The sequence below is a fragment of the Pieris napi genome, chromosome 8, assembly GCF_905475465.1.
Source record: "Pieris napi chromosome 8, ilPieNapi1.2, whole genome shotgun sequence".
NCBI lineage: Eukaryota > Metazoa > Arthropoda > Insecta > Lepidoptera > Pieridae > Pieris > Pieris napi.
Window position 1 is genome coordinate 3,863,988 of NC_062241.1, and position 118,948 is coordinate 3,982,935.

The 118,948-nt window shown below is 33.5% G+C and overlaps 7 protein-coding genes and 3 long non-coding RNA genes across 11 annotated transcripts; 7 read left to right on the forward strand and 3 right to left on the reverse strand.

Moving 5' to 3' along the window:
• Positions 1 to 674: 674 nt before the first annotated feature.
• Positions 675 to 1,308, forward strand: LOC125051615 (DPH3 homolog). Its single transcript, XM_047652058.1, has 3 exons — positions 675 to 842; positions 922 to 996; positions 1,120 to 1,308. The coding sequence occupies exons 1-3, from the start codon at positions 735 to 737 to the stop codon at positions 1,186 to 1,188; spliced, it is 252 nt and encodes an 83-aa protein (XP_047508014.1). The 5' UTR covers positions 675 to 734; the 3' UTR covers positions 1,189 to 1,308.
• A 2,830-nt stretch (positions 1,309 to 4,138) lies between these two features.
• On the reverse strand, positions 4,139 to 9,602 carry LOC125051617 (arfaptin-2). The gene is made up of 7 exons (XM_047652061.1): positions 9,352 to 9,602; positions 8,775 to 8,905; positions 8,450 to 8,614; positions 6,819 to 6,987; positions 5,977 to 6,129; positions 5,444 to 5,612; positions 4,139 to 4,680 (listed from the first exon to the last, which is right to left on the reverse strand). The coding sequence occupies exons 1-7, from the start codon at positions 9,360 to 9,362 to the stop codon at positions 4,477 to 4,479; spliced, it is 1,002 nt and encodes a 333-aa protein (XP_047508017.1). The 5' UTR covers positions 9,363 to 9,602; the 3' UTR covers positions 4,139 to 4,476.
• Positions 9,603 to 10,625: 1,023 nt separating this feature from the next.
• On the reverse strand, positions 10,626 to 26,995 carry LOC125051616 (prostaglandin E2 receptor EP2 subtype). The gene is made up of 7 exons (XM_047652059.1): positions 26,843 to 26,995; positions 24,504 to 24,835; positions 23,347 to 23,523; positions 17,035 to 17,218; positions 14,735 to 14,973; positions 13,026 to 13,214; positions 10,626 to 11,409 (listed from the first exon to the last, which is right to left on the reverse strand). The coding sequence occupies exons 2-7, from the start codon at positions 24,774 to 24,776 to the stop codon at positions 11,272 to 11,274; spliced, it is 1,200 nt and encodes a 399-aa protein (XP_047508015.1). The 5' UTR covers positions 24,777 to 24,835; positions 26,843 to 26,995; the 3' UTR covers positions 10,626 to 11,271.
• Positions 26,996 to 34,700: 7,705 nt separating this feature from the next.
• Positions 34,701 to 40,361, forward strand: LOC125051764. The gene is made up of 2 exons (XR_007117349.1): positions 34,701 to 35,034; positions 39,999 to 40,361. It is a non-coding gene; the product is annotated as an uncharacterized LOC125051764 (long non-coding RNA).
• Positions 40,362 to 44,640: 4,279 nt separating this feature from the next.
• Positions 44,641 to 45,464, forward strand: LOC125051820. Its single transcript, XR_007117356.1, has 2 exons — positions 44,641 to 44,798; positions 45,128 to 45,464. It is a non-coding gene; the product is annotated as an uncharacterized LOC125051820 (long non-coding RNA).
• Positions 45,465 to 49,458: 3,994 nt separating this feature from the next.
• LOC125051886 (adenosine 3'-phospho 5'-phosphosulfate transporter 1) lies at positions 49,459 to 53,970 on the forward strand. The gene is made up of 8 exons (XM_047652499.1): positions 49,459 to 49,661; positions 50,119 to 50,229; positions 50,406 to 50,509; positions 50,778 to 50,962; positions 51,201 to 51,425; positions 52,141 to 52,291; positions 52,832 to 53,160; positions 53,791 to 53,970. The coding sequence occupies exons 1-8, from the start codon at positions 49,639 to 49,641 to the stop codon at positions 53,935 to 53,937; spliced, it is 1,275 nt and encodes a 424-aa protein (XP_047508455.1). The 5' UTR covers positions 49,459 to 49,638; the 3' UTR covers positions 53,938 to 53,970.
• A 3,322-nt stretch (positions 53,971 to 57,292) lies between these two features.
• Positions 57,293 to 60,471, forward strand: LOC125051481. The gene is made up of 4 exons (XR_007117292.1): positions 57,293 to 57,456; positions 58,851 to 58,991; positions 59,486 to 59,568; positions 60,286 to 60,471. It is a non-coding gene; the product is annotated as an uncharacterized LOC125051481 (long non-coding RNA).
• Positions 60,472 to 60,698: 227 nt separating this feature from the next.
• LOC125051983 lies at positions 60,699 to 65,673 on the forward strand. The gene is made up of 4 exons (XM_047652628.1): positions 60,699 to 60,734; positions 60,897 to 60,923; positions 61,842 to 62,087; positions 65,415 to 65,673. Exons 1-4 carry the CDS (start codon positions 60,699 to 60,701, stop codon positions 65,547 to 65,549), a joined length of 444 nt encoding a protein of 147 aa, XP_047508584.1. The 3' UTR covers positions 65,550 to 65,673.
• A 437-nt stretch (positions 65,674 to 66,110) lies between these two features.
• On the forward strand, positions 66,111 to 82,049 carry LOC125051479. Of its 2 annotated transcripts, none has more exons than XM_047651783.1 (3): positions 66,111 to 66,283; positions 79,434 to 79,500; positions 79,626 to 82,049. In XM_047651783.1, exons 1-3 carry the CDS (start codon positions 66,241 to 66,243, stop codon positions 81,532 to 81,534), a joined length of 2,019 nt encoding a protein of 672 aa, XP_047507739.1. In that variant the 5' UTR covers positions 66,111 to 66,240; the 3' UTR covers positions 81,535 to 82,049. The 2 variants fall into 2 exon arrangements, with proteins under 2 accessions (XP_047507739.1, XP_047507740.1); XM_047651784.1 differs by lacking the exon at positions 66,111 to 66,283 and adding an exon at positions 73,384 to 73,874.
• LOC125051480 (transketolase-like protein 2) lies at positions 81,967 to 95,633 on the reverse strand. Its single transcript, XM_047651785.1, has 13 exons — positions 95,445 to 95,633; positions 94,024 to 94,141; positions 93,034 to 93,251; positions 92,201 to 92,351; positions 91,393 to 91,620; positions 90,467 to 90,654; positions 89,516 to 89,587; positions 88,795 to 88,918; positions 88,182 to 88,330; positions 87,406 to 87,523; positions 84,453 to 84,564; positions 83,083 to 83,202; positions 81,967 to 82,758 (listed from the first exon to the last, which is right to left on the reverse strand). The coding sequence occupies exons 1-13, from the start codon at positions 95,540 to 95,542 to the stop codon at positions 82,586 to 82,588; spliced, it is 1,869 nt and encodes a 622-aa protein (XP_047507741.1). The 5' UTR covers positions 95,543 to 95,633; the 3' UTR covers positions 81,967 to 82,585.
• Positions 95,634 to 118,948: the final 23,315 nt, after the last annotated feature.

The following is a 118,948-nucleotide window of genomic DNA, read 5'->3' on the forward strand; positions in this document are numbered from 1 at the left end:
TTTAGAAAAAAATGCAATGGTTTTGAAAAAGTATATAATTTTTTTAGAAATCATTAAAAAATATTACTCAAAACGTAAATGATGTAAACTTCTTACATGAATAAATAAGACATGTTACTGACAATATTACATGACTAAATATTTTACTGTTAATTTAGCTTGTTAAAACCTTATATTCTTTAAAGGTTTTCTATTATTTCAATAAAAAAAATGTTAATGAAATAATTTGATGATTAAAATAAGCGTAAAAAGATTTCAACCAATTATTATTGTTTACCACATTATTTATACATTAATGAGGTTGCTAACTCAATTCATACAAATTCAACATTTTTTTTACAACACTGACTTAGCGCACTCTGCTGATGCATTTGAAAACTAATTCACGTTCCAATTAAGCTTCAGCATTATGCGGCATTGTGCGGCACTGAGTCGCAAAATGCTCTGTAATTGGAAAACGCACCAAGACTGTTAATTTATGTAGACTATTATTGTCAATAGACAGACGAATACCAATAATAACTACAGTGTATAGACTAAAAGACTCATTGTCTGTACTCTGTAGACAAATCATAACATCATGTTATATCGTAAATCGTAATCTAGGCTTTGAAATTTGAAAATAACAAATTCGGACTGTTACAACTGAAGTAATGAACATGCTCGTCGCTCGATGCAATGCATAGATAACTAATGATATAATAATTAGTAAGTAAAATATATATTCAGAAACAATGACGGTATTCCATGATGAGGTTGAAATAGAAGATTTTGAATACGACGAAGACGAAGGGATGTATTATTACCCATGTCCCTGTGGCGACCAGTTTCAGATTAGTAAGGTTAGATTTTATATTAAATATTGCTTGTGGCTTTCAATTTCTGTTTCAGTAATAATAATGTGACTATCCATAATTTCAGGAGGACTTGATGGCGGGGGAAGAAGTCGCAACATGTCCAAGTTGTTCACTAGTTGTAAAAGTTATATATGATTTGGTAAGCCTAACTTTAGAAAATATTATGCGGTAATGAAGTCAATTCCAAATCAGTTAATCCATCATAGTACATCACTCTTAAAATATATATTTATGTTTGTTTAAAACAAGAAATTATTTTCAGGAAAAATTCAAAGCGGAATCTGAAGAAATACAGAAAGAACCTGGTGATAAAGAAGCTGTGAAAGCTTAAAAATAGAATCAATAAAGACCTATGAGGTCTGTGTAATACCTATGTTGTGAATGAGATGAGTCATATCATCTCTGGAGATGATTTCTGTGATAAGTTGTAATAAAATATGTTAAATATGAATATTTATTACTCATTGCCCACATTCTTAAAAGACATACATTATTTTTTGTAACTTGTCATTTATTTGCAAAGTAGGTGAAAGTTCTGAATTGCCCACTAAATATGTAAAAATGTTATTTATATGATGTGAATAAAACACTATCAAATCTGATACATTAAGCCTTATATTTTTTGCCATCTTTATTAGTTGCTTGGTACACATTTAGTTGTAAATCTTAGCTGAAAACAACTTAAATTTGATGGACAAATCAGAAGTATAATTATAAATGATCGCAGCTGTGGTGATACATTATAATTAAAACAATAATATACTTTTTACACAATAAGTAAAGCATATAAAGGAAATGCATTTGACTAGCTACAAAGTTATAGTAATTATATTCTTGATATAGTAACACTTATATAGCATATTATATTGTCTATTTTTGAATGTTTGTAATAAATTTAATAAATTTTACAATATTTTTAAACTGAAAGTACAGTATTAGTTGGTAAATAAGCATTTACTCAAATCTGCAATAAAATAATCACAAAACCACCAAAGGATACATTAAAAATATTCAATTTACCAAGACAATGATTTAAATTTTATAATTAGTTTAAGAAATTGAATCAAATATATACAAAAAATAATAATTTCCCAGGACTAGATATGTTTGTCATACATAAAAAAATTGTGAATATCTTTTTTCACAGCATGAACAAGCAAATAAATATTTATCCTCCTAAATATCAAAATTTATGAATTGTTTTTACTAACATTATTTGTGTTATGTTCTTAAACAGTTTTTGAGAGTTAGAGCTTCTATGAAGTATAAATACAATTTCTTAAAAAATATAATTCCTGGCAAATGAGTTGACCACAGATAGACATTGGCTACACATAATTCTTTATTACGTCTACTGTTCAAGCTACATGCCAAAATGCTATTATGACTAGAGGAAATAGAATTGTGCATATTTAGTGCATGATGCAACAATGGATTTTTAAATAAATATAAGCTAAAGCATAGAAAAATAGTTTCCTTCTATAAACTCCACTATTAACATACACACCTAAGCAGTTGATGTTATATTTAAAAATATTTTTATAAGGAATGTTAGGGCTCACATAAAATATACAACTTCATAGAGGGATATAAATTTTAAATCTATCACAGGCTATCTGACTAAGAAGTAGATGACATATTTATTTCCAAAAATTAAGAAGGCCAATCATAGTTATGAAAAAGTCTCTTAAATGTAGATAATGACAAATCCACATGTAACCAACTTGATATCTAAAAGATTTTATGAAACTAATCATCACATCACATATAAAAATTACAATTCAATATTAAACTAAAAATATATTTATTTTTATTGAATTAGAAATGTTAATACAATCCTAATCTCAAGAATGCAAAAGCAAATTATCCAATCTTAAAACTAACTGGCATTGTCTGCTAGTAATACTGCGTTCACACATAATTAAAACAACTTAAATAAGTTAAATGACATGATCATAAAGCGTTGCACAAGTATGTAAGTGTTTATGCCTGCATTCAACATTCAAAATACCACTTGTAGTTCCATACATCATTATAAGATATCTGTCTTTTCTACAGAAAACATCTAGTTATTACAGCTGGTACATAAAATACATAAATTGGGCGTAAGTCATGAATAATGTCATATATTGTCAGATCAAAACCTTATATACCGCTTAACAAACTCTAGCTAATTCATCTTATTCAATTTTTAATCATTATTTACTATAGATCTAATAAGTGTTAGACATCATTTACGAAATAAAATTTTTGTGGGTGCAAAATTTTATTTCAGGTGAATTTAATAACTGTAGAAACATCTATATTGCCTTTGATTTAACCAATTTAAATTGAAGTTAGAAACTGTCAGTTGTTTTTTCTCTATGACTTTTAGGTGTATATGTGTTAGTCACAATCTAATTTTGTGCACTCTCACCTATAGTGCTTTTCATGAAAGAAGTCCCGCGGTGATTTTTGGAACTAAATTTGACAGGTCGGCAATGTTGTCATTCGTCGATGTTATCAAGTTCGTTTGTTGTGGTGTATTTTTGTGAATTTTTAACTAGCTTAGTGCATTTAAAGATTGATTACAATGCCAAAAGTTGTAAAAAGTTCGGCTCGAGAAATGATATTAAAGGTGAAAGAGTTCTGTGAAGCGGAACATAAGAATCATGGTGTTTTAATACCACTAAACAATGTTCGCAAGAGAGTTGGCGCCATAACGGGCACTTTTTAGAGATGCCATTTAATAATTTTTTGCTGTATTGATGGGACTTTTATGATATAAATTCGTTTTTGCCACAAGATTTAATAAATACATAACGTGATGAAACTAGGTAACTGAAATTAAAACATATATTACATATTAGATAAGCATTATAAACTTAAAGTTACTATTATTTTTAATTGTTCATAATTTAATTGCAGGTGTGTCAGAGAAAACTGTAACAAGAATTACAAACGAAGGTATAATAGTGGCGTGTACTTCGAAAAAAATTGTAACCCAACAATTATTATGCAATAAAACTCTGAATAAAAAATTGTATTGCTTTTCTTTACCCTATTTTCTCATATTTTCCCTGTAAGTAGATAGAACACCGCTAATATAAGTAAATAAAAATATACTTTTTACATAACAGAAATGCAAACTTTTTACATGCGGAAAATAATATTATTTGATAAATGACATCTGCTAAATGTAAATAAAATAGGTAAATTTTTTACTTATAAATGGCAACATTACGTTATGCGATTGCAGCGCCGCGTCTGGGGGACTTCTTTCATGAAAAGGACTATATCATAGTTCATAGAGAAAAAATATTTGACACATGTCACGGTCATATTTAGAGTCGTTCATTAGGAGTGACCAATTATTTAAACTAGTAAAGATTTCAATAAGTTCACTATAGAACCAATCGGAAGTTAAAAAAGGTTTTCCATATCCTCCCAATCAGTCAACATATTTTTTTTATAAGTGAATTGCACGATTCTTTTCTTTAGATATAAAACTGTCAAATACCATACCGTTAATGAAATGGACGACCCTAAGTTTCACTCTATGTAGAAAAAAGTAGATGTTTCTTATGAGTCAATTATGATGAAAAGCTAACCCATTTGTTCCTTTAGCAAGGGCACGGTCCTAAGGCGGGGTACCGGCGTGGGGTACCGACGGGTGCGTAGTCACTATGGGGTGTGACGTTACAGGAGGTTGCTGGGGTGCGACAGGCAATGCCCCAGGCACGCTGAAGTGACGTACAGCGGCCTCTAGGGCAACATTGTTGCCGCTGAAGTAGGCCGATATCGCATTGTGGAACAGTAACAGCTGCTTATTCATCACTTTCACCTGTCATTATAAAATAATGCTTTGTATTGTCCTAACTATCACAATTATTACTAAGATTGAGGTACTAAAATTAGTCACAATACTCCTTCAAGTATTACGTAACGAATTTGGGGGGGGGGTCCTTTTGTAAAACGTGACGGGATTAAATTACGCGTTATTGTTAATATTATTTTCGACTTTCCAGTACTTTACACCACATAATGCTAAGATTTAGGTATAAAGAGTCACTAGGTGGTCACAAAACGTTTTACTACAAACGCGTTACACGGGGGGGGGGGGTCAATTAACTCCAAAAATTGCGTGACGTAATACTTGAACGCTTCCTGAAGTACTTTTATTACTTTGATAATTTTATAAAATAATGCTTTGTATTGTCCTAACTATCACAATTATTACTAAGATTGAGGTACTAAAATTAGTCACAATACTCCTTCAAGTATTACGTAACGAATTTGGGGGAGGGGGTCCTTTTGTAAAACGTGACGGGATTAAATTACGCGTTATTGTTAATATTATTTACGACTTTCCAGTACTTTACACCACATAATGCTAAGTTTTAGGTATAAAGAGTCACTAGGTGGTCACAAAACGTTTTACTATTGGGTACAGAAAAACGTTACGGCGCGTTACACGGGGGGGGGGACAATTAACTCCAAAAATAATTGCGTGACGTAATACATGAACGCTCCCTTAAATACTTTTATTACTTTGATAATTTGATTCACAATATTCCAAGTCCCATAATAAATAAGTATATGTTTACCCTGTTTTCGTGGAGTAACTTGAGCTTGACTGCGGAATCATCCCGGAGTCGTCCATAAACAGACCGCTGCCTTTCAAGACGAGCTGCCACGCCTTCAGCACCCGCTCCGCTACCACCCGCCCCTGTACCCGCTGCTTCTGATTCGCTACGATATGCGTCGTATTCCACCCTATACATACGTTTTTATATTATTTTTTTAAATCTAAATCAACAGAAAAGTCACGTATTTAAAAAAAAAATTATTAATTCAAGTTGAACTATAGTTTTTTATTGCTACAAAGCCATAACTTAATATTTTATTTTAATAGAGTATCGTAAGTCGAGAATCCAACGCAGCTTCGCTTTTGTGTGATTATATTATGCATATCCGTTCCTCTATATAAACGCATTTGTGACCTTATTATATTATCATTGCAACGACGGAAACTAACACGATATTATATTTAGATCCCATTGTGAAATAAGACAATTGGTGTTTTATTATTTTCACAATTGATGTCTCTTTAAAGTAGTAAATTCAACCCCATATATACCTGGCTGCCTCGTATTGTCGAATGGTTAGTAGCGTATCCTCCATACTTTTGTTGGCCAATGTATGCAGCGAGCTGTTGAAGAAGTGCAAAGCCGCTAGTAATGTCTCGCCATTACGAGTTAAGGACCTCTGTGTATCCGCATTATATAGAAACCTGCAAATTTCGTATTAAGTATATAGATCGATATGGAAGATGAAAATTTCATTGCAACATTATAATTGGGGTGAAATACTTGGGGTTAATCAAATAGATACTTTCGAAGGGTCATACCTAATTCTAGTTCGTAAATTTGACTCGAACAAAGCTTTCTTTTTAAACCTGCAATATATTATCTTCGAAATTACTCTTTCTACCCAAGCGTTCAACAATTTCAAATCTGAAAATGAAACTACAAGAGGAAACTGAGGCATCATGGTATAAGTAATCTTATACTTTATGACAAAAATCAACCATATTGGAAAAAAAACCTTGATTCATCAAGGTTTTTTTTTCCAATATGGTAAACTAAACACAGAAAATGCAATCTAAATTTAAAAAGGACTCCGATAGCTTATGGCATTACCCATTACAGCACTAAATTAAATAAAAAACATATTGTAGATAACATATTGAAAACATAGTGGTCTAAGATCCCGATATACAAAGACCTTCACCGAGATGCTTATTTAATGAAACGTATTTTATATTGAATTTAATATGTAAATAAATATAATCCATATGGGTTGCCTAGCAAATTTCAGTCCAGAGTATTTTAATTAATATTAAAAAAAAATATTTTCTGGGATCTTATACTATAGTGTACATTTTATGTATCCGTAATATCAACTAGTAAAATAACTAACTGAGTTTGCAGCTCCGGCGACTTCTGTGCCAGGTCAGCAAAGGCCTCTCCAAGGGCGCGTTGCGTGTTAGATGCAGCTGAAAGCTGAGCCGCTAGTGCCGTACTCAACCGTAGAACATTTAAGTACTTGCGTTGTGTCTCGCGCAGCATCTCGATCTGCGCTTCTAACTCTGCACAGAAATTTTTTGTTAAGTAGTTTATCAAGACCTGAAAATGAATTCAGGATATTTTATTACAGAACTTCTTGTGTATTAATAATTAAATTATATAGATGGGTTAATTAGGTAGATGAACTTGTTGTTGAGCCATCAATGATAGCAGAAATGTTCTCTCATAACTTTGAGCAAAATTACACCCCTGAACCTGATGGATCAATACCGAATGACAAACTATCTAAGTCTGAAGCTTCCTTTGATGCTTTTTCGATTTTGAGTAAAATGGATTTAAAATCAATAGACACATTTGACGACACAACAGCATGAGGACCAGACGGCTTCCCATCCGTAGACCTTGTTCTTGTTGTTGTACCAATATTTAAGAAAGGTAACAAATTATCAGCCTCTAACTATTGACCTACAAATCTCACGTGTATATTATCAAAATGTGTAATTTCTTATTCGACGAAAATATACCCTGCAAACAGCATGGATTTGTACCAAGACGATTTATTGCAACTAACCTTCTTAATTGCCTTAATTGAATTGAATGGATAAGAAGTTTCTACCAAGGTGATGCTATAGATATAGTCTACCTAGATTTTGGAAAAGCTTTTGACCGTGTCCTAGTACGCCGTCTTATATGCATTTAAAGCACGAGCACGAGCAGGGATCCGAGGAAAAATATTAACTCGAAAATTACCTAACAGAATGATGTTTTCAAGTTCGCATTAGAAATCCACTGTCCTTGCTTCGACATGTGTCAAGTGGCGTACCTCAAGGGTCAGTACTTTGACCTTTACTTTTTTTCTGGACATGACAATCTGAAGGACTCACTATAGATTTCATATTTGCTCTTCGCCGACGTCACAATTTTTTTTGAAAATCCACTCTCCCAATCTCAAGGAATAAGGAGTGGCTTAGGTTATATTTTTGATTGGACCAAGCAGTGGCTACTGCCATTAAATTTTAAAAAAAAGTGCACAATATTGCACGTAGGCAAGGAAAATGGTCAGAGCACTTGGAAAAAACCTTATAAATAAGCACTTGATCTTTCTGATTAAGGAAGTAGAAGATTAAGAGGTAATCTCATTGAAACCTATTTTTATAGGATTTTTCCTTACTGGCTACTACAATGTTCCAGGAATTGAGAAGCTCTTTATTTTAAGTGAGAACACACATTTGGTGAGTAGTTCTTTAAACCAAAGGCCACTGAATATTATTCAAATTCCCTAAAGAAGTCTCTTTCAAACCAAGTAGTGGCCGACTAGAATAGGCTCCCAAAAAGTTTAATTCGTGCACCCTCTTTGAACTCTTTTAAAAACAGGTTGGGTCTCCAAATTCAAAAATATTAGCATTAGCTTATTAAGCTAGTGTATTTATCTACATAATAACAATAAGCATAAGCAGAAATATTTAATTATTTGTAAGTTTACATTTGTTACTTCCAATGTTTTGATGTTATTTTTTTTCTTACCAGTATCTACAGTCCTTGAGCTTTTGCCAAGTTTTTCATAGAGTAGTTGTTTTGTGCACTTGTAAGTTGATACACTCCAATTCTTGAGATTTTCCAATTTAGTTGAGCTAGATCGCAAAAGCGTACTTGAGTTTGCTGCTCCATTCGGTGTCATGTCTGGTGACACTGCAACAGCAACATCTTCATTAAATAATGTATTAAACTCAATTTAATGGTAAAAAACTACAGAAAATAAACAAAATAAATAATTCTAATTTCAATGAAATAGAAGTGTTTATAAGTTTTATTTTAATATTATGTAAGAAATTCTAAACATTAATTTTACCATATGCTGAGGGAAAACTCATAGATCTTGATGTGGAAAATTTAGCCTCCGTCCCTGATGTGATTGAATCACTGGATTCTCTAAGAGGAGGAGTATCTTTCAACATTTCATGTATACTTCGTTCTGATTGCCTGTTAACAAAATCAGTCTATAATATACATATATTTGAATACCAAATCTATCCCTTCAATATCAAGAATCTTAAAGCTTGTGTATATGATTATTTTCAATGACATGTAGCAGGGACATGGAGGATATACAATTTTTTCTGATATTGAGCAAGATAAAGCTTTAGTTAAGTAAAGTTTTTCCTTAATCCTTGATGTTAGTAAAGGCCAAGGCTAGCCTTGGCATTGGCTATAAATATGTATATATATACTCCGATAATTATATGATGCAGATACATTTATAGAACTGATTTGATTATTTTAGTATAAGTGCAAGACTTTTGTGCCTTTGAAACAGAAACAACTACTACTTGTCTGTTATCTTTGTTGAGTTTTGGGAATCAACTAACAAGCACGTATCCAACTGATCCGCGGAGATACGAATGATAGTCAAAATAGAAATTACTCACCACTTCGACATTTTGCCGGTGCAATAAAAGGTACGATGATGGGCTAAGCCTTAGATTTTAGCCGTTCTCGTAAAAATCTTTTTAAATTACAACGAATACATGACTAAACTTATCATACATAAATGTAATTTTCGATTCACTAGACAAAATTTTAAAAATTCTTGTATACTTATGATAAATTTTTAAGAAATCTTTTTTTCTTAATTTCCAATAAACTTCAAAATTTATGAACACAGCCTCAGCAGTCAGCACTCAGCACTCAGCAGGCTCAAACTGCAGCTTTCAAGTTTCAACAGACTGACTGATGACATTTAACAAAATTAAGTTTAAATGACAAATAGTCGTCTTAAGGCGCCTTTGTGTTTTAAACAGATTAAAATAAGGCCTGAATTGCTGATACAATAATAATATTAGCAAAACCCTTACACCGTTTGTTTAAAAATGCATTAGAGTAAGCAAGATAAGCCATTAATTGTTTGTATCAAAAAGTTAGTAGACAAATTGTACAACACTTGATACATTCGAGCTGTCAAAAACTACTGTAATATATATATTTTGTGTTTAAGCCAAGGATAATAAAACAAAAAATATTTTAATATGGCACTATATTATTTTTTATTACAATTGCTTATATTTAAAATGTGGTAATTATCGAATGTATAATAGTGGCTTTGCTATTCTCAGATCGATACTAAACCTTTATTGGGTCGTGTCTGTATCTCAATATTTCTCAGGATTTTGTAAATTTGGTCGACTGTTATAATATTCTACGGTACAAAAGGGTTTAATTACCATGGTTACATTTTGTATGAAAATAAAACATGCAAAAAACACGGGAATAAATATAGACGTTTTATAATAAGCCATGAGGCCGGTTGTTTCTCACATGTTCCTTAAAATTTCGCGTTTATCATTTTATTTTATTTTAAAATTGTCTCTGTGGTCTAGTACATAGTCTAGAATTATGTATCTGCTAAATAGTTACATGTACATTAATTATTAAATAATAACATTTTGCTTTATTATCTAGTTTATAGACTAGGACCTTAGAAGGTAAATAAATCCTATAAAATATTTTTTACTTCATGGTAACATTTTACTTACATCACTATAAAGATTACAAAAATAATATCATACAACTTTTTAATACCTAACAGATTATTTGATTTGTACAAGTTTTAAATCGATTTTAAAAGTACAGTAGGTACCTATATCGTTTACATTTAAGTGTGGTTCTTTATAAACTTGCCTACGAGTACCTAATATTATTAAATTTGCATACATTCTGGGAAATAAATTTACATACAAAACGAATATTGAACAAATTTATATATTTTCTTTTCATAGTTTTTTGTTCATCCACAATGACCTTAGAGACTAGAAATAAACACATTTATCATCCTTTTAATTCTAGCTACAGTCTAAAACGCGAAATAATATTAAATTTGTTTTTATCTGAGATCTTAGTAGAGTCTGTGAGGAAAAGGACCGTCGTGGTATTTAAAGTCGTATCTATACTAAATTGCATTTTTCGTTGTTGATAAAAATGGTTCGTCATATACTTTTTAGTTGGAGAGTAATCATATAGATACTTAATAACAAAAAGTATGTATACTGTCCAAACGCTAATTCGCATAACCGCTACGCCGGTTCTACTTCCACACAGACTAGTAAAATATTTTCTTGCGTTTTATTTGTAATCGGATTTCTTTTCTTTATAATTTTTTTCTTAAAGCACTTTCTCCGAAATCTTTTAATGTTGCCATAGAGTGTCTATTGTCCGTGATATTCATAGACGAATTTATATTATATACAAATATTACGTTAGTGCCGACTCTTCAAGCTGTAGCTTTTGGGTTCGGTCCTGTCGTACGTAGTAGCAAAGGTTAGCGAACGCGTTCCCTTATTCAATGATCGTCGTCAGTCATCCACGTTAAAGATGATGGCACAGGGTGGGGCGCGAAGTGGTCGCATCTCCGCCCCGGAGCTGTCACTCATTACAATTGTCTCCTGCGGGCAGCAAGACGTCTTCATCGATTCTGTAGATGTCTTGTGGTTCTGAAAAGTCCATTCTCGTCGTTATTTCTTAAAATTATCACGGTACCTGTTAGCAGTGTGGTTGTAATTGAATAATCATTTAATTGTTGAATAAGTTTTATTGTATAGCAGAGATACAATTATTGGTACAGGCAGTTTTTCAAAGTTATCAATAAAGGAAATAAATGAGTATAGAGTATAAACTCATAGTAGTGTAATTCGCAAAATAACCACAGACTACACAATATAGACAAAGTAGAACACGCCAATTTTATTTTAACAGTAGGTCCTATTTTTTACACATTTACGATATATCAATAAAATTTTAACTTTTTACGTACTTTGTTTTCTGTGTTAATATGAAGCTAACTTTATTCTAGTTTAGCTTATCAAACCTTCAATAGCCATTTTCCTATATGACAATATGGTACGTGGAATTAATTGTAATGAGAAAAGGCCAACTAATTTTAACGGACTTCAATAAAGAAGTGTCAAAGACTTCCGCATGAAATAAGTGACAACAAACCGGAACTCAAGGCTATGTTAGGCGCATACAAAATACCTTAAAAACATGTATTGTACAGCGTAGTCGTAATGCTATTTTCGGACCTTGATCAGTTACAAAGGATGGTTATCTAGAGAGGAACCAAACTTTTAAAAAGAAATAGCATGTTAAATCTATTTTTTTTTGAAAGTTTTCTTTATATACTATATAGATCAAACTCCCGGCAAATAAAAAACAAATTTATACTTCATTACGTTAAGTATTACTAATGCAGATAATATGCTAAATAATATTTATGTTTTCAAATATGTGCAAAGCTGAGTGGGTTTATAAGCAAAGTATATATTTTAGTATTTTTTTCCGTTAGGAAAGCTGACCAAAATCTAGGTTTCATATTACGTTTTTCAAAGCCATTTAAAGACGCAAAACGTTCCATAATCTTATAAAAAACTCTGATACGAAACATTTTAGAATATATACTAGAGCTATAGTCTGGTCTTCCTCTTATAGAATTCTTATCAAGACGATTTAATCAGTTTAAAGGTGGTTTTATCAACATTGTGTGCCTGTCATATATGTGATGTTTATAAGCATGAGTAAAATAAAATAACATGCAAAACGCTTTGACTCCTTTACAGGGCAACAGTGTGATCTGTGATTAATTACAGACAAAGTCGGTATAACAGAACATCCAAAACCAAAACAAATCGCTGACTTGTAATATCGCATATTTTAAATATTGTTATGAGTGTAGAGGAAGAAATAAAATTGGCAAGCCTGAAGTACAACCCACATTCATTGGTTAGGGCTAAAACCTCCGGCCAAATATAATGAAAAACATATTTACACTTCAACGGATATAACCAGTTCTATGGCAGCAATAGGTACTAGTTAAGAAAATACTGGAGACATTACATAACAGCGATATTTTATTTATTATTTACAAATAAAAATACATTTCTAAATAAGGAATTTGTATTTAAGGAAATAAATAAATAATTATGCATTATGAAGATCTAAAACCGATCTTAAGCTTAATGTATTCAGTCCTAATTGCAGTTTTAATTGGTTAAATGAAAAACCTAATTTAAGGCCCTTAATTAAAAATAACGTATAATTCGTCGTAACTTACCCGTTTAAAACAGCGTGCTAGGCTTCGTCCGAGGTTTGTGAATGAGCAGCGACGTCGTTGCCTCATCAGAACGTAAATAATGGGATTCAGCACATAGTTAAGCAACATTAACATGTCTGACGGCGGTCCGAGGCTGTCAAGGCGTGGCCAAGATGTTTTACCCATAGTCAGGTACAACGCTGATGTTACCTATATGCACACTTTGGTTATAAGAAAAACTCTTAATAAACTGTTAAAAATTCGGGGCTTGAATGGCGTCTTTAAAAGCCTGTCAATACTTTACGATAATTTAAAATGTCTTCTCTCCAAAGTAATTATAGTACAAGGGGCTGATTGAGTGTTGATTCTCCGCTGCGTTATTGATAAAATAATATAAAATATACATAATTTAAAATTAGCTATAACTGCAGTTGAGCTTGGAAACACTAAAACTTTTACTATAAACTACTAAAAAATATATGATTATGGTATAATTTTAATTTAGAAAACAGTATAACATTCACACGTTCAGACGTTTCGCGATAAATATAAACAAGAACATTCATTAAGTCGATAGCATGTTTGCACAATAGGCAATGTCGTTATCTCTTATCTGATCGTGTGTGATGGCAGGTGGTCTCCCAATTAGCTCTTAGCTATCAGCACCCACCCATGATCTTAATTGACTATTTGTGGAAAACACGTTTAAGTAATGACGTTCTATAAACATTAAAACACTATCAACGAATTGAAGGAATGATTGATGTGGCATTCTCTACCTATCTGCTATCTATACCTGCTACCTAATTATATTAAGAACAAAGTAGGTTTCAATCTAAATTAGATTTGTAATTACGTAAAACAAAGCGCCTAATACACGTCTAAAATAAATCATATCATAAAAATGGTTTGACGATTTATCCGATTATTGCTATGTCAATTTCAATCTATTAGATCGGCGGCCGGGTCAATGATACGTATTATTTTGTTGGTAGCAAATGCAGAAGCAATTCGTTGCCATATTTATCGTTACAACAATGAAATATATTCGCCGGCGATCAACGCGTTGTGAATGCTTAACAATATTATTACAATTTTATTGTTATCGATTTATTGACATAGGAATGCACAGATTACTATCGGGATGTTACCTGCGATGATTTTATAGTATATTTCATTAGATCGCAATTTGTATTAAGATAAAAAATATAGTGTTATATACTTCATTATCACATAATAACTAATTAAGTATATCATAAATGCTTTACAAAGTGAATTTTACATTGTTATTCCGTACTAAAACATAATAAAAGACTTCTTTCCGATAAGGTGAAATAATAAGAATCAAGACCGAATATGATTACGAAGATTGAATTAAAGAACTTAAATTTAGATAAAACACATTAACGTTTATAAACGCGAACATAACGAGTACATATACAATTTTAGGACATCAGTCGAGAGACTTAATAACAACTTAAAGTGAGACATAAAATGTTACTCGCGTAAACCAAAGACAATATTAAGTGTAGGGAACTTAACAGAGGAGAATTGATATTCCGGTGAGCAGCGAGTAGTCCGCGGCCTTGATGGATAATGCTTATGTTTTATTGATGAATTGAACAATTCAATTAATATGAAAATTATTGATAGGACCATAATTTAATTTCATATAACATTTTCAGGGCTTTGCAATTTTAAAATAATAGAAAATTTGTTGAGATATTTACCATTTGTGGCAGCCAACAGATCATGAAAATAACAGAGAGCGTGGCCATTAATCTGCTAAAGGTAACTTCTTCAGCCGTTGCTGCGTTATGTTGATGTAGGGCGGCATCACAACGTGAACGGCAGCTGCGTTTGGAGACCCGCCTAACTACTGGCCCACCTTCCCGTGGAGTAGAAATTGCGTACAGCGCTCGCATAACCGCCAGGTTACAATATACCAGGATCATACACAGCGCTATGCCTATAAAGAAATGTTTAAATTGGGAGCATTATGCAGTGAAATAGACTCCAAAATTTCCTTTACATTCCCAATGTAAAGGAAATAGGTACTTGGGTAAATAATATTGAGGTAGTTTTAGTCGGTTTAGGTTTTTCAGAGATGTGCTCCTAGCTAAATCGATAAATCGTTTTGACGCTTAATTAGTTATGTGCATTAGTATAGGCAACATTGTATCAAGCTGGCACAGCAAAGTAACGAGTTATGCAGGAAACAAATAGACAAATAATATTATAACAAACACGTGTATCATTAACAATTTGGTTTATTTTAGTTTTACTGCAGAGAGAGCTTGAGACTGTTTGTTTTTTTTATTTTTAATCGACATCTAAACAATCTGAAAGATTCCATGTGTATTTATTATTCATATGAAATATTAAATGAAAATAATCGTTTCCTAAGCAAATATAAAAACCGCTGTTTCGACCGCGTTCATAAATTGGTTACGTTTGCTTATAGATCAATAGGTAGGTTTAAATCCCGTCCCAATAAAGCATTGTTTCAGGTTAAAAAAACAGAACAAATACCTGTCCCCGTTCTTAAAGTATTAATGGAGTAAAACAGAAATTAGTCCAGGAGTATGAATAGCTTTTCTTTTATAAAACTTTTATGGACGCTAATCGTGATCTTGAAAGGAAATAAGGGTAACACACCTACGCATTATAGATGGTAATTTATCACGATCCTATGTCATGTTCAATATGTTTATTTTTACACAGTTCATAAACTTATTAGTACCTGTATCTAATCTGCATTCCTCAAACAACGTATGATATTATCATTTTTATATTTTATTTTTATAATAGACTAGCTGGCTTGGCGTACCGCCTAACAGTCGATTTATTTTTAATACTTATTCTGCTATTCGGGACACCGGTCTAGCTAGTAAGATAAAAAAAAAAAAAGTTGATAAGACAACAAATACATTATGTCAAAAAATGAAAATTTACCTTCCCGGAAAAATTGCCTTTAAAGTTCAAATTGCCTTTAAATATTATTACGAATATTTTGTATGGGAATATAGAAAAGTGTTGTTTTTAGACTTTTTCACTCAATTTTTTTTATTTTTCTCTCCGTAAGAACCATCCTCGTACTTCAAGGAATATTATAAAAAAAAATCAGACAAATCGGTCAAGCCGTTTTCATGTTATGTCGTGACAACGGAAAACGGGTTTCATTTTTATATATATAGATTAAAAATTGTTTATTGAAATCTAAATATAAATTATAAACTAAATATGTAAATAATAAATTAAAACAATTTTAAAAAGTTTGGTCCCTGTGGCAGGGTATCTTTAACTTGGGCAGCATTTCCTCGCTGTATTGCTATACTTATTCGTTGAGCGAGGAAAGCACTAACTCTGGGTTCACCGGTACTATCTACCAGGCGCCAACTAAAATCTTTGCACTGTGCACTTTAACCCCACGGCCCAAGAGTCTCTACTCCAAAGGTAACAAAATTGAAGTTGGAGGAAAGACTTTTATATTTGAGCCGAGTTTTTTATTATTTTCCGCCTGCTCTGCGGTCGCCCCAGCTGTTTTGCTTGTCCGAGGGAGGTGGATTTATAATAATTATGTATTAAATTATATGTATCTATGTATTATTAACGTGACAACGTTTTATAATTCAATGGAGCCGGCTGCACGCAAGAAAAAACATGACTCATGCGGCGTTACCCATGAGGCGTTCCATTTAAGGCTTGAAGTGCAAGCGAGAGCGCGGAACGAGCGACAAAGAGGCACAATCGGCCTCCGCGTTCGGCTCAATTCAATAATTGTGATTTTCATTTATCTCCTTCTCTATATCCATATAAAATATCTATCAATCAAATCACATTAAAATTTTCTTTTGAAAAATGGAACCATTCCATCAGTATTTTCTTATGACCTCACGTTCAACTATCGTCAGTAAACCGACTTTACAGACAACCGATTTTTTTAAGAAGGCATATCTCTTCTTTGTTAGAACGTTTTCTGTGTGACGTTTATGTTACAGATTTTCTAAGAGAAAATCATATTACTCACCAAACGTGACGTAGAAGATAGCGTATGCAAAGTCCAAGCCCTCAGTCGCGTTTCTGTATCTGATGCAGCGCTGGCTGTCAGCGTCGTAATATATCCCAATCCCAATCACGGGCGCGCAAGCCAATAGCGCTGCCCAAATCCAAGATACCAGAAGCGCCATACGTATCATGAAGTACGTTACTTGCTGAAATGATATATTTTACGTGACATGTAAAACTTACAAAAATTATTTTATTTTATTTTTATTTTTTATTTTATTTTAAAAGGCAAAGGTACAAACACTTACAGAGAACACATAACATAGAAAACAAGATACATGCATGTGCATCAATAACAAGTGTGCACAACATTTAAAGGGAAAAATTACAATGAAGAAGAGAAAATAACTTAAACATTAAAAGTAAAAAAAAACCAAACTAGATTTAAAAAAAAAAACATGCAATTTACAATTATATATTATATATATATATATAAAAAAAACAATAATTTTCTACTTTGCAATAATCACTATTGGTCACGGATTATGTAAAGGAAAGTATATTCAGAAGGTTAATAGCGATTCATATCTCTTGCAGAGACTGTTTTTTATCGCTTTGATTAAAAAATCTGTAAATTCTATGTATTTCCTCCATTCTTTTACTGGTTGAATAAATAAGGAAATATGGTGAACAATTTCTCCGAGTCTCTCCTTAAATTGCAATAGTACCTATTTAATTCTACTGACGAAGTAATGTATGTAGTGAATGATAGAAGTAAACGTGGTGAACGTAGGACGCCATCTTTAGTACGTATGGTATGATTCTTATTAATTTACACATTAAGGATTTTGGAGATTTACGTAAGTGTAGCTGTATTATAAATGTTATAACATAGAATTAATATTTAAAGAAAAAACTTTTAACCGGATTAAAGTTATGTATTATGACCACGTGACCACGCTCGCTGTAAAGCACGCGAAACGTCGTCGGTTCAATTTAAAATTATGTTAAATAATTGTAAATTTATAATAATACATAACTTTAATCCGGTTAAAAAGTTTTTTCTTTAAATGTGTAAAAGTTATGTCAATAAAAGACAATACGATTACGAATTAATAATCAAACGCATATCTACAGCGTTTAAGGCAGAAAATTGAATTAATATCAAAATGGGTAATTGTACCGTTATCTTCGTCGTAGTGTTACAAAATCTTACGACCCACATTTCGTTGCATCAGCATTGATGATCATCCCAATTGATGGAAATAGGTGACTGTATACATCTTCTTACCAAGTAAAGTGCTCTTTCTACGCACTTAAGGAAAAATCCAGAATAGAGATTTGGTCGAGATTTTAGTCCGGTAAGTTTGGCATACAGGAGTAATAAAAACAGTGGCGCTGAAAGGGAGTGTTTAAGTATTACGTCACGCAATTTTTGGAGATTATTGACCCCCCCCCCATGTAACGCGCCGTAACGTTTTTCTGTACCCAAGTATAGTAAAACGTTTCGTGACCAAGTGACTCTTTATACCTAAAAGTTATCATTATGTAGTGTAAAGTACTGGAAAGTCAAAAATAATATTAACAATAACGGCTTAATTCAATCCCCGCCCCGCATCGTAACGTTGTACAAAAGGCCCCCCTCTCCAAATTCGTTACGTAATTCTTGAACGCTCCCAAACCTATTAGGTCTAGGCCCTAAATTTATGTATTTGCTTTGTGATTATTTGTTTTTTCTAATAAACAAGGAGGTCAGCCTTCTGTGCGTGACCACGCCGTCGACATTTAGGGTCTAAGCCATGCCGGTCTTCTTATGATATTTTCCTTCACTGTTCGAGCGAATGTTAAATGCATTGACAGAAAGTCATATATATATTGTCACTGTATGGTATAAACTTGTGAGCTGTTGAGTTGTGTAAAATCTATTGTTCATTTGAATATTTTACTCTTAATAAAAACAGGCGTAATATTAGAAACGTTATTCAACTTACATTCCGTTAAATAAAATAACATCCTGCATACATCATATTCTAAAACATAATTTCCTCTTCATAGTAATAATATATCAACGAGTTCTCTCTATGAAAGCTTTCCTGTTTTATTGGAAGATATCAAATTTATTGAACAAGATGTTAATGTAGACCGTGTAGAATTATTCATGTATATGTTTGGCATCTTTGTAGACAAGCGTCACTTCGTGCTAGGTTTCTGACGTGCGTGTATTTAAGACCAAATTTGGTTGAATTATCAGATGGACAGTTTCAGTTAAGAAGACAAAAGGACGGTCACCACTCCCATCGTCGTTGAACACTGCAGCGTCCAAAATCATGTATTTTCTTAAGAATATAATACTCATATTCAAACACAAAATTTACGTTAAATCTCTACTGTACAAACATTGCTTGTCAACATTCGATCCATATTTAATTATTATATTTAATTTAATTTTCTCTTACTGTGGTTAACAGAAAGAGATCGCTCGAAAGCTCGATAAGGCCGTCCGTCGCCCTCATTATTTAACTTTCCTTAAATTTGGACTGAAAACTTATTTAGCTGAGAATTTAAACTACAAAGTACTATAGCACAGATTTAATAGTTAATAACATTGTGAATGTACAATTATTCTGAGGTTACCGACTTGATAGAATTGCAATAAATCTAATATTAAAACATTTCGCATACTTTTATGTGTTTGTTTTGACGCGGGGTGATCCAGAGTGCGTCAGGAATAGAAACTTTCTAGTAATAAGCCGGTCAAGGGCGTATCTCTTAGTTATGTACGTACTTAATATGTAAAACTAAATCACCAATCCACCGTAATATGGATTTCAATTTTATAAATGTTAATTACTATTTCAAAAAAAACAGTAAAATCGATTTATAACATTTTATGCTATTGGAAACGCCTCAATAGCTCGATACGTTACAAGATCGCCTTTTTTCAAATACATAGAAAATTGGGTTTATTTATTTGCTAGTCTTAAGTCTAAAAATGAAATCAGCCTTGCGATTCTGTAACTCACTTTTCGAACTCTGACAGCGGTTTTCGCAGCGGCGGTCGCGCTCAAATCAGTCGTGAAGCAGTCATTTTACGATTTGGCATTCTGATAAGGAGGGAGCTTGTAGTTTATTGTTTCTGTTCTAAGAATAAATTACTTCTTGGACAAATAATTTTTTCGTCAATTTTGTGAATTATTAACCACCTGCGCTGTTGCAGCATTATAGAGTCACTGTAACTTAGTGGGCTTCGCGGTTAAAGTTTACCGTTGGTTAAAATTATTCGATATTGAAAGTTCGTTTTAATACTTATCATATTAGGTAGTAAATATACGAAAGCAATTTACTTGTTACTACAGAACTAGCTTCTCCCGCCTTAAGGCCGATTTACACTGTAAACACGTAATTTAGTAAAATTTTTAGGAGAGTGCACAAGTGCCGTGAAACGCGTGCGTGTTTCTTGATTTTTAAAGAAGGCTAAATGGTCGGAAGATACAACTATCAAATTTATGTCTGAATATGTTGTTCACGAATGTTTGTGGAACGTTAAAAACAATTTATACAAAAACAAACAGGCTAGGCATTCGGCATACACTGCCTTAAAAGAAGCTATTTTATTTATTATTCATATTTAGTTTATTTATTTCGAATAAAATCTCGTCTTCTATTTGTTCCATAACTACAGTTAGTATTTTGCGTAGAATAGAGCGTATTTGCCGACGTCGTTGCGCGTTCATTGTGGCGCTGTAATGATACTCTACTGGAAGAAATGTAAACGTTCACTCGCAACGCACTAAAGCACTAAAGAACTTGCCTTTCAACTTGTACTAAAATACTCTCCTAAACACTAAGATAATGTAAATCGGCCTTTACTTCAGTCGTAGCATCAAGTGCTATTCACGATAAAATAAATACAACACAAAAATAATTATATCCCCAACCAAACAATTAAACAGTGGCGCCACATCCTTTTAGGTAAAGGCATTATATATCTATATCCGCTTCGTCACCAATTGTTTTTCTAATAGGCAAGAAGGTGATCAGCCTTTTGTGCCTGACACACGCAGTAAACTTTTAATGTCCAAGGTATGAGTTTCCCTATGATGTCATATATTTTATTTGTGAAAAGCGCGCTGATACCATTAGACCAACTGCTCATAATGACAAGAAACTATATTTAAATTAGTATAAAGTAAAATCCTTATTAAAAGTGAAGAGACTAGAATTTTCTCTTTTGACTATATCTCTTTTTAGTTTATGTGTAATAAAGTTTTTTCTTTTCTTTTCATAATATTCTATGGCATTCGAAAATCGAATGAAGTTTCTATACGCAAACGTATGCTCAATCCTATCTTTAACAACAGACATAGACACAAAAAGTACATAAAGTTGAAGGATACTATCACGTTGATGAAAACAAACTGACACACGATGTGAATATTTAAGTATTTAAATCTGTGAGTCGAACTCTTAAACCGCTTGATTATGTATTCAATAGCATCAGAATATATTCTAAATCTCATTTTCTAATGTGAAAAGATATAAAGTTTTAAGTAGAAATTACCTACTAAAAATTTATATTAGTTAGTTATCTAGCCTGCAGATATTGTAAACGGGTTTGAAGATATTAATTCTGGTTTAAGAAACAAGTGAGTTCTTATGCAGAAAAGTTAAGTCCATCCAAATTTCAAATAAAATCTATGGTATTTATAAGAGTTTTTGGGGGTAGTTTATTTATTTACGTAAACTTGCCAACGCTCGGCACACTGCTACATTGTTATATAAAAAAAAAAATATTCGATTTTATATGACTAACAAACACGGAGAGAGAAAAAAAAATCGATTCAATAATTAAAGGGAACTTGATTACAAAGTGTTAGCAACTATGGATTGGATATCCATAGTTAACCTGGCTCGTTAATCATATGCTCAATCTGGATATCGGTGAATTATAGCCAAAAAGTTATATTGGAGTTATAAATATGTATATATATTATAAGACATTTAAGAATATTTATTTTAAAAGACACAAAAAGCTGCGCATATCTACGTTTCCCTTTATGCATGCGACAATTGAATTACCTTTTTTAGAAGTAACATTAACTAGTATGTATTATACGTAAAAGATTCGTTATGGTATTGAATTTCAAACCAGATGTTTCACTAAGATTTCTTTCGTTCTGTTTGACGTTATTCGGCCGATTGATGGCCCTGACCCCAAGACAATAACGTCAAGTTGGGGAAACTGGTGCAAAAATATTCGGTTTTATTAAGGCAGCGATCAACTATGCATGTGAAAACTATGAATCCTACAAGCTGTTTTTTCGCTGTCACCTATTTACGATATAAAATGTTTATTAATGCAAACCACAAGAACAACCTGTTTGGTTACTATAATGCATTACCATATCTCTTACTATCTAGATATTGGTTAACTTTTTATATCTATCGTGAGTCTTGACTTTAATGATATGCTTATTAAGTTAACCGTTTTGTTCTGGTTTTTAAATATCGTATTATTTATTAAAGCTACGCAATACAATCACACAACTTAATATAAGTAATATATTATATAGTACTTTTTGCGTAGTATGAGTATTTTTTGTGTACAAAAGAATATTATAAAACATGAGTTGTATATTTAACATTAAGCCTAAAACGTCAATTGACCTTCAAAGCCTTCGGTGGTCCAAACAATGTGCAATTTTCCTTTATAACGTGCGATTATTTTGATAAGTATGACGGTTCGTGATCAACTATATAAGGAAGCTTATGATAAGCATAACGTGTAGATATTAATGATCTCCATAAGAGCGAAAGGGGTCGCAAGAGTTGGTAAATATTAGACAACCCTTTAGGTAAATAGAAGCATTGTATTAAGGTCAACAGTTGTAAGTACCTCTACAATATGTAAGTGCTCTTTATACGAGTATTACAAAAATCGGAATTCCTATAACAGTAATTAACCGACAAAAAATATAAATTATCAATGCGAAGTCTATTTAATGTAAAGTTATATAATTGTCAGCAAAATGAATCGTCAACGACGACTTCCAACGGAACGCATGAATAATTCGTTACTTATCGAAATGTTTACGCAACAGTAATTTTGTATGTGGAAAAGTGAACGGGAACATACATCGAATAGTATTCGTGCAGTTACACGACAAACTGTATGCAAAATCTATCACGTCGAAAATCTATGCCTTTGAGATGGCAGAAACTGAAATTATCGCATTAAAGTATTAAGTTAAAGATAAAAGGACTGCCCTTTAATTCTGCTCCTTATTTGGATATATTCACATTTTAAATACATGAACATGTTTGTGATACTAACCTTCTGGTAGACAAAAGGCCTGGTGAGGGCAAGATATCGCTCAAGAGCCATGGTGACGACGATGCAGACGCTCCCGATACCGAATATGCGGAGCACCACACGCGCTGCACAGTATCCCTGAGTTCGAGCCACATCAGGAAAATGCTCCGCTACCAGCAGAGCGCTGACCATGCCCACCTGTTATACAAAGAATATTAGGAGCTAGAAATTATCTTTACGGGAGATTATTATAAAGAATTTTAGGAGCTAATAATTATCTTTACGGGAGATTATTACAAAGAATTTTAGGAGCTAGAAATTATCTTTACGGGAGATTATTACAAAGAATTTTAGGAGCTAGAAATTATCCTTACGGGAGATTATTACAAAGAATTTTAGGTGCTAGAAATTATCTATACGAGAGATTATGAGACGTGGATATTATAAGAGCAATTATTGCCAAATTTAAATAGTTATGTAATAGAAAAAAAATAACTTCCCCTGAAGTAATTTTATTTAATAGCATTGAAACGACATCTGGACTTTCGCCATTAAACAGGTGGAGCGGACATTCCGTGTCTGAACAAACCGAATAGCTTAGAAGTTATTTCTTGTAATTATCTCAGTATAGGATTAATTACCTCTGTTATCCCACAGTATTTTAATAGGGGAGAATTCATTAGGTTCTATCTGATCGATCTAAGAAAACATGTAAATTACGGTTAATTAACCTTTAGAAAAAGCTTCAAAACTGTTTTTTTTTACAGAACAGGGGGCAAACGGGCAGGAGCCCGATGTTAAGTGATACCGCCGCCCATGGACACTCTCAATGCCAGAGGGCTCGCGAGTGCGTTGCCGGCCTTTTAAGAACTGGTACGCTCTTTTATTGAAGGACCCTAAATCGAATTGGTTCGGAGATACGTCAGTGGGCAGCTGGTATCAGCTGTCCTGGTGAGAATGTAAAAAAGGGAAGACGAAAAGGTGGCATTACGTTTGTTCGATTATCAACGTTTCTAGTGCAATCACAGATTATGCTATGGGACCCAACCCGTCGTTTTGTATGACCAATCACAACTGAAACAAAACCCATCATGGTTCAGTCTTACATTCTCACCCTCACACAGTAGAATCTTAGGATATATTTTATGGATAGTATGAAAAACATTATGTATTCTTACCAGTGCAACCAAGTCATTAGCTGCCAACGATGTAAGAAGCAACAGGTGTTTTCTATTCCTGACTCGTCTCTCGCCTAACCTGAGCGTGATTATCGCCGCCGCGTTTCCCACAATACCAATTGCATATGCCACCTTCACGATTATGAGTAACGTCTGCATTTGACTCATGACTTTTGGTGACGTGGCGTTGCCTGGCAACGGGTCCAGGGTGTCGTTGAAGAATTCCGCCAAGGTGATGTTGGGGTCCATTTCGGGCGCCCATGTCGACAACATGGTATTCGAGCGATTATTAATAGTTATTTATAGATCGAAGAGCATAATCGTTTCCCAATCTGCAACAAAATAATTTTTAGCACAACTGCAATGTTTACTTTGTAATATCCATTAGTCAAATGTTGCTGAGAGCTTTGTATTTTGCTTGTTTATAGAATTTCATCTATTAAACGAAGCGATTCTGATATAATTTTTTCAAACCCACACAGCGGATTCAACTAAATCGCTCGGTCATTTTACGATTTGGTATTCTAATGAACGATAGCTCGAATAAGATTGTTCATATTTGGAACTAGTTGTAGTAAAAGTAATTGCATGTTATAATCGATATTTTATGGAAAAATTGTTATAATTACACATTTATATCCGCTGTCAAACAGCTGAATGTAAGTGATAAGGGCGTGTGATAATGGTAGCCCAAATAACTATGTGTAACTATCTCCGAGTGGCGCCTATGTTCTATTATTTATGTTTAATTTGATGAACAAATGTAAAAAGTTTCTACTTATGAAGTTGATTAAGGAGCTTAGAATGTAAATCCATATTATAGTGTTATTTAAAAATTATTGTATTGTATTTCTTATTCTTATTTATGTAAATACTAGTGGCCTATCCCGGCTAAGTTTGTTTCATAGATATTGAAGAACATGATGAGTGAGAACGTGAACCGCCGATGCGAAAACCGCTGTGTGAGTTCGAAAAGTGAGTTACAGAATCGCAGGGCAGGAAGTAAATTGTTAAAAACGTCTTCTTTCTGCCAAATTCGACACTTAAAATATTTAAACATGTCGGCATCACCGGACCGAGAACAACATACTCTATGTTAAACAAATACTCTTTTGTACCTCTCATAATATTGATCTAATAATAAATCAAATAGTCCATTTGTAGAGTACTTATGGAGCTAAAAATACTTAATCACTTTAAATTAAGTACTAAAAAAAATTACCAATATCCTTCTGAAATACCTATTTTCTACTAAACCACTTAAAACGATCCTACTTTACGAAATGAATAAAATTTGTAGCCCAATATTTTTTTCGTATGTTCCAACTCCTATTCGGGGTGTCTAAGTGCACTTAATACTTGTGAATAAATCGTGAACCGATATGTAAGCCCCAATTGATGAGGTGGCACACAAGAACAAAACTAAATGATCAAAACAGACGAAAAACTATGTCTACCTAAAAGAAGTTTAGGGCAAATAGTATTACTGTACTTTTAGTGAATGTGCCGAACGATTGAGAACGTGTAAAGTGATAGTATTTTTCGAGCGAAAAATTCAATACTCTTTGCTTGGGTAATCTGTTACGTTTGCGACAGAAGCAAGTAGAATATCGTTGTAGTTTATACAACTAGGTATTACTTGAGCAAATACACTGACAACTTGATTGGTAAAATAATCACTATAATGAGAAACAATAATTTACTGTGCCGGCAATACATACATATAATAATAATTTCTTATATAAATCCATTAAATATATATCTAGTAATATCCTTCCTTTTCATCTAAGACATTTATTAACCGAGAATTGATAAAAGGCGAGGGAGTTGGTACCTAACAAAAATAGAACGATATCCAAAAATGTTTTGTAACATTTTTAATTTAAAACGTTAAAATATTATATTTCTTATTAATTTTAATTTCCTGTGTAAAGGCCATAGACACAGTTTACCCTTGATAAACACAACAAATTAGAGTTTGAGATAAGCGTTATCACGTTGATAAACATCTAATTTGCTTTCAATTATCGTAAACAAGCAGCTAATGCACATATAGAGCTTAGGTTGAGCTTTAAGTTAAGCTAAGTACACGAGAGCTTTAGTTGCGATTATTATTTTAATAATTAAAAATAAGCGGTTAAATATTACCTTTATAATATTAAGTATTATTTAGACGTATTCTTCAGCTTTTTTTAGTTTACTTAGTGTTATGTTTAATTATTTACTATACTATTTGGGATTTATAACGTTTTTAATTTTAAACTAAATAAATCCTATTAAAGTTTAACGCGCTTCCCAAATTTCAACTTACGACATAGTTAAAAATACATTAAATTTACCTGCAAACTTTAAAAAAATAATTTAATAATCCTCACTAGAAACACTTAATAACTTGTATTTTTAATTTCAAGTTATCGGCTACGGTGGTGCAAAGATGCCGCAAACACGCGCGTCGTCACCGAATTCCGACCACATTGTGTTGACTACTTCAAGCTCCCGCTCAAAGGAAATTCTCCATTACAATACAGCGACTATATGAAGCTTAATTGGTATCGGCTGCTAAATAATATAAGACAATTTTTGTACATCCATAGGAAGTAGGAAGGAAAGATCAACGACTCCAATAATTTTAATACAATGATGAGTGACAATTCATTTATTATAAATTAAGCATTGGAGAAACAAATATCGGATGTGTTCATGTATTAATTATATCATTAAGTAGATTTTGGCCTTTATAATGATGTTGTGCCTTTGCCAAGGATAGCGGACAATACAACTGCGATCGTTTTCCTGAAATTCCCTTTCACTTTTATAAAAAAATGTTAATTACGCATATAGAAGGAAACAGGCATTAGTCGAGAACGCCGACCAGAACCAGCACCGAGACGAACCTAAGTATGACTTTCATAATATGTCAAAAAGATTTTACACACGGGTAAGTAAGTTCACGCTAAGTCCCGACCACTTTGACAATAAACAATTACACTAAAAACCATGGAAAAATTAACTTTGAAGTAGGTACTCAGTACCAAAATCTACAATCATTGATATCGATAAAAAAAAAATTTCTTAATTGACATAGGAGAACTATTTTATTTATATTAAAACCTCATTGCTCTCAATTTCCTCCAAAGGTATAAAGCTCTTATTATAACTTGTACTTTAGCAAAATACTAATTGGATTCAGTCGGGTTCAAAGTCCGCCTAAAAAATAATTTTAATGTGAAATGGAAACCACGACCTGGAGATGAGTAAAGTTGTTGTACTGTCTATATTTTCATCATAATAAGTTCTTGTATGAAATTGATGTATTACAATAAATTAAGACTTACATCATTCTTGTCTATTTCTGAATGAAACGCATTATATTTCACTGCAGTTTCTAATATTTAAACGATAATTTATGATATTGCGGTCTGGTAACTGCTCTTTTTAACCGATTTAAAAAAACTGAAAGAGGAGGTTATCAAATTGGCGTGTATTTTATTGACCTGCGTATCTATTACGTTTACTGCGGGCCACCTGCAGAATATATATTTTCGATTCATGAATAATAAAACTTCAAAACTATACTATTTCTATTAGGAACGCATCTAGCAAAAACAGTGTCTTATTAAAATTCGAGAATCTTTATTGGAGTGGAAAGTGCTCATGTTAGATTCAATATCATGTATTAGGAAATTTGCATGTTGGCATTTTATAATAATTTCAAACGGTTGCCAAGAAAACGGTTACATTGCCAGCTAGCAAAATCTCTCAAATCTCTTCTGAAATATGTTTTACGATGTTATTATGTACTATAAATAAACTAGACTAGTGCCTATATCTATTATTGCCTATTGTCTATTAGTGATCTATATGTCATCCCTGTGTTATATGGCAGCTTGCGCTGTATGGTCGATGAGGTAGCTCCATTCTACTCTTCCATAGAAAAGTGATTGTTTCTTATAATTTATTATTTGTATCTGTATATTGGGGTCTAACTGTTAACACATATTTGTTCTGCTTCGCCTCATCCTTTGCGTAACAAAGGAATTAGTTTCTGCTTTTGTACAATATATATTACATTGATTGGTTCAATTATTATACCAGGCGTGCCATTTCATCCGCGTATATTCGTTAAATAGCCATCCTCGGTAAATAGTAGATTCAATATAAAACAAAAAAATATTGGTTGTTTGTAAAGTAGGTTTACGATCGAGATGTTTACGTGATAACGTCTTATTGGGGATATAAGTTTTTGGGAAGTAAGGAATTAATGAAGATAACAATTTTTTCAAATTTTAAATTACATCTATCGTTTTATTCACACTTTTGATGATAAATTTCGGGTGTAAAATGACAAGTTTACTTATTCGACTATGATATACATTTTTCTTCATACATTCACGGAATGACTGGCAGCGCTCGAGATGAGACGGGAGATCGGTCCGTCTCTCTCTCGTTATACCTGCGATCGCGCTCGTGAGGTTTTGGTGTGACACAAGTTTCTGAACATGTCACCCGACTAAAACGATTTTAAAGACGTTATCACGTCAAAATATTTTACAATTCGAATACTTAGTCTATGACAAGTGCGTTCACCAAGCAGTCTTCAGCTTTATCATAGTCTATGATGTTGAACATCATATTTTCACAGAGTCAACCAATTAAAAAAGAAAATACTTTGGATGACATATATTTTATTAGTGTCAGTGTTAGTCATGATTGGTATTTATGGGGTGTCCTGTCATAATGGGCTCCAAGTTGGTATACAATAATAATTAATGTGTCGCTGATTTCATTTGAATAAATATTGCTTCTATTTTTGAATCGCCAAGTATTTTTATCAACTTTATAATGTACGCTTAACTAATGAGTAGGGGAAAATCGCAAATTTGTATTGTTTATAATGATTGCAAATATCGTCACTTACTTGTGAATTACACATAAATGATATAAATAAGTATGCAATGTACTATAAATTATACCTACAAATTTATCTTATTTTATAACATTTACGCTTGAATCGTTTTTCATTATATTTCTCATTTACAGAAGCTAAACTTATTTTTGAATAAGTGTTTTATGATAATTACTAAATAAATTAAAGAAGTAAGCACGAAGGATTCATACGCCATACGAATGTAGACATGAACAATGAAAAAAAAATCAGATTTCCCTCCAATATAAAAAAATATTATTTAATTGAAACTACGTTTCGAATTAATCGTTAAAAGGTGTATAGCAAAGGCAATATTATATTTTTACTAGCTGATCCGGCAAACGTCGTTTTGCCATGTATATCATTTATAATAAAAAATAGGGGTTGATCGTAGAGGGGTGAAAATTGGGGGTTGTATGTATTTTTTAATGGTTTAATCATAAAAAAATTATAAAAAATTATCCAAAAATTAAAAATAAATAATTTAAGAGTGGACTACCCTTAACATTTCTTTTTCTTGTTTCTCAGACAATTTAATAATACATATAAGAATTTAAGCATATATTAATTTAATACAAGATATACTATTATTAGTTAACACAAAAGATTAGAACGTGTAGGTACTTTAGACTTTTAAAATCTACTGAGGTTAGGTTAGTAACAAGTCCGTTCCGCACGAAGTCTCGAAATAAAAGTGAGTCAACGCCGGTGTTGCCACGCTTTATATAGGTTTCTGCTACAAGATGGCGTTAGTCCGCTAACACTATATATTCTTAAATTTACTAGTTCTCTTATGTTATCTTTCTTTTCCTTTCAACATTTTTAATCCTCGGTCTATTGACAATTATTATACACATGTCGATCTATGCAAATGGTATTTACATTGGGTATATTCTAGTAGCTATCAGTACACGTGGTACAATAGGCACAAGGACATTCGTTGACAATTGACATCTAGTATGCTAATCCACTGTTTCAACCCCTTCAGTGTTAAACAATAGTGTACCAATGCCTTAATCGGAGTAAGAACTATGGCTAGCTTCCTTCATACTAATGCTGAGTGCCACCGTATTTGGATGACACGAAGTCGTTAAAAGATATTGTTTCGTTTATCTAAGGCAGTCACAGATTATCATATGTATAATGGAATATAGGTACCTAAAGTAGCACATTGGGTGAGTTATTATTTAATAGCTTACTCAACTGGCTGGATGGCTGTATATATGAAAAACTTTAAACATAAATAATTGTGTACTTAATCGAGTTCAGTATTAATTACTTTTCACAAATGCGCACTTATTGTTGTACAAATCGCGCTCGCTATAATAATTCATTATTATTTAAAAATGAAACTAGATTACACAATTACTAATATTATATAAATTTACTAGGAAATTATTACTAGGAAATAACAGATTCATACCTACTTGAATAAAAGCTTTACGCAGCCTAAACGTAGATCGTAAATACTAAGTATATGATTTTACAAATACTATAGTCTATAGATATTATCTTAACATTATATTGATGTGCCTCCGGAAAACATACAGCATTGTATAATGAAGAAGCAATGTATACTTAGCCATGAAGTGCGATACATACCGAGTGAAATAGTTCAGCTTAGATAGAATAGATGGCGCTGTAATCGCCTCAACTTCATACTTATCTTAACCAGCTAGGACGTTGTCATTTCCACAGTCATAGCGTTGTGTACTAGGGATGAGACATACTTGCAAAATTCAATACCAGGGCTTCCAAGTACGAGTATGTAAAAATACCAGGTACGAAAACCAGGTATAAAAATACTTGAAAGTATTTGGTGGCAATCGTATCGTACAGTGTGTGTACCACAATCTTGCACGGCTTTTTATAAATGAAATCTTTCCTTCCTACTTTGTTTTGTTAATCACAGGCTTAGGACTGTCTGCTACTAATAGTGTTACGGTCATTTATCAGCTAGTTGTGAAATATAGTATTAGCAGGCGTAGTTAAAAGATTTCATTTCATTTTATATATGTACAACTTTTTTTTATTATATATATATATATATATAGAATTCTCAATCATCATTTTTTATTTTGTTGGAGAAACAACAATTGCTCTAATTTTCGACTCCCGAGTCGGGATCTCCTTTCCGTCAATATGTTCCCTGCTACTGAAAATAGACGTTCGCAAGGCACGCTAGAAGCCATTGCATTTAATTTAATTTTGGCTAGTTTGGCTAAATTTGGATATATTTGCTGATTTATTCGCCACCATTCCAAAGGATTTGTGTCTGGAGACAAAACTGTGTCATCTAAATATTTTTGCGTCTCAATTATGGCTCTGCTATTGGCTGTGCCAGCTGGCCGCACATTGTGCATTTGTTTATTATAGTGTTTCCATAATAGGCTGTTAGATTTTTTCCCCTGGCTATCTGATATATTAGAAGTGGATGCTGAAGACTGATTTTTTTCATTTTCATTTATCATCGCGGTTACTAAGCCCACAATATACTTTTTAGTGCTGTCTGCAACATTTTCGTTCTCAAAGTATAACTTGTATCTCGGGTCTAAAAACATAGCGACGGTATAAGTTCGGCTTTGTTCCAAATTAGAAAACCGCGTGCCTATTTCTGAAAGCAGATCCTGTCGACACATTTCCACTTCATCAGGAAAAATGTCAATATTATTTTCTTGCCGATATGTCTGACTTGCGATTTCTTTGAGAGCGTTGGTAAGACCAATCGTTAAGGGGATAACCGAGCTTCCACTAACATACTTCTGTCCGCTCATCTCTCTTGTCACTTCTTCACATGGTTGTAACACTACTACCAAAGACTGGCAAATGTCCCATTCATATGTAGTAAGATTAATCAAATTGCCAGTGTCTAAATTACTCAAAGCACATTTGATTTCGTCTTTCAGTTCGACAAACCTCTCTATCATGTAAAATGTGGAGTTCCACCTTGTAGCGACATCTTGAATTGGCCTCTTCACTACTTTATTGGCCTGCTCCTGGTACTTTTTTAATTTATTCCAGGCTAAATTACTTCTTTTGAAGTAGGATACTATGGCTTTTACTTTGCCTATTATGCTATTTACGTTTGAGTGGGATAACACTTTTTGTACTGCTAGGTTAAGTGTGTGTGCATAACAGCCAAAATGTCTCCATTCTAATTGAAGTATGGCATTTTTTATATTAGCCCCGTTGTCCGACACTACAAGGAGGACCTTATCTAAAATGTTCCAATCTTGAGCCACATTTCTTAATTCTTGTGCTATATGAAGTGCCGTGTGACTGCTCTCAAATACTTTACATTCCAGTAAAACCGACTGAAGGATAAAATTTTTATCTACGTAATGACCCGTAACGGCTAGGTAAGAATCATTATTTCGTGACGTCCACATATCGGTCGTTAAACATACACTTTTTGCATCTTCATTTAAAGCTGTTTTTGTATTTATCTTTATTTCTTCATATAGCCCCGGCAATAAATTATTGGCGAAATACTTTCGTGATGGTATTGTATAATTTGGGAAAGCAAAATTTATTAATTCGCGAAATCCTTTGTCTTCTACTATTGAAAAAGGCTGTAAGTCCCATATGAACAAATTCATTAAATGATCATCAATTTGTTTTTTTATTTTTTGACAATCGCGCCGAAGGAATGCTGTAATACTGGATGGGTTCGGATTGGACCTTATCGTATTAGATGCGATAGTTTGTATAGCAGTATTGACTGCCGTAATTTGTGCAGTTTGTGAAGTATGCGCCTGTACCTCTTGTTCTTCTTGACGATCCACTTGTTGTTCCCTTCTCACTAAGTTAACGGAAATATGTTTTCTTTGTACATGCTTGGTAAGGTTTGACACTCCTGATTTGTATGAGATAATGACTTTGCACATTTTGCATTCAGCTTTATTTTCACCTTTGTCTACAAAATGATCCCAAGCCAAACTTTTCTTTGGAGCCATGGTTTGTGACTATATTATTATTTAGCACAAGTTTCTACCTATCTAACTATGTATTTTAACTATTATCTAATAACGAAAACACAGTTTTATTTACACTCTATTACCTATTTAGAGTTCAAAAATCGTCTGTCCATTAAACTCGCGAAACTAAACTAAACACAGAATTAAAAAAATAACAGTTTTATACATCTATACACTCACTATTAATAGTTCGAAAATTGTCTTTAAATTCAATAAACTTCGGAAAAAATATTTGTAACTTAACTATTATCTAATGACGAAATCACAGTTTTATTTACACTCTATTACCTATTTCGAGTTCAAAAATTGTCGGTCCTTTAAACTCGCGAAACTAAACTAAACACAGTATTAAAAAAATAACAGTTTTATACATTTATACACTCACTAATTTATATTATATAATAAATCGAAAATTGACTTTAAAATCAATAAACTCCCGAAAAATTGCTTGTAATTTAGGTCACGGTTAGTCGTTGACGTAACAAGCTCGCACTCAAATCACAACTGACAAAAAATAAAAAAACGGAAACTAAACTATTACTTGAAATAAACAAACTTTAAGTGGCACATAAGTATATTTTTTAAAACAATACTTTTGTACACGCAATTATGTGTCTTTTGTGTATAGACATAAGAATGAATAGCGTGAACTAGTCAAAAGAAAGAGTAAAGTTACGATTATTGAATGTTAATACAATTATGTTCCTTATTTTGATCAGTATATGACGGTTATTTGTAAACGAAGGGCTCACGGCAAAATACTAAAATACTTGCATAGGAAATTGACTCGTGTTACTTTAAGAATAAAGACCATAATCGTCTCAGTGAAAAAAATACTTGCAAGTTTCACGTATTTTTTGTTGCAAATACGATTCTGCTTCTTATTTATATAATAAGATGGATCGATTTCCTATGCAAGTATTTTTTAGCCCTGTGCCCGATAGCACAGCAAATACTTAAGTTTTTGCAAGTATTTCTCGCGGCTTTATCGGCGCCGCCAAAATACTAAAATACTTGCATAGGAAATTGACTCGTGTCACTTTAAGAATAAAGACCATAATGGTCTCAGTGAAAAAAATACTTGCAAGTTTCACGTATTTTTTGTTGCAAATACGATTCTGCTTCTTATTTGTATAATAAGATGGATCGATTTCCTATGCAAGTATTTTCTCGCCCGATAGCACAGCAAATACTTTCATACTTGCAAGTATTTCCTTCCCGTACCAGGGCGCCGTCCTTCGAAGCAAAGCCCTGGTTTACAAACCTGGTATGGTAAATACGTCTCACTCCTATTGTGTACTTTCGCCGCGTGCGGTCGAAACCGAAACGACTCAATAACGACTTAAAACCTTATAGTCTTTCTTAGTGTTAATTATTAGCAAAACGTATTATTTATACATTACAAGTGCGTAATAGACTCACGATGCCGATAAGGCCGCCGCCGGGGCCGATCAGGCAGGTAGTCTAAAAAAGTGTCGAGCAAGGTCGCGAACAAGACAAAGAGGACTCCACGTGCACCAGCAGCGCGTCTGATAGCGACTCGGAGCGCGAGGGACCGCCACGAAAGAAAAGGAAACGAGTAGCACAGGTAACGGTCGATCCCATGATCGACGCGTTATATAATCAGGTGAGTTTTCTCACAAATTTTATAATGCATCAACGATATTATGTACCAAATGTCAACAACAGTGCGTCCAATGACGAGGGTACCCACTGACCGACCAACTACTATAGCCATTTTTTATTAATCCGTCTTCCGAAAATCGAAATCTCTGGGCTTGGTCACAAATACTGATGATAAAAAGATTATTAAGAAAGCCGATAAAAAAGAAAAAAATTACAAAATAAATATATAAAAATATAATAATATATTAAGCTTTTAAAACTCCTATGTCAAAGGGAATTACTACAATCTGGATTACAAAAAATCATAAACTGGACTCGTAATAACCCAACGGAACTAAAACCCGCGATTAAATCTTTTCACAAAAATATCCTATATTGTTGGTAATGAATCACCTTCTTACAAATTGCATGAACAAACCCTGCAAATTGTATGCGGAAAACGAGCGGAATGTATAGAAACTAGGCGTAAAAGATTAATAAGTAAGATTTCGGACAAAAGTATTCAAACTGCGCTTAGTAACATACCTCCTAGCGAGGAATTTTTATTTGACAAAAGTAAGCTCGCGTCCCTAATACAATCCCTCGGTGGGCCGCAATTCTGGTTATCTCCGCCGCAACCTTCAAGAGTAAGAGCTTTTTAAACCTAGATACAAAGAATCGTAAGCGTCTACATCCAAATACAGACACCAGGCACAAAATGGAAAAATTAATTTTCGTAATACCCACCTAAAACAAGAAACGATGCGAACGTTTAACAGGAAAATCGATAGTCATAAACAACTTTAAAACTACCCGTTATCTAACAATGACGGAAAAAAATTACTATCCAACATAATTCAAGGATTCCGCATACCTCTGTACAAGAAACCGCTTTGTTAATGCCAATAAATCGAATAGTAAGTCAATACGCAACCGAACCGTCACCTACGACATCGCAGATAATCATACAACTCCTGAATCAAGCAAGGTATCCTACAAACAGTTCTCAACAAAACCCCCAGTTTTATATCCAAAATGGTTCTTCGCAGGAAAAGCAACGGCACGATGCGTTCTGTTGTAGATTTGCGAGAACTAAACCGATTCGTAAAGACAAAACATTTTCGGTTGATCACCCACGGCTTAGTCCCAGACTTTCTTCAGCTAGGGGACTGGATGATAAATAGATTTATCACAAGCCTATTTCCATCTACCGGCAGCGAGATCACACCGACCTTTCTTAAGGCTCAGCTAAAAAGGGCAGTTATACGAAAACATGACTTGCCTTCCTTTTGGGCTAGCGTCAGTACCACACCTTTTCTCTGCAGTATCATGTTGGGTCGCGGAGACCTTACGTGCGAAGGGATGTCGAGTGCTAGTCTTCCTAGACGACTACCTTCTGGTCAACCAAGACCACTCCAAGTTAAATTCTCAGGCCGCGGAGGCCGTGAGACACTTGGAACACCTAGGTTGGAAAATCAATTACCAAAAAAATCCGTATTGGTACCAACCCAAAATTTAGAATACCTTGGAATTCGCTGGAATACTATGGTCAATGTGATGTCGCTACCCAAGGTAAAAATACAGCGCAAAAACCATAGTTATGCGTTGTATTCGCGAGTTACAAAGCTTTGCTAGGGCAAGTAAACTTCGCAAACTTTCAAACTAAACTCGTGCCCCGCGGGAGGCTTCACTGTCGCCAGGTACAGATCTTTCTGCGACAATTCAACAAGATCCGAGTCCATCGAGGTCAACTGCTGCCTCAGATTGTAGGGCAGGAACTGATGTGGTGGCTCGGAGCTACTCATCAGACGACGCCTATACACAAAGAACCTGCAACCCACTTCCTAGCGACGGACGCCTCGGATTGGGGTTGGGGGGGGTTTACATCTAGACGAAAACCTTGTCAGGAAAATGGTCATACCATTAGAAAACGTGGCACTGCAACAAAAAGGACTTATATGCAGTGAGAGCCGCAATAAAAATAAATGTAAAAATATTACAAAACACACACGTGTTAATACAATCGGACAAATGAAACTCTGATTGCATACATTCAAACAGAAGGAGGAACGAAATCGATAGGGTTACTTACACTAACCTTCAAACTATTGCACCTGACGGACAAATTCAACATAACTCTGTCGGTACATTACCTACCAGGGTGATCATAGCAGACAGATTATAAAGGGGGAAAAAGGCTGCGTAGTGGCACCTTCCTCCTCTAGCATGGGTGTTTCCCCCTCCAAGTCTGTTACCCTGAGTTTTAGCACACCTAAACCGGGCGACGGGAACCTATCTGATAGTTGCTTCAGATTGGCCGCAAGTTTTCTGGCTGCAGGACCTGAAATCCAGGTCTCTAGATCACCCCCACGAAATTCAATACCTATCGCAGACACTCCTAGATACGACAATTGCACTGTCTCCTCCACAAATACAAGCATTGACCCTAAAAGTTTGGGAAATTGGGGGTGGGGTGCCCAAATAAAAGACTGGTCCACACTGGAAAAAGATTTACTTTTGAAGAGTTGGTCACTCCACCTGTCCACTTATTTACCCGCAATCAAAAGAGGGCTGTCATGGTGTGACAACTCTCAAGTGAACCCAAAATCCCCTCAAACAGCCGATATCGCAAAAAATTTAAGGGGTTAAATATAATGATCACCATAAAATGCTTTGATACCCTTAGTTCTTTTACCAAAAATATATACTTAACACCAGATAAATAACGTCTAAAATTACAATAGTACTAGCTATTTTAGTCACGACTGCACTTCAAATTGTATTCGAACACCAAATGTAGTAAATGATCACCAAATCTTAGCGAGCAAATTAATGCGCTATTTCTGCCTAAATAAACCACTATGATTGACATAAAATGTAGGCTTATTACCAAATGAAGCATTATGATGCCATATTAAGTTATGTCTGCGGCTTACGATCCTCTCCCACCACACTGGGACATCTCGTTGGATTGGCGATTCGGCTTAAGCACGTCCAGCCACCTTCAGAGGCCAGAGCTATTCCGATTGGCATGAAGCGCAAAAGAGGACGACCAGCCAAAGCTAAGAAAGCATTAATTGTGCAGTGAATTAATACAGAAGACTGATTCTTCTTAAGATTTTTTAAATGCTTATTATTAGTTTAGTTTTAAGATCTTTGAACTGTTTATTATTAGTTTTAAGAGGACTATCTTTTTAATGATTGTTTCAATAATTAAAAAAGGGATTATTGAAATTGTAAGAGTTTTATTTTTTATTTTAGGTATAGCATTTGGTTGTAAACGAAACGCTCAAGATAATTTTTTTTTGTAGTGGTTAATCAATTTGGAGACAAAAAGGTTAGGAGTAAATTTACTTTACTGTGTTTGGCAAAATATTTTTTTTGCCGAGGGTAATTTACTTTAATCGGATAACGAGATTTTATTTTTTTGCATTTCATTTTAAATTAAAATATGGTTAATAATTTGGTTTTCATTAACTATTTTTGGGCTAACAATGAGTTTTTTGGAGCCAGTTTGCTTAAATAGGATAGCGAGATGTTAAAACTTAGGTTGTAATTTTACATTAAAATGCGGGTTTAATTTTGGTAATCATTTACTATTTTTGTCTGTTATATGTTACTATACCTGGTGGTAAGTTAAACATAAGCCAAAATTTAATATCACTTTTTCTAAAAGAAAATTTATTTATTTATTTATTTAATTATAAGTAATCTTACAGCTAACATACATAATATTACAAAACAAACACTTAGACAGTACAGAAAGCCAAAACAGGAATTTATCCTATCAACCATCCTTGTTCGCAAATCGGCAATTTTAACTTTTTGCGGTCCCCATGTAGAACAACAAACACTTTCAAATTTTATTATTAAACACATCCTCAGAGTATTAGGAGTAGCTAAACCAAAAGTCGTGAAATCATCCGTCACGTGGGACCCGCGAATAGTACTAGACTGGCTTTCTTCCAACCCTCCTAGGGACACTTTATTCGATACGGCTCGCAGAACAGCCACAGTATTGCATTTAGCATTGGGCCGCAGGGTTCACTTTATTAGAAATTACTGACGAGCAATTCGTGGATCATGGTGGTAACATTTACTTAACACCGGTATTCGAATCTAAGACAGACACTCAAGACGCCAGTCAACATGGAAACTTTCTAAACACCACGATAAAACATATGCCCTATCACTTTAGTGAGACTTCAGTTAGTCCTGACGACTCATTGGTCTAGTGGTTAGTACCCCTGACTGCGAATCCATGGGTCCCAGGTTCGATTCCCGGCTGGGACGAACATTGATGTGATGAGCATTTGGTGTTGTGCTTGGGTCTTAGGTGTTTAAATATGTAATTATATGTCTATCTTTCTATAATATGTATGTATATCCGTTGCCTAGTACCCATAACACAAGCTTCACCAGCTTAGCATGGGACTAGGTCAATTGGTGTGAACTGTCTTTAAAAAAAAAAAAATATTGCTTTGAGTAACAGGTACAACAAGATCTCAAGTAAAAAATTTAAACAATATTTTTTTATCCATCAACAGCAAAATAATTAGGTCGAAAATCAACCAATAGATGAAATTTTTTATTACACGGGGTATTTGGAAATCTTCAAATACATAGATTCTTTAATCATTACTGCCGCGAGATAGACTCTCGTAGAGAAAACTCATCACTCTTTCTTTAATACATTTGCACCATCGTAATTATAGAAATACCTTGTTGTTATGATAGGAAGTTTATATTATTATGTTAATTGTACATCTAAATCAGATGAGTATATAGTTACTAGTAACTGTAGTTATATTTATACCGTAACTAAGAATAATAATTGCTAAATACTTATGCTTTGATTAAGAATAATGGCAAGTAAATAAAATAGTTATATAAACAATAACGGCTTTAGCTAAAGCCCGGACCTTAATTCTTCATAATCATCATAGCGCTGTGTTTTATATTGTACTATATACCACTATCCACCAGCAGATAACAAACACGTCTTCATTATACAATGCTGTATGTTTTCCGGAGGCACATCAATATGACGGTTTTACATAACAATAAAACCGATATTATGTGCCGAGAAGGAAAACATACAGCATTGTAGGAAGCTCTTCCTGGTGAAGACTCTATGACTGTGGAAATGACAACGTCCTAGCTGGTTAAGATAAGTATGAAGTTGAGGCGATTACAGCGCCATCTATTCTATCTAAGCTGAACTATTTCACTCGGTATGTATCGCACTTCATGGCTAAGTATACATTGCTTCTTCATTATACAATGCTGTATGTTTTCCTTCTCGGCACATAATATCGGTTTTATTGTTATGTAAAACCGTCATATTATTCAAGTTTAAAAGTGAGATAATCAACAATGCTCTCTTCTACATATCGTTGAATAGACACTGATGTTCAGCTTCATACAGAAGCAATATGGGGCCGACTAATTTAGGGCCTTTTCTATTAACTATTTATTCTAACATATTTAATTTATTTCATGAAAAAGATTTTAGTAAATACCTAAATAAAAGTAAGTTATTAAAGTGGAGAAATATACAGATCTAATATATGCGGAAAGAACCTCTTTTTCCTTCCTTTATTGTAAAAAACTAGTAATTTTCTCGCTTCTAACGTTAACTTTAATATGAAATATCCCTTTTATATAAAAATATTTTGACAAATACTACGGATATACGGTGACAAAGAAACAATGACAATAAAAATAACTCAATGGAAAACCGCAAAGATATCCGCATGTCATCAACGCCCTGACAAACTATTGGCACATTAACATACACAATATCAATGTATTGAATTTAATAAAACATACAAAGTGTATTAAATAAAGGATGTGGCTTCACTAAGCGTGGCTTTGGTTGCGTAACAAATTTTTATACTATCAAGAATCAACACAGAACTAAGGAAATTGCGATGTTGTCTCCGCACATTTCTTATTTAACTGTTTAGGGGGGAGGTTAATTTGTTTTATATGCATAGATAAATGAAATAAAATTAAATTAAAAAACTAATACATCGTTCTTTTACAACCCGTTCAACCGATACAAAATTAGTTTTGTAATATGTTTACAGTTTGTGCATGTTCTTTTAAAATGATTAATACAGATATATAAAAGCGATTACGAAATAGATCGGAGGTGAAAAACTAACGTACCAAAATCAAATGAAATATGGATAGACGACATAAACATGTGCATACAAATAAATACCGCATCGTATCATTATTTTAGAACCAATACGTTGTGCCTCCTGATTGAATACGCGTTTTGCATACCCAATGCTAATTAAAGAATTGATCACACAATAGACATGACTACTTAGTTATAAGGGCTGGCGATAAGATATTTATCCTGACTAATTTTTGAAGTTATTGGCGTGTTAGGGAAAAATGATGAGAGTAAATTTCTACGATGTGCGCGCACACCGTCACAAAAAACGACACCCTCAAGTTAACATAGGCATCATTTTAAAATAAAAAATGTCCATTTCTTTAATTATGTAGTCTAAATATTTTTTTGTGATATTTAAATAAACTTTATTTAACTAGATAATGCGTTATAATAAAACGTTCAATGTATTAAATACCTTTTTTCTATTGTTAGTGTCGTTTTTTCTACAAACGTAGAATCCCAAACTACAAATTTTTGTTTGAAGCTTAAACATAAAAATTAAGAAAATTAATCATTTAATTTAATTTGTTTTTTGTCTAAGGCTTTAATCGTTTTTAAACATGAGCTTATAAGTGACATAAAATTAGGGGTTGTGGGGTTGCGACGCTAACAAAAAACTATCTTGCCTTATTTAAGGGTGCTACTTCAATATAAGTGTAGTCGACCTACTGGACATTATAGGAAACAAAAATGTTATTTTACAATTTATGAGTGTGGGAAAACTAAAGGGCTCATTTTGGTATCAAGAGTTCGTTGATTGCTAACATTTAGTTTGCGCGTCTAATTATTAACTAAAATTTATATATGTAAAAACTAATATTAGGTTATATAACTCTTGGACACTGTAATAAATATTAGACACTAGTATGGCAGCCCTACCAAGTAGAGTACCTATAACTTATTTAAGGTGGCGCCATGGGGTATTATATATTAAAGCTAATTACACTCGGAGTCACTCATAGCGTAACCGATTTAAATAACTATTTTTAATTTTCATTTTATATGTGAGTGGCTAGTGAACTTTTGTACAGTAATTTTTAATGTACTTTAAACAAATGGGAAATTATTTACTTACATACAATATTTACTTAGATTTTAGGAAAGCATTTGCTAAGGGCACAACTTTTAGACTACGCCCTGTGGTACTCACACCACCAGGCATCGTTATTACTAAGAGAGCCGGGTGAGTAACGCTCACCAATGCGTCCTCGGATGCACCCTGCCCTACTTCAAAGAAAGTCCCGATTTTCCATTCCTCTGTGGGTGCCCACAGCTATGATGCTATAAAACAGGACTCCACGTAACGTACAAGAAAGTAATTTCTTAGCTTTATCAGCTAAAACCCCAACTATTAGACATGTCCTTATCTGATCCCTAAAAATGGACTAAAACATAACTCAGCAGGTACTTCACTTAACCCCTTTTACTCAACAGCTATGATATTGTCCATGTGGATATATATTTTCAACGACGAAAAGCCATTAACTTAATAGCGATAGAAGCTTACCAAATTAACTTGGGTTAAAACAAATGTACGTAGTCTACGGAATGTAATTGCTACGATGTGTCCCAACATTTAAATATACCATTCAGATTAGGGAGCTACTCTCTTGAAATTATCAAGTAAATAAGTGCCGCTACAACCCTTGATCATTGGCTTCAGATTTGAAACCAGTTTTCTTTATAGTCCAGTGGTGATCAGCCTTCTTAAACAAGCTGATTTCCCTACGATATATTCCTTCATCGTATGACGCAGATAGAAAAGTCCATTAGTCCCCAGCCCGAGTTCGAATTCACAACGTCAGGGTCGATAGTCGCCTTGCCATACAATCACTACTTACGTATAAATACAATGAAACCTAAAATTCGATTGATTGATTATAGAGCCCTGCGGTATACACAGGTTCTGAAGATTAAATGCACCGGTTAACGTACGTGTAAACCAGATAAATGGCCGATTAATATTGAATATTGTGACTGTTGTGGATTTTGAGACCATTCAACAACTCAAAAGGATGGAAGTAGACATATTAAGATATGTTAACTAAATCAGGTCTTCGGACCAAATTAATAGAATTTTATATGAGTGTCTCATGTCCCTGTAGATTTGTTTGCAGTCACAGAAACGGGATGTAACTAATCCATAGCTGAAGCTGAGTTTGTATCTCCCAGCTATACGGTATTACGATATGACCGCGGAGAGCAAGCATGTCTCGTGGCTTCTCCGCGACTTGAACTGTGGCGTGCGATTTACTCTCGTGATTTGGACATCGCGTCTATTTAAAAAGTAGTGAAGTACGTACACATTGAAAAAGTAAGTGATATACGAATTACACATTCTATGTGTGGGTGTGAGTAATGATGTTATTACGCGTAATAGGTAAATACAAAATATGTACCTATAACATGAAGCATGATTGGAGCATGAATGTGGTTTATAAGACCGAAGAGTGCGAAGGTTGTCTCGCCGGTGCAGAGTTTTCTAAGGGTAGTGCAATCAATTAAACTTCGACGTTGACTTAATATTAACAATATTTCATTGTAGTGGGTACGTTTTCTATTTATTCGGTTATTTAATTTGTGCAAGAATATTTTTGGACTGCTTTGACCGCTTACCTTAGGTGAGCAGCAAACCACCAAAGGATTTTTTATTTTTTTTAAAAGACAATTCACACCAATTGACCTAGTCCCATGCTAAGCTGGTGAAGCTTGTGTTATGGACTACTAGGCAACGGATATACATACATATTATAGATAGATATACATATAAATACATATTTAAACACCCAAGACCTAAGAACAACACCAAATGCTCATCACATCGATGTTCGCCTTAGCCGGGGATCGAACCCCGGACCCATGGATTCGCAGTCAGGGGTACTAACCCCTAGACCAATGAGTCGTCAATTTTTTAATATATTATTTTTTTTGTTTAATTTATTAACTTTAATTCCATTGTCGAAGGAATTCTGGAAGTCTGTAAAATGTCTCTTTGGATTTTAATATCTAAGCCCTTATGCCCTAATATGTTGTCGGTAAAGACAAGAAGAATGGTTAGGGTTGATTTTCCAGCAACAAACCCATGCTATTGATCGATAATTACATTCTTAAGAATAGAGTTGATACGGCGACTATACTCTCTAACACTTTTGGAATAATAGAGAGAATTGAAATGGAGCAATAGTTCTCTATTTCATTTCATGCTCCCGATTTAATTTATATGAGCTAATTTACAGATACTATGGAAGCAAACAAACACAAAATAAATAGAATTTTATTTTGTTTAATTGATCATTTTTGAAAAGAATCTCGAGGGGAACAGAAAGTGAATTGCATGCGCGGATAAGAAATACCTACTGGGCTGATATTATACGTTATAAAACCTAACCTTACATAGGCTCTTTGTTTAAAACTGATTGCAGTTTGTCATTGGACAACTGTGTCAAAATTACCTAGTTTCATACATTCCTCTCACAAGATATGTCCTTTGAAAAATTAAATTAAAGATGAAGATGTCGTTTCTGCATGCGGCAGCAGCGCTACTTACGGCGTTGCTGCTGCTTGTGCAGAAACACGTCCTGGCCGCAATTTGTTCGGTTAGTCTATATTACCTATGAATATTATTAGCGATTCTGCTCTCATTCAACGTTCACTGTAAGGGTACGTCCACATCTGGCGAATGCGCCGAGAATGTGCAGCTTGCGAGCCGTTTGCGAGCTGCGCGCGTGCAGTCAAGGCAATGCACGCAACTGCACAGTGCACATTCGTGGCGCATTCGCCAGATGTGGACGCACCCTTACATTCTCTGGAATAAAAGTTTAAGAAGCCCTGCAAATTCAAAAAGCAGGTTCTTGGTAGAACAGTCAAATTTATAATTTAGGAAACCCTTAACAAACAATAACTGTTGTTTAACATCTTCTTGCAGAAAAGCTTCAAGTACCGACACACACTCGGATATGAAAACCATTATATAGAGAACGAAAGTTGCTACAAAAGACCCATCACTTCTACACAGAAAATTACAAAATGTTCTCGTAACTTTTCACTCTCCGAAAGTCCTAAATATAAGAAGGATCCAGAAATTCACGTTGATAATGAAGGGATCGCTCAGCAGCCTTATGATGATTAAAAATTACTCAGATAACTCCCATCACATATCTATGGTACACTCTCCTACATGTTTGTTTTATTATAAGTCAAATATCCCATGTTCAATTAAACTTTGTGAAACGATCAAAACTTAATAAATATCTGAAAAACTTTACGTTATTTAATTTTATGAAATAACATAACCACTCTAACAAAAAGACAAATCAAATCATTTATTCATATAGGTAACACTTATGAACGTCAAAAATAAATACAATTAATGCTTCTAATTTTAAAACCGCTGTGTGAGTTCGAAAAGTGAGTTACATAGAATCGCAAGGCAGAATGCATTAGCGACGCGATTTGGCGACGCAGGGACGCCAGACGTAGCCATGGTAACGTCGCTGGCCACATCGCCAATGCACCTCTGTGAGGTATGGCCCTTACTGCCAGTTCTCAAATCACGGGTGTAGAACGGAAGAGAAGAACTGGCAATAAACTCTCCGCCCCTCTTTAATAGCCGTAGGTAAATGTATAAAATATTCATAATCCGAATAAAGCGCACACAATAAATAAATATTTATTTAAAAAAAATCTACCAATGAATGAATAATAACATAACATACAGAGACTTAAGAGCAAGGACGAGCTGGTGAATTGTATTGTCTTCGCTTCATAGCAGGAACCATAAGGTACTTCACATTCTTCTTGTAATAGGGGCAAGCTGGTTCATCACAGCCCATCACTTCGGCTTCATGGATGATTGTCCCTCCTGACCTTAACAGTTCATCACCGAGTATAAGCCTTCGTGCACACGCTAGAAAACAAGGTCCACACACTGCTACCGCACAGAGAGCGGCTAAAAATTCCAAAAGGAACATCGCTATATCATCACACCACATCTTCGGAGTTTTCATGCATGAACCGCTGTATGTTTTCCATTCGAAGAAAAGTATAAATATATAATTTTTATTTATATTTTAAAAAGTTATTTTTATATAATTTGTAAAAAGCTACAAAATTATTTTGATTTCTGTCGAACTATTGTCAACCTTTACGTATATAAAAACAACACAGGTATAATTTTAAATAAAACTAACAGGTCCGTCAGTCCCATTATAGACAATAAATTACTAGTTAAAATTTGTATCATGAAGTGATTCACTTGAGTGTCGACGAATTAAAAAATAAGTGTTTTACTGGTATTTTGAATACGCATAGAACGCGAGGTTGTAGTAATTACTTTACCGCGTCACGTGATCGTCTCAAAGGCCTGCAGGGCGATACTCTGTTATTACAACTTACTTCTGTTAGTTCTGTTAATCGTTATCACTATTGGGAGTTACAGAGTACCGCCGCAGCTTTTGATACGATAATGATGCGAAAAAGCAATCCGCTCTAAGAACCCGCTTTTTTTGGCCGCGGTAAGATCAGTGGCGTAGCTAGGTGACCAAGGGCCCTGGGGCAATTTAAAAAATGGGGCCCCACTGCTATGTAAACTGATTAGGTTTTATCAAATAAAAATATGAAATATACAAATACTTTAAAAATGCTAAGCTACTTATGCTCTTTTTTGTGCAGGTCAGGTAATAAAAATATTAAACAGCAACAACATAAATTACAATTAATACTTGGTGTAGGTGTGGCGAATAAAATGAAATAGAGAAGATTCAAGGGTTTATTATATAAAGGTCGGGCCTACCAACTGACGTAAATAACAATTACATATATTAAAAAAAAACTAGCTTTAGTTTTCGCAAAAGTATCAATAGTCCATTGAAATGTTACATTTTTTAGGCCTAACCTTGCGTTTTTTAGAGGACGCAATTTTATTTTTTTGATGTGTAGGGGGGGTCAGTGTAAAGCTAAAACCAAGTTTGTGGGGTCGCCACCCTTGTCCCACGGCCGCCATCTTGGAAAAAGGGGTCCAAAAACCACGTTTTTGGCTATATCTCCTAAACTATCCATCCTACATTTAACTTGTATGGACACATTTTGTAGCAAATCGCTGTGCCTACAATTATGTTTATGTAACTTTTTATCATAAATCCAAAATTTAAAAAGTTATAAGTAAAAAAAGTGAAAATATTTTCTATTTCTAAAGTTGACTAGGTGCGTCAATGCTCATGACAAGCCGATCAAAACAGCAGTTTTACCTTACTTTTAAGATCTCTCGTTTATTTTAAACAAATTTTCCAAATATATTTTTTTTTATTTTTTTTTTATTCCTACAATTTTACTTATTGGTATTCCTAGTAGGCCTATTCCACAGACAACTTGCTGATATGGTAATCTTCGACATAATTATATTATCAATCAGTTATTAGAATGGTAGCTAGCTATCACTTTTTTATTTATAACTTTTTGAATTTTGGATTTATGATAAAAAGTTACATGGACATAATCGTAGACACAGCGATTTGCTACAAAATGTGTCTTTGCAAGTTTTATGTACGATGGATAGTTCAGGAGATATAGCCAAAAACATGGTTTTTGGACCCCTTTATCCAAGATGGCGGCCGGGGGACAAGCACGCCAACCCCACAAACTTGGAGTTAAGCTTGTATTGACCCCCCCTACATGTTCCATAAATAAAATTGCGTCCTCTAAAAAACGCAACCCCAAATGTAACTTTTCAATGGACTACAATGACTGCGTTTAAATCCAGGCTTGATGCGGCTTTGTTTTCTATTGCTATCTAATTCGCGTTATAACTTATACAATGAGCTATAGCCGAAATCTTTAGATTTGACACGATTAATTGACTTTAACGGACATCAATATTATAAAAATTACAGTAGGATGAAACCCATTAGAAAAGCAGGGGAATATGATCAAAATGAAAGGAAAAATAAATTACGGTCGATCTGAAGCCCATCTAAAGGCTAAATTTTTTTTTAGGTCACTCAGGTATATATAAGTTATCTTAAAATAGTAATAAATAGGCATCTGATTATAATTTAAAGAAGATTCATAGAGAAGTAAGGAAGGGGATGACAGGTCTGGGCGTTACTGCATACGATTTTTTGCGTTTTCTGAGAAGATTTACTATGGTAATATATACATATATATTTTTTTACCATAGGAAAGTAGAGATTTCAATGAACTGAAATCACACCAACTTTTTTGAAAAAAGCTGAAATTTTGACGTCAGAATTTTCGATTTAAAATTAGGGTGTTTTTTCGATATTAATTCAAAATAAGGTGAACAAATAAATATTTTTAATCAAATAAATTACAGCGTATTTGGGACATAGAAAGGTAAGTTTTCACCAAATTTCGTTAAAAAAAAAATATTTTTGTAAAAGATAAAAATTAAAAACCAAAAACTTGGTTTTTTGAATTTTTCACATAAATTTTGAGGTTATGTGAAAAATGTGTGAATACAAAAGTTTTAGATCTTTTTATTACCTCCAACTTTGCCATTTAACTTTCTTCGATAGGACTTGTAGTTTTGCCGGAAATCGAGATAAACCGTTTTTTACCCTTAAAACCTTATCTTAAATCTTAACTCGAATTCACAATAAAACGCACATCGATGAATAATAAAATGCACATATCACTATCCGTCAAATTGATAACACTGCCAACCTACAGAAAGAATTTAAGGGAATTTCCTAGGCATAACTTTTGAATTTCTCTCAAATTAATGTCTTGATTAAAGTGGGGTTGCAACCTGTCATATTTATTTTGAAAATGGGGGAAATTTTCAAAAGTTCAGAATGATCGAGATTTCTGGTGAGGATTCGAGGGCCCCCTGAGCTTGAGGGCCCCGGGGCACTGCCCCGCCTAGCCCCTTGGTAGCTACGCCACTGGGTAAGATGTCGTGGTCGTCCTGGCTTTAATTTTTAAACTATAGAATGAAGTCATAAAATTGACTACTTTTTGTATAGGTAATATCGTGCACGTACGTGTATTCTAAAACATACATTTTAAAAGACATTTTACATAAAAAAATAAGACAAATCAATGAACGTGGCTTAATACCATGAGTGTTGTCTTCCTTTTTCTCGTTTTTTTATATTTTAATTGCAATAGTTTTAACTTTATGCCAGTTTCAACTAAAAAAATTTATGCCAGTTTCAAGTGAAACTTTTTCTCGTTTTACCTACCATAGAACTTAAAGATTGACATTGACTAGTATGACTACTTGATTAATGATTTGAAACTGACACAATCATGTGATTTTACTTGGCGCCTGACGGCTTGGTAAACTGAGCTGTTGACCAGACTGAGGAATAAATATTTTTAGTAAAAAGAGGCTTACAATAATCGGCACTTAATACATGAAATAATGTAGTTAATTGTTATATAAAAATATACGAATGGACTTAATATAAATACAAAATGAGGTCGAAAATTCAAATAGGGTAAGATTTTTCAAATTTAAGTACATTATACCGATATTCTAGTTTCTATTTTCTAACTGCATAAATGTATAGATGCATTCTAAATTATTTATTTTTTTATTAGGTCATTGACTCACAAACTCTATTGTACAGCGATATTTGAGTTATACACAATTCTAATGTCAGCACTTATTATTAATATTAAATAGTGTTTATGTAACTTAGTTTTATCATTATTTAACAAACCAAGGCCAAACATTGCTGCTGTCAGAATAATTTATAAATTTTATATCTATTATAAACATACAGTTGGCCACACTATTGCATTTCCAGTTAGAATTCATATTCTTTTCAGTACAGTGTGCTAAACTCATAAATTATAAATTAAAGCATACATTATTACCTGTCATTTAAATTTAGCACTTATTAAATACTGTTGTTGTTTTATAAATATCTACTTTATTGAAAATATGCTCAGGTTGGTGTTATCATGCTCCATAGCTGTAATTTGGCTGTTAGGGCAGCTCTACCATCAGCTCCTGGGTTTATATGAACATAATGGTATTCTTGCACAGTCAGAATACTCTTGGTAAGTAGTTTTTATATACATAATTAGTTTGCTTGTTATAAATGTTATGAATACATAATTTAATATCTTTTGCCTTCTGTATTATAGTGATAGAGCTATTACATATCAGATCATGTGTTCAAAACAAAGTATAACATAAGTTTACGGGTGAATAGTAATTTGGTTAATATTTTCAGGGTCTTCCGCTTATTGTTAAACTGTGTAGGCTACTCAACGGTGTTATTACCGGCTTTTTTGCTATATAAGTATCTTCAGAAAATCAACTATTTTGAAAAAATATGTAAGTGACTTCCTGTTATCTAATTTTAGTATATATTTAAATGGCCAATAAAAAATAGAAGTATGCTATTTAAAAGAAAAAATAAATATTTAGAATTTTTATCTACTGATAGTGAATATTATGTTTACACTAAAGTTAAGCAGAAAATGTATGAGTAGTTATCATCCTATAATAAATTAATGTAAACAAAATACTAGTAGAATAGATTTTTTGTTCCAAATTAATTAAATCCAATTAGTGTCTTATTAATATTTTTTAAATAATTTAGCAAACAGTACCTGGGTATCTCGAGCACTTCACACATTGTATGCAGAACAAAATGAGCGAATCCCAGACACAATAAAACCAAAGGAGGATGAGAAGAGGGAGGTACTGGAGATGATAATCTGTTTCAGCGGCCTTATGGGTTCCTACCTCATCTGGGGTCTCTTACAGGAAAAGATTATGACACAGGTAAATAAATCTCTTAGTTTTAAGTAATATTTTATTGATATTAAAAAAAAAATACGGAAAAGTAAATGCTATTTTAAAATTGGCAAATAAACATTGAAAGTAAAATAATGCTTTTAATGTTCTTGATCATAGATTATAATTTGAGTATATTTATGTATGACCAAGTTTCCTCTTTATCAGTACTAATATGTTAGTGGAACTGAATACAGAAATGTCCGACTTTATATTTTTTTGTCAGGAATACGTTTGGAAGGATGGGTCTGTGTCCCGTTTTAACGATTCCCAATTCTTGGTGCTGATAAATCGAGTGTCAGCATTTGCATTGGCCTTTGGTCGTTTGCGTTGGACTGGCGAACCAGTATTCGCAGCACCATTGTATAAGTTTTCATATTGCTCGCTCACAAACATAGTCAGTGCGTGGTGTCAGTACGAGGCGCTAAAGTATGTCAGTTTTCCTACACAGGTAAATATTATTATTATATATTGCTTTAATCTCAAAATAAAGTAAACTTTATATATACAATATACCTAAAGTATGTATGTATTATATTGAAGCATTAAATGTATTGCTCTTTTTTGAAATTCATGAGTGTCATTGTTACCAATATGAATAAATGATTTTTGACTTTTGACATTTAGCCAATAATTTTTTGGTGTGAATAAAAATGCCTTTCATGCATGTTATTATTATTTAGCCATTATTGTTGACACCCTAGTATAATATGTAAACCACTTGTTTAAGTTACATAAGCTAACTTAATCTTATACATCAGATGTGCCGGTTTTGGTGACCAGCGTGTGCTGTGATACATAGGCCTCTTCCAGCTGCTTCCATTCTTCCATTCTAATGTTAGCTCTTCTTGTCCAAGTTGTGCCTCTTATTCTCTTTATATCGTCTGCCCATCTATTTCTATATCACTTTTCATTTTTCCATCTTGTGGTTGCCATTCTGTAATAATTTTTGTCCTTTTCAACCTCCAATAGCATAAAACAAAAAAAAATCATCTAGTAAATCATATCTATATTGTATTATACATAAAGTACGTAATATTAAAAGATAAGAAAACAACAAAAGATAATAATTGTATAGTCGTCACGATCTAAACGGTATTTCGAATTATTGGGTCACATGATTTTTATATGAAAAAAAATAATAATATTTTGGGTGTGTGTAACAGGTGCTGTCAAAATCATGTAAAGTGATCCCAGTTATGGTGATGGGGAAAATAGTTTCCCGTGCCCACTATCAGACCTACGAATATCTTACAGCTCTTCTAATCTCCGCTGGAATGGCGTTGTTCCTGTTCAGTACACATGAAAACACACATGGTAAGAAAGTGGTTTGTTAATTAACTTATTAGAAGTACATTCACACTCTAGCCGTGACTATTAATAGCAAGGCTTATTGCTTTGTATTAAGGTGTATTTTGCTATGTCCAATAATTTGTAACATTTTTTAAAATATACATATATTTCCTTAGGATTTAAGAAAAGATCCTCTAAGGGAGCGTTCAAGTATTACGTCACGCAATTTTTGGAGATTATTGACCCCCCCCCCCACGTAACGCGCCGTAACGTTTTTCTGTACCCAGGTACTGTACCGAAGTATAGTAAAACGTTCCGCGACCACCTAGTGACTTTTTATACCTAAAAGTTACCATTATGTCGTGTGAAGTACTGGAAAGTCAATAATAATATTAACAATAACGCGTAATTCAATCCCCGCCCCACATCGTATCGTTTTACAAAAGGAATCATTTATGAAAAAATCGGAAAATATGTGTGGGTTATTTTTTGCTGTAGCACCCGAAACGTATGAAAACTGTGTAATATTTTTTTTATTCAGATCTTTAATACCATTTATTCCAGCATCAGCAGCCATGGGTGTCTCGGGAGTTTGCCTTCTAGCATTATACATGGCATGTGACAGTTTCACCTCGTCATGGCAGGCCGCTCTATTTCAACGCTACACGCTCAAACCGCTACAAATGATGTGTGCTGTTACACTTTGTTCGTGCGCTCTCGCCGCTGCTTCCGCCCCGCTACGCCCGGCTACGCTCACGCTGCTACGGCATCCGATGTTTGTAGTGGATTGCTTGTTGCTCTCAGCCAGTTCGGCGTTGGGCCAAGTGTTGATATATCGGACGATAGCCCGTTTCGGTGCTGTCGTCTTTACCATCGTCATGACGCTAAGACAGGTTTGTTTATAAGTATTAAGTACTCATTTTAGGTATTTTGTTATTAACCCACGGCTTAGTTGTAAACCTTTGTTATATAACCGGGTGGCTCTTGAGTTCGATTTCCGGAGAAACCTCAGTATTAACTACTTGCCTAAGCTAACCATTAATATAACACAGTTAAATAACATAGTTAAATCTAATGAAAATATCAAATATTTCTCTTAAACCTTCTACGATTTCTGAATTATTTGCCAAGTAATAAAAATAACGATGTTTTATACATACCATAAGCGGTGTTGAAGTATCATGTAGAAGTATTGTAGCCTTATAATTCTTCTGCAAGGCTCATTGGTCTAGTGGTTAGTACCGCTGACTGCGAATCCATGGGTCCCGGGTTCGATCCCCTGAGATAAACATCGATGTGATGAGCATTTGCTGTTGTAATTAGGTCTTGGGTGTTTAAATATGTATTTATATGTCTATCTATCTATAATATGTATGTATATCCGTTGCCTAGTACCCATAACACAAGATTCACCAGCTTAGCATGGGACTAGGTCAATTGATGTGAATTGTCCAATAATATATATATAAGTGAATATAATTGAAAACAAGTGAAGAAAAATTATTTTTTTAAATTATTTTCAGGCGGTGTCGATACTAATATCGTGTGCGGTGTACGGTCACCCCGTATCATTGGCGGGTGCTGGTGGAGTTCTAGTAGTGTTTGTTGCTGTCTTCATACGTATACATTGCAGGCGAAGAGCACGCAAACACACGCACAAACCCGTCTAGGATGTACGCGTACGTATACGTATAGGACGTATACGTATAGGACGTATGTATACGTTGATATACGCATTAACGTCCCTCTGTAAGTATGGATTGGCCTCTAAATAATAATGGTGTTTGTGTATATGCAAAAGTTAATTTATGAAAACTATTGTTATCTATTATAATATATTATATATATTAATACTAATGTGAAAATAGAAATGTGTTCATTATAAATGTATCCGAAATAATGTTCCCTATTAGATAATACCCTGCGAGTAACTAAACGTAATTAAATAACATATTTTTTGTGGAGATAAGGTCACAAAACATGATATTGTTTTTAAATAGTATTAAGTTTTTATATGATATATAGTGTAAGCTAAAGCTACTACCGGGTGAGACACAGTATTAATAATGATTGAATCTTTGGACATGATAGCGTCCGCCATCTTGTCATCCTGTCTACTGTTTTACGCAATACAAATTAACATAACATTAATACCAATCCCAGTGCGATACTCAAACATCGACTCGAATAAAAAGTATTTTATTTAACTATGTAAAATATATTTTATGGACATTATTGTGTCTGTATGTACATACTCGTATATACGTATTATTATTGTCAGTAAATGTCTTAGACTTTATTATTATACTCTTTTGTATATATGTAGTTTTAAAAATAAATTTATAAATACTATTATATAATAATATTGTTGTATAGTATTTATATCAACCTAATTATAAATACCAAAATGTTTATTTACTCATTTATGAAAACTGAAGGATGACTTCACAATTTATTATTTAATTTTACAAGGCAAACCCTAAGTTAAAAAAGGTTCAGACACAAGTAAAAATGCAAACTCTTTTTACTTTTGAGTATATTCCAATCAATCAACAATCTCGTGGTACAGATATTAAGCAAACAATTCACTTCGCACATTTATTTGACAGTTCGCAATTTGTCTCTGAATCTGTGAAATTGATAATGACAGTTACTACAGAAGTAAAACGTCAGTTGAAATTGTCTCTGGATTTTGGATAAAACATCAATAAAATACTCGTATTCCCGCTATGTCGGAAACTATAAGTTAAATTTGGTCTAGTCGGGCATATCTCGATTTTATTTAAGCATGTCAAACTGAAACATAAAAACGGTTATACAAAATATTTATATATACTACTTTCTGTGTAATTTATATAAAATATCAATAATTATCGGAACTATAAGTTTAACATTTCCACTATAAACTCACTTATTTATCCGTTAAATATAATTATGAAACCAATTTTCCCTTTTGACAAATGACTTAGGGTCTGTTTCACACACACGTACATTACGTATAAGTTCTACATAAGTTCCAAATTAGCCATTTACTACTTATTGGTAGGATAAACACTATTGTTGCGTTTCACGACTGTCAGATAGCGCTATTCGTTACATAAAGTCCATCATAAGTTATGAGTCCGATGAATGTCAAATAGCACAATTTCCAAATAATTTATGTGTTGCATAGCTATTTGATACTTTATCGATACATTGTGAAACAGACCCTTAATATATAATTTTAAACTATAATTTTTCAACGATTTAATCGATACTTGGTTATTATATTTATTTTTTGTGATATCAAATACTTCAATAATCTTCAAATGAAGTGTTAGTATTATTCCACAATGATATTATAATTGTCGAAAGACCTTATTGTTATTAAAGAAAATTTTCTAGAACCATTAATTATAAAAAAAAATTGGTCACGTAAATACTCGAAGTATAGGTACTATAATATATAAACTTAGCTAAACTTCGGTCGCAAATACTAGTTTCGACCATAAACTATTGCATTTGTTTAGTTAAATAGGCTATTAATGCCCAATTTAAATAAAAACCAATGTTGGTAGTCCTATAAAAAATACTGATGTATATATATAGCTTTACTTTTGATTTTGGTCTAAAGCCCGACGCGTATTTAACACAGTGGCTCTACCATGAGTGTCCAAGTATATGTTTCAACCGTCTTTATCAAATGTTTGTATGAAACACGTTACTCGTTTTTTTTTTAAAGATTTTTCATACAAACTTTTAAAGGCGACGTATTATGCTTGAACTCATGGCTTGCCATTACCGAAGTTATCGTAGCAAGTGATGTTGAGATATTTCGAATATTTGTATAAGGGGTACTGTGTGAGTCCTAGAATTAATTTTATGTACAACATCAGATGTTGAAAACTAGAATAATAGTTGTTTGTGTGGGTTTATACTACTTAGATATACACCTACTATTTGTAGATAAATGGTTGTGTAAAAGGTATTAATATACAATGCACAAATGGTTTTATTGTTTTATTAAATCCTATTCCTGAATATAAATAGTTCCATCATATATTGGTACAACTGAATCTGTTTTGTTATTGAAAAATAGGTAAAAATCTAAGTAAATATATGAAAATTATATTTTCTACATTTAAATATTTCAGTATTAAAGCCGTTTCTTGTTAAGCACAGGTATAGGTATGTTATCTAAATCTGGCGGCTTCAACACATTTACACTTTGTGCTTGTGTAGTGTCTGTGAATAAGCGCGAGACGTGATGTCAAACTGAAATACAATCACAAAGACATCATGAAAAGACTGTCCGTCTCTCTCGCGCTCGGTCAAGCTTATGAGTATAAAAGAGACAGTTATTGTTTTTCTTTTGCTACTGTTTATGTTGATCTTTACCGTTTGATATTATTATTATTTTATACATGTTGATCTCTTTTCAAACAATACCAGGGCAATCTCGTGAAATGGTGCACAATGTTTTTAATTATTTTAAACATCTTAAAAAAAATGTTATATTTAATTTGACATCAGATGCTACTGGGGTTTCTAAGAGGAGTATTGAAAGAATAGTTAGTGAAGTAAAAGTGAAGTGTTGTTGAGCTAGATGGAGCTTATGTCGAAAAATGAAAAATTATTTACACAAACTACTCTTATACGTTCTTGGTCGAGCTTAGAACTTTTGGATCCACCCTCGTAAGCACATAATATTTATATGTATTTGACACATTTTTATTTATTTACAACCCACCCAACCTTACTAAAACCAGAGTAGACTAAAATATATAGTTTGGCAAAAAAGTCATATTTTAAACATACTGTATAGTGAAATTACATTTGTGTGAGTACTGTGAACGCGCCAGCTTTCGATAACCGGCCTATATGATAGGTATTATGTTGAATCCTTTGAGTTATCTGTGGGGGGCAAAAATACTGTAACATTCTAAATACAATTGAAGTTCTCTTCTCGTTACCAGGCCATAAAATTAAAAAAAAAAAAAAAAAATTGAAGTTCTCTAAACATATTTGTAGTAGAATGAATCGAAGTACCTATGTCAAATTGACGTTTAATAAGACTTAGTAATATTTTTATAAAATTTATTGTATTCAAATAACTTTCCAATATGTCTTGGTTGTCGGGTCCTGCAAGTGTAAACAATTATTACGAGTTCATTGAACTACAACGAACATTAGAAAAAGTAATTTAATCGGTATGTTTTTTTTATAATCTTGATTGATTGACCTTTTGTACGAATGAGAATTTGCTATATATAAAGCGCTAGGATCTTAAATCTAAAATATCTTAATAAAGCCCAATGTGGTCTAATATGTTTAGTAGGGGAATATTGATTTGCTATTTTATAAGAGTACCGAGAGCTTTTTACGCCGGCTTTTTCTCTCGGCCTACACCCTCTGTCTTTTTTGCCGATGAGTAGGGATGCCTACAAATTGAAATTTAATGACGTGGAATAAGTGATACATGTATCTTATGTTCCATAATAAACATATTTTATTTTAATAAAAAGGATGAATGTCCAGAAAAGTCTTCACATTGACCTAGATACTTTTTTGGACTAAATAAGATTCTACAACTCTTGGTATTGTAGCGTTGGTATATGGCCATAGACTATTCGTTCCTTTGGTTATTTACTCTTATAGAAAAATATTTAGCTAACTGCCACACGGCCGTTTTTTTTGTAACAGATGAATATTTTCCTCACGATGTTCTTCCTGTATGAGTAGTAATTATCTCCCAAATACGTGTAGTTGTAATAATCAAGGAACTAAAGGCGCTGTACCCCAGCTGGGTGAATGAATAGTTTACGAGATTAAATAAGTATACGTTCCTATAGCCAGATAATAAATAAAAATAAATCAGCGGCGCTACTTTACAATAGAGATTTTAGATTTATGAATCTGCTTCATGATCATTTTTTAAATATAATTGGCAAGTAGGTGATCCGCCTCCAGTGCCTGACACACGCCGTCGACTTTTTGGGTCTAAGACATGTCGGTTTCCTCACGATGTTTTCCTTCACCGTTCGAGCAAATGTTAAATGCGCACATGGAAAGAAAGTCCATTGGTGCACAGCCGGGGATCGAACCTCAACCTCAGGTATAGAGTCGCGCGCTGAAGCCACTAGGCCAACACTGCTCTAGCCAGATAATAGCTTTACGAATATAATTTGTATATTATACAAATGTATACATTGTAGTGCTGCAAACCTCCTTTACGTCGAAGGTTTGAATCCCGGCTGTGCAGAACACTACCGCCTACTGTGAAAAACATCGTGAGGAAACTGACATACCTCAACCCACAAAAATCGGGAGTGTCAGACACAGAAGGCTGATCACCTAATTCTATTACATACAGTAATATTTTGGATGCAGCGCCACTGATTTTTCTATGTTATAGATTAGATATGACATTTTTACTTGACTTTGTTATTTTTATTATTACCCTTATTTATTTAACTTAGGAACAGCTCATGATCCTGGTGCTCGCGGTTGTAAGCCACAGGCAGACAGTCGGGCTGTATTTAATATAGTAAATAATAAATTGTTTTTAGTGAGTTAAATATGTTTAATGTGTTGACCCTATTAGGGCGGTGTGTGTGATGTTGTGGGCGGTAGCGGCTTTTGTGTTAGCACTGGGCCTGGCGCCGTGCGTGGTGCAGCGCGCCTGTCCACCGGGTACTCCGCGACCGCCTTCCTCCGTCTGTATGCACCGACTACACGCGCATCAGTATGCTATATGGGACTATTATTAGATAATTACAACTATTTATAATAGAAAAGTATAGGCTATTATTGTGGTAGAATTATCAAACTTCTTTTACGAATATAAAATGAATTTACATTATTTACAAAATTTTTGAGCTATTTACTTAGACGCGGTCAGTGCATGACTTTTCTGTGATAGGTTTTACCCGTTATAGTGCTTAGTATTGTTACAAGTAAAGCCTTTATTTTTTCGCTTAATTCATCAAATACGGCGGCGCATAAAGGACGAAACTAATTGATCCTTACTGAAGTAACTCTTACATCAATGACCTGGAGTAATTAATAATATTAAGACTACAGAATATCTGTTCATTTATACTTCTAGTACTCTCTTTTGAATATCGCCATGAAAACTACAAATACATTGAGGAATTTAAGAGAAAAGACGTTTGACTTAGAATGCACACAATACGATAGTTAGTATAAAGAATTTTTAGTGTTTTTTGTTTATTACAGGTGTTCAAAAAAATGAGAATAAACTGTCGCTCAGTCCTCCAGTCCTCTGTCTAACACAAAATCATAAATAAGTTCCATAAAAGGTATCACTTTTAAGTAATAACCGTTCATTTTTGAAATAAGATATCGTGGTTTGTATTAGCGGGATACAAGGTATAGAAATAGATAATGGCATTGATATGTAAGAATAGATGACGAAGATGCTATAAAATATTTCGTGATTGCGTCCGTCGGTTGTTTTGTAAACACGACGTTTGTTGAACTACAAAGCACCGGTCGCCCTGCTACCACGATCAATCGATGTAGTCTCAAAAACGATGATTAGAGCAAATATTTGATTGGTTAATTATAATCAATATATTAAGTAACATTATTTAGATTGTCTTTTGCCTCATAATAAAGTATATTTATTGCTGAAAAATGTATAATCTTGCCTTAATCTCTGTAAAAAATCATAAACATATATATAGATTTGCGTTTAGAAAACCTTAAGATACTTCGACTTCTTGTTATTTGAAAAAACCTACCATATGCGAGCTATTCTGGCGTTCGCTGCGAAAAATGTTTATCTTAAATAATCAATATATTCAGTAGTTTTTTACGCCACGCTAATATAAGCTACTTGAAATACTAATCCTGCGCAGACGAACGGGCACCAGCTAGTCTTATAGATATCTATGTAAACTTTGTTAGGAAAAATCGACGCCACGAAGTAATAAACATATAATTGAAATACATCTAGAAAATCCTGTATCTAATATAGGAACAACAGTGTTAAAATAAAAGTCGTATCTCGGTAGCAGGGTGCGATGTATGAGCGGATATATGGCCGTGTTGTGCGGATTGCGCGCGAGTGCTATTGCCGACGTTGCTGCGGGTGTCGCTGGTTGCTTTGTTGCTTCTCTTGCCGTTGTACTTGTCATCGCACCACTGACTGAAAGACGAGACATGGAGACCGCTCTGCTTTTCACGCTCTTAGCTCTTCATCAGGTATATACCATGCTTGATTTTATAGCAGTGTATAGGAATAATAAAAGCGACGACTCAATTTTTGCATAAGATGCTTATTAGTTTAAATGCCGTTGACATTTTATAAGTTATTGGTCTATGTTCAGGAATCGAACTAAGGACCATCGAGGTATCGTTTCAGCCTGTCCACGTCACTGCTGGACATAGGCCTCGATTCCAGGGCTTTTAGTCCCATCGGTTAACCATGTTTAGAGCTATGTGCCCCGCCCAGAAAAACCAAGCATAGCCCTCTTCCGGTTTTTGATTGTATTTAATTCATAATTCTGGATGTAATTAATGCTGAATCTTATGTATTGTCTCTGTTTTCGAGGTAGATAGGGAGAGCTAAAACTTGATATGTAATTATTATTTCTTGTATTTATTTAGTTAATTAATTTCTCAGGTTGCCGGGGACTGCAAAAATTGTGTTGTAAGTATAACAATCAATAATGTATTTAATATATGTTAATTACATATCATAAATTAATACTAATGTATTATTTTCTAACCAATTCGACTTAGGGAAAAAATAGTGTACTAATGTTTAAATGCCAGCCTTTTTGCAGTGTGAGTATTAATGGGCACTTATATAACATCAGATGCGCCTCCTGTTCTATAAAACACATACCTATGTAAAACAAAATAAGAACTCTTTTTAATATAATCAATCTAACAATCGTCATCTCTTTATTAAATCACCTTTTACACATACTTACATTATTACTATAAGTAGTTGAATATTTATATAGCTTATGAACGGTTCGATTTAGCTACGAAATGTAATGATACTAACTAAAAGTGAATTATTTAGCTTCCGATTGCATTCATGCTAAACATATTATTAAATCTTATGAAACTCTGAGTATGGCTGTAGAATCTTCGTCCTTTTAGGATCACCTATAAAAAAAATATTTAACAGATAACACACACACAGTTAACAATACACTAAATAAATACAGTCGCCCAAACATAACAGTGATTTAAATTATAAATAAATCAGCGGAACTACAACCTGTATCTATTTCAATATAACAGGCAATTGGGTGATCAGCCTCCTGTGCCTGACACACGCCGTCGACTATTTGGGTCAAAGGCAAGCCGATGTTTTCCTTCACGGTTCGAGCGAATGTTAAATGCGCACATAGAAAGAAAGTCCATTGATGCACAGCCGGTGATCAGGGATGAGAGTCGCACGCTGAAGCCTTTAGGCCAACACTGCAACAGTGATTTTACACTACAAAATAAACATTATTAAGAAAAAGCAATATACACAAGCATTTCTTAATAATTCAAACACAGTCGTCCTCAGATTGCATGCGTTACTTAGACTTCTTTTTTGTAATTCCAGAAGCTAGATAAAGAACAAGAAGCAATGTTTCGCGCACATTCTGATGCTTGTTTAGCGGAAGTTGGTGAAGGGAGGGCGGATCTAATAGTCGATCTGAAAGGCATGAAAGGCGGGTCCGCTGCTCGCAGTTATATTTACTGCGTGCTCCAACGTTGCAAGATGGTCGGCAAAGATGGGAAGATGTTGAAGGCTGCTGTAATAAGCAAACTTATGCTGGGACGGAACTCAGCTAAGAAAGTCACCAAGGTCAGTTTATAGAGGTTATATCTATCTAATGTTTGTTTTGCCATGTATATTATTTATAGGATTTTTTTAGTTCAATTAAAATAAAACTATCTACAGTAATAAAAAATAGGTGTTGATCGTAGAGAGGTGAAAATTAGGGGTTGTATGTATATTTGTACGCTGTATCATAAAAAAACAATCTAAAAAATAAAAGTAAAATTTTTGGGGTGGACACCCCTTATCACTAAGGGGTTTGAAAGATAGATAGTGGCCGATTCTCAGATCTACTGAATATGCATTAAAAAAATCATAGGAATCGGTCGAGCCGTTTCGGAGTATGGGAACGAACATTGTGACACGAGAATTTTTTATATAGACCACAAGCCCATGAACAAAAAATACCTGTGAAATGACCCAACGTGAATTACGCTTAGAAGGCTGTTACTATATCTGAAAATAGCTCTGAGCACTATGCCGTCATTTCTGAGCGGTACATGTGAGTACGTGAGTGAATGGACTTTCTCAGGTACAATGGGGCAATTTCGACTAATTATTAATGTACGGCTTTGTTATAAGTGTATAGATGATTAAAAATAAATGTCGAAAAACCTAGTGCCGTACAAAAGTGATGGTGCCGGAAGTCGGTGCAAATTTTTAATTCGACGACAGTTGCAGAAGCAATATAGGTCATTTATTACTGTACGGCATTTGTGTGATTCCTTTTGGACACATATACAGATACTTTACCCGTAAACGCCGTACATATTCCCAGCGGAGCGGTCGAAAGCCAAGGGTCGCAACATATGTCTGATTAGCATATAGGTGATGATGATATGAATCAACATAAAATTAAATGATATTGAGAGTACTTCACAAATAGATAACATTTTCCAGCATGCCGTACATTTTTTGTGGAACACATAGGTGTATGGGGTAAATTACTTTTCTCAGAAAAGAGTCATTTTCCGGTGACTTTTATCTGTACGGCAATAACACAGGTTATTAATACTTGAGACAATCTTCAATAAAACATAAATGCCGTACACTTTCGATAGTCCGCTACCACCGCCTACCAATACAGGGCGTCCCAAAGTTATGGGAAATGAAGGGAAAGTACCTTAAATATCGTAGATAGGGTATTTTACTAAAAGAAGACTTTATGTTATTTTTAAAAGTTATTAATTCTGCATTCAAAGATTTTTTAAAAATTACTTGCCTCGTCTGGGGATCGAACTGACTTAAATGTAAAAAAAACACCCCTACTTTTATGATGCCAATCGAAAGAATGGCCAAAAACAAATAACTCTTCTTAAGTAACATAGTATTTTAAAAGAAAGGAACAGCGTGAATGTATCTTTTTAATCAAATTAAAAACATTATCTATCGTATTCGGCCTAAAAAAATCCCCTACGAGTCTGTTACTTTAGAAAAGTTATTAGGTTTTGGCCATTCTTTCGATTGGCATCATAAAAGTAAGGGTGTTTTTTTTTAAATTTAAGCCGGTTCGATTTCCAGACGAGGCAAGTAGTTTTAAAAAAATCTTTGAATGCAGAATTACTAACTTTTATAAATAACATAAAGTCTTCTTTTAGTAAAATACCCTATCTGCGATATTTAAGGTACTTTCCCTTTGTGTCTCATAACTTTGGGACGCCCTGTATTATATATATTTTTGTTAAAAATATTTTTCCTTTACCTCTCTCTGCTGGTACGATAAGGCTGTAAATATACTTTACAGCCTTATGGTAGTATACTCAGATATGTACAGTTATTAATGACCTTAAGGGACACCTCAAACGTCGTCGAAGTTTTTATCAGCTGTAAAGAATAATCTGGAGTAAAATGTACGGCATCTGGTTTTTTTTGTTTATTTATATTTGTTACATATAAAATAACAATAATCTTTGAAAATATTACTCTCCATATTACTCTAGGAGCATTTGAAAAGTCATCTAAATTTCGGAAATTTCATATATTTTTTATCATAATATTTTTATTTGTTACCATTTATAATGAACGGCTATAATGTACAACGGTAATATTTAGTAACATTATGTAAAAAAACAAGTTGCCGTACATTATTCTCTGATCTTACAGCAGTAAGAACTTGGTAAATCCTGAAATTTCGATAAATATTTAATTACACAAATATTAACTATAATATTTGGACGGCATAATTATAAAACATTATTGTCCGTGTTAAATAATATTTTGAACATGTTGCCGTACATTTTACAATGACCTTAGGGTATATAGGTGTAGGGGTAGGGTTCCGACCCTTGGCTTTCGACCGCTCCGCTGGAAATATGTACGGCGTTTACGGGTAAAGTATCTGTATATGTGTCCAAAAGGAATGACACAAATGCCGTACAGTAATAAATGACCTATATTGCTTCTGCAACTGTCGTCGAATTAAAAATTTGCACCGACTTCCGGCACCATCACTTTTGTACGGCACTAGGTTTTTCGACATTTATTTTTAATCATCTATACACTTATAACAAAGCCGTACATTAATAATTAGTCGAAATTCCCCCATTGTACCTGAGAAAGTCCATTCACTCACGTACTCACATGTACCGCTCAGAAATGACGGCATAGTGCTCAGAGCTATTTTCAGATATAGTAACAGCCTTCTAAGCGTAATTCACGTTGGGTCATTTCACAGGTATTTTTTGTTCATGGGCTTGTGGTCTAATATTAGATGTACACGTACGTACATTGGTGAATAAATTTTAAAATTTCAAATATGCTTAAATATTCTGTCATAAAAGCCTGCCAACCATCATTTCGTAACAGAATAAAATGTTTATTTGCATAAAAGTTTAACTTGTTACCTCAATATAATGACATTTATATGAAAATGTATCTATTTCCCTACCGATATGTAGACTGTTTCTTATACCCATTTTTATTGAATACTAATAACTAGTTGCCCACTGAAGTATTTCCGAACCTATTCGACTTAGGACCCTTCAAGAATAGACCGTACCAATTCTTGAAAGGCCGGCAACGCACTTACGAGCCTTCTGGCAATGTGAGTGTCCATATCAGATGAGCCTCCTGCCCGTTTGCCTCCTATGACATAAAAAAATACTAAAACTAGCATAGTAGTTATATATAGCATACCACTATGTGTATTTCCCTCAGTATTCTGTTGAAAAAACCGTTAATACCTAACTAGTATTATAAATACCCTGAACGTCTTAAGTGGTGATTTAACTTTTTTGCAAGGTCTCGCATTGATTGTGATTTGAGTTTTTTTCGAAACACTTTGATTGTATTATATATACAAATTATTTTCCGCTCTATATTTTTGCATGTTTAATAAAAGATTTTTTTTGCCAGGAGTTGGAGAGCTGTGTGGAGAAGACTGACGGCGATAGACCAGAAGATCATGCGTGGACTTTGTTCCGTTGTAGCTGGAACCAAAAAGGGATACCTGGCGACTTCATGCCGCATCTGATACCAGCTGATGTCTAGTTTAAAAATGTGCCCATGTATTGCTGTACATTTTATGTTACCACTTACTTTCGTTACCACTATCAATAATAAAACGTTTTAACATGTTGAAATTCTTTGTAGTAAAAATAAATCTTTGTAACAAGTTTTTATATTCTCACCTTTTTTGCCGAGATAATACAAAAACCCATACAATTCGCACGCAATTATTCACAGAATTGTTATTATTCGTAATAGCATACGCCAAAGTATGTCAATATAATATATGATTTCATCGTTCCTGGAAATTGACTTGGATCTAACGCGGAATATTTTTGAGGAACATTTCGCCTAAATTGCTAATTGGAATCAAGTTTCCTCTAATACACACATATCAACCATTGTTTTCCGGAAATGTAGTTTACAATCCCCAGGCTATATTTAAGTATTTATAGCGGTGTGAATCGTTTGCGTGGAAAACCTTATAATGATCTCATTGCACCTCTACATACTCTGTGGGCGTTCTGTCCCACCGCAGAGGTTTTGCTGTAACCAGTTTGAATACACAATTTAACTGTATTCCATGTTTTGACAGTGCTTCCCGCGATTTTTAGTAGGGCGCTCTATGCTTTTTTATTATATTATCTATGGTACTATAATATTTTTTTGGAAATTAAAATATATAATTAAATTTGTGGATTTTTGTGATTCCATAGTGAAGTGTTAATGTGTTATGTGTCCCATTAAAGTGAGGATTACAGAATTCGTCATAAAAGGTATGATAAAAAAATTTATAATTTAAAAAATATGTATACTGTATAGGTAAGTTTCTGTCTGTGGCTTAGGTTGCAATCACAGCTCAGTAATTAGACTCCTGTGTTCGCGTTTCTAAAAAAAATAATAATATAAAAGGCGAATATTATAAAATTAACTAGCTATTATTTACGTCAGATAAAAACATTTTGTCTATAATACCAACCTACAATATAGCCCCTAAAGTATTCCAAGATTAACATTAATTATGTATTAAAATATTTTTTATTTATAACCAAAGAGTGAGTGATTTTCCTAGAACTTATCGAAAATATTATAAGTATAAATAAAAATGTCATAATTCTATTCAGTACTAACATGAAATCGCTATTTTCAAATTTATATTAGCACTAGCGGCCTGTCCAGTTTGGCATGGCTAGACATTTATTTTTGCAAAAAAAGTAGTTTTACTTAAGTAATATACTAATATACTATAATGTAACATTCTGATTGTGAAATAATTTTTGGAAATCGGTCCAGTAATTTTAATTTTTATTATTTAGACATGTTACCTTTTCCATGCTGAAGAATAGCGTTTTTTCCTTAGGGACTTTAGAGATTTAATCACATTTATTTTACCGCTATTTTGTCGTTTGAAGAGGAAAACGTGTTCAGCTAATGTTTTCGAGTACAAAAATATATTTCAATACAACATACATAATGACCTATCATTATTTTAAAATGTATTATATTGTCGATATCGTGTAGGAGTAGCGGAGGCTGTAGTTTTGGTGTCAACTTTGCCTTTCCGACAAAAGCACTTGACTAAAGCTTCGGATACATGTATGAAAATATTAATTGGAATTATATAATTTATAAAATAATTTTACTTAGTTAATACTTTTTATATGGAAACTATCAATTCGCTTCACGTGTTTTATATACTTACAAAATCTCGGATGTATAAGGCGTATATTAGTAGTAAAAATATGCGCCGTAGGTACATGCAGTTTTTTATAGAAGCTTTACAACATTTCTTTAAATATTTTGATAATTTACTAGGCAAAACTTTATTTGACAGATAAATAAGTTAATGAAATTAAAATAAAATATCACTAAAAACAGCGTCTTGAACTAACAACAAATCTTTATATATACTTATCTCGTTTAAATTGAACATTTATATTCCTAAAAGTTTGAGACTTTACAAAAGAGGGGATAGATTTTTGTCTTCACTAAGCGCTCACTAGGGTTTTACGCTCCACTACACAAAATAGCTAGAATATGCAATCTGCTCCTGGGCCCGAACAAATTTTTTCCGGCCGCTCTCTTTGCTAAATTTTATAATTTATTAATCTTTTTGGTAATTTTTATCTATCTCAACTTTTTAATTATAAGCATTAGTTATATCCTATTTAGAAGTCATTATTTTCTAGTTTGTGAAACTTCTGCTTTTATTTTTTTCGCTTATGTGTGACCTTGTTGGTATAAATAAATAAACTACCTTGTGTCGACTATCCTTTACAGTAAATTTTACGGAAAAATATCAATTGGCGCATGTAAATGGTGTCGTGTTGGTGGTCGCAGATCATTACTTAATTAGAGGTAATTAATTGACAACTGCTGATAGATCATAATTGAGAACCTGTTCCAAAATGTGGGTGAAGTTAGTGACCATATATTAATCGAATAAAGGAATATTTTTACAAAATTAGCGGTCGATTAGATTAATCCATCACCATCTTCATTTTTTGTATATTTATTACGCATACATGCAATTAAGTTTTGTTTGTCCAATATCTATAACCTAAGACCTCAATACAGTTGTCTAAAGGTTTTGTCTGAACTCTTGTCTCTAATGAGGTATGTAGCAGATGTTGATAACTTTTAAAAAATTTTCTGGAATCGAACGCGGGAACATACATGAGTGCTTAGTGATCTAAGCTAAAGGTCTACTGCTTTTTACATAGATGTTATTTGATTGAAACTTTCTTAATTCGTTATCAAAATTATTTGAAATAACGTTCAAGTGTATTTGATGAATGAATCACAACAACCGAAAGACAATCATACACAATTATGGAAATATGAGTTATTAAGGTCTCAGTAATGTACTTAAATTAAGTTTTATAATCGCCGAGTATGGAAAACAACAGATTTGGTGTTATTATTTATTCTCAAATATCAGTCATTATACACATATGGGAATAAGGAAACTCCAATACTATTATAATCATATCCCACACAAAAAGAAGCCTTTTTTGTATGTACAATATTCTTTATTACTATATGGAGATCTTCGGACCAACACTCCGTTTGAATAAGTTTATCACTATAGCTGAAATATCAGCGGTATCAGAATCATTATCGCAAAAAAGGTTTCAGTTAAATTACCGTCTAGATTTAGAGATTTTTGTCTTTGATTGAGAGAGACTGAGACTTTGCCAAGTGGTTAATCCTGTTCTGAAGTGAGGCCGCCGTTCAATATATTTGTCATTGTATGTGCGCAGTAAAACTCACTGCTCTGGAGAAAGCCAGCATGTCTGAGGGTAAGGTTCAGAGACGAGACTTAAGGGAGTCCATATGTTAAAATGGAGCAGTGTTGGCCTAGTGGATTCAGCGTGCGACTCTCATTTCGTAGGTCGTAGGTTCGATCACCGGCTGTGCACCAATGAACTTTCTTTCTATGTGCGCATTCAACATTCGCTCGAACGGTGAAGGAAAACATCGTGAAGAAACCGACATGTCTTAGACCCAAAAAGTCGACGGCGTGTGTCAGACACAGGAGGCTGATCGCCTACTTGCCTATTAGATTGAAAAATGATCATGAAACAGATTCAGAAATCTGAGGCCCAGACCTAAAGAGGTTGTAGCGCCACTGATTTATTTATTTTATATGTCAAAATGCGATTTTACACATTTTACAATTGGGTTCAGTCTCTTTTATGAACCTGAGAGTATAGGTAGGTAGATAAGATTTACCTTGAGACCAAAATCACAATAAAAGAAATGGTTCTAAGATCAACCCTTGAAAATTTTAGGGTCACTGGTTTATTATTAGGATGTAAATATTTAAATGTGCCAAATAAGATGTGATCTACAAGAGGAGGCACGTAAGTCGTCCATCATGCTACAGCAGCTCCGTGGCCAAAAGACGGTCCCACGCGCCGCAAACATCGCCATTTGCGACTTTATTGCCTTCTTTATTAAGAAAATGTCATCTTTTATTGTTATTTGCTAACCTTAAACGATAGTGATTAGTATGACCGAGGTTTAAACAATTTTCAAAGATTAACGAGGATTCAATGTTTTTATTCTTCAATTAAAGAATTGAAATTTTCAATTCAATCTTGCAATAGGTACATAAATTTGCAGTGTTATTGCATCAAGCATGAAGCAAGTAATGTTTTCCAGACCAGGTTTTTATATTTATATACTCGATGCCCCTGTGAACTTCGTTTCTCCTTAATATCTTTTTAGCTACATACCAAAATACTAACATTTTTCTATGCTACCTCATAGACTGTTCTCTTTTTCGGAATAAAACCTAAGTAATAAATTTTTCAACTTCTTTTTTTAATATTTTCCCAATTTTTCTTCCTCAGAGTTCAAGGAAAAAATAAAAAAGTAGTTGAATTGTGTGTCCAGTCTATATATAGATCAGTTTATATATATATAAGATGTAGATTTAAACCGTTACGAAATTTTATACTGTTTCCAGTTCTGTATTACAAGAAAAAGTACGAATTAATTCATTGACAGGTCGAACGGTGGAAAACTCAATAAAAAATATTTCCTAAAATAATCCATTTGAGTAGTTAAACCCATTCAAATTAAACTTCTTTAACCGAAAAAACGTACATGTTACGTGACCCGATTACAATAAATCGTTCTAAACGTCGAGTTTACATAAAATGATGTAATAAAATTACATGTGCTTATATCTTATTACGGAATTTAGATAAGTTCAAATGCATCATCTAAAAATATTATGTTCGATGGTTATTTTGGAGCGGTAGAGTTGAAAAATATCTTAATATGTTTTTTCATAGATTAAATCACATAAATAATTTAAACATATTCACATAATATGCTATGCCTTATTAATAATTTCTGGCCAGGTTATAAAAATTCAAGTTGAACCGTTCTTTTGAGGTAATATTGAGAATATTTAAACGACTCTGAGTATCTTCAAATAGTAAGTGAATGTGAGCACTTACGGTCCGTTACCCAGCAATAGCTATTTGTCAGACGTAGGCGTGGGTCACCGGCCATCGCCCACTGCACTTAGATCCACTTCATCTATGCCACTTGATTGATAATCAGCAGATATCCACTTAAGAAAATTGATTGTGCCTAGACATACCATTATGCTGTTTCTAAGCAAGGAACATTTATGGATACGAAGTTCGACATTTTTACCCGCGCTCAACAAGAGTCTGTACATTATTTTTAGAATAAAAATAAATATCTAGTTTCAAGATCTGTCAAAATAAAGCATGTACTTATTAAGGTTAAGGACGGCGTTCCAGTATTTTCAGAGTAACTGATTCATTTGACCCAGCGTTACGTTATTATAACAAATTCTACCAGCTTATATAATTGTATATGTCACCGTAAAATTGTAAACACCGTTAGATTGTAATCTATCTCGCGAGATTATAAACTGTCGAAAGATTGTGAACCTCAACGAACTGCTTACAATTTAACGTATTATTATTCGGTAGTTATATAAAATTGTTGGAAAGTAAAAATAATCTGTAATTGACCAAAGAAGTTTGAATGATAACTAAGTTAGTGTAGTACAATCTACCAAATAATAATATGTTAAATTGTAAGCAGTAAGCTGACGTTTACAATCTTTCGACAGTTTATAATCTCGCGAGATAGATTACAATCTAACGGTGTTTACAATTTTACGTTAACATATACATCATTGAATCATGATCAAACTTGGCGATTAAAAAGAGTGGCGGAGAGTTTATTGCCAGTTCTTCTCTTCCGTTCTACGCCCTTGAATTGAGAACTGCCAGTAAATGTAATCTTAGAATCATTTCATATATTTTTTTTTTGACGTTCATAAGTGTACATTTTGTAATTTGTTACCAATATGAAGAAATGATTTTTGTATGTTTGAATTTTTGAATTCACACAGTAAATTATATTAGGCAATTAAAATTAATTATAAATTAGACACAGTGGCTACATACTATATACGTGGGATATCTGGGGCAATGATTAAAAGCTGACAGTAAAAATTATTGCGGTAGCAAGAAATCAATTAGCTTATGACTGACAGTGATCCGACCATGTATGACAACTGTGGGCGGTGGCCGGAGACAATTCAGTTTTTGCTCATGATCGCTGTTTACTGGCCACACCCCCTGTGGTCATTGATCTGTGTAACAATATACTTTACTTAGTAAAAGTATAGATGTCTACATATACGCAAGGAGCACCAGCTCTGCTAACTACTTTGACAAAATATTAATCTAGTACTTAATCTACCACTAAATAAAACATAGTATGAAACACCCTGCACGGTTCCAAAGCCAAAGATTTGTTTTTTTCTTGATAACAAAATGGAAAAATATGTATAAATATCTAGTTTTTAATTTAGACAGCACGATTACTTTTAATACTCTAGAAAAGTTTTAAACTACAAATTTATTGACATACCCATATAATAATAATATGGCCCATTTATTTATTATATTTATTTGTTTATATTATACTAATTACATTTAATATATTTATTTCATATTCCACTTTGTCGTAACTACCTTCGGTACCATTGACCGTAACCCCTTCTCTGGTAAAGGCCTCATCTAGCTTCTTCCAAATCTCTCTTTCTTTCCTTCTCCATTCGCTTCCTACTATCGCTTCTATATCTTCTATTTACCCTTTTCTAGGACGCCCTCTTTTTTTCTTCCCTTGCTCCTTTCCATATAGTTGTCTTTAGAGTGTCTATTGGCTATTACCGGTCCTACTAACGGTGCCTCATTGGCCGTGCGGTGGTCTATTAAACCTTCCAGGTACGAACCTGTAGTTCCTGAGATTAACGCGTTCAAACAAAACAAGCTTCAGCAACATACTAATTAGTCAAAATATTGACTTGTAGAAATATTGTCTACGTTCTACCTAAATAAGAATGTATGATATACGCGTAATAAGCACTGCGACAGTAAAGTGTTTTGCAACATTGGAATAAGGTGTTACAATAAAACCTACGCGGATAGCTAATATGGTCTTGCTAACTCGTGTTGGGACGCAAATCGTGGGCCAAGGGACTGCTATGCTAATGCAACCAGTTATGCATAACACTCATTATAACTTAAGGCTTTGTTTAACAGGCTAAGATATATTTCAAGTACCCCTATATTTAACAATGCTTTTAGTATTTTACTGTAACAGGTAAATAGCAAATCTGTTTTGAAGAAGGAAGTTTTTTAACGAATAAACTCAAAACCTACAGGGGGTTTAGTCAAGATGCCTTAACAGTAGTGTATGTAGAAAGTCGAAACTAAATTTGTATGAAAATTTGTCAACACGAACTGTCATTTTAATACAAATTAAGTTCTCGACTGTCTACATACACTACTGTTAAGGACTAGCCTGAATGTTGCGACGCTAAACAGCCAAAGTTATTTAATAAAATAACTTTTAGTATTTCAATATAACTGCTCAATCGCAAATGTTTTTTTACCATAAACTAACTATTATTATTTTATCAAGATGCCTATACGCATCTAATTCGAAGCACAATATCACTCTTTAGATATTCAGATACGAATATATAACATATTGAATATTGGTTGATTTCATAGTGCATCTGAGAAACTTATTATAAATTATCTGTCAAGTTGCAGTTGCCAAGGTTAGACTTTACGCACAAGTGGGCGCGCTGCTTAAACATAATATTAATTATTCATACTTGTACAGGCAATTTGAATCCATTAGCGCTGTTGTTTAACAATCATATAACATAATTACAAACATATATACCTAAAAGTCGACTAATAATTATCGATTACATTTAGAGAAAAATACGTCGAAATTTTCCCAATAGTTAAAACGTAGATCGCAACTCTAGCGCCGTTTCGCGCCAAAACAGTGACGTGTGTAGCGAACGGTTGCAGCGTGCAGTCGTCGGTGAGTGAATAGTGTAATGTAAACGAGCATCCATAAATGGCAGGCGCCGGCGTGTGGCAGGTAACGCATCCCGGCTCCCGGCCGAGTTCAGAATTAGCCCGCCGCAAGCCGATACATTACCAAATGAGAATCGCGCCTGCCAAATATGGCACGAATCTCGAGTTTCTCGCTGGCAGAGCACCAGGCTGCGCGAACCTCTCTATTCCCGTCTAATGCTCGTGAAAAACACGTAAAAACGCATTTATTTCTGTAGCGAGCGGCCTCTAAATTTAGGCCGTATGGAAACCGAAAGCTATAGCGATTTTGGTCGGCTTGCCTCGATATAGATTAGTGTGCGTCGCTCGCGTCCACACGCACGCTCCGCCAGCGTCTCTGTTGCAGCGGTGCATCTACTGCCGAGGTCTGCGGACCCACTGACGTCACCGACCTGGATGTCACTCGACATGTTGCCTGAGGGTGGAGGTGATTATTGTGTGATGTGTTACTAATGCCTATACAGGGAAAGTGGTTCTTATCAGTGACAGTGATAACAGATACCGTGATAATTTACGATTTAAGTACAGAAATTATTTTGTGATTGTGGCACCGATGTACTAACGTATGTTATTGCCGTATTGCGTATTTATGTCCTTATTATTTGTGAGACAGGTTCGTTAATCTCTATAATATTAAACAAATTGAAAACAAAACCATTCTGCGTTGTCAAGTTTGATTTGATATTGCGGAGTATTGAATATTAGTAAAAATATTTAGTTCCATCGCCTTGCTAATGAGTGATTCATAAATTGTAACGGTGACAACTTTTTCCAATAGATTTGGCATTTGTACAGTGTAGAACAAATGTAAACTCGAATGTATGTCACTTTAGGCAATTGTTTATTAAATCAATTATTGCCGAAAGCGCCCAAGTACCGTCTCGTTCTTATAAGGTTAGTGTCAAGTCTCACAGTGCTAATAATGAATACCAAATAGGACTTGTCTAACATGACCTTTATTGAATTGACATTTTGAAAAGAGAGTGTATTTTATCTGAATTCACGTAGTCTTTACAAGATCGTTGAAGTATAATAAATTAAGGTCTATAATTAATGAAGCATACCTACCACTAATTAATAAATATAACTATTATACTTTGGTAAAATCATTATTAGGCATTTAATAATCCCCATAGTCTATGTGAGTATTATTATTTATTTAAAATTTTAATTTATTTCAACTTATACATTGTAAGGTACCTATACACAACATCGCGTTCAGGTCTGATAAGGGCCATTTATTTAATTAAGTTTCATTATTATTTTATTTTCTACAACAACTTAGTAACAAACATGTTAGTAAATAGATAGATAATATTACCCTTTAATAAAATTATCGCCTCCGTGACTCTGTGGTTTACCAGCACGATGTATACTTATGTGATCCAGAGAGTCGGCTTCCATTCCCAGTCAAACAATATTTGTTTTGTTTTGGTAGGTACAGGCAGCTACTTGCCTTTAAAACAGGAAATGAAATACAAAAATGTGTCTATTTCTGAATGTGCCGAATTATACGTTAGCAGGAGATCACCAGTAATGGGAAATTAGTCATTTAAACAATTTATTATCTAATTTAAATAATTTTATTTGTGAACGCACACGTAAAATTGTTAATAGTTTCACAATTCGAGAAATACGTGCGTAATACATTACGCATTTCAGTATAAATGAACTCCAAAATTGCCTTATTACATAATATACCAAAATACGAGCGTCATCAACGGCTATGTGTAATCAAATCAGACACTTTTTTAATATTTTATTCAATAAATCATTACACCCAATTCTGAAACACAAATAATTAGAAATATATTCTTATACTTCGTAGTACATTGACCCGCGTCTCCGTGGGTTAGAATCCCGAGGTCTTAAAATGATATTAGACACAAAAATGTACCATGCACCATGGTGCTTCAAGCAATAATAATATTTCAAACAGAGTTTTTAACTAATATTGCATATAACTACAGATTTGGCTTGCATATTAACAACAAGAACAAATAGTACCTACAGTAGACAAATGTGCGCGCCATTGTGTGGGGCAGAATATGTGAACTTAGGATTGTACCATATTCTTGCAATAAATTATTATTATTATATAATAATTTAAAGATTTTCTGTCCCTATATGAAGGGTTATCTGTTATTTTAGACGATTAAATAGTGAGTTTTCGTACCACGTGATGATATTGAAAGGCATCGAAATTGGGTTTTATTACATTATAATTATTGCGTAGCGACATCTACCATCTGCGCTTACAAATCACTGCGATGACGTCATACCCTCCAGTCTCCACTGACGATGGATGGCGGCTATGGATATATAGAACTCCTCGTAGCCACTGGGGCTTTCAGGTCGGCCAGTCAGTGGTTAAACTGGTCAAGGATCCTCCCTTTAGGTCGGAGGAATAGTACACCGTCTTTCCTACATAATTGTAATCGACTTACCTAAATTCTGATCCAGTCAATTTACATTGGTTGACGACTCATTGGTCTAGTGGTTAGTACCCCTGACTACGAATCTCCGGGTTCGATCCCCGGCTGAGACGAACATCGATGTGATGAGCATTTGGTATCGTGCTTAGGTCTTGGGTGTTTAAATATGTATTTATATGTCTATCTATTTATAATATGTATGTATATCCGTTGTCTTGTACCCATAACACAAGCTTCACCAGCTTAGCATGGGACTCGGTCAATTGGTGTGAAATGTATTTTAAAAATAAAAATAAATTGAAAAAGGGTTTTATAGGCTAGCCCGATCCGATCGAGCGAAGAATCATCAATACAGATAATATAAAATTAGAAGCAATCAACTTATGGTTGCCAGTAAAGACCCTAAAAATAAAACAGCCTACGCTCCGGATATGCCATAAATCATTTAAATACATAAGTCAATGGACATAAAAGCGAAAGTTGCATGTGTTAGTATAATTTACGATTAATTCAAATGCATTTGAAAGCTTTATCTATTAATTAAGGTTGACGCACACGACGACGGTTTAAAATGTAAATAAGTTCCAGTGTATTTCATTACCTTTTAGTAACTTCATGTGAAATTTTGATGCACAAGTACAATATATATTGCTTTCACTTGCTTTTTTCTGATTTTTAAGTTTTCCGCCATTCCGCCGTTTTTTTTTCTATAAGAATCGTAATTTAAAAATATGATAGGAAAAATTATTCCGCTGAATGAGCTGAGGCTGTGGAGTCCTTGAACATGCATAGATAGTAACAGTGCTTCAATTCAAAACATCAACGGGATATATCGATGTTTTAGTGGACAGAAACCCTATAGTTGCGCCTACGCATCTTATGATTCATGCAAATAAATTCCGTTCTCTTTGCGCCAAATAAGGATGTTATTAAAATTCCCTTTAAGCTTATTTGTCTATACTCTATTGTCCGTGTACTTTCATCTAGTTAGGCAGATTAGCGATATGGACTGAATATCACATAAAACACTATTATTATTCCAATTAGTATCAAAACTTTTTGAGCATTGTCAAAAAATTTGAAACTTAATGTTGATGACACTAAAAGCTAATTTAACGTTTGACATTAGATATTAATATTTTGACTTTTAGACAGATATCCATTATTTTTATCAGATAATCTATAGATATCATATTATAATCTAGTTTTTAATACACCATATTAGACAAAAATCTGCAGAGTTCGCGGATATAAACAGTGACGTCAGGGTGCTGGCTGTCTGCCGACTAACACGTAACACTCATTAATTCGCCACACCACGGAAATATATAGAAAATATTGGTTATCAATCGCATTTGTTTTTCTAAACAATTTCAGTGATACTTGCTAAAGAAAATACAATTTTCATTTCCTAATTCATGGAAATAATTGGTTTTAGGTGATATGTACTTTGTATTAAATATGTAACATATTGAAAAAAGAGCGCTATCAAGTTGCGTACCGATATACAGCTTCAAAAAGTATTTTATTTTAAGTATTTATTTCTAATATGCGAAATACAGTGTTTACACTATTTTTTGCCTTAAATGGATAAATAGAAAATTAAACAAATTTATAAAGTTTGGTCCCTTTAATGTACCCTGTAAGATACTGGCAATGTATACTTATTCGTGGAGCGAGGAAATCACCAGAAATACATGAAATACTTTGTACAATATTCGTTCTGATATTGGAAACTCGGATCATTCTCTGCTTTTTTCATTGCAAGTGGGTATCATTTTTAAAAGATTTCTTAAATTTTATAAGCGTTATTAATTATTATAATCAAATTTCACTCTCCTTTCAGCGAAAATTAAAATAAAATTTTGATAAATACTTAATGAGGATAATAAAAAATGAGAATGAGTCACATTATGACGATAATTCAAAGTGCCGAAATAATTCATGTTATTATTACCGCCGTATAAGGAGCTATTGTTGTGGTGAATCATAATATGTATATATGTAGTCTTAAAATAATCATCTCTACGCTGTGAATCTGTGATCGTAATATTGACGTATTTGGTGACTCCCCACCCACGGCTATCATATAAAAGTTTGATAAATCATAAATATAGAGTTAAGGAATAAATATCATATCTTCACTGTTATTAATTAAATAACACTAGCGAAACACTAATAAGGTTAGCGAAACAAATAAAGGTTTAACTTTAATGTCTAGATATAGCTAAATTATTATGCTTTCGCCCTTTTTAATATATCGGCGGAAAACTATCTGATTCAGTTCAATTACTACAAGCCTAATATAATAAAACTCTATCAGTTTATTTTAACAGGTTACTAATGTGTTGTGTTGTTCGTCAATTTTATCTAAACTAAATAAAAATAAAAAAGCTTTGTTCGGTTAACCGCGGGGTCGAATCGTGTTCTTTATGACAACAAAATAACTATTTGCTGCTCAGTTAGCTATATTTTTGATAATAAAATAAAATACCCTATTCATAAATCAATCTCTTTGTATTAAATTGTGGTTTATATGTAAGACACAAATATTTTTTAATAAGTATATATCTAAGTTTAAACTGTATCTCATTCACGACGTAAAAATTTCAGTTTTGGACTTTTTTATGTATTACTTCTACATACAAGAGTCGCGGATTGCGAAAGTTGCGAGTAAAGCAAGTCGCGGATATTTCTGGCAGCACTCGGGTTTCACGAGCTCCCGATTCGGACACACTGACTGACTGACACATAACATATTTAGGTGCTATTACGACTTACCATTCAGTTGTACGCACATTCTGTTTACGCGCCATATTTTAATTAGTAAGGAATTATTATTTTAAGGTTAACTTTTTAATAATGCTGAATTAAACGCAATATGATATTTAAATAAAACTCCTTTTACGGATGTTTGAATTTATTAAACATTATTTTTACTAAAAAGTAACTACGTATTTGATATTATGGTTTGTCTATTATTGCCATTTGAATGTTAGATATAATTTTAATATTGCGCTAAAACATGAGAATAATAATACGTTAAATTGTAAGCAGTTCGTTGAGGTTCACAATCTTTCGACAGTTTATAATCTCGCGAGATAGATTACAATCTAACGGTGTTTACAATTTTACGGTGACATATGTATATGGTTTCTTGGACGGTTTACTTAAAAAAAATTGTTTTAAATGGAACATATTCATTATTTTCAAATAAATGCTTATATTTACATCCTTATATCGAAGTAACGAACAGGTATTCATAGATCTATTATTTACGCGCGGCGACAGATTCAATGCCGTCTGATGCGGATGTTGATTTAATTTTATATTTCTTACAAAAACTCAGTTTCTTATACATTACGAAAATGAATTTATCTTTAATATTTTGCAATAAGTTTTTTTGCAATTTTCTGATAAATATTATCCTGACATTTAGATATTTACTCCTTTTGTAATTATAGTGTTAGGATGGGATTTCCAGTATTATCAATAAAAGACCTAATTATTAAAAATTATACTTTTGTATGACAGTTGTGTGTTGTTTACAGAAGTAATGCGTCGGGTGGCGTGCGGCGAAGGGTGTCCTGCGCCTGCGCCTCTACCGCCCACTAACAGGTTCGTTTCACAATTTTTTCTTTGGAACTGTTTCCTATACTTGATATAACTATATTTATGAAATTCGAAATCTCATAGAATTCTTTCGTCAATCGTAATACTTAAAAGAGATTTTTACATTGCAGATTATCAGAAAATAAGGAGTTGCTTCGTCAACAGCTGTTATCATCTAGCAAAGATCGTAACAGCGAAAAAGTGGAGCCAAAAGTTAAACAAATTCGGAACAGACAGAAGAATAGGTGGAAGCTCAAATTTCACCACCAAGCTTTGCCACAGGAATATCTTGATCATTACGAGCAGAGCCTCAAGGCTTCAACTAAGAAAAAACCACAAGAAAAAGTCAAAGAGCAAGGCGACGTTAACATTACCAATGAAGCATTTAAATTGTGGGCTCAGCGTCTAGCTGGCGTACAAAATGACGGAAATAGGAATGTTTCTCAAGCGGCCGTCAACATGACTGCCAAGACCAAAGAAGACAAGAAGAAAAAAGTCGCGGTGGCTCCAAGTAAAATTATGACGTACGACGACCTGCCGTACATGGGAGAGATGACACTTAATAATTCCAAGCCCAGACGCGGCCGAAAACCAAAAAAAGCTGACATCTGCCATCTAATATACGAAAACTATGGAACCGTAGTACCCGGCCAGCCTCCACCCGGCGATAAATTAGGCTCTACGTGCCAACAGTTCAGAAATACGGCCGCTCCTACTAAAACAAATCTTCAGAACAAAATCATTACAAGTTTATTAGAAAGGAAGCTGTCACAGGAAAACAAAAGAAGACTAGAGAATCCCACGCCTCCCAAATTTTGTAGTCCAGACGAGCCAATGCCGGAGGCACCACTTACTACCGCTGGACCCTTACACAGCGATGATGAGCCCCTGAATCTATGTATTCGAGATCTTAGAGACTTAAAAATACAGATTCAAAAGAAATTTGGAAATATATACACTTCAACGCCAGAAATCAAAACTGAAGTTGAGGAAGACTTGGATACTATAAAGAGTGAACAACCAAACGCCATATCAGTTATACAGAGGAACACCAACCTTCCTCACACAGCCAGCAGCTCGCCTGACCTTTCACACCAGACGAGAAATGTCTCTCCCACCCTATCTGAACCGGCTCAATCCACTACCAATACAGATGATGAAAAGTTTCCTGGATACGTGTATTGGCCCAACGCTGGGATATACATGCATCCATTGGCATTACAAACGCAACTCCTGTATTACCAGAAGCTAGCGGCTGCTGGACAGTTGCCACTAACTCAGGACAGAGATAAACTAACACAAACAAGTGCTAACAGTCCCACAGAAAAGTCACTTGATGAAAATAAAAATAAACTAGTATTGAAGCAAATTTCAGAACTTCTAGATCCTAAAATGATTCCACAATCGGTTGATAAAAGCCCAGAGCCAACCAAAAAAAGAGTTTCACCGAATCCGAATCAAGGCCCTGTAAAAAGGAAGCGATCAGCAATTTTCATTCCACCAATGCCTGCTCGGAGCAACTCATCGACGCCCACTACTGAAGTTAGTATTTGCAAATTTAAATTTACTGGAGGCTCGAAACCATCACTTCAAGAAAAGAAAATGCTTTCTGTAGATTCTGGCGGTAACTTTAGGTACTACAGTGGAACTGGTACAAAAGGAACAAAGGGTTACGACTACATTCAAAAGAACAATGAAGAGAGGATACATTCGATAGCACCACCACCACCAATTTCACCACCACAGAAAAGCTTGGTGCTCAAAGACGAACTCAGCAAGAAGAAGAGAAAGTCGAGAAAGACTTTACAAAGGGAGAAGTTGGAACAGGCATTCAAGGAAAAGGGGTTTTTAATACAGACACAACAGTTGCAGTCCGCAGAAGGTGCTACCTATTGCAAGTTCAGGCAATTGAGAAAGTTCACGAGATATCTGTTTAGAAGCTGGAAGGACTATCTTCCTGGTGAATTAGAAGAGAGAACGGCACAAGAGAAGGAAGGACAGGCCACCACGACGGCCAATGAGGCTGGAGAATGGGGGTGATGATTGGAAGATAGTATTCTTGGCTAGACTTAGCGACCGCCGGTCGTTGCATTTAACTTACATAGTGAGATGAAATTTGAGAATTACGTTGCCGTCCATTGTAGTGTGAACATAGAAATTATTTTAAATATAATCAACAGTGTGTTGACTGTTTTAAAGACTTGACAAATGTGGTGGTTAGTTTAATTATTTCTATTTAAGAGTACTTACTCAACTAGTCATATAAAACCTCTTTTTACTATTTATATATTAACTAATTACTAAAATAATCGCAGACAGAGTGATTTTTAATTTGTTAAAAACGTGTTTTTTTGAATTTAACTTTTCCATCCTTAAACAAAGTTGTATGTGGTTGTGTGTACGGTTGCCATTATTTATATGTACATAATGTAGAGTGGATCTAGTCATTTTATTAAATTAATTAAAACAACATTTTATACTGAATTAAAGTTTATTAACGCGTTTACAAAGTAAATGCAAAAGGAATGTATACCAATAAACAATTTTAACTCAAATGTGTAATTATTGTTCTTAGGGAAGACAATTGTTCCTTTAAACACTGCTCATTATAGAAATAATCAACAAATGGTCCCGAACAAAACAAATATAAAATTACATAAACATACATAACATCACTCAAAATATAGATAAAATATAAAAAAGATGTGCATTATCCTTAAAACTACCCATATCGCCCAAACCCTCGCTAAGGCACTCCGTATAAATGTATAAAAATCCTCAATATATATGTATAAAATAATATAACCTATGTATAAAAATATGCATTCTGTGGTCACCGCAGACACGGGAATATGCGTGCGGTGAATAAGGAACGAAACCATAGTCAACGGCATAGTCTATGGTTGAAATTTAACAGGAACAATAGCATTTTGGCTTAATATTGCAGTTTGGAATGAATTCAGAATTTCAATTCTCATTTTTTTTTTTCATTAAATGCTAGATCAGACCTTAAAAAAGACTTTTAAACCAATAAATGACACAAACATATTTGACCCCACACCTAGTGTTCGGTCAGTTAGGTTTGCAGCATTTAAACAGCTAGTAGTTTGGCAGCTGCGACGACGATGTTTTTGGATGAAATTCCATATTTGTCGAGTAGAGCCTGGGGCGGGCCTGATCGTGGGACTTCCTTTACGTAGAGATGCTGTACGACCACTGAACGTTCCAGAGCCAGAGCGGACAACACCGCCTCACCGAGACCACCTGAAAAATAAATTATTGATTGGCGTTGCATGGCTTCCATTTCCATCAAATAATGGGCAGCGAAATTAAAAAAAAATATAAGTAGTTTTGAAGTTCCTTATCTTCAAATAGGACATATGACAGACATATTTCTGCGTCCGTTTCACGCCATTGGTTTAAACACATTTAATTATTTTATTGACATTCTTTGTATCTATGTTATAAATAATTTAAAAAATACCCTACAGCATATATATACGTATATATATTTATTTGTAAATAGTATGACATATTCGTTGAAACTTCAGATAAGCAAAAAAATATTTAAAAAATATAAGTACTTACCAGCCTGGTAGTGGTCTTCAACGACTAGCACTCTTCCACCAACGGCGTGCGCGTGAGCTCTTACAGCGGCCTCATCCAAGGGCTTTACTGTGAACGGGTCCAGCACACGTGCGCTGATGCCTAAAAAATTACGAATAAGCTTAGGAGTCTAGTTGTCAAAGATGTAACCAAACAGAATAGTTACAAGCAGACTCGATAGACGTTGTCCTGTTGCCTTAGGGAGCGTTCAAGTACGCAATTTCTGGAGATTATTGTAACCCCCCCATGTAACGCGCCGTAACGCTTTTCCGTGAACAAGTATAGTGAAACGTTCTGTGACCACCTAGTTACTCTTTATACCTAAAAGTTACCATTATGTGTAAAGTACTGGAAAGACGATAATAATAATAAATAAATAACACGTAATTCAATCCCCGCCCCGCATCGTAACGTTTTAAAAAAGGACCCATCCCCCCTAAAATTCGTTACGTAATACTTGAACGCTCCCTAAAGTAAATAAAAACATCTAATTGTAAACTAAACCATTCTCGAATCCATTTGAACATACAAAACATTTCATCAAAATCAGTACAGTTGTTAAGATGGGTTTATTAAACACACACAAAGATTTAAATAAAGATTGAATTGTTTCGATAAGAAAAGTATACTTAAAATGACATGGCCTGTATCAAATATTTATTAGTATTGATAAGTTGATTGGCGTTTATATTTGTTTTTAAACTATTCGCGATGGAAATCCGAGTATTAATCCTGATTTGACTAATGCTTTTGCTCGTTCACACAGGATATTGTGTACTTATTCAATAACTTAAATAGCGAGTGCTAGCCAGTTAATAAACTCAATATATTCGGCCAGCTTTAAATTTTGTTGTTACTTCATAAAAACAAATTTCGTTCTCAAATATAAAAGGTCCTTCGGATACGGAATCGGACACTCATTGACAGTATTCGAGAACATGACAAAAAAAAATATGTTTATTATGGAACATAAGATACATGCATCACTTATTCCACGTCATTAAATTTGAATAGGTAGAGATCCCTACTCATCGGCAAAGAAGACAGAGGGTGTAGGCCGAGAGAAAAAGCCGGCGTAAAAAACTCTCGGTACTCTTTTAAAATAGCAAATCATCAAACAACACTTATTTTAAAACAAATATCGCAAATTAATTAGAAGAAGCCTGTCTAGCACTAGTCCCAGGCCCTTTTATCAACTACATAATCGTTGACTTTATAGTAAGCCTTTTTACACAGCTTTTCTTTAATACATTTCTTAAATTTATTGAAAGTCAGAGATAAAAGAGCCTCTGGGATTTAAACCAACAAACAACAAGACAAACAGTAAACATACAAGTAAAATTTTGTATTACCTTGCTGCTGCAGTTGATCAGCGGCGGCGAGCGCTTCATGCAAAGTGACCCCAGAACCGATCAGCAAAATGCTGTCCTTGGCGGACTCACGGACAATCTTGGCTTCACCGACCTAAAAAAAATTATTAAAAAATATTCGTGATTCTAATTTCCAGAAAAGAATTTTAATACTAGTACTTAGAATTTGATTTCAACTTCAGATTCAAAAATATGAACCTAAAAATTGTAAGGAGTAAAACTTAGCGCCAATTCTCGTGTGTAACCTCACCCTAAGACCCATCTTAAATACGAACATTAGGGTGGTCCTTATTTTTCGACTTTTGAATTATCCCCGGGGCACTTTCTCATTTGATTATATACCTCTAAATATGAAATACGTGTTTTTTTGTTTTTGTTTTTGTTAAGATTTAGAGGTCGCTACCAGCTGTCAAAATTTTTACAATTAAAATATTTGTTATATTATTAACAGTCAATTAGATACCAGTCTTGATGTCTCTAAATTGAGTGACAGACAATCAACTATGGTCGTGACATCTACTTTGAAATGTGCAGGCTGTGGTCCATCAGAATTTAATGTCAATAGATCTACTATGCGTCGGTAATGGGTCAAAAATCGCAATGCTGTGCAGATTCGCTCAAAAGCGAGTTTAAACCTAATTCGTCATTAACAATCCATTGGGAAGGTAAACTTCTAGAAGATATTACTGGACACAAAACTAAAGATCGGCTGCCAATTTTGACATCAGGATATGGAGTTTATCAACTACTCGCTGTTCCAAAATTGGAACGTGGAAGTGAAGCGTGAAGCGAAGCTTGTGCGTCCAGCTGTCTATGAAGCTATAAAGTCATGGAATTTGAGCTATAAAGCAAATTGTTAGACAATGTTTTGACTCTACTGCTGTAAATACCGGCTTAAGGCGTGGAGTATTCGTTCTTCTGGAGCGCAAAATGAATAAAAATAAGCTTTGGTTTGCTTGTTGTCACCACATAATGGAAATTATGTTGTCAGCTGTAGTGGATCAATCGCTTGCCCCATCTAGTGCTCCTGATATACAATAATTCAAAAGATTTAAGAACAATTGTAACACTATTGACCAAAGCGACTTCAAATCAATAACAACTGATGACGCTGAGGCAAATATTCTTGCAGAAGTGGCCGCAGACAGGATTTTGTTTGCATAAAAGCAACTTCAAGTACATGAACCTCGAGATGACTACAGAGAACTGTTGAATCTTACTATCATTTCCTTAGGAGGTGCACCTGACAAAAGCGTTTCATTTCAGAGACCTGCTGTTCTTCATCGAGCTATGTGGATGGCAAGAGCCTTGTACAGTTTAAAAATGTATTTATTTAAGCATCAGTTTAAGCTAACGAAGAAGGACGAAAAGGCTGTGAGAGAAATATGTATTTTCACGGTGATGATTTATGTCAAATATTGATCAAGCAGTCTTGGAGTCAGTCAGCACCAAGAAACGACTTACAATTATTAATAGACCTTAAAGCTTCAACAAAAATATAGCTACTGATGCGCAGATAAAGATTTTAAATAATTTGTCAGAATACATAATTTCGCTTGCGTTTTTCAATGACGAAGTTTCATGTCAAGAAAAGAAAAAAATGGTAGAAGTACTCAAAATTTAAGGCACTGAAGATTGCTTAAAACGAATAAACCTTGACATCGCACATATCGACAAAAAAAATAGAAAACTTCGTGAGTAGTCATTCCTTAAGATTCTTCCAGACCCTAGATATCTCATCATGTTTTTTTTAAAAGACGTCGAAACCTGGAACGAAGACGCTGATTATATAGCTGCCAAAAATATCGTTCATTCATTGCGAGTAGTGAACGACATAGCTGAGAGGAATGGAAGAATATAAAAAAATAATTACCACAAATGAAGAACAAAAGCAATATTTGCTTTTGATGGTAAAAGAGTATAGGATAAAGTACCCTAATACTAACAATTCAACCCTTGTATCTTTAAAATAAACAAATCAGTTATCTATATAATATCTTAATTAATAACAATAACAATAATTTCGTAACATTTTTAAGACCTGGGTATAAAAATAAAGAATTCTAACAAATACAGATTTTCAATTTTTATTTAAAATTCAAACCTCGGTAGCGACCTCTAAATATCATTTAAAAATTTCAAAAAAAATACTGAAACACTTTTTTATGGTATATATCCAAATTACGTGGTGCCCCGCGAAATTAAAGAAAAAAAATTTTTTTCTTAGGATTAAGGACCACCCTAACGAACATAGTACCCATACTACTATAGCTAGAACTAAAAATATAATTATACCAATGTCAAACAACAAAATTAACTTTAAGGCTATGTTCAGATGGCAAAAATTTGACGGGCGTTTTCAAATCGCGCGACTAGACATTGTGGTATTTTCATACAACTGTTCACATGAGCGCGCGTTAACGCGGCGCTCAGAGAAAAAGTCTCTAGACGCAGGTGATCGATCGGTGATCACGGTGATCGCTTTGATATTAATGTAATGTCCGTTTGCTGTTCAGTTGAACGCGCGATTTCATCGCGATCGCATGTAATTTTGTTAATTTTCGTAATTATATTTTGTTTTCGCATTTAAAATGATTGAAATTGAAAATATTGACATCGACTTACTAATCGAGGAAGTAGAAAAAAGGCCAGCAATTTGGAATATAGGTTCGGAATCCTATAAAAACAAAGTTTTGAAACGACATGCTGAAGAATTTTCTACGTTCTACCGAACTAGACTGACGAGTACTCTCGCAACGCGCATTAGCGCTTATCATCTGAACTCTCTTCAAATTTGATCGCGCGTTACATGTGAACATAGCCTAAATCGAAAATTAAAGAGAAGGTTCTGGAGTATTTTTGGAGAACCACGACGGAGTGAAGTAGTCAACTATTACTCTATAATCGAATGTATTCGGTGTAATTTATCAATTACCTTAAAAACGGTGTCATTATCGTAAATAATGGCGGTGTTGGGTCGCGAAGTACGGATGTAGCAGATGCCGCGGGTGTTGGCAGCCAGCTCCACGCTGCGCTCTGTTGATACTGCGTCACTGTAAATATATTAAAATTTGTATAGGCTTTAAAACATTTTTGTAACTTTGTACAATCTGTACAGTGTACATAATATATCACGAAGTACACATTTGTCTGTATGAAAGTAACATGACAATTTAGATATATGTATTATCCTGATGAGTAGTGTTGCTATAATCTTACTTAATTTAGCGACCACCAATTCGACTTTTACATAGTAGTCATAATAACTTAACTAGTAATGTAAATAAAAAAAAACGACGGGTTGCACTCCGGGAGTGCCGGCAGAAGTGAAAACTTGAATATTAACGTTGTGCATTTTTGATATTTTGGAATGGTTAGGGAATAATGTTGCACGAATTGGTGAACCTTTATTAACTACTACTACTTATAAAAGTACTATCATTTATGTGGTAGAATACAATATTTATTTATTGCGCTATCGTACACAAACATGACAATTTATATTACATTAAATACGCCGCGCCAGCTGTCTACTTTCCATCCGTCTTACGAATTTTCGATCAGGTCACGTGTCCTGACGCGAGTTTAAATTTTTTTACCCATTCCAAAAAAGTGTACAACGCCGCTAAAGAAGTTTTCATATACATTTATCCTTTAAAAACCTTGAATAACCAAGTTATTGTGCGGAATTAGTCAGTGTGTGCTTATTACCTGGGATAGAAGACAGTGGCAGTTGGCACAGCACGGAAGAGAGCGATATCTTCAAGACCCATCTGAGACGGTCCATCTTCTCCAATACTGACACCGCAGTGGGAACCAACCAAGTTAATGTTCGACTGGCTGATAGCGCCCATACGGATCTGTGTGACACTAACGGTTAATCCGAATCGAAGAACCAATTTAAAAAAAAAGTAAAGTTTAAGTTTTTAACTTTTACTGGAAAGTTTTTGAGAACAGATTGACCTATTACTACAGGACCCTGTTCGTAGGACCGAATTAATAATATATATTAATTATGGCTAGTTAAAACTTTATTTATATGGTATCAAAACTTACGTTGTTAGAACGAACATTTATAAAATTAAAAATAAATTAGGCCATCTTTGTTTTGAGTTAATCTTTTTCTATTTTTGTAGTCTCCCAGTATACGTTGTGCATTCTTATGATTGATGTTGATGCATGTTTTATTTCGTAGTGTGCCGTGTGTATTGGGAGTGTGCTTTTAGTTTGTATAAAAAAATAACTGGACCAACGAATAGCCTTTTATGATGTTTTACATTATTAATAGTAACACACTTCAGTTACTACTGTTAAAATATGTTACCTGGTCGAAAGTTCTGGTGAAGAAAGCGGCAAAAGTGGAAGCGAAGACAACAGCGCGGTCACGACACGCGGCTCCCGTCGCCACACCCACTAACGTCTGCTCCGCTATGAAGCACTCGATGTATCTGATTGTAATTAATACTTTGATAAAGATATATAACAAAAATTATATTATAAATTAGTTTAACATTACTTCTTATTAATTATATATTTTTACAATTATAGAAATGGTACGAAAGATACTAAACATAATTTTGAAGATATCGAATTAAGCAATAGCAGTCTAATTATAACATAAAAAATTAAAAATAAAATATGTTTATTATGGAACATAAGATACAGGTAGGTATCGCTTATTCCACGTCATTAAATTTGAATTTGTAGGCATCCCTACTCATCGGCAAAGAAGACAGAGGGTGTAGGCCGAGAGAAAAAGCCGGCGTAAAAAACTCTCGGTACTCTTTTAAAATAGCAAATCATCAAACAACACTTATTTTAAAACAAAAATCGCAAATTAATTAGAAGTAGCCTGTCTAATTTAATATGTACAATACTAAGTTGCACTATAAATATTATAATAAATATAATTTAAATAAACTAGGTCATACATACGGCGATTAAATAAATTAAAATATTATTATATTAAAGTACAAACATGCGGGTATAAGACTTGAGGAAAACAAAAAGTAAAGTTAAAACAGTTATATTTTATTATCACCAACCGTTCTGGGTAGGCAGCTCTCAGCTTGTCACTGAATGTAGAGTTCTTCGTGTCACCATCCAAGGCAATGACTCTGGGAAAGAAGTACACCTATTAGTATTATTTTACTTCCATCCACCATGCAAAGATTAATATAAAACTAGCTTGTTTGAATGCTACTGACCACATCAGCCAACGGTGGCTGTGTGAGTACGACACACACATTAATTTTGCACTACGTATGTAGAGAGCGCTATTATACACAATCTATGATATTACGTGGTGCATCAAGCAAATATTGCTATACAAAATTTGGTATAACAAGCGATTTTGTTACTATGTGAAAGGATAGCTTTGAAAGCGATTACTTATTTTTTTTAAATTTATTTATTAGCTGGATACATAGCGATTGCTCATTAGCATAATATTGCCAGTTAAAATTGTTTAGTTAAATGGAAAATAAATACTCATAAGGCAGGATATTTTATCTCGGGAGTTTATTTTGTTAGATAGTCCATATTGAGGAATTAGGATCATTTATTAAGGTAATACACAATGTACATTTATGAGCGCACATAAAATGGAATGCTTATAGTTAAAAAAAAAAAACAGTTTCGGTTTGCAGGTACTAAAGCCTGTACACAACAATATAATGGACTGAAATCCTTGCCGATAGGACAAGCATAATTTATGCAGGACTAAAGAATTTCAATTTTTAATTATGATATACATAAATATTTACTATATACCAAATTTAGACACGTCAGAATAATAATAATAAAAACTTTATTTGACAAAAGGGTTCTGACAGAATTAATATATCGCTAGTTTCCATAGACATTAGGGACACCCTGTGTTGTGGGTAACTAGAAAACAATTATTACGTGGTACATGTTTAAAAGTTAAAAAAGGACAATAATAAAATATAAATAATAATAAATTTTGAATAATAAACATGAATAAATAATTTTACCTGAGGTTAGTATCAGCGATCTTCTTCAGTCCAGTTCCGTACGCGAGTCTTGTGGCGACAAGCTCTCCCTTCTTGTAGGCTGGTGGAGAAGAAAGGGTAATATCCGCGATATGCACTTGTGGGGCAGCTGACACGGGGGGAGACGCTTTCAACGTTATGTTCTGGTTCTTTATCAAGGATTGCAGATGCTGCAAATTTAGATTCTATTAGCGGATGCAATTTGTCAATTCGGCAGTTATACCTACTCTGATTTTTAATTCCGTAGAATTCTGACAGCTATCATTTTTTTACATGTCAGTGATGGCAAACCTTTTTGGCCGGGCACATTTTTCAATTTCAATACGAGTCTGAACATCTGAGTCTATACATACATTTTATTTGTTAGTGAATGTATCCATTTTATTAAGTGTGGTGCTCCACATTAAAAGTGGTAAAACGGCGAGTGGTAATTACGTTCCTTTATAAAGATAACATTTTTTTTAAAGGGTTGCTAAACCTGGAATTAGTAGGCAGTGATGCCTGCTAAAGAATTAAATAAAATAATTAAAATTCAAATCAATATATTGTTCCTGAAATATTTGTTATTTTTGTATAATAGGTCACTCGAGTAGGTAAATATTTAGATTTACCTTTTTGTACGTAAAACTTAAAAAATACGTAGCATTTTTTTTATTACCCTGAAATAAGTCAAATTATCCCATTTTCGGTGGAGATCTTTTTAGTAGCAACACTTATGAAATGTCTACGGAATTAAATATCAGAGTATAGGTTATTAATTTCTTATAGATAAAATAAAACATTTATTATTGGTTTCATAATTAAAATCGCTATTGAGAGTTGCACTTTCGCGAGTTGAGAAGTCCGTTGTCTGGAGGCCCGGGTTCGATTCCTAGCGAAACATTTAAGTATAATATTCAAACATATACCTTGATAATCTTCTCCCCATCGCCGCCCAAAGCCTTTCCATGCCAGTTGTCTTGATCCTCAATGTTGGGGAATCCCTTACCCTTGTAAGTCTTGGCAATGATGGCGGTGGGTTTTCCAGAGACAGAGGCTGCTTCATCAAAGGCCTTCACGAGCTCAGAGACATCATGACCATCCACTACCAGAGAGTGCAGACCAAACGACTTCACACGGGCGTCATAAACATCCATCTGATAAAAGTTTACTAGGTTATTTTTTTATTCATCATCCAAGACAAGATATTTTTTATTAACTCTTGGGTTTATAATGTTAAGTAAAATCTATCTGTTGGACCATACATATTAATATAAAGATAATTCTGTAAAGTACAATTCATACTTCTATGAAAGAATAGGATAAGCATACATTTTAAACATATTAATTGGTCAATAACACTAATTTTGCATTTTTAAACCTTTAGATATTTTACATAATAATGTTTTAAAATATTAACTGTAGCCATTGTCAACACATTTGCAAATGTATTTACTTGACCTTGTATTAATACATTACGTAACATATGATAGTACAACCTTCAAATGTTATTTTTAATACGGCTTAATTAATTTTGCACAACTTGTCTACGATTACAATAACTAATTTAAACCGCTTTTATTTGTGCAACAAAGAAGCATCATCATTATAATATGTGGTTTGATGAACTTAATGATGAAATCATTAAATAATATGATTTACTTTAACTTATCTAACTAATTAAAAAGTAACTGTAGGACAATTAATTAGCGAACGTTTGCAAGTAATGTAGCTAACCTGATGTTGTAGTGAGGTGGGTTCAGATTGTCCCAGCCTGTTGACATCAAAGATGACCACAAGGTTGTCTAGTTTGTAGTGGCCAGCGAAGTGCAAAGCCTCCCATACACTGCCTTCAGCAGCCTCACCATCTCCAACGAGACAGAACACTCTGTAAAATGAAATAGAAACTAAAACCTACTATTTAATAGTCCCGCTCCTAAAGTACATTGTTGGGATATGTTCAACAATGAAGTCAGTATCGCTATTGCAAGTTATTAAGCTTAGAAAACCAGTTCATTTGAAATATCTCCTAATATGCAAGTATGTGATCAGCCTTTTTTGCTTGAAACATATAATTATAGATTGGTGTTGGTGGAACAAAAAAAACCTATTACTAGTATGTGCCCTTGCTACAGGAAATTAATAGGACTTTTTTTGCCTCCACTAGATAATAGTGTGACGATACTAAGACATAATTAAAATATGAATGTATGAATGCTACTGCCCACATCGACCGATAGCGGTCGCGTAAGTACGACAAACATCTTTACTGTTGCATTGCTAGCTAAGATGCAATTATTGAATGCATCTTTATTAATAAGCAGTGCTCTCAAAAAATATTCATTTAATAATGTGAATAATAATTATTTACGATTTTATGTATACAGGATAGATACTAGATAAATTGGTGTCTCAATATGTGCTATGAATGCTGTTAAATATTTATTACCATTATGTGTTACTGCTCAATTTTCTTCTTAATTTAATTATAGTTGTACTAGTAGTTTTGAGATTTTAAAATAAGAATTGTTCTCCATTATGTATGGTGTATATTAATGTCCGAATCTTACCTGTAAGGAGCCTGGTCAAAGTACTTTCCAACATAGGCCATGCCAGCAGCTACAGCAAGCCCTTGGCCAAGGGAACCAGTACCTACATCTACAAAGTTGAGACGAGGTGTTGGGTGACCTTCAAGGTCAGAATCCAATTTCCGTAGGTTCTTAAGGTCATCAACTGGGAAGAGACCAGCTTCAGCCCAAGCAGCGTATAGGATGGGGGCTGCATGACCCTATATAAAGTAATCTAAGTGAAGGTTATACTCTTATTAACCTTAATACAATGGAAAGAAATAGGATTTAAAGTTAGTGATATATTACTATTATTACTGAATATGTGAAATAAGTCTGTTTTAAATCAGTAAACCCATTTGTACTGTGCATTAGTTTTTCATAATAGTATTACACAATTAATGATGCAAAACTATTATGTATTTCACACAAGAACCACAATGTTTTTTTTATGTAATTGCATGTTTGAATGCTACTGCCCACATCAACCAATGTAGGTTGGGTGAGTACGACAAACAATTTTCTGTTGCACTGTTTGTAATAAATGCATAATGCTATGCATTTTATAGTAAGAAGCAGTGCTGACTATTAGCGTAAATTATTAATGAGACAATCATATTTATTAATGAGAAAGCAGCTTAATATTTGCCTTCACTAAGAAATTTATTTCAAATCATTTAAACATAAATATAGCAAAAAAACTTTGCCATTTAACTTAAGATTATTAAAATTATGCCTGAGATTGTAATTACTCAATGTAACTTAATAATAAATTATAATCAAGGTTCTTTTTGACCTCAAATGTTAATGAAACTTCTATTTCTAATGATAAATTATGACGTACTTATTAATACTGTATATTAATATCTGAATCTTACCTCCATGATATTTTATTCGTAATATTACCATGTAACTATTAAGAATAAAATATAATAATTTTATATTACCATAGCAACAGATTTTGAACATACAGTGGATCATCACAAATTTTACCTTGGATAGTATAAATCTGTCAGCTGAAGGGTCTCTCGGTGCTGAAATCTTGTACTTCATGGTGTGGAAGAACAACACTGACATGATCTCGGCCATTGATGCACATGATGTCGGGTGACTGGAATATATATTTATAAATAGACATAAAAGTATGATCAAATCAAATTGGATTTAGTCAGAACTCGAGGTCTACCTACACCTACACTACAGTAATTTTGGAAATTTAGGTTATGTAAGTAAATTTGTTGCAAAAGGCAATCATTTCACTAAATCAGACACATTGTCTGTTATTACTTTTTTGCATATCTTGCTTTACCTCAAATATATACCTATACATACCTATTTAAATCAGATTTAATAAATGTCTGAATGTTACTGGCCGCATACAACTATTTACGATTGTTGCGAGTACGACACACAATTAGTATAGCACTATTCTTTTTACACCAACAGAATAACTGTAGCTGTTTGAAAGCTGTGCATGACTTTTTTATCAGTGATAAGATAAAACAATATAATCTGTTACAAACTTTGTAAGGGGTAATCATGTTGTGTCATTATTACAGTTGTTATTTTCCTGCTTCATTGTGTTTAATACTTGTTGAAGAATAAGGATAATAAATTAAACTTCTGTATTCAGTTTATAATAATAAACCTTTATGCTAACTCCATTTTTATCTTGCTAAGTAACACTAAATGTAATATGAAAAGCCATAAAAGTCCAACATTCAAATGACCTTATCATACACTATTGACTCTTGACGGCTTATTAAAATATATGCATATTAAGTTCATATCGTGAAGAATATGTTATCACACTATTATGTAATCTCAATACAGAATCAGTGACGTTTCTTGTACTAATAATACAAAGTTATGAATATAAAAAATCCTCCAACTAATGTAAGAATAAATCTAACACTTATTTGTAAGTTGGTCTTCATTTCATCAATTTTTATACTAAGTACATATTATAAAGGTTTTGCATAAAATGAACATAGATTTTGTTACCTTGATTAGTAGAAGGGTATTTAAATTAGTCAGTAGTCACACTGACTTGAATAGGATATAATCGGTAATAAGTGATTTATCTAAATGATCAATAGATACATGGTAGTGCAGTTTTCTAACGATCTATGTTGACTTAGAGCCATGGTTTAAAATAAAATAAAAGATTTTTTTAAACTAATACAGAGGACAATAATAATTTTAACGCTATGAATTTTATGTCCAAAAAAGGTTACTTTATAAAGTAGTAGTAGGTAGTTAAATATACTTATGTATTTTCCATAAAACGTGAGATTGTGTCATAGTCTACATAGATTGAACTTAGAAGACAATTCCGTAAGCAAAAGCTAATAAAGTAACCTTCATAAGTCCTTCATGGAAGCGGTAAAAATCAATGAGGTTATTTTCCTTACCCGGATTTTGATGCATTTGTGGCTACGATACTGTCGATTCTCAACTTATTAGCAATATCTTTAAGAGCCTGGAGGTCTACTTTCTTATCACCCTTCATTTTGATTTAAATTATAATGAACTAAAACAGAACAAGTTCCACGATCACACCACACCACGCGCACGTTCAACCGCTCAAACAAATCAAGTGGAAAACTAGAAATAATTCAAATTTCAAAATCATTCTCATGCGTTGCCGGTTGCCCACTCGATAATGTCAAGTGTCAACGTCATTGTCATTTGTCAGTACTCACTACTCAGTATATCGAGTAGGGACGCCTGAATTCGGACGTAGAGCAAATTATCGGCATACAATACATCCGAGATTCGGATCGGAACGAATCCTGTATGGACTCTGGCTCAGTCACTTGGGCATATTTTACTCTTACTCTTAATGCAAAAAAAGTGTTGATGAGATAACTATGGTTAATATTTAAAACTTAATGTTAAACGTATAGTCTAGTCGACAAGTTGAAAATGGAACAAAATAGAGATACTGCTCTTAAAATTATGTGCGATAGCTCATTGGATCCGGAATGACGTCTAGAAAAATGTGCTAAAAGCGTGTATTAGCACATAAAAAATTGCAAAAGTTATAGACCATTAAAGATGAAAAAAAAATGGCATTTAGTTTTTTGCCAATATTTAATAAACTATTAATATTTAAGAAATTTCAAATAAAGATTCTGAAAGAGGAGGAAATTTCCAATAAAAAACTCCTGACTCCCAGAACTCTATCTCCATTATTTATAATGTTAATTTAACGCTGAAAATAGGTCTGCGGGTGATATTTTTAGGATTCGCGCGTGGCGTCAAAAGCGACTACGGCACATTAATTAATTTATTTAAGGTATTGAATATTTTTTTTTAAATTTGAAAAAATTATGGTGTGTTCTGAACACTGTAATTAATTTATTCCCGTTGAAAATTTTACTTAAAGTTAATTTTTCAACAAGTTAAATAATTGTTAACTAACGAAATTTTCTCGAACGACCGTCTAAATTGTAAGTGAAAAAAAATGTTTAAATAATGGTCGTAAAAATATTTCGCTTCGTAGAGCCTTTCTTACATACATACTTAACAAGATCGTGCCATAAAAGTTTAAAAAATATTTATACTTTGTTTATAACAAATTTTTCACTTAAACAAAAACTTAAAAATCCATGTAATGATGTTAAAAAAAATTTTTTTTTTCTAAATCATCATATAATCGTTTTTTTATTAATACAAGATATTTATTGATTTGCAAAAAAAAAAATTCCCGCCATTTGTTGATAAAAATTTTTTAAACAAATTGATTAAATCAATATTTAAAAAAAAAAAATTTAACACAACTTTATTACATTAAAAATTTTATGATTTTTAAAAAAAAAATTTTTCCTTAATAACAATTTTTGATTGTTTATAATCGTTTTTTTTAATTTTCTATTGTTTAAATAATTAGTTAAGAAATTTTTTTTTTCTAAAAATCATAATTGACAGTCTTCTATAAAGTAACAGAAAAAAAAAGTTTTTTAATCAACAATTCTATTGTTTATTAACTTACCAATTTGTTACAAACAAATATTCAACTTTTGTTTATTTTTTTTCTAAAACTTCTAAAATTAACAAAAACAACCATATATATAACAAAGTATAGAAATTTTTTTTTGTAAATTTTTTGATTATCATATCATTTAGTCGCTTTTGACGCCACGCGCGAATCCTAAAAATGTCACCCGCAGACCTATTTTCAGCGTTAAATTAACATTATAAATAATGGAGATAGAGTTCTGGGAGTCCGGAGTTTTTTATTGGAAATTTCCTCTTCTTTCAGAATCTTTATTTGAAATTTCTTAAATATTAATAGTTTATTAAATATTGGCAAAAAACTAAATGCAATTTTTTTTTTCATCTTTAATGGTCTATAACTTTTGCAATTTTTTATGTGCTAATACACGCTTTTAGCACATTTTTCTAGACGTCATTCCGGATCCAATGAGCTATCGCACATAATTTTAAGAGCAGTATCTCTAATTTGTTCCATTTTCAACTTGTCGACTAGACTAGTAAACCTAATTTCGGGTTGGATATTAATTAAACATCCAACACTGTTTTATTTAAAATATTTTGTTTTATTTCTGCTCTTTAACATAATACTTGTTGAAACGAGGACAATCGAACAATTATGAAATATGTAAGAAATAATATATGGTGTTTAAAAAGAAAATAAAGAAAGTAAAAATAAAATAATAATAGTAAATAATTAACAATGCAAGGTTGCTAAAACTACTCGACGAAAGGTCTCTATGGAGCTGCTGAAAATGTCCACCGAGTTATTTATCATCAGCTTTTTTGTATACATCGGACACAATGTGTTAAAAGTACCATAACCGAAACGATATGCACAAAATATTTGAGACAGGCGTGTAAAATGGATATTTGTTTCTAGTTCACCGTGTACTACAGTGGAGAGGGATTTGAGCAAGCAATTCCTTGTGACTGTTATAATGCAAATATATTCATCTTGTAAATATATTAATTTTTTAATTTCATGTGATTTTTTGAAACGAATATGTAAGTGATTCAATAGACGGCTCGGATCGAGATATATACGATCCACAAAATCGGATCAAGCATCTCATCACTACCTCGTGATGCCCGTGAGGCGGTTGTTTGAGAAATTGTATTTTCAAGTGAAAATTGGATTAGATATAGTATTACTTTATAACTTAGTGTAACAAAAGAGAACTATAATAAGAATATTGTCAGTTACATTATTTGACAGGTATCGCCATCTAGTTTACGATCTAAAAAATGTTTTGTGTCATGTTTTGTGTTTCTAGCTAATTGCAGTAAGCGCCATCTAGGATTTTATTAATGCACTATATGTGTTTTGTTTTTTCTGCCAAATTGTTTTTTCTTCTTTTTATTAATTCCAAATACCTACGAGTTTTATATTTTTTCGAAAGTAAAAAAGTTATGTACTGGGGAACATTTGTATTTTAGTCTATAACCCACAATTTACTCTTAAGCGAACGCGATATGTAAGTATTTAAATATGGGGTTATCAGGAGTTAATAACAATATTATGTAGATGATTTGACAAAATTTAGGCAACACAACTATGTAAGGTGAGATTGTTTATTATAAAACCTAAACTTTTAAACGTAGCATTTTCAACCTATCTTCGTTTGCAAGGCATAATTTTAAAAAGTTGAGGTATCTTACAAAATAGAATTATAAATCGTAACATAAGAATTTGGATGACTGTTTAAACTGTAATTAATAGGTTTGCCTATGATGGACATTGGAAGGTATAAAAACCATCCAAGATGTTACCAGCCTTGTCAGCTGCCGTCGTAACTTTGCTCATCGTGTTTTTACATCCACTTCCCGAGTCGGGGGTGGGTTAGTATCAATAATTACTTTAAGTTATGGTGCTAAGACTAATTATGACCAGACGAGAATCATGTAATCCGCAACCATTTTCTGGCGCGACTTCTAATATTATATAATATATTCTGGTAGAAATTTACAGAAAATTGCTTAAGTTAATCAGAAAATATCAGTCGTTAATAAATAAAGAGTTTGTTTTGTTTGTTTGAAGGCTATTCTAAGAGCGGAAAACATTTTGAGGAAACCGGCTTGCCTGACCAAAAAAGTCCACGGCGTGTGTCAGGCACAGGAGGCTGATCATCTACTTGCCTATAAGATTGACAAAATATCATGAAACAGATCTAGAAATCTGAGGCGCAGACCCAATTAGGCTTGTAGCGCCACTTATTTTTTTATGTTATTTTTCTAAATAAATTTCATTGATTCTGAGCTGTGTTTTTTCTATAATGTGCCTGCTGTCATTATTAAAATCATTGAAGTTTCTAAAAACACCTTTTTCCGGTTTTTGATTAAAAAGTCTAAAGAATTTTTTTATGAAATTGTCATATATATTAATATATGGCAGTCTCGTAATTATGATGCTGGTAAAAATATCAAAAGTATTATTCGTCCATCCATTGGCCATCTTGTGTGCGCTAGATAGAACTTGTTCACCTTTTACGATGTAATAAAGGCGCGCGCCAAAACTATAGAAAGGGCAGAATATCACAAATCCAGCGTCAGATAAATAAATATAAAAACAATAAAACTCTTGTCTATGGGCGGGAAAATGGCTGCGCTGTGCTGGGCCAGATTACTGTGACTATGCTTTTTACTTTTTCGGGCTTTGGCAAATAGATAAAAAATGTATATGTTAACGTAAAATTGTAAACACCGTTAGATTGTAATCTATCTCACGAGATTATAAACTGTCGAAAGATTGTGAACCTCAGCGTACTGCTTACAATTTAACGTATTATTATTCGATACTCGATAGATTGTACTACACTAACTTAGTTATCATTCAAACTTCTTTGGTCAATTACAGATTAATTTTACTTCCCAACAATTTCATATAACTACCGAATAATAATACGTTAATTTGTAAGCAGTTCGTTGAGGTTCACAATCTTTCGACAGTTTACAATCTCGCGAGATAGATTACAATCTAACGGTTTTTACAATTTTACGGTGACATATACACAAATCCCTCTGTATGTGCATCTCTGTTGGAAATTAACTCTGTCTCTTTCCATATATAACTCATTTGATTCTTGATGAACTACGCAACATTCGTTAATAAATGACTGATGAAATAAGAAATGAACTCGAAGGAAACTTCTAGTCTCTAATGTATTAAGTTTAAGTTGATTTTAAATACTAAACTGTTTAAAAAGTAAAAAAACTTGCACCTAATATGAATTTTTATCAATTACTTTTCTTTTTTTCTAAACTAAATATCCTATTGAATTAGGTTTTTAACTAACTGTCTTTTCTCAAAATACGACAGATTATTAGTATTTTTAAAGGGGATGTGAATGACGCGGGGTCTTATCAGCACATAATTAGAAATTAGATTAAAACATAATTAGTGTGCCAGATTTAATAGATGAAGTACTAAAAGCCTTATATGAAATGGTCTACCTAGTCGGACAGTTATGGGGTTGTAGGGGGCAGGGGGAGATATTTTCAAATTCAATTGCGCTGTCCCGCGGCGATCCTTTCGAGGCACGCTCGAATTGAATATCAATCCAACGATTGGTCGAACATGCAATGTGGATATGACTTGCCATTTTACAGCATCAAAGAATTTCGTTTATTGTATCATATCCGTGAAATTTTCAGATAGATTATTATTTCCATTGTCATTGTCAATCGTCATCGGACGTCGAAAAAGACTGTCATTCCTTCTGGCGGGAACAAGCTACTTTTTAAGGTGTTACTGAACCAATAAGACTTAGGCCCCTTCAAGAGTGAGAGAGAATAAGCAGAGGTCTTTGGAGGTGTCAAGCACTTTATTTTAAGGGATGGTGCAACATTTAGCTCCTGTGGTAAACAGGCAGGTAGAATTAAAAAAATATTTGTTTTTTTTTATTCAGAAGAGGCTTTAATGTTTCATATTACAATATGTAACCGGCAGTATCTAAATGTAATACAATAAAAATCATAACAATTACATTCCAAATTTACAGAGTTGAAATAGTTTTCTAAAATTAAGATGCTGTATGTCTCTTCTCGTCAATATTCTCGTATATTGCTAACACAATATAAACGCCAAAGTTTAGCGCGGGCCGGCAAGCAAATATGAGGAAATTGTGAAAGAATTGTTGAACTTTTAACCAGTTTCTGAGGAAATTTCAACATACGTGACTCTGGGGAACTTCCTGATCCTATATGTATTGTTACTTCCCTTTTTTATGGGCCAGGAGGCACATACGGGTCACTTAAAATTCTTATTTTCTAAAGTCTTTATTGATGAACTGCAACACCAGGAGGTTTGCAAGCGCGTAGCCAGCCTTTAAGGTACGCTCTTCTCTTGAAGCAAATACCTGAATTGGCAGCTGGTTCTTAAAGCGGTGGTGCGCGGTAAGAAGTGTCTTATAATGCGCTGTCATGGAACGCCAGACGTCAAGGTGCAACGGAGTTAAGAATTTTTTTATAATGGAAAATTCGGATAGACTGGACTAGGGACACATACACTTCTTGTATATACATCAAGACAGTTTTATATTTTTAAATAGTATAAAACTGTATAATTAAATATGTTTTAACTCGCGTAAAGATGATTCATATAAAACAAATTTTTTTCAACTACTCACAAATGAGGACGTTACTTAATAACTTAGAATTGTTACATTTATACATACCACAGTGGTCTTCTTATGTATTTATATTATGATTTTATTATATTATTCTGTTAAAAAAAGAACTTAAAAGATTGCTATTAAACTGATTTAGTTCAAGAATGTTTTTAACAAAATAAGCACAATCAAACGTAATTATTGCTTGATTGGGGAGTTAAGGTAAGATTCAGAAAGGAGACATTTGGACAAAAATGTTTTCGATTTTGACATACTGGAGACAATTCAAGCGGAATCACGTTTCTCAAGCTTACCTTTTGGGTCTAGTCTTCTGTAAAACTAAGACTTAATTAGCCAATCAGTATGAAATATTAATTAATAATTGGCTGGCCAGGCTGTCCTGCTGACAAAGAACCTAGATGACGTTATTATGGAAACCCAAGTTCGATGTAGTTCTTAAAATATCCGCAGCGCCGAAATATTGCCATCGTAGATATACAGTATATAAATATTTTCAAATTACGCGATTTCAGTCCGTATAACATGAGTATTAGGTACCCTATGCAACGCGGGGACTTAACACGTTATATATCTGTAGTGCGACATTAATAATGATTTGTACGCACTTATTTCGTTCATAACATAGTTTTTCTTACTGTTTATTTAAATCCCGTTTAGCTAAACGTGAATCAATTGTAACATAACGCGTGATATGGGGTCATACAAGCGCGTTATGCGAGAATACTCCTACAACGCGCTTCTAGCGTGTTATAGGAGGGTTTACTGTATACGTAGTTTTAAAGCCACCACACGCCTTATGAGATTAGCACGCAATAACCTGATAACGAGACATTAATTTGTGGACATCGATCAAGTTTAATCCGCAACAATATTGCGATCCGCCGACACCACAGTCGCCCGCTAGTCGCGTGGCGGTCGCGTGCTAGTCGCGCGACTCTCTAATAAAGGGTTAAATTACATGTTTGTAAACAAGGATAGTGTTTACAGAGAATTATATTTGTTATTACACAGTCACGCCCTAATCAGTGATACTATCGTGATCAGTACTAGGGCCTTATAAACAGTGTTAGCCGTTAGGTCTATGCTATGCGCTAAGCCAATTATCTCTACGATTTAAAAATTATTGCTTACGTTCTAGTAATGTATACATGTACTATTACTAGAAACCACAAAAAGATTCAAGCAAGTTCGTATGTTGATAAGTTGTTTGGAAATTATACAATATTTATAGATATTATCTAAAAATTAATAAATCAATAGAATCCGTCATCATTCCGGAATTATTGTGAGATGTCACGGGACACCTGGCAGATGTAAAACAGAAATTATTTTATAATATCCATAAAAAAGCAGATAACGACAGGAATTAAATATGGCAAATTGAAAAATAAACGTAATGGTTTTCCAGAAAATTATGGTTGTTTATTTAATGAACATTTATTTTAATTAAATACAAAAATACGAAATTGCGACAACTCAAAAACAATCACAAAATCTGTTTTACAAGCGGCTGTATATGTTTCACATCAATAATAAACAATTATTGCTTAACATCTAAAACAAAATCCCATATAGCACTTGCGTCTATTTAAAATTTTAGCTATGTACTAAAATATATGAGACAATTACCTTTTATCTAATAATATTTGGTTCAACTTAGAGCCCTCTCCCCGACCTATTAAATTAATCAAATATTCCACATTTACTTTTCACTTTTTCTAGTATAAATAAGAACAAATACAATATTTAAGTTTGATAAATATATACTACCTACACAATTATAGAAAGCGTTGGGTTGTTGTTAAGTTAAGGTTGCTATGGGCTTAATGTAAACACGCAGAAACACTTTAAGTATTATAAATTGTAACTCTGTTTAATATCTATAATGTTGTTTGTTTCTAGTGTGGTATCGTCGGAGAGACAAGTGAGGTAGGTAAATGTTTGCGTATCAGAAACACGTTGCTAGTTAATACAAAAGCAATTTGTTTAAAAACAAGAATAAAATTGTTCAAACCCATTTTTATTCTCAAGTAATGATTAATATGACTAATACATATTCTATAGTATTGTCTTTGATTAACATAACCCTTACACATTTAACCCTGGAAAGATAGTCTGCGTAAAATTTACGCATGCGTTTTCGAATAATTGCTCTATCTTTCTAATTAGCGCGAATCCATAGCTGTGCGTTTAAGACATCTCATTCGTCGTTGGGAGCTGCCGCGTGACGTAAGTGTCAATAAGGTAAGTGCCACCGATTTTGAAATATAACGACCGCGTGAGTCAAAATTACGCATGATTATCTTTATCGTGACTTTTATGATTTTGGCTTATATGACAGTTTTAGTACTGTTTTAATACTTTATATCATAACTAATATTATAATTTCATTTTTAAAGATATTGAGGCACATATATATCCCAATGGGGAGTATCAATTTAAACGAACACGAAATCCTGGCCGCTCTTATGCAAAGTGATGACGAGCTTCCGTGTGAGGACACCGACAGTGAAGTAGCGGACCACGTTTAAAGTTTTCTTTTTTTTTAAGTAAAAATAAAGGAGTTTAAAAAATTATCTGCAGTATTAATTATTCTAATATATGTGTATATATAATAACATACAATTCATTAAAATAAACTATTAAACCTAGACCTACAACTAATTCAAATTCTTGCGTAAATTTTACGCATGATTATCTTTTCCGTATTACAAAATATGATTATCTTTCTAGGGTTAAAGAAAAACGCTTTTTACCGGATTAAAGTTATGTATTATTATAAATTTACAACTATTTGACATAATTTTAAATTTATCCGACGTTTCGCGTGCCTTACAGCGTGCGTGGTCACGGTGACTGAAGACAAAAGATGTTGAATGTCAAAAAGTATCACAGCTGCAGAGAATGTTGCATTATCTGTATTTATTTCTCCGGAGTTGATATTGACTAAAAGATGGAGGGTAAAGCACGCGAAACGTCGGATAAATTTAAAATTATGTCAAATACCTAGTTGTAAATTTATAATGATACATAACTTTAATCCGGTAAAAAGCGTTTTTCTTTAATACGTATTCTATTAAGTCTTTTCAAAGGAGTATCACAATTATTTTATTGAATGTAATCTCGCTATTGGCCTGAAGGGCCTTGACAGCTCAGCTCGAAATGTTTTGGCAGAATGGGCCTTTTCCAGCGACTAGCGAGACTTGGACATCGGCTTCGACCGTCGAGGGGTGATCGCCTAAAGGCCAGGATGGAAGCTTACTGGAGTGAGCGAAGTAAGTAAGAGACCTCGCCATCCCCGGTCGAGGCGGTTTTCTACCCTAATTAGATATCTGAATCTAATGTAGTCATAAGCACGCAGTAATCTGATTATTGACATATAATTAAGATTATCTATTACTAAAAACGAAAGTTATTATATCAAAATCTAAACAGGCTAGATATTCCTCGAACATATAAAAATAAAATAGAAATGTTGTGAGAGAGAGAGAAATGCAAAAGAAGATGCACTCGCGTTGCTTTTGAGGTAATGACAGTTGACAAGCGAGATTTTTTGACAGCTACGGTTGATAATTTTTGAACTTTGAACATGACTGTACCGAAAGATACTTGTACAAAATAGTGTATCCAACTTATAAAGTACGCGCGTCTTCGCAAAGTTGTCAAGTTACAAACAAGTGCGTTCCTTGTGAGTGGTGTTATGGAGATCAACGTTGTTTATTTATGGCTTTATAACAGCTCTCCAAAATATGTCAAAGAAAATTTGGTTATTGTTCTCTAATAGTCGTCCTATACTTTAGGACACTTTAGGTAGTAACATTCCTTTGTTTCAACTTTCATGGAAGCTTCTGTAGGTACATAGTTGAAGTCTACGTTCAAAGTAAAAAAACTTATTTTGTGTAATTTGTATGACTCATATCTTGAAATTTAATAAATAATACATTATTGTCACTAATAGAATACTAATTAAATAGACTTTTGTCTGCATGAATAAATACATGATTATTATAATATCAACATAAATTGTGTAGTACACGCGTTACATCAATATTTAACAGATGAGGTATAACAATTATTATAAATTATCTATCTCGAATACTCCGTGCCATGCGTACTTTAAAACACTTGAAACAAGAAGATTAACAAAAATCTAATGCTTCATGCTTCAGTAGATTCCATATGAACGAATCGGTATCACGATTTTAGAAATATTAAGATTTATGTCTTACTTAAGTTATAGCCAAGTATTTATGTCGATTGAGGGTGGCGTGTTGTCGATATAAAATCGGGCACAAATAAGTTCAGGTGCAAAATTAACCCGGCGGCTTGTTGTGGGTTACGGCCACACATAACCTTTGCGTTATGGCTTGTATTATAACTACACATTGATATAGTTTTATGGAAGGGACAGAATTGTAGGAATAAAAATTTTGTCACTTTACCCAACTACGAGGAAACAGTTCTAAAAAGATCAAGCGACAATTTTGTATAGTTAAGAAGATATCAAAATTTATTCATATAAAGATTTTGCAACTCAACTATAATTAATTCACAATTCTGCAAGTTCTACCTAACCTTATTATTCCACCTACTTTTATTGCACTTTCTGTACTATACATCTAAACCAAAGGGACACACAGTTTAAACTATGTTACATTATGGGCCGTTAGAAGAGTTTTTGATTATGTATTAGGCAAGTAGGTGATCACTGATCAGCCTTCAGTATCTGACACATGCATTCGATGCATTCATTCAATTATTATTAATTACTTAAGATGTCATGTGGAACATGGTGTAATGGTTGCAGCTCCTTACAAACGTTGTGTAAAAAAAAAACAAAAAACATGGCGATTAAAAAGAGTGGCGGAGAGTTTATTGCCAGTTCTTCTCTTCCGTTCTACGCCCTTGATTTGAGAACTGGCAGTAAATGTAAAATTAGAAGCATTAATATGTATTTCTTTAATTACGCATCACAAGTGTATATTGTGTTACCTACGTGAATAAATGATTTTTGAATTTGAATTTGAATTTGATGTTTAAATCTAAGTCGTACTGATTTCATCTCTTCACCATTTAAGTGTTTGTTAGATACAAACAAACAAGTCGAGATTTCCTTTGTGAAACCAAGTGTAGATTCTTTTATTATTAACGTCTCTATTGTGGGGGCCCCGAGGCTGAAACCCGGATGCCCTCTCATTTAGGGGATTTATCCAGGGCTGTTGTCGTTAAACAGTTGAGAAACGTACAATTCAGAATCCCCGGCCTGAACATAAATATATTTTTGAATAATTAGTAGGTCCGTTCAATTTTCTGTATATCTCCGGATTAAAGGTTATAAGTTAGAGAGGTCTGATATTTATTCGTTCGGTTGGATTGTAGTTTTATGGGCGGCCGTAAATGCTCTCTTATTGGCCACATTTGAATAATACGAGCCCGCCGAATGTTTTTAACGTGCAAAAATATTTACCTTAAGATAGGACTCAAGTACAATTGTATTGGAAACAAAGTAATAGAAACTTGAAAACTTTAAACAGATACTTCTTTGACTTCTCTATACGATAAACCGCCAAAGACAAAAAAAAACCCAATTTATTTTGTTTAAATTGGCTTAAGCTACCGCCTAAAAGAGTCGAACAAGAAACGGTACAATCGTTTTTTTTGTTTAAATTGGCCGATTTAACGCAAGCCCACATTGCAATAGTTAGATGCTACTAAGATTTCGAAAAAATATTATTGTGTGATAGAAACATGCATTATGGATTTTTTAAACTCTTATAAGAGTATTCTTCTAAGTATTTGGTTTATGATCCGATTCCTCTAAAAGAGGCGAATATAAACGAACGGTTGTATTTTTAACTTGTAGACATTTTTTATAGAATAATTTGAATTCACTTTATTTACTTTAGTATTTATATCACACAACAATCATTGCATTATTTCCATTTATTTTTATATTATCCTTTTCTTTTATAACCTACACCGGTGTTGCCATATTTAAATTTTATTCGCCTTAATGTTGCCACACACGCTTGCAATGTCATACCTATAATGATATATCAAAAATAATTCTGTACCGTATCCCAACGGAATAGGATATCAAATTGGATATTTGAAAAAACACAAAAGTTTGTTGGATAAATAGGAACGATTTGGAAGCAATGTTTTTATTTAGAAGCCGATTTTAGGGCGTATTTGATGTCACCTGTGTTTTTATAGTGATTTCGTTCTGAGGATTATAGGAAAGTTATTTTAAACGATTGAGAAATCAAAGGAATTGAGATGTTCATGAATTATTGATTAGATCTTTGATCTGAGATTACTTTAATGAAATTTGTAGATGGAGCAAATTTTCCCCTCTTATTTCTATTCTCTTACAAAAGCATTAGGAAGTTTTAGAATAAGTTATATTATACCAACAAATATTGTTATTATTATTATTCTACAATTGCCACCATTAATTCGGTACTTAAAGCCGCAAGAACAAAATAAAATCTTTAATAAGTTATTAGTTCCTAGTACATTTACGTATATTTGGTAACATCAACTAACTCATGAAAAAACGATTTTTGGATTCGTACCAAAGGGTTTTTCATCGTCCATCACCTCACCTACAGTTTAATAAAGGAAAGAAGTGCTTTACATTGCGTCATCTGAGAAGGTGTAGTGAGAATTTTTCACGAGTCTAATTAGGCGCCGCCTGCGACTGGCGGGCTCGCGTAAATCATCCTCTTATTAAAACAAAACGAATCGAAATCTTAAGAAAACGATTTAACAATCGGAAATATACCCTATTACAGTTCAGGATAAATGATTTTCGCGTGTCGAGTCACAGAAAAAATTATACGAATGATTTCGCGCTAATGTTTTAAATTCGTTTTATTGAAATGCAGTGTACGATGTTTATTGAAAAAGTAAGATGTATAAATCTTCTTACGTTTTTGATATTATACTTTTAGTATTTTTTTAATATAATGTTTGTGTAAAGCAATTTATAGACAAGATAAAACTAGTCTTACCATAGATACATTTATTCGTGCATAGATACTTTATGGTTTTTGACGTTTGTAAATCTAGTACGGGCGACATTTATCAGCCATTAAATATTATTATTATTAATAAAAAGATAATGTGGTATACTACAAATGTCTGTCAGATAAACTCAAAAACTACTGAACTCATTTTAGTAAGTTTTTCATCAATTGATAGTATGATTATAAAAAGGTTTAGGTGTATTATGATTTTATGTTCTCTTCCAGTGGGCATTTCATCTTTAACCACTCTCTTTAAAAAAAAATCAGTAACGATTAAAAACTTTAAATATACAAATAATCTTAAGCAACATATGTCCTATGTTGAGACGGAAAGTATTCTTCTTGTGAAAAAGTTGTTTAATTATAAAATTATGTAGAGTTTATTAAGTCCAAAAATCATTAATTTGTCAAATGACTAGCTGCCCACTATGATAGTGCACTTTCTCTTTTTACTATAATTTTACTATAGTTGGCGGGGTCGCAAAACACTTCATCAAAATCCACGCGAAACTACGAGCGCAAGCTAGTATAATACTACTCATTAACACTACTAGGTACTTAAATCAACTTTGTAAATTAAAATTAGGCTAAGAGCATTAAATATTCATGTGATACTAAATCGTAATTTCGATCGTAAAATTTCTTATTAAAATCGCCATACAACTTATAAGAAAGTCAAAAGAATCTAATAATCTGAGAGTGGCACCTAATTGAGCCCCGTGATTGTATTACACTTGTAACGAGGGGGCGGGGGAGGTTAAGGGGGCTGGGGGGCATTATTAGCTCCACTGATCCCGTATAAATTACACCCTGATCGGAAATGATTGCTGATTAACAGGGTGTTTCCGGAAAAGAGATTTTTTTGGTCATTTCATTAAATTGGGCTATTGATAGAAAGGTTGTTGTATTTATTGCTAATTAAAATGGAAATATAGTTGAACAAATATAACTTTGCTGTAATAAAAATATTTTAGTAAAATTAAGCTTACAGCTAAACTTAAAAGCTTATCTACTAATTTGCTTTTTATCTTTATCAAGCCACACCCTGTAGAGTCGGTAGCAGTTCGCCCCTTACATTGAAGCATATTTTCATAAATGCAAACATTCACAAAGAATTTCCTTCGAAAGCTCATAAATATCTGGCGGCGACCGTTCCTTCAAATCAATTTCTTATTTTTAATGCGATAGAGTTGAATTCAACCGAGCGTACACGAGAAAGAATTAAAGATTAATCCAGTGTTCAATAAATATCGGGATCGGAATGAATTTCGAATGGAATTGGAAAGTAAGAATTGGAACTTATTTAGTATCCAATTTATAGATGAAGTGTGTTTTTGCCGAGTTTTACGCTGATTTACTGGTAGCAAAACTACCTTTTACTTAATTGCTTAATGTAATTAGAATAGGATTTTTAATTTTGTTAATGTTCGATATTTGAATTATGACAATGTTAGCTTTTGTAATAGCAAAAATTGTTTATCGACACAAGTAATACTTGTTATGTAGTACTAGTTTTACTTTGTATCCATGTAGTTCCATTGGCAAATTTTGCTTACTCGGCGTAATTCAGCGTTAGTGTAAAGTACTTAGATTTAATCTAGACTTGTAAGAAACTAAACATGCGCAGTATCGAGCTGTCACTCTTTATAATTTAATTATAAGTTTTAATTCAATTAAATTAGTATCCCGAAGGCATGTCCGTCTGTCTGAATATAGCATACGAACTGTCTTCTGCCAGCAGTCACCAATTCTGCATATGATTTCGCTACTTTTCCTCAGTTCTGCACCAGAACTAGGTAGGTATATTTTCGACTACGACTGCGAGGTTTGGGAAAACTAAGGGATGAATATAAGATGTTTTGTAGTTTAAGGTAACATGTAAGTTAGAATATATATTATAATTATTAGTTATTATTTGTTGCTATTAATAAATATGTACTTTCAAAGTATTGCTATTATTTTAAAACAATACATTAAGAAAGCACTAAGGTTCTCTAAATAAGTACGTAAAATACGTTTCCCTGAAGACCTGTTAATCGTTGTTAGAGAAAACTTAATTATAGGTTCCACAATATTTCAAAGGCTGCGGTGACGTCTCTAAAAGCTGCGAGCCACAGTGGCGGCTAATGAAGACGTATGTTATGTGTGAACTGTTAAAAGCTAACTTCGCCATCTACGGGAAGCTTTCCAACGAAACCGCTACTTACAGTATGTCCACGAAAAATGAGAGATAAACAATCTTATCAATGCATATAAACTAAATTGTCTACAGTGCTTATATTGAGACCTAACTACTAATATTCAGAAACATTTCTTATAGGTTATGATTAGATTTGAGGTTGATTAATGTTTTAGAATATAGCCATGGTACCCTCCAGAATAAATTTAAATTTATTTATTCATATTGGTAACTATGTAAACTCGTGCGATACCAATTGTGACGTCTATATTGAGCCCTTGTACTTTCTCCTTTACTCTTTTAATATCGCTCTTGTTGAGGTTTTACGTGCTTATAACGCTTGGTCACGAATACATTTAAAATACTTACCATAGTAGTAATTAACAAAGCCAGCTGGAATTGTTATTCTCAGCTTCCATTTAAATCCGTCAAAAGCGACAAAACGTTTCCAATACTTTGATAAAAAGGTTTTTGTTTTTGTAAATGAGTAAAATCGAAGGTGTATTTTCCTCTGATTAGAACAAATCAATCACCCATACAACGTAGAGGAAGAGATTGAATCGCGCCGAAACTGTATAATTAATTTTTTAATCGTTTGACACTACAGCATAAAACAGCTCCAAAAACAGCAAAGGAATATGATATATTTTATTATTTGAAAGCTTTTTTCATGGCCTAACATAGTAGGAGAGTAAAAACAGTAGGCGACAGATCGCGGCTTTTGGCGCCTTCCGGTCGCGTGGACGCATCGTAAATCGCAATTTGTACAAAAACCTCTAACGAGTGATACATCGAACATATTTTCATTCAGAGTTTCTTGTTTTGCTACTGTGCTTTGTGCAATATGTACATTTAGGACTTTTTTAAGCATGCTCAAGCAAGTTGTTTGAATTTATCGAAATATGTATCGAAAATAAAATTATCTATCTCAATGAGTTATACTTTTACACGTAATACACGTAATTACTGCCATGCATGTCAATGTAAATACATAAAAAAACGACAAAACTATAGAAAAATATATAGCCTACTTCGTAATGTTTTCAAAAGTATAAATATATCGTTGTTTAATAAGTTTGAAGAATTTCCTAAATTCTCTGGAAGAAACATTAAGATACATAATCATGAGACAATAAGCCGCTGGGCGCGGTAAAATCTCACATAGGCAACTTTAAAAGGATTCCTAGAGAAGACAGTCACAAATCCATAAATATATAAACTATGAAATGATTTTTAAATACAGATAAAGTGTTGTCACAGTAACTGCTCTATGTTCATACAATATTGCCAATCGAGCCTCTATCCATTCCGTTAAGTGCTAATAATTCTACTGCGTTTTATCCCACTTACAGCTTTTTACAACTTTTTCGAAAGTTCAAACTAAATTTTTTTAACCAGTTCTAATTTTGCACTTATGTTGAGTATTCTGTGCTATCTGAAATAAGGGGTTGGCAATCGAACGTATGAATGCTGATGATCAATTTTTATTAGGTTAAATATAGACAATTTACCTACACATAGTTATTATTATAAGACATATACGAATATTTATATAACGAACCTATACGAATCAGACTAAATCGTCTATGTAAAGTGAGTATTTTTTTAAACAATTGGAGGTCATATTTCCCACTGACGACCCCCCACCGGGAGTCAATTCCACGGTTCGCTAGTTCGCAAAATATATATGGTCATAGTGGTATATGGAAATATAAATGTACGCCCATCAACCATTTTTACCAGTATCTACATTTGTTAACATTACGTATCAATAACAACGAAATTAAAAGGACAAATGTATAGTTTTAATATGCCTCTATGACAAGAAGCCCACTATATTACGCCAAGGCCAAACTTGGTAAGTATTTGAACAGTGATTAAGCGCGATAACTCGTGAGCGGCCGGCGCAGGGCGCTAATGCTAGTTTTGTCTCTTCTCACACAACTCGCTTTCAAACACTAATCACTTGATGATTAGGGCCACCAGTACATAATTAATAATATTTAATTCAACATTTATTTTATCGTCAGAGAGATCATGTAGAAAATATCAATCAATAATGTAATGCTACACCGTAGAGTATTACAGACCTACTAGATGCTACGATTTTTCGATGCTACGTAAAGCGTAGCAAGGCTTTGCTGCAAATATAAACCGTCGCAAGGTTAAACAAAAAAATTTCATGCATTTTGTACATATGTATACCTCCATAGTGATACATAGTAATTAAAAATTTATAAATAGAAAATTAAAACAAATTTAAAAAGTTTGATCTGTGGCAGTGTATCTTTAACGCTGGCAGCATTTCCTAGCTGTATTGCGATACTTATTCGTGGAGCGAGGAAAGCTCTGGGGTTACCGGTACCATCTACCAGGCGCCAACTGAAAACATTTAATAGCGCCTGTGCATTTGAACAAAAAACAATCAATAAATAATTAGAAAAATATAAAATCATTTTCGTGATTGTAAAAATAGAAGACATTTAAAATCTTCAATAATGTATAAGTATAAATAATGCGACGCAAGCTGTGTTGATATTTTTGATATGATTTATGGAATTTCTTTAATTCGTTTTTCGGATATTTACGGCTTCATTACTCAATAAATAATAAACAGTTAAAGTTTTTTAATCGTAACTTCTTGAGGGGAACGCAATTTATTGTTTTTAATTCGCCGATACCTGGCCCGATCATTCGATGCTGTGATATAAATATTGTTAGCTTTCAACGTTCGCATAGGGATGGGGTCTGGCTATATCGATACGAAGTATTTAAGGTGTTTAAAATACACTTGAAGTTTTTGACAATCAGACAATACGAATTAGAATACCAGGAGCATCATCTGAAAAAGAAGTTTATATATCTATATTATGTACAATTCGATGTGATTTGCCCCTTATGCAGAGTAAATCTAGTTGACGCCATATTGAAAGGAAGTTGCATGGAGCTGGTTAGCACTGCGCTTTTTTAAGTTCTCATGTCATCACGTATAAATCCTTTTTAAAACATATTTTCATAAGCATTTGATTGCCTTCATTTTAACAAGTGTTATTTTTGAGAGCATAATATAAAATTAAATAAATATATTATCCAATCATCAAAAACATCTAAATCCTTTAAAAAAGCCCGTAACAAGTGAGACTTGGTGTTATACGATTATAGACACTTGAATTTCTATCGATTTTGTTGTCCAAATACTTGATAACAGTGATTTATCAAGTATTTGGTTGTCAAATGTATAGTTTGACCATCAGACGACTTAAATCAATGTGTTAAATTAAAAGACCTAAAAAGACATATAGTAAAATGTAGACTATATTCCAATCTCAATCATACATCAATAGATATTTAAATGAGTTCAATTGTTAATATTATGTCTTCTCTTGTTAATATTAAACTAAGATCAGTCAAAAGATACTCAAACTTGTTCAAGCGTTATTCTATAAACGCATTTTCATATTGAATCTTTTACTAACTTCCACCATTTTATTAAACAAAATAATTCTAACTTTAGAGATGTCATGATGTATGATTGACACCGCCTATTAATTTAGCCAATTATAACTATTTATCGACAAGTGAATCCCATTCCTAGTCCCAGTGGTTAGCACAAGTTCCGCAATACAGCCACACCTGTGTCCGCTTGTGTTTATAGGTCGGCCCACCCCGTGAACACCCCCTTTCTTCATTTAACACTCCACTAATATTGTTGCACAGGAATTACTGTATTTGAGAGCTTGTTACGGCTGCTTGCAACAATGGTGACTTAAATTTTAGTATTATAGTTAGAGAAAAATAACTGCTGAATTTTAGCTGCTTTTTTGTAGTAAAATGTTGTTTTTAATGTTAGAAATATTTACTTACACATTATAAAGCCGATTCTAATATATTCAGATAAAAAACAAATAAATGGCGCAACGAGTTTTTAGGTCTGGGCCTCAGATTACGGTAGCTGTTTCGTAATCGTTTCTAACACACGCCGTCGCCTTTTTTGGGTCTAAGGTCTAAGGTTTTACTATGCTTCCCTGGCGTACACAGAAATATTATAAGTGCACAGTTAGGGTTCGATCGTACGACTTCAGTGTTGAGAACGCAGAAGTCACAAAATTAAAAAAAATAATGATTTAAAAACATGTACGTCACAATGAAAGACGTTTTAGAAGATTGAATGTTAACTGAGTGGCCTTTAATATTAGCTGAATCGATTGATAAATTGCTATAATTAAATAAATTCGAGTGACACAAACACTTTAATTCATTAAAATAATACCCGCTGTAATGTTCAATGTTAAATCGCGTGTAACGATATCAAAGAGTAACTCAATAATGGCGCCGACTTATTTAATGCAATTACGAACCCTTCCGAGGGTCACACTTTGTTTAGATAACACTGATCTATGATTTACAGATCATTTTTGTGATTAAACAAGGGTTGAAAGTGTTACAATTAGGTTAAGATAGCGTGATTTTATTAGAATACTCTTCGGTAATGTTTTTTTTTAATTTTTAATAATTTATTGTCTACAATTGAAGTATAAAACTTATATAATTCGTGTTTTAAATGAATATAAGTCAAATACAAGTAAATTGGTATAACAGGAATCACAAGATTGAAAACATTTTATAATTATTCACCCTGGGTCTAGAATCAAAAGAAAGAAAGGCTCTTTATATATATATATATATGTATATATATATATATAAATATTTTTTAAGTTTAAATTAAAAAAAATCAATTGTATATATCTCTTATATTCTTGTTGTATGCACTATGTAGTATGTATGCTATGTATGTTATTTTTAGCACGTAAAAATGTTGATCCATGGTACAGGAATTTTACTATTAATGTTTTTACTATTGCTCAAATTGTGTAATATTATTATCCAAAGGTTGATACAGCTTACGGTGTTTAATTTAACAGGGGGCAAACGGGCATGAGTCTCACCTGTCTTGCGATTCTGTAACTCACTTTTCGTACTCTCACAGCGGTTTTCGCAGCGGCGGTCGCGCTCAAATCAGTCGTGAAGCAGTCATTTTATGATTTGGATTTCATTTTCATTCTAATAAGGAGAGAGCTTGTAGCTTATTGTTTATCAGAATACGAAAAGTAAGTTACAGAATCGCAAGGCTGGTGTTTAGTGATATGCATACTCACGTTGTCTGGAGGCTTTTAAGATTTAAATGCGTTGCCGGCCTTTTAAGAACTGGTACGCTGATTTCTTGATTAACCCTATATCGAATTGGTTCGGAAATACATTCCACATAGTGAATCTAACTGTCCACTGAATATGAAGAAGCAACTAAGTAGAATCGCTCAGTTATGGAACGACAGAGGTTGAGGTGATACGGGTGGTATTTCGTATTCTGCCATGACGACCCATGATGAAACTTAACTGCAGGTATTAATCCGAACAACTACTCAAAGTCTTCGTGATGTAGGAATACTGTATCTCTAAGCACTTTATTAGTTATAGTTGAGACTTGATGTGTGAATGGTAGTCTGTTTTAGAAGAATGGTGATGTCTATAGAGGCATTGTCAAATCAGTTGCTGTCTGAACGCGTAGTTCAAATGATCATAACAGAATGAAAAATCTACTATGCCTTTGGTTACGTGAATTTTTTATTGACGTATTTATCTATCCCGTTCCAAACTTTGTAAAACTTCAATATATTACTTACCTACTAGTAAACCTAAATATGTTGTTGTAGGTAACGTATCTATATATGTATATTTTAATCACACGCACAATTTAAACCGATATATCACGAAAGCTTTTTATAGGAATGGGGGTAAGATATAAAATATTTTGGTAAAATTTGCTGTTTACGCGTTTAACAATTGTTTTACAATCTACTTTATGTATGTACCATTAAATGTAGTTTTCTAATAGGAAGGTCTTTGTCTCCGGAATAACTTTCTTTGATGCTTAACTTGCCTATAGATAATAATAATTTGTATGTTACATTGTATGCGACAGGTTAGTTACTGTATTGATCCATACTTATGGAGTCCTTACTCCGTGGTACATGGTGCATGTTTAAAACAGTTTTTTGTCTTGGTGTTCCAACTATAAACACAAGTCGTTTAAAACATCAAGTATGCGTGTATGTATGGGTGTGTGTGCGTAGTATTTGAGAGTGTAGCTGAGAGTTGTTATATGCGTGCGCTGTATCTGTGTTTGGAACTTCAGAGTCATGCCAAAATACGTATTAAGCCTCTGTAGATAGAAATCCAATTCAGCTAGCATAATTTTTATGCGTTTTGTGAGTTTATATCTGGATAGTTTGACTATCTCAGAATCCATGTAATTGGGAGAGTTTATTATAAAGGAATGGACCCTAAATGCAAAGAAAGCGTTGGTCAAACACAGTCCTTCGTTTTGGCGTCGGGAATACAAAAACGTTTCTTCATAGATGTGTCCGGATTTGTTAGTAAATGGAGATTGTGATATCTTTACTAATATAAAACTGTTTATAACAGATTGCTTAACTATCTTAATTTATTACTAATAATATAATTTTGATTCAATTATACTTATAGCATATACACAATTACCTATTTAAGGACTCATAATAGTAGAAATGAATATAAATATTGAGAAACTACGTAATCAGAAGGAAAAATCTGTGGCGCTACAACCTCTTTTAGGTCTTGGCCTAAAATTTCTGAATCTGTTTCATGATTATTTTTAAATCTAATAGGCAAGTAGGTGATCAGCCTCCAGTGCCTGACACACGCCGTCGACTTTTTGGGTCTAAGACATGTCGGTTTCCTCACGATGTTTTCCTTCACCGTTCGAGCAAATTTTAAATGCGCACATAGAAAGTAAATCCATTGGTGCACAGCCGAGGATCGAACCTACGACCTCAGGTATGAGAGTCGCACGCTGAAGCCACTAGGCCAACACTGCTCCTGCCAATCATAAGGCAAAAGCTCCCTAAATCGCAATTAATAAACTTTTCTCATACAGCACGTCCGCTTGTTATAAGCTTTCAAAGTAGTCTGAAGCCAACAAAAACAATCCAGCCATAAGAGGCGGAGCTTGCGCACGATAACCGATATAATTAGAATAATATGTTGCCGTCTCTTTCTCTCATCTATATCCATCAACGACACTATCTTCATACATACTAACAAGTTTGTGATTTTTATTGTCAAGTGATTGCGAAGTTTAGAACACTTACGAGATTTTATGTATATTCCAGAGGTCCTCGATTCCCAATGAAATATTTTGGAAGTAAAGGCATTCAAAAATTGGATTGGAACATGATACAGAAACCTCGTGCCCTGTTGGTAGGTTATAGAAAAAAAGAAAAGAAAAAACTAAATTATACACAATAAACAGGATATTTAGATTATGTAAAGAGCACTGGCCCCCACACAGATTCCACAGAGATTCCCTGTGTTGTGGGCAGCCAGTCTCTTCCTTTTGACACGTAAACAGTATTTTATAAATTATATTAATGATTTCTACACGTTTATATTTAAACTATTTCTGCACAATCAGAATATTTTCAGTATCAGCATATGACAGGTTTACATGATATTGTTTGAGTTGTTTAATATGTAAAGTGATTTTTGAAATGTTAGTGATAATTTTGTTTTTAAGTTGCAGCTCACATAAAATTACTTTGATTGTGCAAGACATAAAGGTTTTTTTATTTTTCATTATTATACAACACGGGGCAAATGGGCAGGAGGCTCATCTATTCTTAAGCGAAACCATGGACCATTGCCAAAAGCCTCCCGATTGCGTCTAAGGATTCGTTGTCTGAGGATTCTAAGTCAAATCGGTTCGGAAATACTTCAGTGGGCAGATGGTTCTACATAGTGATAACAATCACTAAACAAAATATTGTAAACCTATTTTAAAAGAGTAAGTGTGCAGTTTCTTGCCCATTCTTCTCCACACGAAACTACCTTTTGGAAGGGGCAACTAGAATCTTTTTTGTATTTTGTTTGACGTTCAAAAGTGCCATTTTAGGTGGTCGTATTATAAAAGATTTGACTTTGACTTTGACTGCCTTCAAAACGCTCAGTTGTGGAATGACGGACGTCGAGGTAATACGGATGGT

Excerpts from the sequence above, each read along its gene's own strand:
- LOC125051886 (XM_047652499.1), top strand. The coding sequence starts at position 49,639 with ATGAGGTCGAAAATTCAAATAGG. Across the intron at positions 49,662-50,118 it reads AGGTCGAAAATTCAAATAGG|GTTGGTGTTATCATGCTCCA; the intron begins GTAAGATTTTTC and ends AAATATGCTCAG. Across the intron at positions 52,292-52,831 it reads TACACATGAAAACACACATG|CATCAGCAGCCATGGGTGTC; the intron begins GTAAGAAAGTGG and ends CATTTATTCCAG.
- LOC125051480 (XM_047651785.1), bottom strand. The coding sequence starts at position 95,542 with ATGAAGGGTGATAAGAAAGTAGACCTCCAGGCTCTTAAAGATATTGCT. Across the intron at positions 94,142-95,444 it reads ACAAATGCATCAAAATCCGG|TCACCCGACATCATGTGCAT; the intron begins GTAAGGAAAATA and ends TATATATTCCAG. Across the intron at positions 82,759-83,082 it reads TGAAGACCACTACCAGGCTG|GTGGTCTCGGTGAGGCGGTG; the intron begins GTAAGTACTTAT and ends TTTATTTTTCAG.
- LOC125051983 (XM_047652628.1), top strand. The coding sequence starts at position 60,699 with ATGTTTAGAGCTATGTGCCCCGCCCAGAAAAACCAA. Across the intron at positions 60,735-60,896 it reads GCCCCGCCCAGAAAAACCAA|GTTGCCGGGGACTGCAAAAA; the intron begins GCATAGCCCTCT and ends TTAATTTCTCAG. Across the intron at positions 60,924-61,841 it reads GGGACTGCAAAAATTGTGTT|AAGCTAGATAAAGAACAAGA; the intron begins GTAAGTATAACA and ends TTGTAATTCCAG.
- LOC125051479 (XM_047651783.1), top strand. The coding sequence starts at position 66,241 with ATGTGTCCCATTAAAGTGAGGATTACAGAATTCGTCATAAAAG. Across the intron at positions 66,284-79,433 it reads TACAGAATTCGTCATAAAAG|AAGTAATGCGTCGGGTGGCG; the intron begins GTATGATAAAAA and ends TGTTGTTTACAG. Across the intron at positions 79,501-79,625 it reads CCTCTACCGCCCACTAACAG|ATTATCAGAAAATAAGGAGT; the intron begins GTTCGTTTCACA and ends TTTACATTGCAG.
- LOC125051617 (XM_047652061.1), bottom strand. Across the intron at positions 8,615-8,774 it reads GAGTTTTCCCTCAGCATATG|TGTCACCAGACATGACACCG; the intron begins GTAAAATTAATG and ends TTGCTGTTGCAG. Across the intron at positions 6,130-6,818 it reads TCGCCGGAGCTGCAAACTCA|GTTTCTATATAATGCGGATA; the intron begins GTTAGTTATTTT and ends CGAAATTTGCAG.
- LOC125051616 (XM_047652059.1), bottom strand. The coding sequence starts at position 24,776 with ATGTTGTCGACATGGGCGCCCGAAATGGACCCCAACATCACCTTGGCG. Across the intron at positions 23,524-24,503 it reads CTAATGACTTGGTTGCACTG|GTGGGCATGGTCAGCGCTCT; the intron begins GTAAGAATACAT and ends TTTGTATAACAG. Across the intron at positions 11,410-13,025 it reads TAGCACGCTGTTTTAAACGG|AACCACAAGACATCTACAGA; the intron begins GTAAGTTACGAC and ends TGGACTTTTCAG.
- LOC125051615 (XM_047652058.1), top strand. The coding sequence starts at position 735 with ATGACGGTATTCCATGATGAGGTTGAAATAGAAGATTTTGAATACGAC. Across the intron at positions 843-921 it reads ACCAGTTTCAGATTAGTAAG|GAGGACTTGATGGCGGGGGA; the intron begins GTTAGATTTTAT and ends CCATAATTTCAG. Across the intron at positions 997-1,119 it reads TAAAAGTTATATATGATTTG|GAAAAATTCAAAGCGGAATC; the intron begins GTAAGCCTAACT and ends AATTATTTTCAG.